Genomic DNA, 141,455 nt, shown 5'->3' with positions numbered 1-141,455 from the left:
CTATTCGTATCCTGTTTTACAGATGAAGAAACCGAGGAGTAAAAAGCCAAACAATTTCTTTGGTTTATGTTCACGCAGCCAAAAATGCAGACTCGGAATTCAAATCCAGGCAGTCAGGCTCCAGAACTTGCAAAAAATATATTTATATTATATATATTATTGTGTGTATATATATACATATATACACACACACACACACACACACACACACACACATATATGTTTATTTTTGAGAGAGAGACAGAGCACGAGCAAGGGAGGGGCAGAGAGGGAGACACAGAATTGGAAGCAGGCTCCAGGCTCCACACTGACAGCACAGAGCCCGACGCGGGGCTCAAACTCACGAACCGTGAGATCATGACCTGAGCCAAGTCAGATGCTTAACCGACTAAGCCACTCAGGAGCCCCCAGAACCTGCGATTTTAAAGTCTGACCCAAGACACTTTATTTTTTTTTATTTATATATTTTTTTATTTCCTTAAGTAATCTCTAACACCAACGTGGGGCTCAAACTCACGACCCCAAGGTCAAGAGTCACATGCTCTACTGAGCCAGCCAGGTACCCCGCTTAATTTAAAAAAACCACCCCAAATTGGTAGATTGGAAATAAACTCTGTGATGCAGCCCACTGACAAAACACTGCTTAGAACTGTTTTCTAATCGCAAACTCGGTGAGTGCCTCCTTGAGACCAGAACCAGAGCAGATCACGGTGACCAAGGCAGATGTGGCTCCCGTCTTCACGAAGCACGCCTCTGGAGGAAGGCAAAGTACTTTCCTAACGTGGTATTTCACTGTTACGGGGCTCAGTGAAGCAGGCTCAAGGGGACTGTTGATATCAAGTTTGGGGTTAGTCTTTTATCAACACGGTATTCTGGTAGTTCCTCTGCATAAATCTGTTAAGAGTAATTTTTTCTATAGTTTAAAAACACGAGAAACAACAGGTGTCGGCGAGGATGCAGAGAAACGGGGACCCTCTTGCACTGTTGGTGGAAGGCAACGCGGGGCAGCCGCTCTGGAGAACAGTCTGGGGTGGCTGAAAAAAGTTAAAAAGAGAACTTCCCCATGATCCAGCACTGGCACTGCTAGGTTTTTACACGACGGATACGAAAACGCTAGTTCAAGGGAATACGTGCTCCTCCAGGTTTACAGCAGCACTGTCGACAGTTGGCAAATGATGCCAACAGCCCAAATGTCCATCGACCGATGAATCGATAAAGAAGATGTGGTTCACACACACAGCAACACACAGGGATAGCATTCAGCCATAAAAAAGAAAGAACGCTTGCCATTTGCAAGGACACGGATGGAGCTGGTAATTAGCGTGCGAAAGCAAAGTAAGCCGGAGAAGGGCAATTACCGGATGATTTCACTCACGGGTGGAATTTAAAAAGCAAAAGCGAGGGCGCCTGGGTGGCTCAGTTGGTTGAACGTCTGACTCTTGGTTTTGGCTCAGGTCGTGATCTCAGGGTCGTGGGATAAAGCCCCATGTCAGGCTCCAAGCTGAGAATGGGGCCTGCTTGGGATTCCCAGTCTCTTTTCCTCTGTCCCTCTCCCCTGCGCGCGCACGCTCTCTCTCTAAAATAAATAAATAAATGGAACAAAACGAAGGAGCAAAGGGGGAAAAGAGAGAGAGAAAGAGATGCAAAGCAAGAAACAGACTCTGAACTACAGAGAACACACTGATGGTCGCCAGAGGGGAGGCGGGCAGGGGTTGGGGTTTAAGGAGCGCGTTTGCGGGATGACCACCGGGTGACGGATGGAGGTGCTGAATCGCTGTATCGTACACCTGATATTACACTGTGTGTTAACCATTTGGATTGAATAGAAACTTAAAAAGATGCTTTCACTGCCTGTCATAGCGCAGACTATTTCACCCGCTCGGCAAATAGTTACTGGGCACTTACTATCTGCCCGGCGCTGTGTAGGCACCGCTGGCTGCAAACAGGGCAGGGAAAGCCTTCTCGTTCTAGAGAGAGAACTCAGACAGTAAAATGGTAACGTAATAAATAATCAAGGTGACTCAGCAGGTCACCAGGTCCACCTGAAGCCCTGTGATGTGGTGGTGGCTGCATCACTTTAGAAGGTGTGATCAGGGAAAAATCAAATAAAATAAGGGGGGCCCAGGTGGCTCAGTCAGTTAAGCATCTGACTCTCGATTTCGGCTCAGGTCAAGATCTCACAGTTTGGGAGTTCGAGCCCCATACCCGGCTCTGTGCTGACAGTGTGGAGCCTGCTTGGGATTCTCTCCCCCAGCCACCCCCGCCCCCTGCTCCTCCCCACCACTTTCTCTCTCTCTCAAAATAAATAAATAAACTTAAAAATTTTTTTTTAATTTGAAAAATAAAAAAAGAAGGTGTGATCGGGGAAGTGTGTCTGAGGGGGTGACACTGGCCTGAGCCCAGAAATGTGGGCAGAGGGTGGGGGCTGACAGGGGAGCTCAGGCACAGGGCACAGCCCCCAGCAAGGCCCTGGTGTACCCCATGTCCCGAAGCACACATCTTGAGACCCAAATGTGTGCTTGTAATTCAGGACTTTTACGATGCCGCCTGGGACCTCTGGCCTTGCACCTCGGTCCTTCCTTTCCAAACTGAGGTTCTCCAGAAACACAAACCAAAAGTGGAGAGTTTGGCTGGGAGGGGTGGCCTCGGGGGTGGGATTAGCAGGAGCGTGAATGATGATGGAAAGACTACCTGTTGGAATGACAGTTGTGGAATGAACCCACTGGAGAAACAGGACGGCATTTCAATCAACTTTCTGGTGAAACGAATAAGCTCGTCAATGTGACGCTCTTGATATCGGGGAGGTGAGCATAGGACTTCCCTAACCCCCACTTACCTAGACCGTTCACACACACACACACACACACACACACACACACACACACACACGGCTGCTTCAGAGATGAAGTTCAAGTTTGAGAACAACTGAGTTCAGCTGTCAGAAGGATCCATGAGCCACAGATAAGAATCGGTTCCTCATCTTTTTCCAAAAGGGAAGAAATTAAAAAAAAAAAAAATGCTGCGTGGTACCAAGGTTGGGGTACCTCAAAAGAAAGAGAGAGAGTCTCCATTAAATTGGGTTTCAGTGAACAAAGACTTTAAGAAATGGGTAACTGCACACAGGGCTGGGATTACTAAACAGCCCCTCAAACGAGGGATCCTTCGACATTGTACTAAGTGGCCAGTGAGGGCATGTGAAACTGCATTCTTTAGGGTTTTATAATTTAATAGTGCTTAGCAAACATCTGAAGACCCGTTAGAAATCACACCGCAAAAACAAAATCACACTGTATTTGGTAAATCTGTAATTATTCAGTACTCCTCCCACTGTTCTGTGTTTCTCAATTATTAAGCAGCCTCTGTTGGCAGTGTCCACAATGACATTTTTTCTGATGCCTCTCAAGTGTGAAATGTCTCAGACTCCTAAAGTTCAAGGAACCCTCAATATAGTTTCATTTGGGTAATTTGGTGCTACAATTTTTTCCTTAGTTTCAAACTGAAAACACAGGTCACAAATAGATTGGCCATACAAAGATGTGGATCAAAGAAACAGAGGCTCCTAAAGAAAAATGGTTAACAGGTGAGGCAGAAACCAGACTGTTAATACAGAAAGTTTTAAGGGAAAATTCACATTTTCTTGCCTTCACACAGAAAGGAATTATTGTCACTGGAATAGCTAGAATAATTCTTATTTGTCTCCTGGAACACAAGTCCAACACAGAAATGAATACGTTTCACAAGAGAAGAGGTCTTTCCTTAATTAGTAAGTGAAAATCTAAAAATCAGTAGGTAATACAGGTTAAATTCAAAACGACAGTACATGGTAACAAAGCATTAAACCTTTACCCATAAAATTATAGCTTATTATACAACCAATTGAGAAATTACCCCATATAGAAGTCTATAATTGCTTCCATCCACAACTACAAACATTTCCATTATCTTCATATAGAGGTTCAAATATTCTTATAATAGTTTCAGCAATAAATTGAAGTTGTAATAGTAGCTTATCATTTGCCTTAAGGCTTTTTACTCTTATTAAGTAGTAATACTAATATGGAAGCCACAGGAGTCCCAAGTGTGTGCCTGTGACAATAAGAGTCCACGTGACCAAGGTTCAATCCTCAATGAAACCCGCTGATGTGCTGAAATCAACAGCTCAGTCTTGCGTTTCTTCCTACCCAACAAAGACAGAAACAAAGACAGAAACAAAAACCCAGGATTTGCTTTATACCTACCTACCTCAAATAAAAATTCTACTTAAGGGCCACCTGCTTCTTCTTCAGTTAGGAATTTTAAGTTTGCACATAGAATTAACTCACCTGCACACGTGATCAAGGCAAGGGCTTTTTCAGGTATAGTTCAGTGCATCTTCGGAAACCCGAACCTTCAATGTAAGAGTTTAAATTTAGATGAGCTTTCAGATGCATTTAGGTTTCCGCCCATGCCCGCTTGTAGAAAAAGCAATTCTGACCACAGTTCTTTTGCATTCCACTGCTGCTTTGCGTTTGTCAAAGCTGCTTCAACAACTTGGCAACATTTAGAAAGATGCTGTCGTGTTAGGCTTGCTTCTTGCCCATTTGGTTCTTCCTAAAATGATAGTGAGGCTTTGTCTTCTGACCCTGATGCTTGACACACTACTTACAAAGTGAGAGATGGATTACATTAGAGACGATGGGATCCAGACAACAGCCAGAGGGGTTTACGGGACAGGATCGCAAAACTGGCCAATGGGATTCTCCATATCAATGGGTCCAAAGAGCAGACACATCACGCTGCTCAATGAAGGTTCAAAAGGCATCTGAGTTTGGTAAGTCCTTTGTAGATTTTGGATGCTAACCCTTTATCCGATAGGTCATTTGCAAATACCTTCTCCCATTCAGTCTGTTGCCTCTTAGTTTTGTTGATTGTTTCCTTTGCAGTGGAGGAGCTTTTTATCTTGATGAGGTCCCAGTAGGTCATTTTTGCTTTTATTTCCCTTCCTTTCAGAGATATGTCGGGCAAGAAATTGCCGCGGCTGAGGTCAAAGAGGTTGCTGCCTGTTTTCTCCTGTAGGGTTTTGATGGTTTCCTGTCTCCCATTTAGGTCGTTCATCCATTTTGAGTTTATTTTTGTGTCTGGTGTGAGAAAGTGGTCTAGTTTCATTCTTCTGCATGTTGCTGTCCAGTTCTCCCAGGACCATTTGCTAAAGAGAATGTCATTTTGTCATCGGACACTCTTTCCTGCCTTGTCAAAGGTTAGCTGGCCATACATTTGTGGGTCCAATTCCGGGTTCTCTATTCTATTCCATTGGTCTGTGTGTCTGTTCTTGTGCCAGAACCATACTGTCTTGATGACTACACTAGTAATGTAATGATGTAAAGCAATGATGTAGTGGAGGCTAAACTCAACACCCGAAAAACAAATAATCCAGTGGAGAAATGGGCAAAAGACATGAATAGACACTTCTCCAAAGAAGAGACCCAGATGGCCAACAGACACATGACAAGATGCCCAACATCACTCATCATCAGGCAAATACAAATCAAAACCACACTGAGACACCACCTCACACTGGTCAGAGTGGCTACCATTAACTCAGGAAACAACAGACGTTGGCGACTATGTGGAGAAACAGGAACCCTCTTGCACTGTTGGTGGGAATGCAAACCGATGCGGCTGCTCTGGAAAAGTGTGGAGGTTCCTCAAAAAATTACAAATAGAACTACCCTACAACCCAGCAATAGCACTACTAGGAATTTATCCAAAGGATACAGAAGTGCGGATTCACAGGGGCATATGTACCCCAATGTTTACAGCAGCGCTTTCAACAATAGCCAAATCATGGAAGAGCCCACATGCCCATCAACTGATGAATGGATAAAGAAGATGTGGTTTATATACACAATGGAATACTACTTGACAATGGGAAAGAATGAAATCATGCCATCTGTAGCAACGTGGATGGAACTGGAGGGTACTATGCTGAGTGAAATAAGTCAGGCAGAGAAAGACAGATATCATATGCTCTCACTCATATGTGAAACTTGAGAAACTTAACAGAAGACCATGGGGGAAGGGAAGGGGAAAAAATAGTTTCAAACAGAGAGGGAGGCAAACCGTAAGAGACTCTTAAATACAGAGAATAAACAGGGTTGATTGGGGGGGAGGCGCGGGGGAGAGGGGAAAATGGGGGATGGGCACTGAGGAGGGCACCTGTTGGGATGAGCACTGGGTGTTGTACGTAAGTCATGAATCACAGGAATCTACTCCTGAAACCAAGAGCACACTGTATACGCTGTGTGTTAGCTAACCTGACAGTTAATTATATATATATATTTTTAAAAAAGACATTGGAGAACTTTGGGTCCCTTCCTGGTTGTTTTTTAAAGCCCTCGGCAGGAGAGTAATAAAAGGGATATCTCTTTCACGTCATGGATACATCTCCCAAGTGAGCATGGGTCCAGCAGCCAGTGATATGCTCACCATTCTTGAAGTCAGGAGCAACGAAAACAGTGCCTGCTCTCATCACTGCTATTTAATTCCACTCTGGAAGGTCTGGTTACACTTCCAGTACGATTCCACAAACATAATAATTACTATTGGAATTAAAAACCTGAGGAAGTAGAAGGAAATGCCATCATTACCTGTGGATGATATGATCGTACAGCTTAGGAAAACCCCAAAGAATAGTCGCTGCGTGTACTGTAATTAGACTTAACACCTACTGAGTCGGCACCGTGCTAAGGACTCACATGGGTACGACCGTGGTGATACAAGCCACCACTGACAGAGGACTTACCATGTGCCAGTACCGTTCAGTATTTTGCTACTCATGTACATACGACTGTAATAGTAAAACTCTGTATTTCCTGAGTGTTTACAATGGGCCATATACTTTTTAATACTTTTATCAATTTTCAGAGATTTCACATACTATTTGTGCCGTGTCGCAAGATAGTACAAATTATTCATAACACATCGCTACGGATGTATTTCTGTAATATGGTTTGTATGTAATTATACACAATTTATACGCTATACTACATCATAAATTTCATCTTACTGTAGATTAAATTGTGTTATATTCTGACGTTGTTACATATTTACATAGCTCATATAATGACACATGTGTAAGATGCTATATTACATATTAAGGTATATGTAACTTACCATTCTACACTACACTAGATTTATGATATAAACTCCCTAACAGGATACACAGTAAACAAGGCATGATTAGATGGTTTCAGGAGGGGGCTCCAAGGGGGAAGTCGTTTTCCCTTTAGTGGAACTCGGGAGAAGAGTTGAGCTGTCACCCCAGGTCCCGGCCAGGCCCTCGCTGGCCTGTGCAAGGTCACGTTTCGGTGATTTACTCGTGCCCCCTCGGCTGTATCTCCCTTCCCACCATCAGCAGCAATTGTAGTATGTTCGAGGCATAGCCTTTTGTGTGTTACGTGTTCTGGGAAAAATGCGTGAACTGTTTGGGGCACATTATTTTTAACTGAGGTAAATGGTGTTGTGGGAGAGATCTCGTTCAGCTTCTCCCCTACCCAGAACTCTTTGTAAGACCTCTGCACACTGCTGTGTGTGCCCTAGTGCACAGCTTCCAACGTCTACCTGTGGCCACTGCACCCGTCAGCGTCGCTTACACGACGGTAACAAATATGCCCCAGACTGAAATGGTTGAAAGCCACAAAGGCTTACTTCTCATTCATACTGCCTGCCCACTACAGACTGCAGGAGGGCTTTGCTCACTGGAATCGCCCAGAGACCGATGCATCAGCTCTATCGCTGCCAGGTGCCACGCCGGAGGTAAAAGAACACAGCAAAGCAGGCACTGACTTGAGTCCCGTCCGGAGGTGACACACATCCCCTCTGCCGGCATTCCGATGGCCAGAGCGTGTCACGTGGTTCTACCTAACTGTTAACGGCAGGGAAGTTCAGTCCTACCAGGCAGCTATAGAAAGAGAGTCGAAACAGTCACGGACGGTCCCGGCGAGTGGTCCCACACGCCCTGATGCTGCCTTCACCCCCCCGCCACCCCAAACCTTGATGAACACTCCCGTACGTGTCCCCCACAGGCCCACTGGACCACCGCTTCGGACGTGCGCCCAGGAGTGGGGCTTCTGGGCAGGCAGGCACGTATTTAATTTCACTGAGAGGACCAGATCATTCTCCACAACGGCTGCTCCAGCCTACGCTACGGGCATTTGTACCCACATCTTGCCGATGCTTGACAATAACCAGTTTTGAAAATTTTGCCAAATAGGTGTAAAATGATAGCTATTACTGCTCTAAATTGTAGTTCTCGGATTTCTAATGAGTTTAAGTATCTCTCTCTATGTTTATTGATTTTAGGTTTCTTCTTCTCTAAATTGCTTGTTCATAGTTTTTCTATTGGGGTTTCTATAGCTTTCTTATTGATTTTCAAGAGTTGCTTGTAGAGATTTTTACTGCATATCTGTTAGTATCTTTTGGATGCGGACAAATACGTATATATTCCTGTTCTGCCAGAAAGTAATCGATTATTTTAATGGACTGCATCTCATCTCCCAACTCGTCGGGGAAAAAAACCCTCAAGAATGGAAGATAGGCCAGGCTTGAATCAGGAGCCTTTCCTGGACCAATCAAAGGTGAGTGGGAAGGTGGACCTATAAAATGACAGCTTTTACTTTATTCCATTCCATTCCATTTCATTTCAGACAAAGTGCGCATGAGTGGGGGAGAGGCGCAGAGAGAGAGAGAGAGAAAATATCTTAAGCTGGCTCCGTGCTCAAAAAGGAGACCAACGTGGGGCTCAATCCCATGATCCTATGATTATGACATGAGCTGAAATCAAGAGTCGGTCACTCAGCCAGTTGGATGCTCAACCGACTGAGCCACCTACATACCCCCGACAGCTTCTATTCAAACCACAAGGCAGGAATAGAAGAAAAAACTTTCCCAGAACAAGTTGGGAGGAAGTGGGCGGAGAGGAAGGAACGGACACTCTTCTGGGCAGATAGAGCAATAGATTAGTCTAATCTATTAGACTAATAGGCTAATATTAGTCTAATCTAATCTAAACACTAATCTCTAGCTTAGTGTTTGATGTACAAAGTAAGGTCATATATCCAGGATGCTTCTGACTGTAAGTGACAGACACTCAGTTGAGGCTAATTTTTTGGGGGGGGGGGGGAAAGGAATGCTTTGGGGGCACCTGGGTGGCTCAGTCAGTTGAGCTTCTGACTCTTGATTTCTGCTCAGGTCATGATCTCACAGTGGGAAGACCAAGCCCCCATTAGGCTCCATGCTGAGCATGCAGCCTGGTCGGGATTCTTGCTCTCTCCCTCTGCTCACTCACACCCTTCTCTGGAAGGAAGGAAGGAAGGAAGGAAGGAAGGAAGGAAGGAAGGAAGGAAGGAGTAAAGAAAGGAAGAAAGGAAGGAAGGAGAAAAGAAAGAAAGGAAGGAAGGAAGGAAAGAAGGAAGGAGTAAAGAAAGGAAGAAAGGAAGGAAGGAGAAAAGAAGCAAGGAAGGAAGGAAGGAAAGAAGGAAAGAAGGAAAGAAGGAAAGAAGGAAGGAAAAAAGAAAGAATGGAAGGAAGGAAGGAAGGAAGGAGAAAAGAAAGAAGGAAGGAAGGAAGGAAGGAAAGAAGGAAGGAAAAAAGAAAGAATGGAAGGAAGGAAGGAAGGAGAAAAGAAGGAAGGAAGGAAGGAAGGAAGGAAGGAAGGAAGGAAAGAAGGAAAGAAGGAAAGAAGGAAGGAAAAAAGAAAGAATGGAAGGAAGGAAGGAAGGAAGGAGAAAAGAAGGAAGGAAGGAAGGAAGGAAGGAAGGAAAAAAGAAAGAATGGAAGGAAGGAAGAAGAAAAGAAGGAAGGAAGGAAGGAAGGAGAAAAGAAAGAATGGAAGGAAGGAAGGAGAAAAGAAGGAAGGAAGGAAGGAAGGAAGGAAGGAGAAAAGAAAGAATGGAAGGAAGGAAGGAGAAAAGAAGGAAGGAAGGAAGGAAGGAAGGAAGGAGAAAAGAAAGAATGGAAGGAAGGAAGGAAGGAGAAAAGAAGGAAGGAAGGAAGGAAGGAAGGAAGGAAGGAAGGAAGGAGAAAAGAAGGAAGGAAGGAAGGAAGGAAGGAAGGAAAGAAGGAAGGAAAAAAGAAAGAATGGAAGGAAGGAAGAAGAAAAGAAGGAAGGAAGGAAGGAAGGAAGGAAGGAAGGAGAAAAGAAAGAATGGAAGGAAGGAAGGAGAAAAGAAGGAAGGAAGGAAGGAAGGAAGGAAGGAAGGAGAAAAGAAAGAATGGAAGGAAGGAAGGAAGGAGAAAAGAAGGAAGGAAGGAAGGAAGGAAGGAGGGAAGAAAGGAAGGAAGGAGAAAAGAAGGAAGGAAGGAAGGAGGGAAGAAGGAAGGAAGGAAGGAAGGAAGGAGAAAAGAAGGAAGGAAGGAAGGAAGGAAGGAGAAAAGAAAGAATGGAAGGAAGGAAGGAAGGAAGGAGAAAAGAAAGGAAGAAAGGAAGGAAGGAGAAAAGAAGGAAGGAAGGAAGGAAGGAAGGAAGGCGAAAAGAAAGGAAGAAAGGAAGGAAGCAGAAAAGAAGGAAGGAAGGAAGGAAGGAAGGAAGGAAGGAAGGAAGGAGAAAAGAAAGAATGGAAGGAAGGAAGGAATGAACGAACGAACGAGCGAACATATTGGTTCCAGTAACTCAAAAGTCTAGTGGATAGTAGGACAGTTGGATCTAGGTGCTCAGATAATGTCATCAGATCTCTATCTTTCTTTCCATCTCTCCCAGAAGCTCTCCCGATGTGTGTGTGGTAACTTCCAATAACCAACACACATAGCACCTTGAAGATTTAAGCCTAAAGACAGTGGTTCTTTCCTAATCGTTGTGGTAGGAGAGAAAAAAATCCAATCGTAGGCAGAAATTCTGATTGGCCCAACCTGTACGACAAGCCCTTCCCTGGACCAATCACTGTGGCTAGAGAGACGGAACAGTCTGATGGACCAGACATGGATCAAGCATGCGTGCTAGATGGGCTCACTCCACCCGACACTGCAATGACGGGTCGCCCCACAGGGACGTGAAAGAGAGAAAATACAATGGACAGGCAGGACCCAGAAATGCCAGATTCCTGCCTCATTCCTTACATTAGTATGTATTCTATATGGACAAGGATTTAAGGGGGGCGGGGGGAAGGAAACCATTCAAGAGCTGGCAAAAAATATTGGCGACTGAAAGAATTAGAGAGTTGGCAAATGCCTTTCCAACCGTGACACTAAAATTCAACGTCATAAATAAAGGCACGTTCACATACTAAACATCCACAGCACAAAAATAAGCCGAACCATCAGAATCTCTCCAAGCAAGATCAAGGGACTAATGACAGGTGGGGGCGGGGGGATTTGTAACCCCCAGGTCACACAGAGCGCTGGTACCCCATTTATGCTGAAGAGTTCTTAGAGATGAATACAAGATGGACACCCTGACGGAAGCCTGAAAAAAATGACATAAACAAACAATTCTGAAAAGATAGGACAACGGAAGCGTGATACATGTGTGAAAGACGTGCATACCAAAGATTTTAAAAGACTGAATTCCCAGGAGAAAAGTCAGCGTGCTCAGGCATGGCTGCTCGAAGTGTCAATCGGCCCAACCTTTCCAGAAGACAGGCTGGCTCTAGGTATTATTCACTGGTTCATTCAGCAACTATGACTCGAGCGTTCCATGTTACGAGACACGACTCCAAGCGCCTGAGAAGACAGGTGAACAAGCAGACACAGTCCCTGCCCACTTGGAGTCCACGTTCTACAGGGAAGGGAAAGGTTAAAAACCAATTGACAAGAGGGGCGCCTGGGTGGCTCAGTCGGTTCAGCGTCCGACTTCAGCTCAGGTCACGATCTCCCGGTTTGTGGGTTCGAGCCCCGCATGGGGCTCTGCGCTGACAGCTCGGAGCCTGGAGCCTTCCTCTCTCTCTGCCCTTCCCCCACTCATGCTCTGCCTCTGTCTCTCTCAAAACTAAATCAAGGTCAAAAAAAAATTGTTTCTTAAAAAAAAGAGAGAGAAAAGGACGAGGCATACCTAAAGGCAAAAAAAAAAAAAAAAAAAAAAAAAAAAAAAATTTGGAAGAGACACAGCATCGGAACCAGACACAGCAGGGATGTTGGAACTGTCAGACAGGAAATTTTAAACAATTAAGAAAACACACAGGCATACCTCACCTCCTTTTATTGTGCTTTGTGGATACTGCTTTTTTTTTTTTTTTTTTTTTTTTACAAACCGAAGGTTTGTGGCAACCCTGTGTCGAGCAAGTGTATCAGTGCCATTTTCACCAACAGCATTTGCTCACTTTGTGCCTCTGTGTCACGTGTTGGTAACTCTTGCAATTATTTTCAGCTCTTTCATTATTATTATATTTGTTACGGTAATCTATGATCAGTGGTCACAACTTGCTGAAAGCTCAGATTATGGTTAGCATTTTTTAGCATGAAGTATTTTACTTATTTACATGTTTTAATGTTTACTTTTGAGAGGCGGAGACAGAGCACAAGCGGGGGAGGGGCAGAGAGAGAGGGAGACACAGAATCCGAAGCAGGCTCCGGGCTCCGAGCCGTCAGCACAGAGCCCGACGCGGGGCTCAAACCCACAAACTGTGAGATCGTGACCTGAGCTGAAAATGGATGCTTAACCGACCGAGCCACCCAGGCGCCCCCGCATGACGTATCTTAAATTAGGGTATGTGCATCGTTTTTGCAGAAGTAATGCTCTCGCACACTTAATAGACTATGTTATACCGTAAACGTAAGTTTTATATGCACTAGGAAACCAACACATCATTTCACTCGCTTTACTGCAGTATTCTCTTTGTTATGGTGGTCTGTCTGGAACCAGCCCCACAAGGCCCCTGACGTGTGCCCGTGCTACGGGCACTATCAGATTACGTAGGCAGTGCACAAGAACAGGTAGGCAGTGTGGCAGGGATGGAAATCCTAAGGAGGAACCAAAAGAAATGGTAGAGATTAAGAAAACACTGAAACGAAGAATGTCTCTGATGGGCTTACTAGCTGACTGGGCACGACTGACGACAGTCTCCCAGCTGAGGACATCTCAGTAGGATCCTCAAAAACAGAAATGCAAAGAGAATTAACAGTGTCACGTGTGATGGGGATTCTAGATGGAGAAGAAAGAAACGGCAAAAATATTTGAAACAATGACGACTGAGAAGTTCCCCCAGATTAATGTCAGACAGAAAACCACACACTCAGGAAGCTCAGAGAACACTAAGCAGGTTAAGTGGCAAACAAACAAAACAGAAAACTACACTTGGGCGTATCATTTCAAATTCTGATTTTCAGAAAATCAAAGATGAATAGGAAAAATCCTTAAAAGAGCTGGAGGGAAAAAACCCATCTTACCTATAGAGGCCAAAGGTAAGAATTATATTTGGGGAACGTAAACTGGTGCGGCCACTCTGGAAAACAGGATGGAGGGTCCTCAAAAAACTAAAAATAGAACTACCCTACGACCCAGCAATTGCACCACTAGGCATTTATCCAAGGGATACAGGGGTGCCATTTCGAGGGGACACATGCACCCCCGTGTTTACAGCAGCACGATCAACAGTAGCCAAAGTATGGAAAGAGCCCAAATGTCCATCGATGGATGAATGGAGAAAGAAGATGTGGTCTATATATACAATGGAGTACTACTCGGCAATCAAAAAGAATGAAATCTTGCCATTGGCAACTTCGTGGATGGAATTGGAGGGTATTATGCTAACTGAAATTAGTCAGAGAAAGACAAAAATCCTATGACTTCACTCGTATGAGGACTTTAAGAGACAAAACAGAGGAACACAAGGGAAGGGAAACAAAAATCATATAAAAACAGGGAGGGGGACGAAACAGAAGAGACTCACAAATATGGAGAACAAACTGAGGGCTGCTGGAGGGGCTGTGGGAGGGGGGAGGGACCAAATGGGGGAGGGGCACTGAGGCATCTACTCCTGAAACCATCGTGGCGCTAGAGGCTAACTAACTTGGATGTGCATTTTAAAAAATAAAATAAAATAAAAATATATTTACCAAAGAGCTTACCACTCATAAAAAAAGAAAAAAAAGAATTAGATTTGACTTCTCCTCAGAAACCACGCAAGCAAGAAGAGAATAAAACGAAATGTTGCAAAGTGTTGAGAGGCAAGAAACCCCACCGATCTACAAGTCTGTACAGTGTGAAGGGGAAATAAGGATCTTCTCAGAAACACAACAGACAAACACGGGGAGGGAAAGGAAAATAAGATAAAAACAGAGAGGCAGGCAAACCATTAGAGACTCTTAAATACGGAGAACAAGCAGGGTTTGTGGAGGGGAGGAGGTGGGGGATGGGCTAGATGGGGGATGGGCACTCAGGAGGGCACGTACGTGCTGGGACAGGCACTGGGTGTCGTATGTAAGTGACGAATCACTGGGTTCTACTCCCGAAACCAATACCACTGTATGCTAACCAACTAGAATTTGAACAAATAAATTTTTTTTTTAACATTTATTCATTTTTGAAAGATAGAGACAGAGCACAAGCAGGGGAGGGGCGGAGAGAGAGGGAGACACAGAATCCGAAGCAGGCTCCAGGCTCCGAGCTGTCAGCACAGAGCCCGACGCGGGGCTCGAACTCACGGACCGTGAGATCATGACCTGAGCTGAAGTCAGACACTTAATCGACTGAGCCACCCAGGCGTCCCTTATTTTTCATATTCTTAATAACAGATCTTAATACTTTGTTCAAAACAGTAACAGCAATAATGTATTCAGTTATGCGTGTTAATGTATATGCATGTGCTTACTTATGATTGTGTAGAGGTGAAATGAATGGCATAGCAACACAAGGATGGGAGGAAAGATTAAGGAACAGTTTCTTGCACCACCTGTGATGGGGTAGAGCAGAACAGTGCTACTTAAAGTGGATCTGGATTCGTTGTAACTGTATGTTGCAAACTCTAGGTCAACTGTTAAAAATAGCCTACCGAATCCAATGATGTATAGAAAGAATTATACACTATGACCTGAGGGGGTTTATCCCAGGGGCGCAAGGAAACTTGGTTCATCATTTGAAAATCAATGGATGTGATGCATTCCCACGTGATCATATTAGATGAAAAAAATCACATGACTGTATTAATCAATAAGTGCAGAAGAGCCATGTGTCAAAATTCAGCACCGTTCATGATAAAAACTCTTAGTAAACCAGGGATGAAGGAGAACTTCCTCAACTTTATAAAGGATATCTGCAACCCATTCCTCCCACAGCTGACCTTACACCGAATGGAGAGAAACTCAAAGCGTTTCCACTAAAATCAGGTATAACGGGGGCACGTCCCTTCTCACCACTGCTTTTCAACACTCTACTGGAAATCCTAGTTAATGCAACACGATGAGAAAAGGAAATAAAAGGTACACAGATTGGGAAGGAAGACATAAAATTGTCTTTGTTTGCATCTAGATGACATGATCATGCATGTAGGAAATCCAAAAGAATGGGGGGAAAAAACCACAAACTCTGAGAGCTAATGAGCAATCATAGCAAGCTTGCAGGACACAGTTTTAAAATACAAAAAGTAAACTGCTTTACCCACGTCCCAGCAACGAACAAGTGGAGTGTGATAAACTCACACGTACACGCACACTCGCAAGACTATTTCCGTTAGCACTCCAAAATACTATTTACGTCAGCGCTCCAAAATGAAATACTTAGGGTATAAATCTAACGAACTATGTACAAGATCTACGTGAGGAAAACTACGTGAGGAACCTCCTTTGGTCAAAATCAAAGAAGAACGAAGTAAGCGGAGAGCTCTCCATGTGCGGGAAGTGAGAGACTCACTATTGTCAGATGGTCAGTTTCTACCGACTTGACCTCCCAACTTGATTCACTGCAGTCGTAATCAAAGCCTCGGCAATTATTCTGTGGATACCGACAAACAAATTCCAAAATTTATGTGCAGAAGCAAAAGACCCAGAGAAGCCAACCCAATATTAAACGAGAACAAAGTTGGAGGGCTGATGCATGTAATTTTCAGACTTACGGTAAAGGAGGGCTCCTGGGTGGCTCAGACGGTTAAGCGTCCGACTTCAGCTCAGGTCATGATCTCGCAGTTCGTGAGTTTGAGCCCCAAGTTGGGCTCTGTGCTGACAGCTCAGAACCCGGATCCTGTTCTGGATTCTCTCTCTCTCTGTCCTTCCTCTGCCTGTGCTCTCTCTCTCTCTCTCTCAAAAATAAACAAACAAACCAAAGATGTAAAAGATCTGTATGCTGAAAACTATAGAAAGCTTATGAAGGTAATTGAAGAAGATATAAAGAAATGGAAAGACATTCCCTGCTCATGGATTGGAAGAATAAATATTGTCAAAATGTCAATATTACCCAAAGCTATCTACACATTCAATGCAATCCCAATCAAAATTGCACCAGCATTCTTCTCGAAACTAGAACAAGCAATCCTAAAATTCATATGGAACCACACAAGGCCCCGAATAGCCAAAGTAATTTTGAAGAAGACAAAAGCATGAGGCATCACAATCCCAGACTTTAGCCTCTACTACAAAGCTGTCATCATCAAGACAGCATGGTATTGGCACAAAAACAGACACATAGACCAACGGAATAGAATAGAAACCCCAGAACTAGACCCACAAACGTATGGCCAACTCATCTTTGACAAAGCAGGAAAGAACATCCAATGGAAAAAAGACAGTCTCTTTAACAAATGGTGCTGGGAGAACTGGACAGCAACATGCAGAAGGTTGAAACTAGACCACTTTCTCACACCATTCACAAAAATAAACTCAAAATGGATAAAGAACCTGAATGTGAGACAGGAAACCATCAAAACCCTAGAGGAGAAAGCAGGAAAGGACCTCTCTGACCTCAGCCGTAGCAATCTCTTACTCGACACATCCCCAAAGGCAAGGGAATTAAAAGCAAAAATGAATTACTGGGACCTTATGAAGATAAAAAGCTGCTGCACAGCAAAGGAAACAACCAACAAAACTAAAAGGCAACCAACGGAATGGGAAAAGATATTTGCAAATGACATATCGGACAAAGGGCTAGTATCCAAAATCTATAAAGAGCTCACCAAACTCCACACCCGAAAAACAAATAACCCAGTGAAGAAATGGGCAGAAAACATGAATAGACACTTCTCTAAAGAAGACATCCGGATGGCCAACAGGCACATGAAAAGATGTTCAACATCGCTCCTCATCAGGGAAATACAAATCAAAACCACACTCAGATACCGCCTCACGCCAGTCAGAGTGGCCAAAATGAACAAATCAGGAGACTCTAGATGCTGGAGAGGATGTGGAGAAACAGGAACCCTCTTGCACTGTTGGTGGGAATGCAAATTGGTGCAGCCGCTCTGGAAAACAGTGTGGAGGTGCCTCAAAAAATTAAAAATAGATCTACCCTATGACCCAGCAGTAGCACTGCTAGGAATTTACCCGAGGGATACAGGAGTACTGATGCATAGGGGCACTTGTACCCCAATGTTTATAGCAGCACTCTCAACAACAGCCAAATTATGGAAAGAGCCTAAATGTCCATCAACTGATGAATGGATAAAGAAATTGTGGTTTCTATACACAATGGAGTACTACGTGGCAATGAGAAAGAATGAAATATGGCCCTTTGTAGCAACATGGATGGAACTGGAGAGTGTGATGCTAAGTGAAATAAGCCACACAGAGAAAGACAGATACCATATGGTTTCACTCTTATGTGGATCCTGAGAAACTTAACAGAAACCCATGGGGGAGGGGAAGGAAAAAAAAAAAAAAAAAAAAAAAGAGGTTAGAGTGGGAGAGAGCCAAAGCATAAGAGACTCTTAAAAACTGAGAACAAACTGAGGGTTGATGGGGGTGGGAGGGAGGGGAGGGTGGGGGATGGGTATTGAGGAGGGCACCTTTTGGGATGAGCACTGGGTGTTGTATGGAAACCAATTTGACAATAAATTTCATATATTGGAAAAAAAAACAAACATTAGAAAAAAAGACTTACTGTAAAACTATAGTAATCGAGATCGGGAAGTGGCAAAAATACAGACAAATAGCTCAGAAATGGGCCCACATAGATACAGCCAACTAATTTTTAACAAATGCAAAGGCAGTTTGTTCAACAAATGGTGCTAGAACTACTTGAGGTCCATGCGCAGAAAAATGAATCTAGACCCAGACCTTATACCTGTCACAAAATTTAACTCAAAACGGATCATACATCTCAACACAAAACACAAACCTCTAAAACTCCTATGAGATGACACTGGAGAAAACCAAGGTGACCTTGGACACAGGGACGCACTTTTAGACAAAATACCAGGGACACAATCAATGGAAGAAATGACTGATGAGCTGGACTTCACCACAATTAAAAACTTTTTTTTTTTTTTTTTTTTTTTTGTCGTTTTTAGCACAGAGAGAGAGTGAGAGAAAGCTAGTTAGAGCTCAAGCGGGGGAGAGGGTCGGGGGATGGGTGGGAATTTAAACAGGCTCCACTGCTCAGTGCAGAGCCCGATGCAGGGCTTGATCTCACGACCCTGAGATCATGACCTGAGTTGGAATCAAGAGTCAGATGCTTAACCGACTGAGCCACCCACGTGCCCCCCCCCCCCCAAGTAAAAACTGCTGCTCAGCAAAAGGCAGTGTCACAACAGCATGAGAAGACAAGACACAGAACAGGAGAAAATATTTCCAAAAGACATATCTGATAACAGACTGCTATCCAGAATATACCAAGAACTCTTATAACTCGACAGGAAGAAAAATGAAAAACATTTAAAATACGGGCCTAAGACCATAACAGACAACTCAGCACAGAAGACGTGCAGGTGGCCGGGGCACCTGGGTGGCTCAGTAGGTTGGGTGAACGACTCATGATCTCTGCTCAGGTCACGGTCTCGAGGTTCGTGGGCTCGCGTCCCGCATCTGGCTCTGCACTGATGGCGTGGAGCCTGCGTGGAATGCTGTCTCTCCCTCTCTCTGCCCCTCCCCCACTTGCGTGCACAGGCTCGCTCTCTCGGGAAAAAAAAAAACCCAAACCTAAGAAGATGTACAGGCAGCAAGCAAGCACAGGGAAAGATGCTCCACATCTTATCTCGCCAGGGAAACGCCAGATCAGGCCAGCCAAAATCCTGAACCCTACGGCACCAGATCCTGGCGGGGATGGGAGCATCAGGAAGTCTCATTTGTCGCCGGTGGGAAGGCCACACGGCACAGCTGCTCCACAAGACAGTTCGGCCGGTTCTTCCGAAACGAAACACACCCTTGCCATACGTTCCACCAGTCACGCTCCTTGGTATTTACCCCAAAGAGTTGAAAACTTCTGTCCACACAAAAATCCGTACACAAGTGTTTACAGCAGCTTTAGACATAACCGACACGTGTCGGAAGCAAGCAAAATGTTCTTCAGTAGGTCATTGTGTACATCAACTGTGGGACCGTCCAGACAACGGGATATTAGTCACTGCTAAAAAGAAAGGAGCTACCAAGCCACAAAAAGACATAGAGGAAACTTAAATGCATATTACTAAGTCAAAAGGCGACATATTGTAGGATTCCAGCTGTATGGCGTTCTGGAGAAGGCAACACTATGGAGATGGTAAAAGATCAATTTAAAAAAAAAAAAAATCAGTGGTTGCCAGGCACCGTTGGGGGAGGGAATCAGTAAATGGAACAGAGAGGATTTCTAGGGCAGTGAAACTACTCCAATACCATAATTACGGATACATGTCATTATACGTCCGTCCGATTCCCATTCATCAGGGGCTGAAACACGGTCAAAAACGAATAGTAGCATCCCGTTTCCGTGTATTCGCTGGAATGCTGCTTTAAAAAGAAACTTCTCTCTCTCCCTCTCTCTCTGCCCCTCCCCGGCTCACGTGTGCACCCTTTCTCACTCTCGCTCTCACAATAAGTAAACTTTAAAAAAAAAAAGAAAAAGAAAAAGAAACCTCCTCTAGTCTATTATCTGGTTACCCAAATAGGGTTCAAAATAATGTGTTCATCCTCCAACAACCTCCATCTGCGGCTAACTAAGTAGGTTTCAGTGACTATCATCATTATCAATTGTAATCTATTTAGTATCCTATTAATATTTTTTTCAAAGGAATTAAAGACCCTATTCTGCAGGAAGACTCAGGGTGATTACGGTTGCCCCCTGAACTATGCAGGAGTTTGGGGCATCAACCCTCCACACAGTCAAAACTCTGCTTATGACTTTGGACTCCCCCAAACTTAACGACGAACAGCCTACCGTTGACTGGAAGCCTTACTGATAACACAAACGACACGTATTTTGTACATGCATCGTCTGTTATATCCTTACAATAAAGTAAGCTAGAGAGAAAGAGCTTAAGCTTAAGAAAATCACAAGAGAAGATACAGTTACGGTACTATATTGCACGTATCGAAAAAAATCTGCGTGTTAAGTGGATTCGCGGGGTTCACAGCCATGTTGTTCTACGGTCAACGGTATTTCCGGGTATCGGAGAGACGAGCCCAGAGAAAGAACAGGCCTCCGTGGTGTGTTGGGGGCAGAGGCCTGCACTTGCGCAGTGAAGGCACAGCAAGTAGCTGTTAGGTTCACCGAGCAAGATCTTCCTCCTCCTCCTCCTCTTCTTCTTCTACTATATTTACTTTTTTTTTAAATTTTTTATGTTTATTTATTTCTGAGACAGAGAGAGACAGAGCATGAGCGGGGCAGGGGCAGAGAGAGGGAGGCACAGAATCTGAAACGGGCTCCAGGCTCTGAGCTGTCAGCACAGAGCCCGACGCGGGGCTCGAACTCACAGAGTGCGAGATCATGACCTGAGACAAAGTCGGTCGTTCAACCCACTGAGCCACCCAGGCGCCCCTCTTAACTAGTTTTTTAAAAATTTGTTATGTTTCTTTATTTTTGAGAGAGAGAGAGAGAGAGAGAGAGAGAGAGAGAGAATCAGGGAAAGGGCAGAGAGAGAGGGAGACACAGAATCTGAAGCGGGCTCCGAGCTGTCAGCACAGAGTACTATCTTGACTAGTGTTAAGTGTGTTCAGGTGTATTAAATACACTCATAACATTGGGCAACCAGCACCACCATCCATCTCTATAACCCTTTTTATCTTTTATTTTTTAAAGTTTATTTATTTTGAGAGGGAGAGGGAGAGGGAGAGAGGGGGGGAGGGGCAGAGGAAGAGGGACAGACGGAGAACCCCAAGCAGGCTCCGCACTGTCAGCATAGAGCCCGATGTGGGGTTCAAACTCGTGAACCGCGAGATCATGACCTAAGTCAAAGGTGGAGACACACGGACTGAGCCGCCCAGGTGTCCCTCTTTTTATCTTTTAAAACCAAAACTCCATGCCCTTTAAGCAATTAACTTCCTATTTCCCTTTCTCCCTAGCCCTACTGTCTGTCTCTATGATTCTGTCTACACTAACTCATGTAAGTGGAGTCACACAGAATTTGTCTTTTTGCAACTAGCTTATTTCACATAGCGCAATATTCTCCAGGTTAACCGTGTCGTAGCATATGTATCGGAATTTCCTTTTTAAAGCTGAGTGAGATTCCATTGTATGTATATACTACATTTTGTTTCTCCACTCCCACTGGGGGACCCTTGGGTTGCCCCCATGTTTTAGCTGCTGTGAATAATGTTGCTATAGATGGGTGTACAAATATCTCTTCAAGATCCTGCTTTCAATTCTTTGAGCATATACCCAGAAATGGAACACGATAGTTTTATTTGTAATTTTTTGAGGAAACGCCACACTATTTTCCACACTGGCTGTAACATTTTGCATTCCCACCAACAGGGCACAGGGGTTCCAAATTCTACATACCCTCTCCAACGCTAGTCATTTTCTTTCTGATGGCTGCCACCTTAATGGGTGTGAGTATCTCACTGTAGGTTTGATTTACATTTCCCTAGTGATTAGTGATGTCGGGTATCCTTATGTGCTTATTGGCCATTTGTGTATCTTTTTTGGAGAAATGTCTAGTAAAGTCTTTTGTCCATGTTTAAAACCAGGTTGTTTGATTTTTGTCATGGAGTTTTCAGAGTTCTCTATAGTCAACCCTTGTTGATTTTCAAATATTCCCTCCCATTCTGGGGGTGATCTTTTTACTCTGTTGATCCTGCCTTCTGATGAACAAAATTTTTAAATTTTCAGGAAATCTAGGTTTTCTGTTTTATTTTTTTCTTTTGTCGTCTGTGCCTTTGGTGTCATATCCAAAAAAAAATCATTGCCAAAGTCAATGTTGTGACGTTTTTGTCCTGTTTTCTTCTAAGGTTTTTACAGTTTCAGGTGCTACATACAGATCTTTGATCCATTTTGAATTAATTTTTTGCATGTGGTGTTAGGTAAGGGTCCAACTTCATTCTTTTGCATATGGCTACACAGTTTTCCTAGCATCATTTATTGAAAAGACTATCCCCTCCCAATTGGATGGCCTTGGCCCCTCTTTATCAAAAACCATCTGACCATACATGTAAGGGTTTATTTCAGATCTTTCTACTCTATTCCATTAGTCTGTCGGCACAATAGTGTTTTGATTACTATAGCTTTGTGTCTGTTTTCAAGTCCTCCAATTCTTTTGTTCTTTTTCAAAATTGTTTTAGGGGCGCCTGGGTGGCTTGGTCGGTTAAGCGTCCGACTTCGGCTCAGGTCATGATCTCGCGGTCCGTGAGTTCGAGCCCCGCGTTGGGCTCTGTGCTGACAGCTCAGAGCCTGGAGCCTGTTTCAGATTCTGTGACTCCCTCTCTCTCTGCCCCTCCCCTGTTCATGCTCTGTCTCTCTCTGTCTCAAAAATAAATAAACGTTTAAAAAAAAATTGTTTTGGTTATTCAGGGTTCCTTGAGATTCTATAGGAATTTTAGGATGGGGCTTTTCTACTTCTGCAAAGCAGAAATTTTAAGTGTGATTTTGATAGCGATACACTGACTCTGTAGATGGCTTTGGTTAGCATGGACATCTTAGGAATATTACGTCTTCCAGTCCACGAAGGTGAGATTTGTTTCCCTTTATTGATATCTTCTTTGATTTCTTTCAGTAATGCTCTGTAGTTTTCATTGTACATCTTTCACCTCCTTGATAAACTTCTAAGTCTTTTTCTTTTTGATGTCATTATAAATGAAATCGTTCCTTTTCAAGTTGCCCATTGTTAATGTACATAAATGCAGCTGACTTTTGTATGCTGACTTTGTGTCCTGCTACTTTGCTGAATTCATGCAATAGTTCGAACAGTGTGTGTGTATGTGTGTGTGCAGTCTTCAGGGTTTTCTATGTATAGGATCATATCAGCCAGGAACAGTGATAATTATACTTTTTCCTTTCCAATGTGGCTGCCTTTTATTTCTTTTTTTTTTTTTTTAATGTTTACTTATTTTGAGAGACACAGGGTACATGCACATGAGCAGAGGAAGGGCAGAGAGAGAGGGAGAGAGAGAATCCCAAGCAGGCTCTGCACTGTCAGGGGGCAGTGTGGGGCTCGATCTCACAAACCGTGAGATCATGACCTGAGCCAAAAATCAAGAGTTGGACCCTCAAGGCGCCCCTATTTCTTTTTCTTGCCTAATTGCTCTGGCTAGAATTTACAGTACAATTTTGAATACAAGTAGTGATCCCTTCCTCCTGATCTTAGAGGAAACATTTCAACCTTTCACTATTGACTATGATGCTCACTGCAGGTTTTCCTAGATGGCTTTTATGTGAAGGTAGCTTCCTTCTGTTCGAGTTTGCGGAGTGTTTTTATCAAGAAAGGTCATCCAAGTCTGTCAAATGCTTCTTCTGCATCAATTGCAATAATCATGTGAGGTTTTCCCTTCCTTCCTTCTGTTAATGTGATATGTTACACTGATGTGTAGTTTCGTTTTATTGTTGCAGCTTTACCTGGCTTTGGGATTGGGGTAATGGTAGCCTCATGAAAATGAATCACTCCTCAAAATCACAGTGCAGCTCTTTCTGCCCATGGGTCCTATCCCTGTGCTTTAATAACACACACACACACACACACACACACCATTTTTTTGCCCAGGGAAGGAAGGAAGGAAGGAAGGAAGGAAGGAAGGAAGGAAGGAAGGAAAAGAATAGAAAAGATAAAAGAGACAAGAGAAGAGAAGAGAAGAGAAAAGAAGAGAAAAGAAAAGAAAAGGAGTTAGGAAGTGTTTTCAGTTGTTTGGAAACATTTGGTATTCATTCTCCTTTTAATATTGAGTAGAATTCCGCAATAAAGGCATTGGGTTCAGGACTTTTCTTTCTTGGGGGATTTGTGATTACCGATCAGTCTCCTTACTGGTTATAAGCCTATTCAGATTTTCTACTCCATCATTTAATCTTGGTAGGTTTGATGCTTCTAGGAATTTGGCCATTTCATCTAGGTTATCCAATTTGCTGGCATACAGTTTTTCACCGTAATCTCTTATAATCCTTTTGTTTCTGTAGAATTGGTAGTAATATCCCTACTTTCATTTCTGGTCCATGTAGCTAAAGATGTGATAGTTTGAGCGATCTTTCCAGAGAAGCAACTTTTGGTTTCATGCATTTTCTCTGCTGTTTCTCTCTTCTCTATTTTGTTTATCTCGGCTCTAATCTTTATTTCCTTCTTTCTGTCAGCTCTGGGTTTAGTGTCCTCTCCTTTTTAGTTCCTCAAGTTGTAAATTTAGGTTGCTGATTTGAGATCTTTCTTGTTTTTTAATAATGTAAGCGTTTACAGCTAAAAATTTCCTTATTAGTACTGCTTTCACTGCATTCGGTAAGTTTTGGCCTGTTGTGCTTTTGTTTTCATTTATCTCTAAATGTTTTCAATTTCCTATATTATTTCTTCTTTCACCCACTGGTTAAGAGGGTTGTTTCCATTTGCACAAATTTATGAATTCTCCAGCTTTCCTTCTGTTATTGATTTCTAACTTTATCCCGCTGTGGTTGGCGGAGATCCTTTGTATGATATCTATCTTTTTAAATCTATTTAGGCTTAAGTTGTGGCCTTATATATAGTCTATCGTGGAAAACGTCCCACGTGCACTTGAGAAGAATGTGCACGAGCGCAGCTGTCGTCGGTAGAGTGGCTTTCTATACCTCTTAAGTCTGGTTACGTGTCAACGTAAGCTTTTTAAGAAAACACCTCACAGCAAATATCTTAGGCTCTGTGGATGAAGGGGAAACTCAATAATGTATGCACTTTTATAACAAAAGAGGAAACTAGCTTCACAAATTTTTGATTGATACAATGAGAAATGTGATACTAAATATATTTTTTGTTATTAGGTCTACTCATAAGAACAGAGTAATTTTTCACTAACAACCCTTGTGAGCAAAACAGCTGGAATAACATTTAATTGGTGACCAAAGTCAGTGTCCCCGATCATCAAAACCAATCACATGTATTCACCTATTAACGCTGATCTGTACTGAGATCTTCTGTTTTTCATCTTTGAAAGGGTACACACGAAGGTACTGCCCAAACGGGACCCGTCCACAAGCCTGTGATTTTAATTAAACAAATTCATCACATACAAGGCAGTTACAGAATTCTATTAGGTTTTTCTCCTGATATTTGTCTTGTAGCGTGTCATGCCATTACAGATTAATCACTGCCGATTGACAGCTATGTGGAAGCTGCTCTTTGCAGGGTTTAATGGATTTTGAAATATACAGATTTCCTCTGAGCTCGCATCAAGTTCTAAAACACACTGCTTGAAATATAGAGTGAGCTCAAAAAATAAATGTACTGCAAGTTCGCACGGGAGTGGGATCTCCCCTCTAATTTCAACTTTTGGCAGCGTGGGAAGTAGCTAAAGCTCACGTTACTTGCGACTCAAGCCGTATGAGCAAAGTTGAAATGACTTTATCACGATATAAGTTTTGTATATAAGCACTGTATTGCCTGTTAACGTTAGTTTGAATGCACCGAAAAGCATTTTCAAGTCCATGACAAAATGCAACTTCCAAAGCCATTCGATGTATTCTAGTAGTCGTTGAAGGAGGCTCTTTCTACCCAGAAAAACTTCAGGGGCGCCTGGGTGGCTCAGTCGGTTAAGCGTCCGACTTCGGCTCAGGTCATGATCCCACGGTCCGTGAGTTCGAGCCCCGCATCGGGCTCTGTGCTGACAGCTCGGAGCCTGGAGCCTGCTTCGGATTCTGTGTCTCCCTCTCTCTCTGCCCCTCCCCTGCTCGTGCACTGTCTTTCTCTGTCTCAGAAATAACATTAAAAAAAAAAAAGAAAAACTTCAGTCTCGGCCCTGAGCTCAAACCACCTGGATAAAACCTTACTACTGATAGGCCTTCAAATTTCCACGTTAGGACAAGTCAAGATATTCACTGTGTATTTCTGGCAGAGTTCACCGGCCTGATGACGAAGCCCACCAGAGCAAATGGAGGTCACGATGGACACTACTGGGTCAATGAAAACACGACACATTGCAGTGTGTGCCTCCCAGTGCCCGCTGAGGGATGAATCTGTGAATTACCACAGGTGCGCTCACCTTCCATCTCCACGAGCCTTGCACGTCTGTCCAGCTCGGCCCCACACACCCCACCGCCAGCTGGGACACATCTTAGTTGTGCCAGATTCCTGCTTCACCCATGCTTTTTATCAGCCTTCCGGGTATCCTCACCTGGACTTGTTCAGTCCCGACTATTCGCAGAGGCTGATTCTTCCGTCCCTTACTAACTCTGCCTCAAGCCCTCAAACCCGCAACCACCACGCGGTAACCTCTCTCTGCCCTGTCTTTAAACGGCCGTGGCTCCCAAGGTGCTGGATTCTTCAAGCAACTGTTCTCTTGCCAGGCTAATTTTCTGAAGTTCGGTTCTTGTTTTTGTTTTTGGCCCCTGGACACACATGTATTCAGCTGTTGCCATCAGACACCATTTGATGGACCCACCGGTTATAAACGGCTATTTCTCTTGGCTAACAAACGAGCCACTTTATAACTTATTTTGGCGGCAGATCCTTTTTTTTATTTTTTACGCGCGTGAAGACATTCTGCCACGACAAGGTAGCGGTTTGAATCTTCCGGGTTCTTTCCCGCCCGTTACCTTCCTGCGATGCGCGAATGCTCAGGAACGCCTGCTCTGGCGATGGCAACGCGTATCGGACCTCTCAGAGCGGCTGTGGCACCACCGTGCCGTCGCCGTGATGGATGCTATGCAATTTGAGAACAACAGGCCCCACGCTCCGTCATGCCCTGCAAGCGTGACATTCACAGTCTGCTTTCGTCTTCCTTTCTTGTGCTGACGTGAAAGACACGCACGGGTCATTTTTTGTTGTAAAGAAGTCACAGGAGGGGCGCCTGGCCAGCTAAGTCGGTAGGGCGTGCGACTCTTGACGCCGGGGTCGTGGGTTCGAGCCCCGCGCTGGGCGGAGAGCTTACTTTAAGAAATAAAGAAGTAAAAAATAAAGAAGCCCCCGTGTGCGGTACCGGTGACACTCAGATGCCTCTGGGTTATAGCTGTGTGACTGCAGCGGGCATGTTCCGAGCAGCAGGGGAGAGTGGTGAGAGCGCCGCGTGCAGTCCCCCCTGCACAGTGGCAGGAAAACACCCACAGAAAACAAGTACACAAATGAGCACGGCTGTGTTCCAATAAAAGCTTATTTATGGACACTGACATTTGAATTTCAAGTAATTCTCACGTGCTACAAAAGAGTCTCCTTTTATTGTTTTCAACCATTTGAAAATGCAAAAAAGTAATTAGCTCATGGGCACATAGAAACAGGTGGCAGGTCAGATTCGGCCCGCGGGTCAAAGCGGTCAACCCCTGCCGTAAGTTAATGTATGTCTTCATATCTTTAAAGTTCATAGTAATTTAGGAAGTTCTATAGCTAACACTTCCACAAATCTAAAATGCAACGACTTAGGGGTGCCTGGGTGGGTCAGCTGGTTAAGCGTCCGACTTCGACTCAGGTCACGAGCTCACGGTTTGTGGGTTCAAGCCCCGCGTCAGGCTCTGTGCTGACAAGCGCAGAGTCTGGAACGTGCTTGCTTCGGATCCTGTGTCTCCCTCTCTCTGCCCCTCCCCAGCGCGCGCGTGCTCTCTCTCTCTCTTCCTCTCTCTCAAAACTAAACAAACATAAAACAAAATAAAACAGAACTGATGAATGCCACAATAGGGCTGAACCTCGAACACATTAGGCTAAGGGAAAAAAAAACAAAAAAAAAACAGTCACAAAAGGCAACATATCGTACGACTGCATTTACATGAAATACCCAGAGCAGGTAAATCCATAGAGACAGAAAATAAATTAGTGGTTGTCAGGGGCTGGGGGAAGGGAATGGGGAGTGACAACTAATGGGAGCGGGGTTCCTTTCTGGGGTGATGAGAATGTTCTGGAACTAAATCGTGGTGATGGCTGCTACAATCTCGTGAATACAGTAAAAACCACCGAACCTTACACTTTAAAGAGAGAAGTCATATGGCACGAGAAGTATGTGTCCATAAGAAAAGAAGTATGTCTCCATATACTACGCACACCCCTCGCCTTTTCCCCTCACCACTAACCCCGGGGCCAATTTGAAGGAGATAAGAAATGCAGAGACACTGAAAAGGACGGGTCGCTTCTGTCGGTGCCAGCCAACTTACAGCTAACACACCGGTAAGTTCAATCTCAAAATGCTTGCCTCAAGGAAGGGAATAGAATCGGAGAGCCTTTCTACGATTGTGCTCAAAGATTCTGTGAGCGGTCAAATTAAAAAAAAAAATAAAAAAAAAAAAGAAGGGGCGCCTGGGTGGCGCAGTCGGTTAAGCGTCCGACTTCAGCCAGGTCACGATCTCGCGGTCCGTGAGTTCGAGCCCCGCGTCAGGCTCTGGGCTGATGGCTCGGAGCCTGGAGCCTGTTTCCGATTCTGTGTCTCCCTCTCTCTCTGCCCCTCCCCCATTCATGCTCTGTCTCTCTCTGTCCCAAAAATAAATTAAAAAAAAAAAAAAAAAATTAAAAAGATTCTGTGAGCGGTCATGTAAGTGGGCTCGAGAGCCCTGAAAACGAAACCCATCTGAGACCACCCCTCCCACGTGCTGAGTTAGCACAGTCGAACGTGGGCGCGTCTACACTGCTTTTGACTGAAAGTTACCGGGACGGGTGAAAACGAAGAGCTGGCAGCCCGGGCACGGGGCAAAGACACCCAGGGACAGTCTGCGATTCCCCAGCCCCGGGGCCATTCGGAGCTGTTCCTGCGGTGCCTCCCCTCCCTGAGGAAGGATCCCTCCCTCCGGGGACAGATAACCATTTCTCTCGTGCCCATCCACCGCAAAGGCTCGCTTGGCCGGTAACCAGAATCCAAACTCAATGGGCTCCGGGAGTGAAAGGCAGAACCCGAGCAGGAAAAGAATTACAGCCTGAAAGCACAGCACGGGTTTGCCCACACGGGTCGGCATACGGCTCCCCTGCACTCGGGGGGACGGACCTGCGGGCACCTGGCCACGGAAGGAAGTTCACTCTTTCCCCGGGGATGAGGTTATTGATTTGAGGGCATTCTTTTAGGAGGCACGGACGGCTGCTTCAGCAGTTTGCTGTTTTGACTAATGTTCTGAACGCTGCTCTGTACAAAACGAAATGGAAAGGCCAGAAACACTTTGGCATAAGATAGGGGAAAGAATTCAAAGACTTCAGGAGACAGGAATGCTGAATTGGAACTGGCCGATGCTTCCCACTCACCAGGACTCCCCCCACCCCCCACCCCCAACCGTCAGGTCTCCCGTTAGGCCGGGAAAGACTCCGTTTACCTTTGCCTTGAGGAATGGACGGGTGAGGAAGACGTCAGTCTTTTAAAATGAGCTTTTATTGACTGTTCTCCTAGCCTGGACGTGCTGGTGGTAGGCGCTGCAATCGGTTACCGATCGACCGCAGTGGAGACGGGGGAGAGTGAAAGGCGGCTTGTACAGGCGGCCACTGTTACCGGCCAGAAGCAGACCGGCTACAGTTATCCTGACAGGCACCAGGGCAGGCATGGCTATTCCATTTGGCAAGACAGTATGATACCCTCGGGATCTTTAGCTGCTGTTAATTAATGACAGGGTTCTCAGGAATTAAAGTGACGGATGACCCTTTTTTCCTTCATAAAGTCAGTCCAGATCCAATGACAGCAGGCCCAACTTCAGAACGTCAACAAAATCAAGACACGAGAAAGTCAAGGCCTTTTATCTAATTCTCAACGCCGGATCACTTCATCCACTCCGAGTCTCCAGACTCTGGATAGATGTCAGGTGGCCTTGAGATCTACACGATCACCCGGGCAAGTTTTAAGTTTTCTTCCTCGCATTCCCCAAAGAGACGTGTGCTCGAAGAAAACACACACCCCCCCAAGTCTCTGGTCTGCCAGAGATTTATTCTCAGTGGGTGCTAATTATTTGGATACCAAGTACCCTGAACTCTACCATTATCTGCCATTCCCCGGAAGGGGTATGTGCTCCAGAGATGGATGGGGTTGTGATCAGGACCACCCAAGCCAGGCCCATCCTAGGGCTATTTTCTATTCCGATGTAAGCAACAGGCAGGGACCTCCCGAGCAGCATCAGAATCCCCTCTCGGGCTTACTAAGGAGGGCGTGGACCAAGTCCCGCCACGGCAGGCAGGCCGAGAGGAAAACAACGCAATTCCCCCTTGCCTCCGAAATCAGAATCAAAAGCAGTATCGTGGGTCTGAGGAAACTACCGACGGTCATCACCACCAAAGACTGGGGAGGGGTGTGCTCGCCGATCCCTGTGACACCCCGACAGAGCCCACGGTCCGCCCGCCACTGAACACAAGGTCGGTGAGGGAGCACAAATTTCCCCAGGCGGCTTCTCCGCTGGTAGAGAAACTCCCGCTTCTCCCTGCTGGAGGAAACCAACACAGTGCCCGGAAACCGGTGTGCGCTTCTGACTCAGCGCACGCATCAGATGTTCTTTTTTATTCCTTTCCAATCCTTCCTCAAAGTTGTCTCACGCTGGGACAGAAATCGGTCCCCTTGGACACCTCACGCGACGGCTCACTGAAAGCATCATGTTGATAGACCAGGAAGGCGGGAAGGAACAGCTGCGCCGGGGATCGGTTTAATGGCTTTTCTGCACCAAGAGACCCTTGGAGGGGTACGAGCGTGCTCATTCATCATCTTGCACACCGGTTACTGAGGCAGGAGTGATACTCAGACATTATCAAAAGGCATGTGGATCTCAGTAGAGAACTGGACCGGGAGCCGGGTTTTAATTGGACGCGACTTCCCATTCTCTCCACTGGGGAGAAAAAGTGAGATGTTTGAGTTACGTGGGAGAGGCATATGGGGGGGATATTTAACGTTGTACATGCTGGCATTATGAGCACGTGCCTGTCCACATATACATGTGCGCATGCACACGGGAAAGCCAAGGGGTGGATGGCAGTGAACGCTCACTGGCTTTGCCAGGCCGGTACCCCCAGTGCCTGTGGGGGAATAATGACCCTCAACTCCAGTCACGTGGTACCGGAGGAGGAGCCAAACAGAGAACCATGTTCCTGAGGTCATAGGACTGGGCAAAAGGCTCATGCCAATTTCATGCCAATCATAATTCCTTGCGGGGGGGGGGGGGGGGGCGGGCGGGCGGTGGGGAGGGGAACATTTCAAGTGGCAAGACACAGAAAACTCAATTAAAATGGCTTTTGCATGAAGAACACCCAAGTGCACGGATAGAACACTACACGTGGGACGTACTTTTTCTTTTTCAAGAACACATGGAACACTGACCAAGCTAGACCATATTCTGGGAAATGAAGCAAATCTCACACAAAGTATATTTTCTGCCCACAAAGGAATTAAACTAGAAACCAAGAACAAAAGACACAAGAAATAGCCTCAACTGTTTGGAAATTTACATACTTCTAAACAATCCATGCATGGGTCAAGGAAAAGTCATAAGGGCAGTTAAAAATATTTTGAGGGGCACCTGGGTGGCTCAGCCGGTTAAGCGTCCGACTTCGGCTCAGGTCATGATCTCGCGGCTCGTGGGTTCAAGCCCCGCGTCGGGCTCTGTGCTGACAGCTGGGAGCCTGGAGCCTGCTCTGGATTGTGTGTCTCCCTTGCTCTCTGCTCCTCCCCCACTCACACTCTGTTTCTCTCTCCTTCGAAAATAAACAAACATTAAAAAAATTAAAAAAAATATTTTGAACTATGGGATGCCTGGGTGGCTCAGTCGGTTAAGTTTCTGACTCTTGGTTTCAGCTCAGGTCTTGATCTCACGGTTTTGTGAGTTTGAGCCCCATATTGGGCTCCAAGCCAACAGTGCAGAGCCTGCTTGGGATTCTCCATCTCCCTCTCTCTCTCTGCCCCTCCCCAACTTGTGCAGTCTCTGTCTCTCTCAAAATAAATAAATTAACTTAAAAAATTTTTTATATAAAAAATATTTTGAAGTAAACAAAAATCTGTGGGGCACCTGAGTGACTCAGTGGGTTAAGCATCTGGCTCTTGATTTCGGCTCAGGTCATAATCTCATCGTTTGTGGGATTGAGCCCCACATTGGGTTCTGCACTGACAGCACCTGCTTGGTATTCTCTCTCTCACTCTCTCTCTGCCCCTCCCGGCTCATGCTCGATTGCTCTCTCTCTCTCTCTCTCTCTCTCTCAAAATAAATAAACATTTAAAAATATTTTGAATTAAATGAAATGAACACAAAAGTCGAAGGGTGAAGCTAAAGCAGAAAAAATACTTAGAGAAAAAATAATAGCATTAAATACTTGAAAAGAAGATATCAAATCAGTTCTGAGAAACTTGAGGAACTAGGAGAGTAACTTGAACCCAAAGCAGAAAGAAACAAATAATAAAGATAAAAGCAGAAATCAACGAATGAAAACAGAAAAATTATAGAGAAAAATTAGTCAAACCAAAACCTGATTCCTCGAAATTGTATTTGTAGTTTTAAATCTTCAAAACAAAACTCCAGGCCTAGATGGCTTCAGAGGTGGATTCCACCAAACATTTAAGGAAGAAATAATACGAATTCTCACAAAATCTTCTGGAAAATGGAAGGAAAGAAATTGCTTCCCAACTCACTTTTTTAGGCCATTATCCAACACCCATACCTGAATTAAATATTCCAAGAAAAAATAACCTTCAGGTCCTTATCCCTCACGAACATCAAATTGTCAAAAAATCTTAGCAAGTCAAACCCAACAATACATAAAAGCAGTAATACATACATCATGACAAAGTAGAGGAGGTGATCCTGGAAAGGTCAAATTGGTTCAATATCCAAAAACCAATTAATTGTAACCAATAGACCCGAGGAGAAAACCCATATGAACACCTCAATACAAAAAACAGAAGAAAAACTCAAAAAGCATTTGACAAACCTCAACATCAATTAATGATAAAAACTTCCCACAAACCAGGAGTAGGAGGAACTTCCTCACCCTGATAAAAGTGCAATTACAAAAAAATCTACAGCTGGGGCACCTGGGTGGCGCAGTCGGTTAAGCGTCCGACTTCAGCCAGGTCACAATCTCGCCGTCTGTGAGTTCGAGCCCCGCGTCGGGCTCTGGGCTGATGGCTCGGAGCCTGGAGCCTGTTTCCGATTCTGTGTCTCCCTCTCTCTCTGCCCCTCCCCCGTTCATGCTCTGTCTCTCTCTGTCCCAAAAATAAATTAAAAAAAAAAAGTTGAAAAAAAAAATTAAAAAAAATAAAATAAAATCTACAGCTAACACCGTACTGAACTGTGAAACACAGTTTTAGCTTTCTCCTAAAATCAGAACGATGCAAGAGTGCCCACTGTCACCACTTCCCTTCAACATCATACTTGAGCCCCTAACTGGTGGAATAAGGGAAGAATAAGGAAAAAAAGTCACATAAATTGGTGATAAAGAATAAAACTCTCAATTCACGGATGACATGATTGTCTATGTAGAATTCATACAAAATTATAATTTTTAAAACTTCTAGAGCTAATAAATGAATTTAGCAAGGTCACAGTACGCAATGTCGATTCAATCAATTACATTTCTACACACTAGCAACGAACGATTAGAATATGACAAAGTTTGAAATACCAGTTACAAAGGCATTAAAAATCATGACATGTGTAGGCTAAAATCTAACAAAACGTGCAAAATCTGCATGCAGAAAAATACCAAAAACTGATGAAAGAAATCAAATAAGGCCTTGGGAAATGCAGAGATATTTTGTATCTTTGTATTTGGGGTTGGAAGACTAGATTTCATCAAGGTGTGAGTTCCACCCCCAAACAATGGATCTACGAGTTCAGTGCAACACCGATCAAAAATCCTAGGAAGATTTTTGTAGAAATAGACAAGCTGATTCTAACATGCATAGGGAAAGGCAAAGAAACTAGAAATGCCGACACGGTTTTTAAAAGAAGAAAAAAAGGGGGGGGGGGGAGGGCTCCTGCCCGGTGGTCTAGCGTGTAAGGAGATTTGAAGTCACCGCTCCATCCTAAAGCAAAAGACCCCACAAAAACCTGAACAAACTGAGAAATCGACAAGGGCTCTGGGATCCTCCAGAGGGGTGAGGTGGAGACAGAGCAGGGGCCGGAGATCGAACATGCTGGAGGGCCGTGGCCGCACGAGGGGCCTGGCTCTGTCCGCCGCACCCGTGCGCCCAGCTTCCGGGTGTCCCTCCCGCCCCGTCGGCGCCCGGAAGCCGCCCCTTTCCCGCCTCCGCCTTCGGGGAAAACCTACCCGGGCCTTTGTTCCGGGGCCAGGCTGCGGGGCCCTTCCCTTTGTGCCGTGTCCCTCCTCGACTTGCGCTGCGTGGCGAGTCCCCCGAGGCGGTAACAAGGCCCCGGGGCCGACCGCCGTCCCCCAAATCGGCGGCGCCCGCAGGTGGGGAGAGCCCTGCAACTGGGGCGCGGGGGCAGCGCCTGGCGGGGACACCCGAACTGTCGTCGACCAGTTGCCGGAGGCTCCTTGTGCCCTGTTCTGAGGGGTCACAACTCCGGCGGGGGGGGAGAGGGGCGGGCAGAGCTAGGAAGACCTCCACTTCGGCCGTTTGCGTCCCGGAGCCCGCCGCGGCCTCGGCTGTGGGTATCGGAGAAAGTTCCGTGCTGCTTCCGGTGGGGGAAGGGCGGCCGGAAGCGTTTCCACGCACGCCGGCGCCTTCCGTGCCTCTGCTCCCGGGTGGGTGCTCGCCGGGGAGGCCGCTCCAGCGGGGTGCTAGGGGGCATGGCCGGCCTGGGGGCAGCGAACCCCCGACCCGGGGCCGCTCCAGCGCTCCCGTCCCGCCTGAGGAGGGAAAGCAGAAGCAGGGGGGAAGTGGGTGCAGCCTCACCGACGGACTGGGACCACCCCGCGGGCCACAGACGCTTGGGTCCCCCGCACCTGGCCGCGGCCTTTCTCAAGGCCCGTTCGCTGCGGTGCCTTCTACCCCGCGCATCATGCCCAGCTCTCGGCAGATAATTAAAAGGCCGAATGAAAGGTAATGTTAAGAGACAGAGCAAGCATCAGAACCAGACTCGGAGATGACAGCAGTTTTTAAAAATGAAGAGTAACATGCTCATCATTTTTACTGTAATGTTTATTTATATTTATTTATTTTGACACACAGAGAGAGAGAGAGAGGGAGACACAGAATCCGAAGCAGGCTCCAGGCCCTGAGCTGTCAGCTCAGAGCCCCACACGGGGCTTAAACTCACAAGCCGTGAGATCGTGACCTGAGCCACAGCCCCACGGTTAACCGCCTGAGCCACCCAGGCGCCCCAACAAGCTCTTCGTTTTAATGGGAAAAGTAGACAGCATGCAAGAACACATGGAGGATGTAGGCAGAGACATGAAAATTCTAGGAAAAAGGAAAATGCTGGACAGGCAACGCTCTGTGACAGAAAAGAAGAATGCCTTTGTTGGGCTTATTGGTACGCTGGATGCGGCTGAAGAAAGAGTCTCTGAGCTTGGGAATATGACAATAGAAAGTTCCAAAACTAAAAAACCAAAGACAAAAAAAGACAAATAAGAAACCCTGAGAAGAAAATGGAACAGAATATTCATGAACTGTGGGACAACCAAAAAGAAGTGTAACATACCCATAATAGGAAGAGCAGAGGAGACAGGAGAAAGGGGTAGAAAAGTCTGAAATAATAATGGTGGAGAATTTACCCAAATTAATGTCAGACACCAAAGCACAGGTCCAGGCAGCTCACCGAACACCAAACAGGATAAATGCCAACAAACAAACAAACAACAACAACAAAACAAACACCTATGCATGTCATATTCAAACTTAAGAAAATCAAAGATTAAGAAAAAATGAAAGAAACCAGAAGAACGGCAACCCGGGACTAGCTTGGGGATGGGAAGTGAAAAAAAGAGAAAGAGAGAGAAACCAGAAGAATGATCCACCTCACCTACAGAAAAGCAAAGATAAGATTTCTCTCCAGCTCCTCCTTAGAAACCGTGCAAGCAAGAAGAGAATAGAAAGAAATATTTAAAGCATTTGGAGAAAAAACCCACCAGTCTAGAACTCTGTATCTTGGGAAATTATCCTTCAAAAGGGAAAGAGAAATACAGCCGTTCTCAGAAAACAAACAAACCTCAAAAACTGAAGGAATTTGTTGCCAGTGGACCTGCATTGCAAGAAATGTAAAAAGAAGTTCTTTAGAGAGAAGGAAAATAATGTAGGTCAGAAACTCAGACCTGCAGATAGGAAGGAAGAGCACTGGAGAAGAAGTGAAGGTAGAATCCAAACTTACTTTCCTTATTCTTAATTGATCTAACAGATGTGAGTTTGTTCAAAATAATATCAACAATGTGCTCGATTATGTATTGATACGTGTACATATCTTATGTGTGCTTCTGTATGGTAACATGAATGACAGCAGCGGCACAAGAAATGGGAGGGAGGGATGAGGAATAGTTTCTTATTATAAGATCTATAACTGTACCCACAAAGCAGTCTAGTGTTACTGGAAAGTGGACTTGGATTAGTAGTAAATGTATGGCAAACTCTAGGGCAACCGCTGAAAACAAAAATCTTTTAAAGGAATACAACGTATATGCTGAGACAGGAGAAAAAAAACGGAGTCACATAAAGAGCTCAATTAAATTGACAAAGAGCAGAAAGAATGCCAGCTGAAAAATAGGAACAAAGAATAAAGGCAACAAATAGAAAATAGGAACAAATAGGATAGGTATTAATCCAGTAATACTAATGATCCCTTTATTTTTTTTTTAAGTTTATTTATTTATTTTGAATGAGAGAGCACGAGCAGGGGCAGGGCAGAGAGAGGGAGAGAGATTCTCAAGCAGATTCTGCGGTGTCAGTCCAGAGCCCGATGTGGGCTTGAACTCAGGAACCACGAGATGGTGACCTGGGCCGAAATCAAGAGTCGGATGCTCAACTGACTGAGCCCCCCAGATGCCCTTAATGATCACTTTAAATGTAAACGTAGGGGTGCCTTGGTGGCTCAGTCGGTTAAGCGTCCGACTTCAGCTCAGGTCACGATCTCACGGTCCGTGAGTTCGAGCCCCGGGTCGGGCTCTGGGCTGATGGCTCAGAGCCTGGAGCCTGCTTCCGATTCTGTGTCTCCCTCTCTCTCTGCCCCTCCCCCGTTCATGCTCTGTCTCTCTCTGTCTCAAAAATAAATAAACGTTAAAAAAAATTTTTTTTAAACAAAAAAAAAAATAAATGTAAACGTAAGCACATCAATTAAAAGAAATTGTCACTGTGGATAAAAAAAAAAAAAGACTCATCCATATGTTGTCTACAAGAAACCCATTTACACTTGGACACATACAGGGTAAAAGTAAATGGATAGAGGTGCACCTGAGTGGCTCAGTCAGATGAGCATCTGGCTCTGACTCTGATTTCTGCTCAGGTCATGATCCTAGGGTCCTGGGATCGAGCCCTGCGTTGGGCTCTGCACCAAGCATGAGTCTGCTTAAGATTCTCTCTCTCCCTTTGCCCCTCTCCCCCACTCTCACTCACTCTCTCTCTCTCTCTAAAATAAAATTTTAGAAAGTAAATAAAGATAATGCTAACGCTAATTTAAAAAATGGGAGTAGCTACATTGATTTCAGACAGAGCAGACTTCAGAGCAAAGAAAATTGTCAGGGATAAAGACGGCCCTTACATAATGAGAAAGGGGTCAGTTCTCCAGGAAGACACAACAGCCCTTAATGTGTGTGCATCTAACCACAGAGGATCAAAATGCTTGAGGCAAACACTGGAGGAACCGCAAAAAGAAATGATGAACCCACTGTCCAAGTAGGAGACTTCAAACCCCCTCTCTCACAAATGGGTAGATTCAGCAGGCAGAAAACCAGTAAGGATATCGTTAAAGTTAATAATCCTGCCCATCAACTGGATAGAATTGATGTCCGTAGAATGCTTCATCCAACAAGAGCAGACTCTTCTCAAGCCCACATGGAACATTTACCAAAATAGACCACACTCTGGGCCATAAACCAGAATATAAAAGATAGAAGCATACAGTATCTTCTGTCAGACCACAATGGAATTAAAGCAGAAAGCATTAACAGAGAAACAGTTGGAAAGCTCCAAATATATGCAGATTAAATAACACGTAGGTCAAAGAAGAAATCACAAGAGAAATTTTAAAATATTTTGAATTAAATAAGGGGCGCCTGTGTGGCTTAGTTGGTTGAGTGAACGACTCTTGATTTTGGCTCAGGTTATGACCCAGGGTCATGGGATTGAGCCCCATGTCTGGGTCCACTGGGTGTAGAGCCTACTTGAGATTCTCTCTCTGTCCCTCTGCCCCCTCCCCTGCTTGTGCTCGCTTGCTCTCTCTCTCTAAAATTTAATTAAAATGTAAAATAAATAAAATATGCTGAACTAAATTAAAATACAACCTTTCAAATTTTGTGGGATGTACTGAAAGCAGAGCTTACAGGGAAATTTATAGCACTGAGTACATATATTGAAGAGAAGAAAGATCTAAACTCAATCATCTAAGGTTCCACTTGAGGAACTAGAAAAAGAAGAGCAAAATTAAATCCAAAGTAAGATGAAGAAATATATAAAAATTAGTGCAGAAATCAAAGAAATTGAAAACAGGAAACCAGTAGAGAAAATCAACAAAACCAAAAACTGATTCTTTGCAAAGACCAATAAAATCAATAAGCTTTAGCCAGGATAGCTAAGAAAAAAAGAGAAGACACAGGGGTGCCTGGGTGGCTCAGTCAGTTAAGTGTCGCAACTTTGGCTCAGGTCATGGTCTCACAGTTCGTGGGTTCGAGCCCCGCGTCAGGCTGTGTGCTGACAGCTCAGAGCCTGAAGCCTGCTTCAGATCCCGTGTCCCCCTCTCTCACTTCCCCTCCCCCATGCTCGCTCGCTCTCTCTCAAAAATAAAACATTAAAAAATAGAAAAGAAAAAGAAGAAAAAAAGAGAAGACATAAATTACTACTAATATCAGAAAAGAAAAAGAGGATGTCACTACAGATCCCATGGATATTAAAATTATACTCAGGGAATATTATCAACAACTCCATGCCAACAAATTCAATAACATAGAAAAAGTGGATGGGTCAGTTCCTCGAAAGATACAATCAGCCAAAACTCACACAAAAAGAAACAGACAACTGAATGGGCCTATATCTATTAAAGAGACTTAATCAATAATTAAACACCTTCCAAAACAGAAAGCAACAGGCCCAGTTTGGTTCACTGATCGATTCTACTTTTAAGAAAGAAATCAGGGGCGCCTGGGTGGCGCAGTCGGTTAAGCGTCCGACTTCAGCCAGGTCACGATCTCGCGGTCCGTGAGTTCGAGCCCCGCGTCAGGCTCTGGGCTGATGGCTCGGAGCCTGGAGCCTGTTTCCGATTCTGTGTCTCCCTCTCTCTCTGCCCCTCCCCCATTCATGCTCTGTCTCTCTCTGTCCCAAAAATAAATTAAAAAAAAAAAAAAAAGTTGAAAAAAAAAAAAAAAAAGAAAAATCATACCGATTCTCAACCATCTCTTTCAGTGGAGAGAAGCTGAAGGAATACTCGAACTCATGCCTCTGAGGCCAGTGTTATTACCCTAATACCAAAACCAGACAAAGACAGTACAAGAGAAAACTACAGACCTACATCTCTCATGAACATAAGTGTAATATATATTATATTAGCACATTAAATCTAATAATATGAAGTAACATCACGACCAAGTGAGATTGGTCCCAGATATGCAAAGCTGGTTCAACATTCAAAAATCAATTAATGTGACCCATCATATCAATGGGTTAAAAAAAAATAATAAAACCACAATGCATATTACCAAGTATAAGAAGTTATATATTGTGTGATTCCAAATATATGACATTCTGGGAAAGGCAAAACTATGGAGACAGTATAAAGATCAGTGGTTGCCAAGGGTCAGGGGAGATGGAGAGGCAGAGTACAGATGATCTTCAGGGCAGAGAAACCACTCTTTATTACACCGTAAAGATGGATATGTAATTATAAATTTGTTCAAACCTTTAGAATATATAACACCAAGAGTCAACCCTAAGGTAATACAGACTTTGGATAATGATGTGTCCACATAGGATCATCCATTTTAATAAATGCACCACGTGAGGGGGGATGTTGATGTTCGGGGGCTCTGTGCATGAGTAGAGGCAGGAGGTCTATGAGAAATCTCTGTATCTCCAATGCTGCTGGGAACCTAAAACAATTAATTTATTTAAAAATGAAAGAAAGTGGTTGGAAGGAAGGAGGGAAGGGGAAGGGCGGGAGAGGGCAGAGGAGGGGAGGGGAGAAAAAGACAGCCCGTGAAAAGCCTTGTAAACATTTAAGGAGACTGCAGCTTATCCCGAGAGCATTAGGAAATGGGATGGCTGTTGTATTCATTTTCCGTGGCTTCTGTAACAAATAATCACAAATCAGGGATTTAAAAGAAGAGAAATTTATTTTCTCACGGTTCTGGAGGCCAAAAGTCCAAAATCAGGGTGCCAGTGGTCCCCATGCTTCGCCTGAAGACTTTAAGGGAATCCATCCTTCCTCCCTCCCTCCCTCCTTCCCTCTCTCCCTCCCTTTCTTTCTCTCTCCTTCCTCTTCTACGCTCACCTGGCTCTGATATTCCCTGGCTGTGTCCACCGAAGAATCACTCTAATATCTGCCCCTATTTTCACATGGCCTTCTCCTCTGTGTCTCTTACAAAGACACTTGTCATTGGATTTAGGGCTCACCCAGATAATCCAGGATGATCTCATTTTGAGATCCTTAACTGAGTTACAACTACAAAGACCCTTTTCCCAAATAAGGTCACATTCACAGATTCTGGGGGTTAGGACATGAACATCTCTTTTGGGGGACCACCCTTCAACCTGCTACAATGTTAAGCTTCTTAACACACATCTATTGGGTTGCTGCATTAGTTAAGCCTCTTTAGGTGACTTTTGCAACCTACTCTGGCCACAATAAGCCAAAAAGTCGGGGAGGGGACACATGGGGGTTACTGGAATATCACTGGGAAGGTGACAAAATTGAAGGAAAAGTGAACTAGCTGGCTTTAGAAAGGTCCAGGGCAGCCCCAGCAGTAAAAAATCACGAGTTACTACTTTAGATCAGGGGTTGGCAAATATTTTGTGCAAATGACCAGATCGTAAATATTTTCAGCTTTGCAGACCGTACAGTCTCTACTGGAACTGCTCAACTCTGCTATTGTACACGAAAGCAGCCACGGACAGATACAAAGGAATGAGCATGGCTGTTTTCCAATCGTTATTCCTTGTTTATTTATGAAATTTTCCAACTTGGGGCACCTGGGTGGTACAGTTAGTTAAGCGTCCAACGCTTGGTCTCGGCTTAGGTCGTGATCTCACGGTTCATGGGTTCGAGCCCTGTGTCGGGATCCATGCTGTCAGCACGGAGCCTGCTTGGAATTCTCTCTCTCTCTCTCTCTCTCTCTCTCTCTGAGTCCCTCCCCTGCTGCTCTCTCTTGGTCTCTCTCTCAAAAATAAATAAACTTAAAAAAAAAATTCCAAATTGGTTTTCAAAAGCAGGAGAGCCTCTCATTAGCGCAAGGTGGTCACATGCCCACATCATTGCTGGGACTTAGGGTAAGCTGGGGAACAGCCAACAGCTGGACCCACCGAAAACGAGTGAAATTGAAGACTTGGTTGCCCACAGGAAAACCGAGATGCTATTACCAACAAAAGGGAGAAAAAGGTACGGCCAGCATCCTAGTAGCTAGACCCATGCAGAATGCGGGATGTGCCAGGCACGGAGGGCCCTGTATGAACAAGAGGCATCATGACGGTAGCTCTCACGAAGCCCAAAGCATATGTGATTTTGGAGTAATAGACAGAGATGCACACTCCAGAGGAGAGGAACACAGGTCCACCACAGGGTGCTTCAACCTCAGCACCACGGACACTTGGGGCTGGATGGATCTTTGTTGTGGGGGCTGTCCTGTGCGCCCTAGGACGTCTAGTAGCACACTTGGACTCTATCCACGAGATGCAAGTATCAAACCCCACCTACCTCTCAGTTGTGACAACTAAAAAGATCTCCAGACTCTGCCAAATGTCCCCTTGGGTGCGGGGGTTGGGGGGGCAAAAATGTGCCTGGTTGAGGACCACTGGTCTACAAGAAAATACACTAGGGGAACCTGCTCTCTGCTGGGGAGTCAGAAAGGCTACCCTGGGGAAATGAAGGATGAATAGAAGTCACCTGGACCAAGAAGAGGGCATCACAACCCAAATTGAGAGAACACGGCAAATGCAAAGGCTCTGTGGCCGGAGACAGCGGCGGCAAGCTGAGGAACCGAAAAGGGAATGGCAAGGCTAGACCCAGCCACGCAGGAGTTTGGCTCTGTGCGAAGCCACCGCGATATTTTAGCAAATCAGCGACAGTAAGATAACTAAAACAAACGAAACAAAGCAGCCACAAGAACAAAACTCCCACGGCGGTAGAACAAAAGCCAGCAAGAAGAGGCACGTTGGAGGCTGGGGCTGTAATCTAGGTGAGACAGGCCAGGCCAGTTGGTGGCGTTGAAGACGGAGAAAAGTAAAAGGATTCAAGGTCAGGGGCATTAGGTGATGAATTGCAAATGGGGTGAAATGGACAAGTTTCAGGCATGCCTTTTAGGTTTCTTACCTGACCAGAAGCGGTGATAAGCATTCGCCAAAGGGCTGAAAGAGGACAGGGGCGAAGATTAGTGTGGGTGGAGGGAGCCCATGCTGTCAACTTTGCCCAGGTTGCATTTGAAATGCCCTAAGAGGGGCGCCCGGGTGGCTCAGTAGGTTAGCGTCCGACTTCGGCTTCAGGTCATGATCTTGTGATCTGTGGGTTCGAGCCCTGCATCGGGCTCTGTGCTGACAGCTCAGAGCCTGGAGCCTGTTTCAGATTCTGTGTCTCCCTCTTTCTCTGACCCTCCCCTGTTCATGCTCTCTCTCTGTCTCAAAAATAAATAAATGTTAAAAAAAGAATTTTTTTTTTTTTAAATAAAAAAGAAATGCCTTAAGAGACCCCAGGAGCTGTTGACAGAGAGGTGGACGTGTAATGGCCTGGAGCACAGAGAAGGACTTGGGGCTGGGGAGCTACATTTGGGAGTCACGGGGCAAAAGGGCGACGGAATCTGTGGGTGGGGGTGCAAATACAGAGCGAGAGAGAAGGCCTAGAGCGAGCCCTAAGAACCTACCTTTAGGGGCCGCCTGGGGGGCTCGGTCATTTGAGCGTCTGACGCCTGATTTCGTCTCAGGTCATGACCTCAAGGTTTGTGAGTTCAAACCCTGTGTCAGGCTCTACGCTAACCATGGAGCCTGCCTGGGATTCTTTCTCTCTTTGTCCCTCCCCCCCCTCAAAATACATAAACGTTTTTTGGAAAAAAGGAAAAAAAATGAATCTCCAACATTTAATGGCCAAGAGGAGGAGAAGGAGGGGTTGGCGAGAGAGGCCAGAAACCAGTGGGAGAAACCCTGGAAAGCTGGAGGAGTGGGAGGTGTGTCTTCTCTTTTATTAATATGTTGTATTAAGATTATTGATTTGAGACCTGCCTTCTTTTCCAAGATAGGCACCTACAGCTATAAATTCCACCGTAATTTATATGTGACCGCTTAGTCACATCCTGTACATTTCCTTACGTTGTGTTTTTAATTCTCCTCAACGTTGTTTTTTTTTTTAACTTCTCTTGTGATTTCTTTTTGGTTCTGTAAGTTATTTAGAAGTGTTGCTCAATTTTGAAAATCTTCAGGTTTTCCTAGGTGTCTTTCAAGTGGGGGTTTCCATTTTAATTCTGCTGTGACCAGAGAATGTACTTTGTATGGTTTTAATCTTTAAGAATTTGAGCCTTGTTTTGTGGTCCAGCTGATGGTCTATCCTGGAGAATGTTCCATGCGCTCTTGAAAAGAATGTATTCTTTAGCCTTTGGGTCTTTTCTATAAATGTTAGGTCAAGTTGGTTGAGAGTGTTATTCAAATCTTCCGTATCCCTGTTGATTTTTGGAAACTGTGATAAAAACACATAACATGACGGGGCGCCCGCTTGAGATTCTCTCTCCCTCTCCTCCTCTCTCTCTCTCTCTCAAAAAAAAAAAAAAAAAAACCACACATAAAATGTATCATCTTAACCATGGTTAAATGTACAGTTTAGTAATGCTAAATATGTTCCCATTGTTGAGATAGGGATCTCCAGAACTTTTTCATCTTGCAAAACTGAAACTCTACACCCACTGAAAAGCAACTACCCTTAGCCCCTCATAACCGCCGTCCTACTTTGTTTCTGTGAATTTAAGTATTTTAATTTTTTTTAATGTTTATTTACTTCTGAGAGAAAGAGAGAGAGAGAGACAGAAGCGTGAGCAGGGCAGGGGCAGAGAGAGAGACACACAGAATCCGAAGCAGGCTCCAGGCTCCGAGCTGTCGGCACAGAGCCCGACGACGCGGGGCTCGAACTCACACACTGAGAGATCGCAACCCGAGCTGAAGTCGGACGCCCAACCGACGGAGCCACCCAGGCGCCCCTCTGTGAATTTAAGTATTTTAGACACCTCATATGAGTGGACTCATACAGTATGTATCTCTTTGTGACTGGCTTGTTTCACTTAACATAATGGCCACCGGCTCATCCATGTTATAGCAGGTAGCGTGTAGTATGTTCATCCTTTTGAAGCCTGAACACTATTGCCCTGTATGCATATACCACATTGTGTCTACTCAGTTATCCATCGTGGGCATTTGGGTTAATTCCACCTCTTGGCTATTGTCAATAGTGCTGCTATGAACAAGAGTGTACAGATACCTCTTTGAGACCCAGCTTTCAGTTCTTTGGGGTATATACTCAGAAATGGAATTGCTGGGCCATACGGTAATACTATTTTTAATTTTCTGAAGAACTGCCATATTGTTTTCCATAGCTGGCGTACCGTTTCACAGTCTTACCCTTGCTGACTTTTTTTGTCCAGTTGTTCACGAATTGTTGAGAGTGAGGTATTGAAATCTCTACCTACCAGTATTGGATTGTCTATTTTTCCTTTCGGTTAAGTCAACCTTTCCTTTATTTCTTTGGGTTAATCGACGGAGGTTGATAATATCCATATACATTTATAATTGTTATATCTAACTCACATATTGACTGTTTATCATTATGAGCTGTCTTAAAGTCTATTTATCTGATATTAATATAGAAACTCCAGCTTTTTTTTTAATGTTTATTTATTTTTGAGAGAGAGAGTCAGAGCATGAGCGGCGGAGGGGCAGAGAGAGAGAGGGAGACACAGAATCGGAAGCAGGCTCCAGGCTCCGAGCCATCAGCACAGAGCCCGATGCAGGGCTCGAACTCAGGAACCGTGAGATCATGACCTGAGCAGAAGTCAGACGCTCAACTGACTGAGCCACCCAGGCGCCCCAGAAACTCCAGCTTTTTAATGTTACTATTTGCATAGTATATCTTTTTTTCTATCCCTTTGCTTTCAACCCATTTGTGTCTTTCAATCTATGGTGTTTCCATGTATAGATAGCACATAGTTGGGTCTTGCTTTTTCATCCGTTCTGACAGTTTCTGTCTTTTGAAATATTTAGTCTATTCAAGACTGGATATGATTAGATTTATGCCTGTCATTTTACTGTTTATTTTCTTCTATCTGTCGTATGTCTCTCTTTTCTTCTCCTTTGCTGTCTTATTTTATGTTAAATATGTTTTCATGAATCACTTTGACTTGTCTATTTTTTTTTGTACTATCTTTTGAGTTATTTTATTAGTGGTTGCTCTAAGGATTCCAACATGCATTTTAATTTAGCACAATCTGCTTCAGAATACTAAATTTCAGTTACATACGGGAACTTTCTCCAGCATGTCTCATTTTTCTCCCCGTCCTTGGCGTCATTATAAACGCAACCATACAGTGTCAGGATTATTGCTTTGCCCAATCTCATATTGTGTTAAAAGGCAAGAGAAGAGACGGAATTTACTTATAGAATCTGTTACATTTACCGTTTCTGCTCCTCTTCATATCTTCTCATGAATTCAAGTTACCGTCTGGTGCTAATTTCAACTTGAAGAGCTTCCTGTAGTATTTCTTGGAAGGCAGATCTCCTATCAACAAATTCTTTCAGTCTTTGTTTATCTGCAAAAGTGTTTGTTTCACCTTCACTTTTTATATTTGCTAGGTATGGAATTCGTGCTCGACAGTGTGTTTTATTTCAGCGTGTTGAGTATGTCATTCTACTGCTCTTGGATCCATTATGTCTGATGAGAAGTCAGTCACCAATCGTATTTCCCTTGTCGCTTTCATTTGACATCCATCTGTATGATAAATAGTACTCTGTCCCCTTGCTTTCAACCGGCAAGTGTCTTTAGGTCTGAAGTGAGTCTCTTGTAGGCAGCATATGGATGGGTCTTGTTTTTTTTTTTTTTTTGCTTGTTTGTTTGTTTGTTTTAAATCCATTTGGACACCCTATTTCTTTGGATTGGAGCATTTAGTCCATTTACATTCAGAGTCATTTTTTTTTCAGAGTCATTGATAAATATGTACTTAGTGCCATTTTATTACTTGTTTTTTTGTTGTTTCTGGAGATTTTCTCTGTTCTTTTCTTGTCTTTGTCACTTTTGGTCTTTCTCTTATTGCTTTCAAGAGTAAGGGCATCCAGGAGCGCCCAGCTGGCTCAGTTGGTGGAGCGTTACAACTCTTGATCTCCGGGTTGTGAGTTCAAGTCCATTGGGTTCAGAGATTACTTAAAATCTTAAAAAAAACAAAAAAGAATAGGAACATCCACAGGCAAAAACGTCACAGATTTCATACTTAACTGAAGTTTCATAATTTTCATTAATCAATCTCAGTTTATTGTGTGACTTTGACCAATGTCCAGTGGGTTATGATGGCTATGTTTGACAGTTTTATCCAGCTTTTTAAAAAAATTTTTAATGTTTATTTATTTTTGAGAGACGGGGAGAGAGAGAGAGAGAGGGAGAGAAAGAGAGAGAGAACATGGAAAATGGGGGAGGGACAGAGAGAGAAGGAAACAGAATCTGAAGCAGGCTCCAGGCTCTGAGCTGTCAGCACAGAGCCTGATGTGGGGCTCGAACCCATGAACCATGAGATCATGACCTGAGCCGAAGTCAAGACACTTAACCAACTGAGCCACCCAGGCACCCCTGTCTAGCTTTTTTATTTTTTAAGCTTATTTATTGAGAGAGAGAGAGAAAGTGCAGGGGAGGGGAGAGAGGGACGAAGAGAGAATGCCAAGCAGGTTCGATGCTGACAGCAGAGAGCCCCATGTGGGGCTCCAACTCACGAAGTGTGAGATCATGACTTAAGCCAAAGTCAGATGCTCAACCAACTGAACCACCCAGGCGCCCCAACTTACTTTCTTTTTGAATACTTTTTAAATGTTTACTTATATTTGAGAGAGAGAGAGAGACAGTGTGCAAGCAGGAGAGGGGCAGAGAGATGGAGACAGAATCCGAAGCAGGCTCCAGGCTCTGAACTGTCAGCACAGAGCCTGGCTCGGGGCTCAAACTCACAAACTGTGAGATCATGACCTTAGGTGAAGTCGGACGCTTAACCGACTGAGCCACTCAGGTGCCCCCCTCCAACTTACATTTTTAAAAACACCCTGGATACTTGTATTAGTTAAGTATTGCTCGTAAGAAAGCAATTAGTTAAGTATTGCTCATAAGAAATACCCCAAATGTATTGGCTTAAAACAACATATATTTATTATCTCATAGTTTCCGTACGTCAGAAATTTAGAAGCAGTTTACCTTCATGCTTCTGATTCACGTTCTCTCATGGGGTTGCAGTCAAGTTGTCACCTGGGTCCTGACTGGGGGTCAAAATCCATTTCCAGGTTCGCTTCCTTGGCTGTCGTAGGAGGCCTCAGTTCCTCACCATGTGAGTCTCTCCGGAGGGTTGCCCGTGATGTGGCATCGGTCTTCCTCCAAAGCGAGTAATGCAAAAGACAGTGTAACCGAGATGGAAGTCACAGGGTCTTTTTATGGCCTAGTCTGAGAAGCCTCACGGTGGCCCTGCTTCGCTGCGCTCATTAGAAGTGAATAGCTAAGTTCAGCCCACACCCAGCGGGAAAATTAAATACCATCTCTTGAAGAAAGAAGTACTCGAGAACTTTATGATGGCAAATGAGTCACTTTAGAGAAACAGAAGGAAATTAAGGGGTGGAAACCATACCCTCTAAGTCATTATAGACACAGCTGCCAGGTTATTCTCATCATATGAAGGTCTGTCCACGTGATTTTCCTGCTCAAAAGTCTTCATACTTTTCCATTGCCTACACCCGGCAGGACGAAGCTTAAAATCTGTAGCGTGTAATTCAGGGCCCAGCTGCCCCTCTCCCTTTCCCGTGGATCGACCGAACGGAGACATTCTTCTTCCCCACGCCTTTCCTTCTTGTTCCTCCTCCCTAAAATGTTCTTTCCTCCAATCTCGACATGCCCAAATCCTTTCGGTACCCGCCTTGCTATCTTTGGATTTCTTTCTTTCTGATAAAGTGACTTAGCAAAATTAAAAAAGAAAATGCTTTGTGGATGTTTGGAGAATGGACTGTAATAGAGCAAGGATAGACGTAGTCGGGTTTGTTCAAGGCTATTGCAGACATGTGAGTGAGGGCTAGTGGAGACCTGGACCGAGTGGGAGCAGTGGAGACAGAAGTGGATAGGTTGCATGTATGCTCTTACAGTGGAACTGATACGGGATTTGCCTTAGCACCGGGTGGGCGTGCAGCACCATGGAATCAGGGATGACTTCCAGGTGTTTGGCATTGCTCATTGTGGAGCTGGTAGCCCTATTTCCTGTGAGAGGGCCACATTTGGGGTGCTCATGCCGACGTGGAGATGCCCACAGGGAAACCTATGGTAAGGTCAAGGGACAGTTAGGTCAATTAGAAACATGGGTCTGGAGATCAGAGAAGACACACTTGAGAGTTCTCAGCATACAGATGGTTTTAGGATGGGGCATGGGTGGGGTCCCCCCAGGAAGAGAGCGGAAGAAGAGGAGGGTCCACACCTAGTTGCTGGGGACCTGTAGGATCTAGAGAACAAGCAGAGGGACAGCTCAGAGGGAGAAGTCTGAGAAGAGCTGAAGGGGGAGGGAGAGAGCCAGGAAAGGGTGTGCCTTGTTTGCAGAGAAAGGATAATATTCCAAGGAGGTTGCAGGGGCGCCTGGGTGGCTCAGGCAGTTGAGCGAGCGACTTCGGCTCAGGTCACGATCTCACGGTCTGTGGGTTCGAGCCCCGCGTCGGGCCCTGTGCTGACAGTTCAGAGCCTGGAGCCTGCTTCGGATTCTGTGTCTCCCTCTCTCTCTCTCTCTGCCCCTCCCCTGCTCATGCTCTGTCTCTCTGTCTCAAAAATAAATGAAAACATTAAAAAAAAAAAAAAAAGAGGATTGCAGCTGTCTGTGCCCGTTTCTCTTGCAGCATCGAATGGATGAAAACGGGGAAGTGTCTTTGGATATGGAAAACTTTTGGCGTTGGCAGGTGTAGTTCAGTAGCAAGAAGGAGACAGAAGAATGAGAGCAGTGTGGTGAAATGGGATGGGAGGATGGAGAATTTAAACACTCGGGTATTTGGTCTACACTCACCCAGTAAGACCCTGCAAACCGCACTGTGTGGCCTCCTGAGCCTCTCCCACGTGTCCTGGCTTCATCCTTACGCCTGCCTCATTCTCAGTTACCACCAGGTCTCACCTGGTCAAGTCCACTAACAGCGTCCCCGCCTCTACTTTGCTCCTTCACATCCTTTCTCCACGGCAGCCAGAACGACCTTCGGAAAACCCTACATCTGATCGCATCACTCCTGTGTTTCAAAGCTTTCAATGGTCACCATTACCCTGGGGATGAAGTCCAAACCACTGGCGAGTTTCTAGGTCATCTGGCTCTGGCCTCCCTCCCTCCCTCTCTCTCCCCCCTTTTCCCACATCTGCCCTCCAGTCCTTTTCTTTCACCGTCACCTTCATTTTTCCAACTGTGCCCCACGGTCGTTGTCCTCCAGGTTCAAGTCTGAAGTCTTAGCTTAAACACGGTTCCCCTAGAAAGACCTTCCTTCACCTCTCCTTGAACCCCCTCCCCTCTACACTATCATCTGAGATGGCTTTTCTTTTCTCTGCCATTCGCACCAGGCAGGCTGTCTCTGTGCTTTACGACCGTGTCACAGCACTTAAGACCAAGTAGGCGCTCAGTAAATATTTCTTGAGTGGATTAAGGGGAACCAACTTCTCATTTCCATGGTAATGCTCCGCCAGAATCTTTCGTAAATGGGAAAATATCTTAAATGGCTTTATTTACTTTCAGCAATGTAAGCTAATGTGGACATTTTAGATGAGGCTTTTCAAAAATCAACAGGTCAACAATATCTCGGGAGGCAAGACCCACAGACTCAATTATTCTACATCATTGCGACTTATAGATCGAATGTAATGCTTTCATTAAAGGGTTGTTTGTTAATCCAGTTAATAATGAGTCACCTATTGAGGTTGAACGAGAGGTGAGTTAAACAATCCCTGATTCTGTAGGAGTAATTAGTTATCCATATATTAATTTGCCTGCTTTCAATTCAGGCACTATTAAAACAAAAAAATCCAAGGGGAGAGGTAGTAGGAGTTTAACAGCCATCCATTCTTTGCAACGTTTTCAGAAAGCAAACGAAAATGAACGCTGAAACCAGCCAACAGCAGGGGCACTCATTAACTTAATGCACTTTAATCTTGTGAATAGAAGCTAGAGCTTGAATCATGGAATCTGGAGCTGCAGACTTCCACCCCCAGCCACCTGAAAGACATCTCCACATGGCTGTTCTGATGGCACCGCCAATTCAGCACATCCCAATCTGAACTCGTTAGCCAACGCATCGTGGTTCTTTGCGGCAACCCGCCCTCCTCCTGGGCTCCCTGTTTCACTGCACGCCACCTCAGACACATAGGCTACCAGTCTCAGCAACATCTTCCTGGGTGCACTCCTTGGCCCCCTGAAAGTGTCAGGTTACCACATCTTGGGGACAATCTCGCAGCAGCCACCCTGGTCCCTTCTCAGTCTCCTGGATAACTCTCACTGAGGCCTCTTAAATTCCTTTCCCACCTCCATGTTCCCCTCCATAAAGCCTCCTGCCTCAGGTATGGAACTCAGCTTTGAAAACCCAAATATGGTCCTGTCACTTCCGCAAAGCAAGTAAACCAAAAGACCCCCAAAATATCTCATCCCCATCGTAATAACTCATCCTTACTGAACACTGATTGTGTGCAAGCTCCGTGCTCAGTGCCCTGCATACGTTGTTGCATGAAATCCTTCCACATACCCCTCAGTTAACGTCCTAACTCCTCACCAACATCTGGCCTCCCTGTCCTGCCCACTTCATCCAGGCTTCTCCCTGGCTCGCCAGGTGCCAGTGGGCTTTGCGTTGCCAGGACACGTGGCAAGCCTTGGCTCCTCAAATGCTCTCTGCTTGGTCCAAGCTCGCTTGACTTCCTTTGTCCTATGACTCTCAGCTCAAATGTAAGTTTCACAAAGAAGCCTTGTCTGAGGGTCCAAAGTCGGCCCCTCCTATTATCATAAACACCAGCATTTGTTACCTTCTGTCATTACTTTTGTTTGTTCCCTGTTCAGCTCCCTCAGCAGAAGGTAGGCTCTTCCAGGACAAAGCCCAGGTCTGATTTGTTCACCAGTGAGCTGGAGGAGTAGCATGGGGCCAGATGATTGGGGCGCTCAATAAACAGGAGTGGAATGAATAAGAGAAGGAATGAACGAAATCACAGTTCCCGGTAAGCACTCTGGAAATGGTCGCTATTATCAATATCCTCGAGCTCACATCTCTAGTGCTCTTCCTCACCGGCCCGGGCTTTCTCTCCAAGCACCCAGATCTGACAGTGTTGACGCCCCTGCTCAGATCTTTCTGTGATGATCACAAGCCTATCACTTTGGTATCTCCTACTACGTGCAGGGAACCATGATGTGGGCTTAAAAAGCATCATCTCAGTTATCCTTACCGACTACCCCACGAGGTAGACTCTCGTTTCCAGGGCATTTGAGAGCGGTTTTGCCTTCGTGAGCCCTTCTTCCATAAAGAAGTATTTAATGTTACATATTACACTGCATCCACTGGTAGAATTGGTATACCAATTATACAAATACAATCCAGGCTGGATTCATTTTTACAATATGCATTGTTATTCTGATTTTAAAGGAAATGGGAACATTTTCGTGGGCCCTGGACACTAGGCCCAATAGGTCAGCCCTGCTCTTGTGCCCCGTTGTCAGATGAGAAAACTGATGCTCTCAGGACCGAAAGTCACGGTGAAGAAGGAGTGGAGCCGGGACCCGAACCCAGGACAAGAGCGAGTCTGGTGTTTAACTTCTATCCGGAGTTAAAACCCCTGGGACCCACCCAGGTTGTGCTCCAGGATCCCTTCGGGGCGCTCTGTCCTCCCCGGGGGCCCAGAGCCACCAGCCCAGGACAGCCTTTGTGCCCCGCCCCCTCGCTCAGGCCCCGCCTCCCGCCGGCTCCCGCCGGGGTCCGGGCGCCTGGAGCCACGACTGTAGGGCAGCTCTCTATGCCCCGCCCCTTCCCCGGACCGAGGCGCGCGGCCGCGGGGGGGGCGGAGCCGCGGGACCGCGCGTGCGCTCGCCCGCCTCTGCCCGTGCGCATGCGCCGTGTTCGCGCGCGCTCGCGGGAGAGGATGGCCGGGGCCGCGCCGGGCGCCATCATGGAGGAGGACTACTTCGGGAGCGCGGCCGAGTGGGGCGACGAAGCGGACGGCGGCCAGGTGAGGGGGGGCGCCGGGCGCCCCCGACGAGGACCGTTGGTCTCCGTCGCCGGCGGGCCGGCCCCGCCCCCGCCGCGCCGGGCCCCGCGGTCACCGAGTGGTTCAAGCACAGCCCGCCCCGCCCCCTCCCCGCCCGGGGCGCGCTCCCCGCGCCCCCAGAGCGCCCGCCACCCGCCTTCGTCCCCGGGCCAGCGGGGCCCGCCCAGAGCGCCGCTGCCCGTCGAGGGGCGAGCACGCGGCCTCCGTGCGTCTCCGTTTCCTCCCTTGCAAACGAGTGGGGGCGGGGACGGGGCGGGAGACCCGGGCGTGAGGTCCCCCGGCGCCGCGGCCGCCTCGCTGGGGTCTGGGCGGCGGAGGGGTAGACGCCCCCACCAGTGGTCCCAGTGGCCACTCCCTTGGGGCCGGCCTCGGCCTACCGGCCCGCCAGGCATAGAAGGCACGAACTCGACGGCGGATCGGGCTCAGAGCGCCAAATTTGAACCACTAAGTCGCTTAGAAAGTCCAAACCAGCATCATGAGGGGGAAAGTACAACTTTGGGCTTTCGTAACACGTGTTTTACTGTTTGTAAAACGTACTTTTCGGTGCTTTGGTCTGATCCAGTCAATCCTTCCATCGTTGACCTGGAGGGGTTTGGTATGGAGGCTGAGGAGGGGTCTTCCCTTGTCCCCCCTCCCCCCCTCCCCCAGGAGGGTTGGGAACTCCGACCTGGTAGCCCCAGCCCTGCCAGTGTAGTCCAAGTTTATTCTAAGCTGAAAACCCACGAAGTGCTGGTTTAACTTGCAGCTTCTCAGGTCCCTCCCCTGGAGACAGACAGGTTGGCCTGGAGGGGAGCCTGGGGATTTGCCGTTTAGCAAGAGTCCACATCAGGTGTGGGCAATACCGAGCGCTTTGAAGGAAGGACGGAGTGGGGCGCAGGTGGTTGAAGGGGGCAGGGGTGCAAGGAGGGCTTGGGAGCTGAGGATCGGAGATGCGAAGACAGGTGCTGTGTTTGTGGAGCAGAAAGGAGTCCTCGCTGGTGAGCCGTCTGGTGGATGCGGCGGCCCGAGGTCTGCGGGGGAGCCAGGTCTGAAGGGCCTTTGAGGGCTGCTGAACGTGACTTGTTCAAGAGTTTGGGGCGGGGAGTGACAGCACAAGGTTCGTGTGTTTGGAGGCAGCTTCAGCGGACGGCCCGCCCTCGCGCCGTCTCACTCCCCTCGCAGGATTGCGAGCTGGCGAAGGGGCGGGGACCCAGCCCAGGTCCTTTGTCTCCACCGCCACTTTATCACACCGCTGGACAACCAATGGGACGTGAATGAGCTTAGTGGTGGCTTCGTGTTCCGAGCGTCCCGTTCAAGATGTCACGGCACTGGTCACTCTGGGCCTTCAAGTCATGACCTTACCACTGAGGCATATCCAGGGGCCGTCTAGACCAGGGCCCTCGTTTTATAAGCCGACAGTCCACCTTGTGCCCTAGTGTGTGCCGCTAGGAACGGCAGGGCCAAGCGTAGACCCCGCCGACAGGAGGCTGGGGAGTCTCGCGTTCGGGGAACTTTCGTCGTGACCCCCATTCGGTGCACTGACCCTCATAGGCTCTCGGTGCTGAGAGGGGTGGACCAGATGTTCCCTTCACGTACATGCTGACTGCTCAGAGGAGGAAGAGGAAGTCCAGCAAGGTGACCGAAGGGGTGACGTGAGCTGGATTTCGAATGATGGGGGTGGGTCAGTTCTCGTGACGCCAGGTGTGCTCACTGGACGCCACGTTGCTGGACCTGAGAGGCGGAAGACGCGCACGGAGGCCACGGTGATGTTAAGTCTAGGTGATGACAGTGAAGAGCTGCTGAATGCCGGTGGTGCAGTCTGGCTTCGGGTTGCCGGTGGGGGCTGGCAGGAGACGAGACCGGCCAGGTGGCAAGTGAAGGGTTACAGTCACGCTAGAGGTGGGAGAGCCTTTCTGAGGGAGACTGGAAGCTTTACGCAAGAGAGAAGCATCAGACGTGCGGCCTGTGAAGACCGTGGTGGCGTCAACATGGAAGGTGACCGGCAGGCAGGCGTGAGGCTGAGCCGCCCGGGACATACCGCTCCCGCAGGCACGCACAAAATCAGGAACGGGAAAGGCGGGAGGAGGGGCCAACGGGAGAGACCCGGGGAAGCAGAATGGGCGGGTCCTCACGACGGGACGCGCGGTGGAGTGAGGGAGCAGAAACCGAGGGTGACTCACACCTTTGTGAGTTTGGGGTACCAGGCGGACGACGGAACCCTTCACTAAAACATAGGTGGTGGGACAAAGATCTGTTCGGAGGTCAGTTCTGGACCTAATGAGTTTGGAGAAGTAGCAGGCATCCGAGGGGCAGTGAGAATAAACTGCTGACGCTTGAGTCTGGAGCTCGAGAGAAAGAGAGAGATGCAGGCTAAATTCTAGATTTATGAGCAGGGAGGTGGCATCACCCAAGAGAAGAGGGAGCAGGAGAGAGGAGGGCTGAGGACAGAGGCCCCAGAAAACAGCCCCACAAGGACGAGTCTCGGGGTGAAGGCCAGCCTTCCTTCACGGCCTCCTCCAGGCTCCCCGCACAAGGCAGGTCTGAAAGACTCCCCAGTCCCCACGGAAGGAATCTGCTCCCAAAGCATTGCTTACAGAATTGCCCAGGGGTGGGCAGACTTTTTGGTAAAGGACCACATACTAGACATTTTAGGCTTTGCCGGTCCCTGTCCCGACTACTTAACTCTGCCATGATGGGGAGAAAGCAGCCATAGACAATATGTAAAATTCCAAAAAATTCTCAGATGGGTGTGGCTGTGTTCCAACAAAACTCTACTTAGAGAAACAGAAGGGCTGGATTTGGCCCTGAGCCGTGGTTTGCTGATCCCTGGTCCAGCTCTTACACCATCATGTTAGTCACTTGCATGGAAGGTTGGTCTCTCCTCGTTTGTAAAGTCCTTTGGCAGAAAAGGCTAGATCCTGTCTTCTATTTCCGGGGATTTCTAGAGGCGAGTACAGTGCTCAGTACAGAGTAAGCATCTAAAAAGCATCTGCCTAGTGGTTGGGATGACCGTGTTAACACCGGATGGACCTTGATGTCACACATCATCCTGCTTTGTTCTTAGATTCAGTGACTTGCCTAAGGTTGTTTCCACACAGAACAGGGCCTGGTATCCAGCCAGTCCTGCTGATTGGAGGCAAGTCTGTGATCTCTGCTTCCTAACAGCGTATTGATGGCTTGTGCCTTCGAGAATCACTCCATCAGTCTTTGTTGGAAAGCATTAAATGGCACGTGTGAAATAATAATAGTGAAAACAATAATAACTGACATCTGTTGAACTCTCACTGAACGTCAGGCGCTAGGCTTGGTTTGTCCAGAAATTCGATTACAGAATCCTTCCAAAAGTCCAATGGGAGCAGCACTGGTACGATCTTTAATAGAGGAGGAAGCGGATACCCCGAGAGCCTAAGTACCTTGCGTGACCACCGTACACACGCGTGCCAGCATGTAGTTGCGATACAGACCCCCTTGGTGTGGTTCTGGATTCCATTTTCTTAGCCACTCGTTATTTGTCCAGCCCACTTCCTGAGATGATCACAGAAGTCAAATGAAGTAACGTATGTGGAACGCTTTTGAAATGGACAGGGTTCTGCAGTTTTAAGGTGAGATTGCAGGATACTTGCGTTGATGAAAAAGTAGCCTGGCTCTTTTTATCACCAGCAGGAGGATGATTATGGAGAAGGAGAAGACGATGCGGAGGTCCAGCAAGAATGCCTACATAAATTTTCTACCCGGGATTATATAATGGAGCCCTCCATCTTTAACACTCTGAAGAGGTGTGTGAGAAGGGTCATGTGTGTGGGGAGGAAGCTGGGGAACTTAGAGACAGTGTGTAATGGACCCAGAGGGTGATCTGCAAAAGCCAGAATAATGTGATTTGGGAATGGAAAGCTTCTAGACCCCGCCCCACCCCACCCCCGCTTTAAAAATCTTAATATCCTGACTATCTTGTCATTGATCCCCATGCCCGCCTACATTCCTATGAGTGTTCTAGCTTTTTTTGTTACCTTTTCTAGGTATTTTCAGGCAGGAGGGTCTCCGGAGAATGTTATCCAGCTACTGTCTGAGAACTACACTGCCGTGGCCCAGACCGTCAACCTGCTGGCTGAGTGGCTCATTCAGACAGGTGCTTTGTGGGTGGCCCCGTCCTGCCTGGTCACCCCACCCCCCCCCCCCCCCCCCCCGACTTTTTTTTAATAGACCTTTGGATCATTATAATGCTGATAAACCGGAAAGGCCTTGTTTGTTTTCCTGGTTTTTAAGACTTCTGTAAGTGGGAACTGAACTTCTTACCCATGTTCATCTGCTTGATTCCTGTCTTTGATTCACTAATTTGAGGTTTACGGGTAGCCTGCAAATGGGATTCTCATGGAGCTGTTTTCCCTACTATGTTGTAGAATTATGGGGTCAGACTGTATACCCTCACTGCGTCATTTCTAAGAGGTCTGTTATAGCAAGCGGTGGATGATGGATAATTTAGGCCTGGGTATGATTGTGGCTTTTAGCTAATCTGATCAGGGTAGAGCCTCACTGTAAGGCCACTGAGCTGGGTGCAGATGACGTCATGGAGTAGGTGCTGCTGGAAGGCAGTGGGTTCCCTGCTGCCCCAGCTCCTGAACACGGTGCACCTCTCACGGCTGGCATCTGCTCTCTTTCCACCCTGTCGGGTATGTCTTTCTGTCCTCCTGCCTGTCTGTTTTGGCAGTTTGTCCTTGTCTTTACCGAGGCGTCCAAGATGCTGCTGTCCTTTCCGTGAAGGCAGACGGCCTTCTGTGTTCTGCCTTGGGCTCCTTTTTGGGGCCTTACCGTTGACCAAGGTTAATAAATCTGAATTTTTATGAGAGGTCCCGAATTCCAAGTGGTCAGAAGCAATTCTGTGATCTTTGGTTCACATACAGACTTTTGACCTGTCTACTTATTCCAAAGTAGTATAACAAATTGAGAGATGGCCATTTTCCATCTGGCTTTTGTCATTTTCTTTCAGGTGTTGAACCAGTGCAAGTTCAGGAAACTGTGGAAAATCACTTGAAGAGTTTATTGATCAAACATTTTGACCCCCGCAAAGCAGATTCTATTTTTACCGAAGAAGGAGAGGTGAGGAGTCTGTCTTCTTTTTCTAATGCCAGTTCCTAGGATCTTTTGCTCATTCCACGTGTACGGTGGAACGTGGCGTATCAGGCAAGTAATGCAAAAAGTTGGGTCCTAAAATCAAGGTGTGAGACAGAAATTGTGTAGAGTCAGAATTGCCCTCAAAATGCTCTCTGCAGGGTAGTGAGCTCTTGCACACTGAGAGGCACACGGGTGGTGAACTAGAGAGGAGGACTGGCAGACTCACACCTCCCACTTCTGTCGACTCTCGAGCACCGGTCCTGGGAGTGGTGTGGGGTACTCGTCCGGGTCCTCCAGGAAGCAGACACCAGGCCGGGATTCTGTGTGCAGGAGATACGAACAACACACCTGTGAGAGAAGACGGGCGGGGGCTGGGGAGCCACGATGCAGGTCTGGGCTCAGAAGGCAGGAGGGAGGAAGGAAGGTTGGGGGTGAAGAGCCTTAGGCGACCGTGCAGTTTTCAGAAAGTTGCAGCAGTGTCAGTGGGTGTCTTCGGGCCACAGTCCCCTGTCGCTGGAGCCCCATGTCTCCTGGGAACCAGCCTGCCGGGAGCCCTGACGTACTCGATTGGTGGCTGGGAGTATCCGGCGGGCAGCTGGCCTTGGCACCGGTGGGGGGTGGACTCAGAGGGTCTGTCAGTCACACAGTAGGGGAGCTGAGAGACGCGTGTTCGCGGCCACCACACATGGCGATGGCCAAAACCTCTGCCCTATCACACGGCCTTTTCCTCTTGCCAAGGGCAAGATGTGGCATATGTGTTACTTGTGCCTACGCTGCGGCCACACTACGTGTACTTCCCTAGACTCGAGTGGCTCCGAGAAGCGCCCTTCAGTGCACTCTGGTGTGCAGTTGAGGCTTCCAGAAGCCGTGAGTGGGCTTTCAGGGCTCCAGCGCTGCCGCTCGGCTGCCCGTGTGGCATCGCCGGCTCTGGTCTGCTTCCTGTGCCGGGACCACAGGGCTGGAGCTCGACGCTCACGGGGGCTCTTCCAACTGGAATGTCCAGTGGTTGTTTATACGATACCGTCTTCACTAAAGCTCAAGCGAGGCCTTTTATCTCGCCGTCCATTTGTTTGTTGGCAGACCCCAGCTTGGCTTGAACAAATGATTGCACATACCACGTGGAGAGATCTTTTTTACAAACTGGCTGAAGCCCATCCAGACTGCTTGATGCTGAACTTCACTGTTAAGGTAGGCAGGGGACTAGTGTCACAGAAAAGGCCAAGGCATTTATGAGTGAGAGTTATGTTAGTTGGGAAGTGGTCTGTTTCTTTTGAAAGGTCGTATTTGCTTTTTGGTAAAGGTCTCCATCACTTCGCCTCTGTAAATCTGAACAGTGAGAAAGAAAAGCATAGAATATGTATATATGTTTTTGGATCAACGTGGACTGTGTTTTAGGATTTGGCAGGAACGCATTTTTAGAGTCCATCGTGTGCTGAGAGGACCCTTTAAGAAGGCCTGGTTTGGGGCGCTTGGCTGGCTTAGTCGGAGCATGTGACTCTTGATCTCGGGGTCGTGAGTTCGAGCCCTACGTTGGACACAGAAATTAGTTTAAAAAAAAAAAAGGCGGCCTCGTTCGTCCACTTCATGTTACACACGAAGAAACCGAGATGGGATGGTTAGCCTGGGCCACAAGCCTAGTCAGTGGTGAGGCGGGGATCAGAATAAGCGTTTGAGACCTGAGACCAGTGTTTGCTTGTCCCACCTTCCCACGCACACTGACGACAAGCCAACTTTCTGTGAAACGTGTGGTCACTACCTGTTGACACTCTGGCCTCTCGTTTTTGTATTGTAGCTGATTTCTGACGCAGGGTACCAAGGGGAGATAACGAGCGTGTCCACAGCCTGCCAGCAGCTGGAAGTGTTCTCTAGAGTGCTCCGTACCTCTCTAGCTACAATTTTGGACGGAGGAGAGGAAAACCTTGAAAAAAACCTCCCTGAGTTTGCCGTAAGTTCTTTGTGTGTCTCAGAAGGCGGCCGTGCATCGGGGTCATGCGTTTTCAAACATGAAATGCTTCTTCCCTGGAGAGAATGTCCAGGTCAGGAGGCCAGTTCCAGCATAATAACTTGCATGCAGAGTGGTTGGGGGTTTGGCTCTTTTGTCGACATCTGTCACCGCTGCAGTTATGGAACCCCAAACTCTCTCCCCCTGCAACGTTCCAGAAGATGGTGTGTCATGGGGAGCACACGTACCTGTTTGCCCAGGCCATGATGTCCGTGCTGGCCCAGGAAGAGCAAGGAGGCTCCGCCGTGCGCAGGATCGCACAGGAGGTGCAGCGCTTCGCCCAGGAGAAGTGAGAGACGGTGTTTGTGCTCGTCCTGGTCCTGACTAGGTGCTCCCCGCAAAGTTCCCCCTTCGCCCTGTGTCCACCGGCAGAGACTCTAGGCCCTCCTCTTGACAGACAGATTAACTGCCTTCTGTCTAGTAGAGCTAGAAAGGTCAGGGTAGTTTTAGATACACGGAGAGAGCTTGCTTTCTGAAGTTTGGCTTTGATGAGTATTTTATAAGGTACTTGATTATTGTGCAGTTCACTGGATTTGTGAGCCTGTGTTTTCATATATTAGGATTCATCAATAGCAAACGATAGCGGTCCTGAAATAGTTATTCAGTAGTTTAATTGTTCTGTTGTGGTCCATATCTTACGGAATAAAATTAGCCCTTGCTGGCTTTATTCTCTCCTAACGGAGTCTTAATAAGACATGAAAAGTGAATGGCTCCTCTTGGAAAGTCTGCAAGCTGTATCCGACCCTTCTTTCCCAGTTAGCTCTAAATGCTGTTTTTGTGGGTCAGTCAAGATACCAGTGAATGACAGACATATGAAAAAAAAGGGACCCAAACAATTCCAAGAATGAGGTGTGAAAAAAAAAGGAAGGAAAGAGGCAGAGAAGGAAGGAGAGGGCAGGGAGCCACCTTCCTAACAGTGGGATCTGTGCTTTCCCTCACCCAGAGGTCATGATGCCAGTCAGATCACACTTGCGCTGGGCACAGCTGCCTCCTACCCCAGGGCTTGTCAGGCTCTTGGGGCCATGTTGTCCAAAGGAGCCCTGAATCCGGCCGACATCACGGTCCTCTTCAAGATGTTCACGAGCATGGACCCGCCTCCTGTTGAACTCGTAAGTTGCTTTCGTTTTAATAATAAGGTGGGACCGCCTCCGTGCCGATTAGAAGGGTTATTTTGGAAAGCCTGTGTTTCTCCTAAGTCCCTGAATACAAATTCGTTTCTGTCCTTTTCCTCGTCCTCCCCCGCCACGTCCTCGGCGTGCCCTCACTCCTGCCGTAAGCGCATGTGGACTGACCTGACGTCTCCTCCGCGCGTTCCTTTTCATCGAGCCCTGTGTGTCTCCTCAGATCCGGGTGCCGGCCTTCCTGGACCTGTTCATGCAGTCGCTCTTTAAACCAGGGGCCCGGATCAACCAGGACCACAAGCACAAGTACATCCACATCTTGGCGTATGCCGCCAGCGTGGTTGAGACCTGGAAAAAGGTGCCATCAGTTCTGAGGATCGATGCGCTTTTAGGGGGACAAGTAACCTCCTCTCTTTGGTGTTATTTGGGAATTTGGGCTGTAAGAAGTCATGAGCCCAACTAGTGTCAGAAACCTGTTTGTAGCGCTCGTGCATGAAATAGTCAAAGTGCTGAATGTCTCAAGAGAACGTGCATAGCATCTGTTAATACTTTTCACACTGGCATTTGAAGTGCGACTACAGAGATAAGCAGGTCCCTCTCTGCCACAGGCCCAGCCTCACTGGCTTGTTCCTGCACGCTGGGCGACTCCGACGGGTGGCAGCCGAATGGACTCGGCTCCAGGGACAGGGGAGGGGGTTTGCAGAGACGGGTAGCCCGTAGCAGATGACCCCAACTGCAAGGCCACCGGGACTCACTAACTCTGTGTGTGTGTGTGTGTGTGTGTTCAGAACAAGCGCGTGGGCATCAACAAAGATGAGCTGAAGTCAACGTCAAAAGCCGTGGAGACTGTTCACAACTTGTGCTGTAATGAAAACAAAGGGGCCTCCGAGCTAGTGGCCGAGCTCAGTACACTTTATCAGTGCATTAGGTGAGCAAATTAAACCTTAGTTCTGAACTTGATCCTTCTGGAGGAAGTTGGTTGAATTTTCATTTTATTAAAGGCTTATGTATTTAACAAAAGCTTCAGAGACACTTACGGGTTTCAGTTTTTTTGTAAAATGTATCTAGAGGACTTTAAATTGTTTCAGCAGCACGAGTACTTCTCAGGTGCTTATCTGCCAGAAGTCTGTTCATGAATTAGCCTAAGGAAATGGAAGACCAACCAGAATTACAAAAGCTGCTTCGGAGGGAAGGGTCTATTTACCGTAAAAATCAGGCCAACGAAGTGTTGCTTGTGTAGAAGTGACGTGATCACAGCAAGGATACAGACGCCTGCGTTGATCAGACAGGCTTACAGATAGGGTGGTCCTCTTAGGTGTTTGAGGCTTTCCCCTGGTAGTCTCTACTAGGGACAGAGAGAGGGTTTGCCAAATAAAACTTCAGCCCAGTCCAGGCTCCCTGAGAGTTCTGCATTAACGATCTTCTTTTAAACCAATAGTGGTTGAAAATAAGCCAGTAACTGAGTTTGGGTCCCTGTAGCACACGTTGAGAGGATCCTGGCCTCCTGAGACCGTCTCTCTGACCAGCATCTCCTTGGCAGAGCAGAGGGAGAGCCACTTGCTGGGATAGATGGGGCGGTGGCGTTTCTTTGTTTAACTTCATTTAAAGGAAGCATTGTGCCCCATTTTCCCGTAGGTTCCCAGTGGTGGCCATGGGTGTGCTCAAGTGGGTGGACTGGACTGTGTCAGAGCCGCGATACTTCCAGCTACAGACCGACCACACCCCGGTACACCTGGCCTTGCTGGACGAGGTACGGGGGCTGCGGGGCCTTGGGCGGCACTCCGTGTCCGTGCCTTATCCTGCTCGTGCCTGTCCTGCCAGTACATCTGTCACTGAACCCACAGGCTACTCGGTACAGAGCTAGTGACTTTTTATCCTCAGGGAGGATTTTCCTTTTAAGGAACTGGTTTTCGGGTGCCTAAATGGCTCAGTCTGTTAAGCGTCTGACTCTTGATTTTGGCTCAGGTCGTGATCTCACCATTCGTGAGATTGAGCCCCCCACCAGGCTCTTTCCACTGACAGCATGCAGCCCGCTTGGGATTTTCTCTCTCCCTCTCTGCTCCTCCCCCTGCCCCCAGAAAAAAATGTTTAATGTTTCCTGATCTATTTTAATTTTTTTAATGTTTATTATTTATTCTTGAGTTAGAGAGACAGCACGAGCAGGGGAGGGGCAGAGGGGGAGACACAGAATCGGAAGCAGGCTCCAGGCTCCGAGCTGTCAGCACAGAGCCCGATGTGGGGCTCAAACTTGTGAGCCACGAGATGACCTGAGCCGACGTCGGATGCTCAACCGACTGAGCCACCCAGGCGCCCCTATTTTTGAGAGAGGGAGCACAAGCTGGGGAGGGACAGAGAGTTAAGGGGACAGAGGATCTGAAGCAGGCTCTGTGCTCCCATCAGAGAGCCCGGTGAGGGGCTCGAACTCGGGAACCATGAAATCGTGACCTGAACCGAAATCAAGAGTTGGACGCTTAACCACTGAGCTTCCCGAGGGCCCCAAATAAAAAGAAAATTTAAAGAAGGAACTGGTTTCATTGGCTTCATAGATTTCTCAGTTTTTAGCAAGTGTTCCGAAAGGACGAGCAAGGGCACGGAAGCTGACCGGCTTCGGGCGAGGGCTGCCGTCACTAGCCGCCCGCCGTGTGCCGGCCGCGACGGTGATGGCGGTTCCGGGCACCGACGGTGAGCCCGGGGGCCCGGCCGCGGTGCTCAGCGAGGCCCCCTTTGGCGTGTTTGTAGATCAGCACCTGCCACCAGCTCCTGCACCCCCAGGTCCTGCAGCTGCTTGTTAAGCTTTTCGAGACGGAGCACTCCCAGCTGGACGTGATGGAGCAGGTGAGCGGGCGGCCCACGGGCTTCTGGCGGCCGGGGAGGGGACCCGTGGTGACGGCTTTGTCTGCCCCCGCCCTCGTAGCTCGAGCTGAAGAAGACCCTGTTGGACAGGATGGTTCACCTGCTGAGTCGAGGTTACGTACTTCCTGTTGTCAGTTACATCCGAAAGTGTCTGGAGAAGCTGGACACTGACATTTCACTCATTCGCTATTTTGTAACCGAGGTCAGCAATACACCGTTTGTTTGTTTCACGTTTCTACTGTTAACGCTAGCGGCGCCTTTGGGCTTAATTAGTTTATTTCGCGCCCAGCTCTGAGAACTGTGCTCTCTGCTGATCGTGGGGACAATGGTTACATACCATTTACCAAGCACGTCCCACCTTCAGGAGCCATATTCTGTTTTGCCCGTGGAACCACCTGGGGTCTTGACGTTGGAGGCTCGTATTGTCGCCGGGGAGCAGAGGGCGGGGAGGGGAGGGTGGCTGTCCCCAAACCGTCTGCCGTTTCATCGGACGCCGGTGGGACGCCGCTTGTGGCTGTGGGGGAACGGCCTGGTGCGCTGTCGTCCTAGGTGCTGGACGTTATCGCTCCCCCATACACCTCCGACTTCGTGCAGCTCTTCCTCCCCATCTTGGAAAACGACAGCATCGCAGGCACCATCAAGACAGAGGGCGAACGTGACCCCGTGACGGAATTTATAGGTAGGGTTGGGACGTACGTGTCCCTCCGCCGCGACCTTGTCGCCGTTCGCCTCCCGTTTCTAACCCCGTGCCCGTTTTCCTTCCGTGTTAAAGCTCACTGCAAGTCCAACTTCATCCTGGTGAACTAATGCAGTGCGCCCTCCGGAGCCGACACACAACGTTCCGAGACCAGTTGTGGGGAAGCCCTCCCAGGAGCCGTCGCCGAAGAGGCCCCGTCGGCATCTCGGGACCGGGCCCGGGGGGGGGGGGGGGGGGGGGGGTGGGCACCGTGGAGCCGCTACCACGGGCGGCCCCCTCTCCTAGGGGCTCGCGCTGCCCCCAGACCCTGCGGCCCGCGGTCTCCCCCCGGCGAGGGAACGGAGTCCCTCCCGCGGGTCGCGGCGAGCTCGGGACCAGAGACTCGGAGATGAACTGCCTTCCGAGGTGACTTTTCTCACAAGAACCCGATTGGTCGGCATTTTGTCATGCTAATTTTCCAAGAACAAATTAAAAAGTCTTTCCGCTGGATCGGCAGGTGTAGGTCCCCGTGGTGTTCTCGTGTGTAAATAAGGCACGCTCAGGCTCCACTCCCGCGGGGAGTCGTGTATTTTATTCATTATCACTCGGGTGATGTGAGATGGCCTTCTCCACCCCCACCACTGATTCCCAGGTGACAGAACAACTGGTGATCAGTCTGACCTCGTTTACCACATTATAGGCCACCGTTGCCAAATAGAAAACACCAAATCACGTACTGAGGAGAACGGAGACCACACCCCAGCCGGGCACACCGTGCTGCCGGCCCCGGGGTCTCCGCCCTCCCATTTCCGACCCTTGAAGGATGGCTTCCCCGCCAGCCCGGCAGCCCTCCGCTCGGGTCAGCCCCGAGTTCCTGCAGACGGCGGCACTCCCGGCCCAGCGCCCTCGGCGACGGGATCCCCCCTGACGAGGGCTCACGATACCATCTCTTAAACCCCCGCTCTTCCGGAGGCCTGGGTCTTAGACGATGGGGTCCCCGAACGTGCAGTTCTCCTCGATAGCGAGGTTGTAGTCGGCACCCTTCCCGTCTTTGTAGGTGCTGGTCACTATCCGCATCCAGCCTCGCTCACCCTGTGGGGGGGGGGGGGCACCACACGTTCGCTCACCCCCGTCTCCTGTGCCCCCCGCTGCCCGTGCGCCGCCCCGCCATCGTCTCAGGCAGCGTGCCTGCCCTTCCCGGGACCCCTACTCAGAAATACCTTCTGTGAAATACTTTGGCTTGGTTAATATTTAACAAGCGAGGTACATGGCCCTGTGAGCCCAAAGAAAATTAATGTAACTAAAATGTTGACTCTTCAAGCCGGATGACTTAACTACCTATTAATATCCCCGGTTTATGGTCTTTTAATAAAAACACCGAGTTCATCACTTCGACATTAATCACTCTCCCCCACTTCATAGTAATGAATTTGTGTCTTCAGCTGTTAATGGTTAATACTAGGCCTTAGAAATGAAAATTCTGGCAGTTAATTTATCTCCCCTGGATTTTTGACCAACTCAAAAGTAGTTTTGAAAAAATGCCGCCGTATTGGGGCGTATCTCCTAAGAGAGCCGAAACTGTGCCGGCAGAAGGGATGAGACGGTTGTAGAGGGACGATCGGGCTGAACCGAAAGTTCCAAAACAGTGCTTTGCAACCAGGGCGGGGTCCCCAGGAGACACTTGGCAAAGTCCAGAGACATTGTTGGTGGCCACGTGGGGCGGGGAGGAGCCACTGGCGTCTAAGGGGTAGGGGGGCTTGACAACCCTCCCCCCACGAAGGATCTGACCCTAGATGTCACCAGTGCTCCTGGGCCGGAGCAAGGAGCCCCCCAGCCCCCGCTCGGCGCCGCAGTTCCCGGCCGCGGAGCCTGGGGGAGGGTGGGGGGAGGGCGCCTACCCACGGTTCTCCCCAGGAGTTGCGGACGATCCAGTACTCCGTGCCGTCGCTGACACCCCAGCCGGCCACAGAAATGACGTGGTTTATGTAGGCCCTGTCGTGGTACTCCGCGTAGATGCCTCCCGTGTAGTTGACCATCTTCTCCGTCGCCATGATACCGCAGCTGAGCGCAACCACTTGGATCAGCACTCGGGTGGGAAGGACTCACCCCCCTTACAGGCGGCCCCGTGGGCCCAGCCCGGGTCGTGCATCGGGACGACCCTGCCCGAACTTCTGTCCCTCACTCGAGTGTGCGCACGTGTGCGCGCGCTTCACCCTCGCTACGATCCCAGACGCCCTACGATCCCTCACGCGCCCAGACAGGGAAGTCGGCCCCAGGGAGGGGGCGGGGGGGTGACACTGACTGGGGCCCCCGTGCCCAGCTGGCGGGGGGCTCCGGCTCCTCACCTGATGGGGCCGTTGGCGTAGATTTCTGCCATCATCTTCTCCCGCCCGGAGAGGGAGCCATAGTCGCCGACTTTCCAGAGGGTGTAGTTCTGGATGGCGTGGCACTCTTTGAATTCAGTACAGGTTCCACACTGGTTAAACTTGTCGCACTCTGCGGGACAGCACGCGAAGTCGGCGTGAGACGGGCTCCTCGGGGACCCGCGGACAAAGAAGCACGTGCACACGCCCTCTCCACGCTTAACTAACAACCGGGAAGCATCTTGCCGACGGGTGCTGCCGAACTAGGCTCTTCGTCCGGCTGCGAGGGAGCGGGGAGGACCCCCTCCCCAGGCTTTGGCGGGGAAGGAGCACACAGGTTAATCAGCTCATAGTAGGCACTCAAGAGCGAGCCTGTTCTCCTTTAAAGGCCAAGAGCAGGGTCTTTTCACAATACAGCTGAAAGGAGTGGAATTAAACTATTAGCTTTTAATAAGGTAATTGTATTGCTGGCTAGTGAACAGGCCAATACATTTGGAAAAAATTAAGCATTTTCTTATTTTTTTAAATTTTTTTTGGTTTGAGGAGGTTTCAAGAAGTAGGCTAAAAAAAAAAAACCAAGTATGGCTCTTAGTTGTGTAAGAAGACACCATCCCCTGCGCTGTCCCCAGGCCCTCAACATCCCACTTTGCACCCCTCCACCCTGCCTTGTTACGGCTCTCGTGTCACCTACTTGTTACAATTTCCCAGCCGTCCAGATTCCTCCCCCAGGACCACAGACTCCTTGAGGCCTAACCTGCCGGTTTCGTTTGTCCCCAGGACACCAAGTGCCCCAAGCCCAGTATCACTGGCAAGGGACAGATCCGTGGCCACATTTGCTAATACAAAGAGCGGACTATGTACCGCAAACAGTCGGCTCTGCTCAGTGGCACTGGTGGGTTGGAGGGGCCTGGCCTAGGCTGGACGAGACCAGTGCAGGGTGAGGGAGGGCAGGGCCCCAGGGACCACCTGATCCCCCATCCTGCAGAGCCTTCTCCCCTTCACCTGCCCTCTCCTTGGTTCTCTGACCCCTGTTGTATTTACCACTTCAACAAGACTCACCCAACCAGTCTGGGGGAATTCTTTCTGGCTGGGCACTACGGCTCCGGAGGCGACGTGAGGGCACCGTGGGTGTGGCCCAGAGTATGCTCGGGCCCTGAGGGGACACTGGGTGCTGCCGGAACTCACCCTTTTATGGAGGGAGAGGGCAGGGGCGGAAACGCACTCGGGCTCCCCCTTCCTCCAACACTGCGGTCTCAAATGTCCCATTAAGTTCATCCCAGTTCTCCGCCCTGGCCAAGAGGGAGCTCTGACAGCGACAGGTGACTTAACGGCCAATTACGGGCTGGACCTTCTTTCCTTCGGCTTCCAAGGAAAGCAGCCTGGGGCTGTGCCAGCTCCCGAGACTCCAGGCAGGCTGGCTCTGCTGGTCCCTGCAGGACCCCTCGGCCCCACCCCTGCCCGTGTGCTCACAGCCCAGGCCGGGGAACGAGCTGATGCCGTGTTCCAGCTGGGCCCTCGTGCCTCCAGTTCGGGGCCGCAACCTACCTGCAGGCCTGCTTTCCTCACCCAGTCCTGGAAAACCTTCTCTTCCCTCTGCAGGGCTCACCTTACAGATGCCCAGGAAACCCCCAAAATGCCAACATGGCAGAACCCAAGCACCGTGGCCAGTCCTGGCCACAGGGGACACGAGGCTGGAGACACCCGCCCCAGGTCTTTTCTGGGGGTCTTCTCAGGAAGGACCGTGGACTCCAGCTGCCCGCTCCCCCAGCCCCACGGGGTTCAATTTCAAGGTGGCGGGGGGGGGGAGCGCTCCCCGCTCCGTCCCGCCCTCCCCCAGCGCCCCAGCCGCGCTCTCCCCGGGGGGACGGTGGGGGCGGGCGGGCACCTACCCTGGTCCTTAGCCTGGTAGTTGTTGCAGGTCTCGTCGGGGATGCCGTGCTCGTGGGCGTACCCCCACACCGGCAGGTCGTTGCCCCCCTCGCAGGAGCCCGCGTCGCCGCAGTCGATGACGTGCTGCACGGACAGCAGGGTGGAGGGCCAGGCCCCCTTCCTCTTGATGTTGATCCGGTCTGCGAGGGCGGCAGCACGCGCACCTGGTCAGCGCCCGCCCCTCAGGGTGTCCGCACTCCAGGGCCCCCTGCCCCAGCCCTTCCGGGCACGGAGGTGTCTGTCCACACCACTGGCCACCCGGTGCCACACGGGCAGGGCCAGGTCCGTCTGCCCGCGCCTCGGAAGGGCCTGCTGAAGGGCCGGTGGGCCCGCCGGTCCCCAAGACAAGAGCGCGGGACAGGACAGTCCTGCCCCTTGAGGCGCCACCCCCACAGCAGCCCCGGGGCCCCCTCACCTCCCTGGTGTCACCGCACAGACCTCCACTCCTCTGACCAGCCCCGTGCCTTCAGAAACCCGCCGTCAATCTGCGCCCGCTGCCCCTTCCTCCGTGCTCCCTGGCCGCTCCTTGGCCCAGGGAGCCGTCCCTGCGGACACCCCTGTGCAGCCCCCCCGGCCTCCCCGGCCGCGCCGGCTCCAAGCAGCTGCCGCCACGTCACCTGCTGACCACTGCACGTACTTCCCTGGGCCCGTGTCCCGCAGGGCTCAGCTCCAGACCCCAAGCACGCCGCCTGACACGCAGCAGGGGCTCACGAAGTACCAGCCGCGTAACCGAGGGAACGGATTTTCTTTTCCTGACCCGGGCCCGGCCCTGGCTGCTGACCCCGGGAGGTCACGCCCCTGGCAGCTCCTGATGGAGGCTCCCCAGCCTCACGGCCCGCGGTGCAGGGCCTGCGGGCCAGGTGAGGGCCCCCTTCGCCCTACTGCCCTCTCCAAGCCATTTTGCCTCCACCCGTCTCGGTTTCCTTCCACACCGCGGTAAGGGTGTCCCCGTCCTTGGGCTGATGCCTGCTGGTGCACGGGAGGGTTTGCCCTCAGGCTCAGCCCCAAACCCCACCCATCTGAGGGCTCTCCAGATTCCACTGGAAAACTCCAAGGCAGGTCCCTCGACTCCCTGCCACCCGGCGTACAGGCTTTCTGCACCCCCCACCCACCTTCTGTGGCACATCCCTGCCCGCCCACCCGAGGCCCAAGTGGGCCCTGGGCCCTCTCTCCCCCATCAGTACCTGCACACACGTGGACCTGCCTCTCCTTCCTCCCTCCCTCCTCTCTCGTCCTTCTCTTTCTTTTTTTTAATGTTTATTTTGAGAGACTGAGGAGGAGAGGCAGAGAACATCCCAAGCAGGCTCCACGCCGTCAGCGCAGAGCCTGACGTGGGGCAGGATCCCATGAGCTGTAAGGTCATGACCTGAGCTTAACTGACTCCGATGCTTAGAGCCACCCAGGTGCCCCCGACATCGGCAAAGGGCCCCTGAGCCCCGCACGCGCCTCCGCACACACCGCAGTTCTCTGCTGCCTCGTGAGGCTCCGGCAGCCCTCCGGGTCTCCATTCCCAGCCCCGCTGTCCCTTCGGCGCCTTGCCAACCTGGCTGGGGTCTCCTCCCCACTGAGGAAGCTGCTCTCGGAAGGCCGAGGACCTCCATGCTGCCAACTCTGAGGCCTACTTCCCCAGCCTCGTCTCCTCCGGCCCCTGCCCGGCAGCGGTGGGCAGCAAGGCTGCTCCATCCGCGGCCCGGTCTGGCCTCCCCTGCACCCGGATCAGGCGTCCCCTCCCTCCCTGACCCAACCCCGGGGGGGGGGGGGGGGGCGGTCAAAGACCCTCCCCGCGTGGCCCGAAGGTAACTGGAAGTTCCTCTCCACCTGCTCGTCTTCCTCCATCACCCACAGGTGCTTGTCCACACCTGCTGTGCGCCCGGCTGTTCTCCGCGCTGGGAACCCAGCGCTGGACAGAAAAACAGTCAAAGCCCCGACCCGGGGGGTCCCCACACAGGACAGGGAGCCCGCGTACAGAGGCTCTCGTAGGTCAAGTAAGCATTCTGTGCTCGCTCTGCGTGCAATCGCGGAGGGTTTCCGGTGGGACAGAAGTACAGTCCGACCTGGGGCTCAGTAGACGGGTCTAGGCTGAGACGGGACGGCAGGGGGGCGAGGGGGCAGAGACCAGGCGGTGCCAGCGCCCGGGGCTCAGAGTAGGGGTGCAGCGATGGGGGCTGCAAAAAGCAGAGGGGTTCAGAACATACCCTGAAGGTAAAACGGACAAGATCCGTCCCAGGATCGTACGAGGGGCGGTGCTAGGCTTCCACGGGAGCCACGGGAAGGATGAGTGGCTCAGCCAGGCGGGGTGGGGGGTGGGGGGACTGAGGCGTGAGGTGTCCGGGCAGAGGGAGGGCAGCGGACAGCTGGTGTCACGGAGGCGCAGGTGAAGGCTGAGTCCTGGGGAACCCAGTGCTTAGGGGGAGGGGGAGGAGCTGGCAGAGGATATGGAGGCGCAGCCAGGAAGTAGGAAGAGCCGTAGTGTGTGGTGAAAGGCGGGGACAGCGCGCCAGGGACAGGTGATCAAGCGCGACCACGGAGGGCGAGGCCCGGCGGCTGACGGCTGCACCTGCAGCCCCTCGGCCCCTCGCGCCGAGTGGGAGGTGAAGCGAGGCTGGACGGGGTCTGAGGACGGAGGAGGGGGCCCGCAAGTGGGGCAGTGGCTGGGGCGGCATGGGCTCCAGGCCTCCTGCTCATTTGCTCCTGGCGATGGCCGGGTCCAAGCACAGGGCAAAGGGCCCGGGGGCAGGAGGAGAGGCAGACCACGACCGGCTGTGTTAGGTGGCAGCCAGCCGGGCCGGCGCCCCTGGAAGTCCCCTTTTGAGGGCTTCTGGTTTCTCAGTGAAAGAGGAAGGAGGGTCCTGCTGCTGGGGGAGAGCGTCATTGGAGGAGACGGTTGCCCCGGAGAGTCCGCTCCGGAGATGCGGCAGGGCTGACCCTCTGAAAATGGAACCAGGTGGAGGGCTCGCCCTGGTGACCTTTGTGGCTCTTCTGTCCATCCCCCACCCCGAGGGCCACCACAAAGGCCCTCTTTCAGTTCCGCGCTGTGAGCACCATGCCCGCCGAGGCCTTTGCCCCGACCCTCCGCCTGGGGCCTGCCCACACCCTGCCCGCCCGGCCCAAGGCCTTGCAGGGGCTGCAGGGGTTAAGCCTCTGGCTCCACATCCCAATCAGGGGGCCTCCCAAGCCTCCCACACCTTGCAATGGCGCCGCAGCCTATCTGCCCCCCTTTCCTCCTCCTTCTGGCAGGGCCAGAAGGATGCCCCAGACCACCCCCCTCCACTCCTCGACCCAAAGACGCCCGGCAGAAGTCCTGGCCCAAAGGCCAGGCTTCTGGGCTCTACTCCCAGCTGCCACTCACACCACACCCGAGTCTCCTGACCTCCTTGCCAGGGACCTCAGCTTCCTCATCTGCAAAGTGGGAACAGTCCCAGGGCAGCTCGGAGGCTTCAATGGAGCCACCAAGCCTCAGAAGCGGCAGCAGCCTCCCTGTTCTTAATCAAGTTAACACAAGGCCACGAGTACACCAGGCCTGCCCAGTGAGCTGCCCCGCGGGGACGAGGCAGTGGTCCCCTGCCCCCCCCCCCCCCCCCCAGCCAGGCAGTCCCTTCTGCAGCGGAACTCTCCGGTCACTGGAGGCCCCTGGGCCGCCACTGGAGATGGCGGAGCCCCTCCCACACCTCCCAAGCCAGCCTGGGGCTGAATGGAGGCCCGAGGCTGGGGGAGGTCTCTGCTCCCTGCTCTCCCAAGGCAAGGCCCAGCAGCCCTTGAGGGTGGTATGGCCCTCAGCTTCCCCTCCTTCGTCCCCTCACCGGGGCCAGGGGCCAGATGAGGAAACCGGCCAGCCTTGCTCAATATTCCAAGCCCAGGATGGGCATCAGCTCAAATATTAACTGCTGCTGCAAAGCAGTTTCACTTCCTTGTCCCCAAATACTGGCAGGGGATTTTGGGTGAGTCTCACCTCTGGTCTGATCCCAAAGGGCCGGGGTCACAAGCTTTGGGGGAGAAACGGCACCTGGGAGCCGCATGTCACGGGGCGGCTGGCCCTCGTCCTGCCTGCCACCCACGGGCCCCAGGCGGACACACAGTCCAGCCTGCAGCACTTTGGCCTTCCCTCCACTGGGAGGAACCGCAGAGGTCACAGGTCAGCTCCCCTAGGCTGGAGAGGCTCGGCCACCTCCCACCCCACGCAGAGCCCGGGCGCAGAATCCCGGTGGCTGCCTGTGCCGCCCAGGAGGCAGTGTGGACAGGCCTTCGCGGCCCGCGGTCCGGAGGGGCTGCGGAAGCCCACCTACCTGCCATGGCGCTGGTGCTGCCATGGGCCCAGCAGGAGCCGCAGTACTGGGGGATGTGCTGGTTCCTGGTGACACTGGCGTAGTTGACGCCGTTCACGTTCCGCCAGTCCCAGCTCTTGGGCAGGTCCCTCGGGGACAGATACTCGTGAGGCCGGGGGTATGTCCTGGGAAGAGACCAGCACGAACAGACTCAGCGCCCGCTCCCCTCCCCAGAATGACAGGCTGTGGGAGTCAGCGCCCGAACCCCCAGGGCAGCCCCTCTCCCAGGGGGCACCCCAGCCCCCCTTCCCCCGGGGGTCGTGAAGGAGGCGGCGCAACCCCCCATGCGGGAACCACATGGCTTCCCCGGCGAGCCCCCGCCCCCACCCAGGCCCCCAGGTGAGGCTTGTCCCACCTTCCAAAGGTAAAGAAAAAGAGCGATCCCCCCCCCAAAACACAGGATCTGGATTTGACCCTCAAAGGTCACGGGAGGCAGGCAGCACGCCAGGTTCCTGGAACCCGGGGGAGCCCCGGGTGGGGGGCCCAGCCCCGCGCGCGGCCGACCTGCGCCCCAGCTTGGACAGCTGGTCCCCCCGCAGGGGCAGGCGGCAGCTGTGACCCGCTCGGAAGTAGGGCCCGGCCCGCGCGCCCGCCAGCAGCAGCAGCAGCAGCAGCAGCAGCGGCCCGGACGGCGCCATGGCTCCCGGCCCGCCGGCCTCTCCCAGCCCTCCCCGCCCCGCCCGGGCCTTAAGCCGGCCGCGCCCGGCGACACACCCCCGGGGCGGGGCCGGCCGCTGGCCCCGACCCCGCCCGCCGCCCCGCCGCCCGGCCCGCGGCCCGGCAGGTGCAGCCGCCCCCGCATCCCGCGCGCGCATCCCACCGCGAGGCCCGCGCGCGGCCCCAGGTCTGCGCCCCGGGCCTGGCCTTCCCGGCCCCGTTCCCCAGAGGCCCGGGCTCTCCCCGGAGAGGCGCTCCCCGTCTGCAGAGAAGGAAGGAGAGATCCTTCTAGAAGATCCCCGCCCCCCCACCCGCCCCAAGGAGAAATTCCACCCGGCCCAGAAATCATTACCTCTACATTCCAACTTCCAAAGTTGCTTGAAAAGCTTTCCTGCTAACAAAACGCGTCATGGGTCACAGGGGAACCGAAAGCAGAAGTGGGTCCCCGAGGCCCTGGTTTTACGGACTTAACAGTTGCCTCCCTCCCTCCTGCTCCTCGTGGGTGGCAGTCACTTGAGCAGACCCACTGGCGGCCGCCTTCCTCCCGGAAGAAGAGGTCCGGGCGCTTCATGCCAGGGGCCTCACGGGCCGTGGGGGCCACGGACGAGCTCACGCCGCTCTTGCAGGGCTCGAATGGGCATTCCGTGGCCTCCCCGCGGCCCCTCCCTCTGCCCGCGCCGGGCTGGCCATCAGACGTGAACACGCGTGCCTCGTGGGCTTCCAGCAACTTCCCAGACCACCCTCGGAAGCGCTGAGGTGGTCGGGGAATCCCGGCAGAGCGGGGAAGCCCGTCTGGCAGAGCCTGCTGGAGCCCGGCGGGCCACAGAGGCAACGTCCGGCCCCGCTTTACCCGTCCAGAAGTTTAGTCCCTGCTCCTGAAAAGCCGTTCGCGGAGGCACAGTGCGGACCTGGGCTCTAACCACTGACGTGTCCTTTAGCTTCTTGCGAAGTCGGCTCCTGGTTGGGAGGTGGGGTGGGGGTGGGATGGGGCTGCCTCCTGGTTCTGCTCATGCTCAAGACTGCACTGGGGGGAGGGGGCAACTGAAACCCGGCCTCCAGATGCTGGTTTGCCCCCGCACGTGTCCCGAGGCCTGGCCTCAGAGCCCTTTGCTCCACTCTGGGTAGGAAATGTGTCGCACAGGCTTCCCCTGCCGCGTCACATGCACTAAGGTGAATCAGGTCACCCACATGGGGGAAGAAAGCCAGTGGCTGTCCCTGCCATGTCACTGGGTGGGGTATTCCTGAAAGGTGGACTTCTGGTACCTTCTAAAGAGAAAGCTAGAAGTTCATCACTGCTTCGGGACAGCCAGAGTGCTCACAACATGGAGGGTGACAAATATCGTGGAGACCCTTATCGCGACAGACGGTCACGGTCCAGACGCCAGTCACGTGTTTTACAACATCGGATCCCAAGGTCCAGGATGGGGAAGGCTCACTCAGTGCTTCCCCTCTGATGGCTGGGCTGTGAGGTCTGAGGCCTCATCCCTAATAATGGGTGAAAATGTGCTGACCTGTAAGTTTCTCCACCGCAGGGGCTGAGGGCAGGTCACCCGAAGTGGCCGCTTTGGCATGAAGGTTACTCTCAGCGGAAGGCAGCTGAGACCCCGCGGGCTCAGAAGGAACATCTGCCCCTCCCTTAACTCCATCAAAGAATCTAAATTGCGGGTCTTTCCCGGAAGAAAGGTTACTGGCGAGATACATTTTATCTGGGCGACCCATCTGTGTGGCAGGACCCACAACGACGTCTACTTCCCTGCTCTGCTCTTCTTATCTCTGTGTGAAGGGCACTCCTTCCCTCTCAAGTCCCAGACCCCGTCCCCCTAGTTCAGGTCACGTATGCCTCATTTTGCCTGTCGTTGGAGTTTCTGTCTGCGTGGATTCCCGGTACGCACGCCATTAAATGTGATTTTCTCCTGTTACTCTGCCTCGTGTCAATTCGATTCTTACTCCAGCTAGAACAACCTTTGAAGGGGACCGGAATCCTTTTTTTTTTTTTTAATGTTTATTTACTTTTGAGGGAAAGAGAGACAGAGAGTGAGCAGGGGAGGGGCAGAGAGAGAGGGAGACACAGAATCCGGAGCAGGCTCCAGGCTCCGAGCCGTCGGCATAGAGCCGGACTCGGGGCTCGAACTCACGAACCGCGAGATCATGAGCTGAGCCGAAGCCAGATGCTTAACCGACTGAGCCACCCGGGTGCCCCAAAGGGGACGCGAGTTCTTGCTGCCCAGCATCACTCATACCGCAGTGGGCGAGCTGGCTGCTCTGAAGATGCTCTGGGTGTAGACACTGCGGACGCAAGCGTGTGACCCCCGTGCTCAGCCGGTGCCCCGCTCGGTCTGACACTGGCTTTTGCACCAGGCCCGGGTTTTATTTTGCTCCAGGCCCTGCAAATTCTTTGCTGGGCCTGACTGCTCACTAGGCCTCTCGGGGTGGTCAGGGTCAGACAGAGGGGTGGTGTTTTAAGGTTCCCTGACCCAATTCTAGCCTGAGACGCGGGTCCCCTTCCCGCTACCCCCCCAAACACCAAGCAGTTCTCAGACACCAGTTGGGTATCTGATTTTTCGGTTCAAATCCTGACATGGTCTGGTGCCGGATTCCAGTCCTACAAGACTGCCCCCCCCCCCCCCGCCCCCATCAGAGGCCACTTGTGAGCCCCAGGCTGTCACCAGTGCTTCTGGCTGATCGACTACAGATTGGAGGTTCCAAAGACCGCCCCCCCCCCCACCTTACATTCGATTAATTTGCCGGAGCAGCTCACAGCCCTCGGGGGAAATACTTACATTTACCAGCTTATTAAAGGATAAGAATCAATGGCCAGATGAAGAGATACGGAGGGCGAGGTACCCAGGAAGGGGGCGGGGCTTCCAGGTCCCCTCCAGAGGCCTCCCTCCCTGCCCCGCCATTCCATTAACATAACAAAAGACTTTTATCGCCCTGAACGCTTTCAAAATTCCAAGGCTTTAGATTGCTGTGAGCTAGAAACTGTGGACAGGGGCACCTGGGTGGCTCAGTCGGTTAAGCGTCCGACTTCGGCTCAGGTCATGATCTCACGGTCCGTGGGTTCGAGCCCCGCGTCGGGCTCTGTGCTGACAGCTCAGAGCCTGGAGCCCATTTCAGATTCTGTGTCTCCCTCTCTCTCTGCCCCTCCCCTGTTCATACTCTGTCTCTCTCTGTCTCAAAAATAAATAAATGTTAAAAAAAAAAATTAAAAAAAATAAAATAAAAAAAAAAAAGAAACTGTGGACAAAGACCGAATACCTGGGAGAAACAGATTTTGGTCATCCAAGCGACCAAATATGAAGTTCCTACAAATCACGACATTGCAGGTGGAAAGTCAGGTGGAAAGGTCTGGAAGCATCAGCCCTGTGGAAGGCAGGTTGCAGGGAGGGGCGGGGTAACGAACAGGACCTCTGGAGGTGGCAAGTTGGGACACCCCAGGATCTTCCTGACAAAGAAGCAGCTCACGCTCGGAAAATGATGGAAAACCGGACAGGAGGAGGGGGAGGGAGTTCGGACATTTCAAATCACAACTTTCGGGCCGCCTGGGTGGCTCAGTCGGTGAAGCGTCCGACTTCGGCTCAGGTTATGATCTCGAGACTCGTGGGTTCGAGCCCCGCGTGGGCCTCTGTGCTGACGGCTCGGAGCCTGGAGCCTGCTTCCGATTCTGTGTCTCCCTCTCTCTCTGCCCCTCCTCCGCTTGCACTCTCTCTCTCTCTCTTTATCTCTCGCTCTCAAAAATAACTAAAACATTCAAAAAAATTAAAACCACAAGTTTCAAGGCAAGGAGAAGGAAGTGAGGTCTCATGTGATCACCCTGTCGCCTCGGCCCCTGTGATGTTTCAAACCCGGGGAGCCAAGCGGACTTGGGGCTCTCTCTCACCTCTGAACTTGGCTGTGGTCTGTGGGCGCCTGTGTGCCTGGCTGACCGCTATCAGAGCGGCTGGCTGCGTCACTTTGGGGGTTACTGGTGCGGCAGGATTTTTTACCACAATACCCGGGATTCATTGCTGCTTCGAAGAAGGAAGAGGTGAACACAAAATGAGCAGCAGCCAGAAGTTTCTTAGACTGTAAGATCAGGAACAGAATAGTAGGAAAGCTCTCTCTACAGAGGAGGGACGTTCCGAAAGTGAATGCCTGAGGACTATAGGCGAGGGTCCTTCTTTTTTTATGTTTTTATTTTTTAAGGTTTATTCATTTTTCAGAGACAGAGCGTGAGCAGGGGAGGGGCAGAGAGAGAGGGAGACACAGAATCCGAAGCAGCTCCAGGTTCTGAGCAGTCAGCACAGAGCCTGATGCAGGGCTTGGACTCATGAGCCGTGAGAGCGTGACCCGAGCCGAAGTCAGACGCCCAAAACAATGAGCCACCCAGGGTCCTCGTTTTATAACGTTCTGGTCAGCGCCCCCTTCCCTGCCTCCTGGTTCCTTCTCAGGTTCTACCCTTACTGGCTTGACAGCTCTGGGCACTGGATTGTCCTTCCCGATTGGCTCCATTGGTTTCCATTGTACAAAGGGTGGTCCGTGGCCCTACTTAGGTCTTTTGTCAAATTCCCGAGGGCAACCTGGGGGGAGGGGAGCAAGTGGGGTCTGTTCCATTCTTAAGTTCCAAGATAGGTGTCTTCCCCCTCCCCCACTCCCGCCAGGGACCTCAGGCCCTAATCTTTCCCTCTCTGCCCACTGAATCCTACAGCCACTGGGTGGGGGACTCCTTTCCGCCGACGCTTCCAAAACACGTTCCATTGGGGGGGTGGCTGTGGACACAAGCGAACCCGATTTCGGCCCAGCGGCTGTGCCGAGAGCAGTGTTGGGATGAACTGCTGTTGGTGAAGCGGGTTTGGCCCCGGAGCCCTCGGAAGGGCACGCAGATCAACTTGGACGGTGCCTGGGACCCAGAGGAAGGCACCTGCCTGAACTGGCCACCTCCCCCAGTGGCTGCCCCGGGTCCCGGTGGAATCTACCCTCAGGATCTGCTCTCTTCAGAGCAGAGCCACCGGACCAGCAGCTTTGGGGACTCGGCAAACCGGACTCCACTCGGTTTCGACTCCACTCGGCTGGTTCCCGACTCCGCTCGGCTTGCCTGAGGCCGTCATCGAGGATAATGACTCCTCTACTCTACCCGCCTGGGCTGGAGGAGGCTCAGGGCAGGGCCCCAAGCCCAGCTCGTCTCTGGGGCCCCCGCTGCCTGGGCTTGGCTCTGGCCGCTGCCCTCTCAGCTATGGTTAAGCCACCGGCAAGGAGTCTGGGGCAGCATCTAGAAGCTATGTGAGAGCTCAGAGCCTCCCCTGAAACCGCTACAAAGTGGCCTTCCTGGGAACTGACTGGGCGCCCGAGGCCCTTCTTCCTGGATGAGACCAGAGTCATACCTGTTCCCCCGGTTGGTGCTTAAAGGCAGAGGTGCTGGCATTCTGGAAGACTCTGCAGTTTGGGAAGTGTCTGTCCTCACTTGATTCTTGGCACAGTTCGGGGAGGTGGGGGTCAGAGCCATCGTCCCATTTCACAGGTGGGAAGATGGGCTCCAGGAGGTCGAGAGACGCACGGTCAGCGTGAGGCCTGTCGCTGGCAGGTTTGAGAACCCTTTTTGGTTTTTTTTTTTGACCCCATTAAAAAACAAATCTCCTGGCAAACACGTGACCCAAGGCCCCAACACAAAAGCCTGCTCATTTCTAAAAATAAGGGGCATTTTTCCCCCCCCCTCATTGTGAGGAATAGCACGCAACCTTACAGTTAGGCCCGGGCTGGCCTGCCCTCGCAACCTGAAGGACACAGGATGAGCTTTCGTTTAATCTGGGGTTGCCTCAAAATCCTTTCTTTCCTCCTTCTTTTGTGCCGCGTTGTCTGGTTCCCGCCCACCAAGCTGCGGACATTTCCCATCATTCCACGTTCCTGAGTGTGGCCACATCCCGGCTCCCGGCGTCTGTTTTGCTGGGTGCCGACGGTGCTCGGTGCTCAGTAGGCAAGTCTGGCTTTGCGGGGCACCGCGGCCTCCTTGCACATCCACACTCGCGTTCACTTCCCAGGCACCTTTGCAGCGAAGGCCTTTCCGAGGGGCGGCCAGGTGCACAGGCCATCCTGCCCCTGCCCCCAAGTGCCTTCGTCGCCACACCCTCTCCTGGCTGCACCCGCCCGCTCGGGAGGGAACGCGGCTCCCTGGGGCCCCACCGGCAGGCCGACCCCCAGCATCACCTTCAGAATGCACGGGGCACAGCTGGGCAGGCCACATACAGCCCACTCGGGAGCTGGCCCGTGACCAGAGGGGTCCTGGACACTCAAGGACTGATCAAGGCTGCGGCCTCTCTACAGTCAGGCCGTCAGCGGTTTGTGGCAGGTCACTGTCCCAGCCCTGGGGATACAGCAGAGGTAAAGTCCTTGGGGCAAGCTGGAGACAGGGGTCCTCTGGGGAGTTTGGTCTGGGACGGTTCTTTTGACTATCTAAGGGGTTGTTGGGATTGAACGATGAGGACATAGCCATGGAAAGTGCTGGACTCTTAAAACAGAAGGATGTATGCAAAGGCCTTGAAATACAAACACACTGGCAAGCGTGACCAACTGGAAGAATGCAGTGGGGGTCGTGAGTGGCCCGGAGGTAGGCAGGGGTGGAGTCACCGGAGAGCAAACGGGACCCTCTGCGCACCTCCCAGACGTCACAACCACAGGGACCCCAGCTTTGACCTTGCACCCCAGGCGATGCTCCCACAAGAGGCTGCCCGGTTCTGCCCCCCTCTCAGGGCAGGCCTGCACCTGGCTCTGCTCCGGCTCCCCCCACATGCCCCTGACAGGTGTCTCCCATCAGGGATCAGAATGACGACACATCAGCTGTGGCACGAGGGTGAAGAAGGTTGGTTTTACGCTGGTTGCTGCTAGTTTCCCGGAAGGCAGTGGGCGAGGTTTGATTTCTGTTTTATGAGATCTTGTGACCATGGGGAGGGTGAAAGGAAGGAGGCAGGAACGGGGGGGATGGGGAGGTCCAGGGGTCCTGTGGTCGTGGAGGGTAGAGCGGGTGGCGATTGGGGGTGGGTGCTCCCGGAGAGGTGGTGACAGTGGACGCATAGGACCACGCACCTGGGAGGTGGACAGACCCACTTACCGACCAGAGGCGAGGAGGAAGGTGAGCTGAGCTGAATGGTCCAGATGCCTCAGATGCCCAGCTGGAGGCCGTCTGGCCAGCCTTCTTCTTCTTCTTCTTCTTCTTCTTTTTTTAATGTTTATTTATTTTGAGAGAGAGAGCACAAGCAGGGGAGGAGCAGACAGAGAGGGAGAGGGAGAATTCCCAAGCAGGCTGCGCACTGTTCGCACAGAGCCCAGCGTGGGGCTTGAACCCACCGACTGTGAGATCGTGACCTGAGCCGAAATCGAGAGTCGGACACATAACCGACGGAGCCACGCAGGCGCCCCAGCCGGCCTCCTTCCTGACCTCGAAGCGTATCCCTGGACGTCAGGGTCCGAAGACCCGGGCCCCATCCCCGTTTCTGCCATGTTCTCCTGGGAGGCTCCCTCTCCAAGCCTGTTTCTACCGCATGTGGAGAGCGCCTTGCTCAAAGGCGGCCCGAGATGCCAGAGAGCTGGGCGAAGGCCAGCGGGAAGGGGGCGGTGCTGTGCCGTCTCCGGGGTGTGGGGCCCAAACCTTCGTCTTCCCGGAGGTCCCTCAAGCCCCCACGTGGTGCTCGGCCAATGTTTGTGGGGTAAACGGATGGATTTCTGAGACGTTACAGCAGGGGTTTCTTGGGCAAATATGGGGCCTTGAGCAGTACGTGTTCTTGTTCGGTTTTGGCTCCGGGTCCTGGGCCATACACACGGTGCTTATCTCTGCTCCTGCCACGGCGAGACATTCAGCTGAGGTCAGCGTGGCCGCCCACCTCCAGGGTCACCGCGGCCCAGGGGACGTGATGTGCGTGCACCTGCGCGTGCGTCTCCTCCTGCAAACCCGCAGCTCAGCATTGACTCTACCGGGGCCCAGAGGCTGGACGGGGGTGGAGGGCAGCCCGGCGAGTCCCACGAGGTGCGGCGGTGGGGGCGACGGGCTGCCCTCCTCCGTGCAGCGGGGCAGCCCGGCTTTGGTGGAAACCAGCGATGTCTTCCCGGTTCTCTTCTCTTCTACTGACTTACTCATCCTCCCAGAACTTTCTTTCACAGTAAGAGAACACGCAGAGAAGCGGAGTACAAGAAAAGTAGAACTCAGTTCATCTGATGATCTGCCCACACCCGCTGACTCACTCATAATGGCCCCTCAGATGTCAGTTTCTTGCGAAGACATTTGGAAAAATTTCTGCTTCTGAATCACAAGCAAACACTATAATTCAACAATCTTCTCTGAGTTATTCAAGGAACTTCAATGCGCTCAGAGGTGGAAGGATCAGGGGTGGATGAAATCGATGAAATCTCTGAGTACCATGCTTTTTTCTCTTAACTCGACTTTGTTCGCCAGATGGAGGCGGGGGTGGGGGTGGGGCTGGATCTGACCACTGAGGGGCATGTCCCGGGGAAGTCTGGAAGCGGCCGATTGGGGGTTTCTGGGTGACACTTGGTTTTCCTTATCGTCTTAGGGCTGTTCCCATAATAGAGTCAAGTGTCATCCAGGAAAAGGCCGGCTACCACCGCCTCTTCTCGTGGACTGATGGCCTCGGCCTGCCAGGGAGAAGGTGTCACGGCTCAGGGCCGGCCTGGTCGTACTTTGCCCTCTCGGCGTCCCTGTCCTGTGGCATCACCCACCGTGCAGTCGCAGGGAGGCTTTTGCTCCTGCCCTCTGCCTTCTCGGGCGGAGCTCTAACCAGCCTCTGCCACAGCCCTTCTTCGTGGGCAGAAAATGACTTTCTCCTTCATCACAGACCGTCGCTCTGAATCCCTGCTGCTGTTCAGGGCTGGGGGTGGGGGGTGCCTTCAGCCGGGCTGGAGAACGGACCACGGGGAATGGTGGCCTCTCAAGGGCCACTGTTCACCTGCGTCCCGGGAAGGGACCATTTCTGTTAGTCTGAGAAAGGCACACACATCCGCCATTTCCCTGGCTTTTTGCTAAGCGGGCGTCCGAGGAGAGCTCTTTCCTCGGGGGAACAGGTACCTTGGTAAAGAAGGACACCAGAGCGGAGGCGGTGGGGTCTGTGCATCAGACCTACCGCTTTCCCCTGGGCTCCCTCCACACGGTTCAAGTCCAGCGCGGAGCCCTCTGTCTGTGCCCCGACACACAGTAGGCACGCAGTTCCTAGGTGCCGAATGAAGGGCGTCGTCCACGCATCTGCCTCCAGCCTGTGACGCCCGTGTGAAAAACACTGCCTGCAAAGGGGCGTTGGGGGGCCGCCCCTGCCTACTCCGTCTTCCTTGCAAACCTGGGACTCAGGACCATCATCCCATTTCACAGCTGAGAAAATTCAGATCTGGGGAGGAGGTGGGCCCCCCTTTCGAGCGGCAGGGCCCGTCCCTCCCCCCACCCCTGGCCGCAAAGTGTCCCTGCCCAGATCTGCCCTGCCCCTCGCAGCATCCGAAGCTCAGACAGCCACCCAGACTGAGTCAACACTCCCGGTGGAGCCCAGAATCAAAGCAAACAGGGCTCCTCTGCCCCCCTCCCCTTTTTGCCAACTGCCCCATTAACAGAAAAACCTTTTAAGCGCCCATCTGGAAAGCTGGCCTTTTCCCTCCCTGAGCAAACTGAGATGACCAAGGGGAATGTGCTCCAGGGTGTAGGTTTGGCGGCGGGGGGCGGGGGGGGGGACCCCAACACACTGGCTCCTGCTCATACAGCAAAGAATGAACACAGGAAGATCAAAAATGCCCCCCTGGCCCGGCCCAGCGGTCCCTGCGGCAGCCAACACGGGCTCTTTCAGCAGCCCTGCCGGCCTCTGCTTCCCGTAATAGCTCGTGCGGTCGCTCCTTCTACGATCTGCTCCTGGCACCCAGTTTTCTTGGAACAGTCTCTACTCTCAGTCTGGACCACCTCTTAGGGGCCAGAGAGAGAGGTCCTCAGGCACCACGCCCCCACCTGGCCCATCAGGACATACTGGTGAATAAATACATCATGGGCTTTAAGAAAATTTGCCATTCTGGGGCGCCTGGGTGGCTCGGTGGGTGAAGCATCCGACTTCGGCTCAGGTCATGATCTTGCAACTCTGAGTTCGAGCCCCGCGTCGGGCTCTGTGCCGACAGCTCCGAGCCTGGAGCCTGCTTCGGATTCCGTGTCTCCCTCTCTCTGCCCCTCCCCCGCGCGTGCTCTGTCTCTGTCTCTCTCAGAAGTGAACAAACATTAAAAAAAAAAAAAAAATTAAAAAAAGGAAAAAAGGAAACTTGCCATTCTGAGCATGGCCTCAGCCCTGCCCAGCTGTCGGTGTGCGCTCTAACATTTACTGAGGCCCCCTCATGGATCGGGCACTCTGGGGACTCAGAGGTGAGGTGACAGGTCCAGCTCCCGGGCCGGCGGGGAGATGAGGCAGGGGCATAAGTAATTAGCAAACACAGCCGCGTGCGGACACTGTCCGCTCAGTGCTGGCGAGGCCGCGGGGTCCCTGACCCAGGGAGCTGCGAGCGGGATGACGGGCTCCTGGGGCACAGTCCACGGGCTGCCTTGGGCTTTTGCGCTCTGATGAACAGGGGGAGGGCGGGGAAGGCAGGTGAGGGGTCACCAGGAAAAGCAAAGGGTCGAGCAAAGGCAAACTCGGGGCCGGCGGGGGGGTGGGGGGTGACTTCTATGGGAGCTGAAAGGCTCATTCTGCCTGCATTTTGTACCTTGTGAAAAAAGACTGCTAATTCCATGCAAATTTCCTCCTCTTGAATTTACACTTTCTTCTCTGTACTTCTCTGCACCACACTTCTTCTGTTTGCGGCTGGCGGGGTTTGGACCAGAAGCGTCCGTAATCAGGCGGTCATTCGGATTTGAGTAGGAAAAGATTCCAAACTTAGAAATGTTGCAAGAGTATTCATCTTGCACTCGGTTTGCAAAGATTCACCGACGGTTAACATTTGGCCGCAGGCGCTGAACCCGTCTCTCTCCATTTACCACATTGTTACTGTTGTTGCCCAACTGTGTGAGAAGACCCTGGACCCTGAATATTACATAGTATCTTTTGAAAGCAAGAATTTTCGTTTGTGTAACCCTGGCCATGATCAAATTCAGGACCTGTAACACGGATACACTGTGATTGTCCGAGCCACACAGTCTGTATTCAAATCTCATAGTTGTCCTGGGACCGTCCCTTACGGCAACTTCTCTCCTGGCCCGAGACCAGACCCAGGGGCACTGGGTGCTCTTGGCTGGCACGTTGCCTGCGAGGTCACTGGACAGCGGAGGACAGGAGTGCAGTGCCGGCATCCGCAGGACAAAGTCCTTGTTTCCCATGTGGGTCTTCTCTCCTAGGGTGCTGTTCAGCTGCTCTTACTTTGTGGCTGAATTCCTTGGGAGAAGGAGAAGCTATTTTCCAGCAAAAAGGCCACGAAAAACCAGTTAATGACTTCCCCGTCCGTATTACTGACCTCCCTTCTTGGGCCTCACCTGGCGCGTAGAAAGTGCACAGGGTTTAGGAGCTGACCGTCAGGGTGGGGCTTGGGCCGAGGCAAGGCAGACCCCTCGGTCAAGGTCACCTGTCAGAGGCAGGGGCAGGGGCAGGGGCAGGGGCAGGGGCAGGGGCAGGAGGGCCCGGAGACCGGTTTTCAGTTCTGCCTTTGAATTCATGTCCAGGGGCCTGTGGCTTCCATGGAGAGTTCCTCCACCAGTTCAGGGACTGCCCACATCTGTCTCCGTCATTTCCATATCCCCGGTTCCCAATGTGTGCCCGGCATATGGCAGGTCCCTGTCTGTAGCTGTTCAGAGAATGGGGGCCTGGGGAGCCTGGCAAACACTGGAGAGAGGCCTGGAGAAGCAGGTGCTCGCCCGGTGTGGTTACCTGCTTCCCGGGGGCTTGAGGAGAGAGGCTCCGGCCTGGGAGAAGTTCTACAGTCCTCAGAAGGGCAGGGATTGGCGTGTAAGGCAGGGTGTGAACCAGCATGGCGGGAAAGGGAGGTGGCCACAAAGCCGATGGCCCCACGTGGAGGCATCCAGAGCTCTGACGGCATCCTTGCCAAGGAGTGAAGTCCAGGAAAGGGGCTGGAAAGGAAGTTTGGGGCTACGTGGAGAAAGGCCTCGATGGAGAACCACGGAGTTTCGATTTAATCTCTCTCTCTCTCTTAAAAAGTTTATTTATGTATTTGGAGAGAGAGAGAGAGACAAAGATTGCAAGCGGGAGAGGGGCAGAGAGACAGAGAGAGAAAGAGAAAATCCCAACCAGGCTCTGCACTATGGGTGCACAGGCTCTGCCCAATGTGGGGCTCGATCCCACAAACCGTGAGATTATGACCTGAACCAAAACCAAGAGTCGGATGCTTAACCGACTGAGCCACCCAGGCGCCCTTAGATTTCATCTCTTGATAGCTTCCCCAACTCCGAAGAATCACATGTTGCCTTCACAACTTTGGCCAAGTTCAAAAGGACAATTTCTCTTCTTATCATTTTACTATTATAAATACTAGTTATTTTTTTCTATTAACATTAAAGTAGACAAAGTAAGAATAAAAAACTGTCCCTTCGTGTTCCACCCCCGAGGGCCCTTCTGTGCTGCCAGTGGCTGTCAGACCAGTCCTTAGGAATCACAGCTGAAGAGCCTGGGAGCCATGGCCAGTTCCTAAGGCAAAGTAGGGGCATGTCTCACCAGTCCTGTGGCTACGGTGAAGTCACTTCATGCTCTGGGATGTTGTGGCCTCATCTGTCATGTGATGGGCTTAGACAAAAGGATTTCTTTCTTTCTTTTTTTTTTTTTTTAACGTTTATTTATTTTTGAGACAGAGAGAGACAGAGCATGAACAGGGGAGGGGCAGGGAGAGAGGGAGACACAGAATCTGAAACAGGCTCCAGGCTCTGAGCCGTCAGCACAGAGCCCGACGCGGGACTCGAACTCACAGACCGTGAGATCATGACCTGAGCCAAAGTCGGACGCTTAACCGACCGAGCCACCCAGGTGCCCCTCTTTTCTTTTTTTTTAACGTTTTATTTTTTGAGAGAGACAGAGTATGAACAGGGCAGGGGCAGAGAGAGAGGGAGACACAGAATCTGAAATGGGCTCCAGGCTCTGAGCTGTCAGCACAGAGCCCGACGCGGGGCTCGAACCCATGAGCGGCGAGATCATGACCTGAGCCGAAGTTGGACGCTTCACCAACTGAGCCACCCGGGAGCCCCTGGACAAAAGGATTTTTAATAACACAACTGGCTTGGTCAGGGAAAGCTCCCTACAGGTGGTCCGGTCACCCCCCGATCTGGGAGCTGGGAGCTTGTCATAGCGTGAGCCCGGAGCCAGCGCTGGTGCCCCGAGTCCACCATGGCAAGACCCACACCTGCTGTTAGACCACCGGGCGCTGTGCACAAAGACAGCCTCTGGTCTTAAACTCTAGGAAGTGACTGGGTAATATTCTGTGTTGGGAGAGGAAGAAACACCCCTCTCACCAGGATGATAGCAGAGTGGGGGCTGGGTCCCTGGGCCGGACACACCCTTGGAGCAGTCACACTGGGACGGGCTTGGGTCAGCTGGTCCCATCACCGCAGTGCCCAGAGTGTGTGGGGGTCACACGAGTGAAGGGCGGCTCCAGAGACGGAAGGTTCTGCGAAGATCTTACACTTGGACGGGAAGCGAGGATGCGTGAAATCGTACACATTCAGATCGGCCAGTGTGGTAACCAGATCGGAGCCAAGGTAAGGAAAGTTCTATTCCTAGGACCAGCTTGCCTACTGCCCTAGGTGTAGCCGACAAAGAAATATCTTAAGTCAGCAGGTGAGACAACAAGTCAGCAGATGGAAGGAAGCACTTGCTGAATACTTGCCTCCTTAAACCACACCCTTCGCTAAAGAGACACAGGAAGTAGTAAAGGCTTAAAGCGTCAATTTAATTCATGTTAATTTCGTCATCAGTTACATGCCACCCGTGTTTACCTTTATGACTTTAGCAATGAATTTTTCATATCTAAAGATATGAAAACGCTGGGCTCACTTGGTTAAGCGTCCGACTCTTGGTTTCAGCTCAGGTTATGATCTCGCGGCTCATGAGTCTGAGCCCCGCGTCGGGCTCTGGGCTGACGGTGCAGAGCCTGCTTGGGATTCTCTCTCCGTCTCTCTGCCTCTCCCCTGCTCACGTCTGTCTCTCTCAGAATTAAAAAAAAAAAAAAAGAGTAATTTTCTCAAAACAGTTTTCCAGTTTGTTGGGCAACTTTTTACAGCATATTACTAAGATGCCTTCCTTCTCTCATGTTTATATTACAAAGTTTAAAAAAAATCAACATGTTTGATTTAGTATGAAATAGAAAACTAAGGAGGCAAACCTAGAAGTTTTGGGGTGTAGTAGCAGAAACAATTAAAATACAGTCTCTGGAATGAATACAAATGCGTGTTTGTTCTCCCCACCTAAATTTTTGTACAAAGTGCCTGGTTCAATGGCTGACACTATGAAAACAGATGATACAGCCTAACAGGTCTCTAACCTGAATTTGAATCTTAATTTTACACAACTGTACTGTGTAACAGCTGATTGTTCCCTTTGCCATTCCGAAATTACTTTCAGTAGTATGAACTGCATTAAAAATGTAATTGCATTAAGCGTTAAGTTCTTAAAAAATTGTGGTAAAACTGGGGCACCTGGGTGGTTCAGTTAGTTGAGCATCTGACTTCAGCTCAGGTCACGATCTCACGGTTTGTGAGTTCGAGCCCCGTGCCGGGCTCTGTGCTGACAGCTCGGAGCCTGCAGCCTGCTTCGGATTCTGTGTCTCCCTCTCTCTCTGCCTCTTCCCTGCTCACGCTCTGTCTCTCAAAAATAAATAAAACATTAAAAAAATTTAAAAATTGTGGTAAAATACAGTGTACAATTTATCATCTAGCCACTTTTTTTTTTATCATTTAACCACTTTTTTTTTTTCTGGCACTGTCTGTCTGAGAGGGCACAAGTGAGTGAGGGCGAGAGAAACAGGGAGAAAATCGCATGAGGGGTAGAGCGACAGAGAGGGAGAAGCAGGGCTCACTCAAAGTGGCTCAAGCTCACGAACTGTGAGGTCATGACTTGAACTGAAGTCAGATGCTTGACCCACTGAACCACCCAGGGGCCCCCTCCATCTTAACCATTCAAAAACATTTTTTTTAATGTTTATTTATTTATTTATTTATTTTTAATTTTTTTTTCAACGTTTTTTATTTATTTTTGGGACAGAGAGAGACAGAGCATGAACGGGGGAGGGGCCGAGAGAGAGGGAGACACAGATCGGAAACAGGCTCCAGGCTCCGAGCCATCAGCCCAGAGCCTGACGCGGGGCTCGAACTCACGGACCGCGAGATCGTGACCTGGCTGAAGTCGGATGTTTAACCGACTGCGCCACCCAGGCGCCCCAATGTTTATTTATTTTTGAGAGACAGAGTGCGAGTGGGTGAGTGGCAAGGAGAGAGGGAGGCACAGAATCGGAAGCAGGCTCCAGGCTCTGAGCTGTCAGCACAGAGCCCGACGCGGGGCCCAAACTCAAGAACCGTGAGCTCATGACCTGAGCCGAAGTCAGAGGCTCAACCCACTGAGCCACCCAGGCGTCCCTAAAAGTTTATTTTTGAGAGAGAGAGAGAGAGAGAGAGAGAGAGAGCGCGAGCATGAGTGGGGGAGGGTCAGAGAGAGAGGGAGACACAGAACCCAAAGCAGGTTCCGGGCTCTGAGCTGTCAGCACAGAGCCTGATGCGGGGGCTCGAACTCATGAGCCGTGAGATCATGACTCGAGCTAAGTCAGACACTTAACCGACTGAGCCACCCAGGCGCCCCATCCATCTTAACCGTTTTTAAGTGCGCAGTTCAATAGTTTTAAGTATATCACCGTGTTGTGCATCTAATCTCCAAAATGCTTTTCCTTTTGCGAAACTGAAACTCGGTCCCCATTAAATACTAACCCCCCACACCCCCTTCCCCAGCCCCTGGCACCCACCCTTCCACTTTCTGTCTCTAAGAATTTGAACTCTTCTCGGGACCTCACAAAAGTGACATCACACAGTATCTGCCCTTCTGTGTCTGGCTTATTTGTCTCAGCGTAACGTCTTCAGGGTTCAACCACAATCGCCTTCCTTTTTAAGGCCGAATAATAGTCCATCGCGTGGATACACCACGTTTGGTTCATCCGGTTATCCGTCGACGGACTCACGGGTCGTTTCCAACTTTTGGCTATGGCGAGTCATGCAGCTACGAAAAATGAAAGTCTTCTAATGTGGGTGTTTAAAACCTGGGGCAAAGAATATCACTGCTTGGAAAGGAGTTGCCACCTTCCCATGCCACAGCGATGAGCTGTTTCTGAGTCAAGCACGCAGAGAGGTGGGAGGCCCAGCCCCACTGCTCTGAAATGGGGAGATAATCCGGAGGGAGGCTCGGGAGAGGAATTGCGGGGTCCAGATAGGGTCTGAGCACTTACTCCACAATCATGTTGTCTGGCAGTTCTAGCCGCACCGACTACTGATTACTTGGGGTCATAAGAACTGTAAGAGACTTAAATTTATTTATTCTTTCAGACCCAGAACAGTGCAGGTAATTTACTATGAAATAGAGTCTGGTTAATGAGACCAAGGCCCGAGCAGAGCCATCGCTTATAAGACATGGCTGGGAAAACACCCTTGGGGATTTTAACATAAATGAATATATTTTCATTGCACATATGTGCTTCTCCAGGGCAATGAAAGGGGCCATTTCAGTAACTGTTTCCGTATTAAGAGCTGTGCGCGTTCCTATATTAAATACTGTATATGTGATTGAAATTGTCATGTTTCAAACAGTTACAAGAGCTGTACGTAATTTTGAATTGTATGCATACCTGATCGTGAAAAATGCACACTGCTAAAAACCATGCCTAGATGTCCTAGTTATGGGCTTTTTGGGAAAACTGCATGAAAATAAATCCCCAAGTGAAAGGAGATATTACTGTGAAATCGGATAAGAATTCAGTCTATTTTCATTTAATGGGATCTATACTTTACTAGCTTGAAGCACTATACGGTGAAATTAGAGATACGCTCACTGTCGGACGTGAAATTGTAAAATAACAGCTTTAATGTATACAATGGCCTCCACTTAATAGGAGCAAAATCCATTTTAATATTTTATGCGTTGGCATTTTATTTAAGGGGTTCGGGTGGGGAGAAAACACAGTCTTCATACTCCTGTTTAGTGGGGGCAAGAGGAAATTATACAGTGGTGGAGGGGGCATAAAACGGGGCCAAAAACATCCGGGGAGAGAAAGGGCGGCCAGACAGACCCCACCAAGCAGGCCCAGGGGTGCTCACTGTCTGGCTCTGGCCAATCTGCCGGCTCACCGGTGCCTCTCTGGACCTTTCTTGGGGTCCCTCCGTACACTGACCTCCCCTCCTGCCGTTTTCAGTTCTGGGAGGTGATTGGCAAGGAGCATGGGATCGACGCGGCGGGGGGCTACTTTGGTGACTGTGCCTTGCAGCTGGAGAGGATCAGCGTGTACTACAACGAGGCCCACGGTAGGACACTGTGCACGGGTGGCCGTGGTCACCAGCCCCAGGTGGACGGTCGCAGCAAGGTCTGGGCAGAGCAGCAGGATCCCGAGGGTGACAGGTCCCCGGGCCTTGTGCAGGGCAAGGACCCGGGAAGAAGTCACTGGGGGGGGGGGAGGGGTGGGGGGGGTAGCGGGGGAGGGGGGAAGGGCGCGTCTCAACACCAGCAGGTTAAGCACCAAGTTTCCTTTTTAGTTTTTAAATAAAAACCGGAGTCCCTTCCACGAGGGACAGCATCTCTGTGGTTGGCGAGACGGCAAAAGAGAGCACGATGGGAAAAGCAGTTCTGAGGTATTTGGGAGATCTGTGCCCTCGCCGTAGGCATCAAGGACGTTATTTCAAATGTCTTTCTGCCAGAGACACCTTCTAGAAGAATGCCATTTCCTTTGGCCGGTGTCACAGGGTTCTATTTTGACGGAACATTAACTTCTAGAAACGCGGCAGTCGGCCCACTTCTTGCGACCTTCCTCCACAGGTGGGAAGTACGTGCCGCGGGCCCTGCTGGTGGATCTGGAGCCGGGGACGATGGACAGCATCCGCTCCGGCCAACTGGGAGCCCTCTTTCACCCGGACGGCTTCATCTACGGTAGGTTTTCCTGCAAGGCCCCCGGGACCCGTGAGGGTGCCCCCTGGCGGGCGCCCCGCCCCCTCCCCCCGGGGGCCAGGTAACCGGCCTCCCCTCCGCCCCCCGCACAGGTAACTCTGGGGCCGGCAACAACTGGGCCAAGGGCCACTACACGGAGGGCGCCGAGCTGGCCGAGAGCGTGCTGGACGCCGTGCGCAGCGCCAGCGAGGCCTGCGACTGCCTGCAAGGCTTCCAGCTGGTGCACTCGCTGGGCGGCGGCACGGGCGCGGGCATGGGCACGCTGCTGCTGAGCCGGATCCGCGAGGACTTCCCCGACCGCATCCTGAACGCCTTCAGCGTCCTGCCGTCGCCCAAGGTGTCGGACACGGTGGTGGAGCCCTACAACGCCGTGCTGTCCCTGCGGCAGCTGGCGCGGCACGCCGACGCCTGCTTCTGCATCGACAACGAGGCCCTGTACGACATCTGCTTCCGCACGCTCAAGCTGGCCGCGCCCAGCTACGGCGACCTCAACCACCTGGTGTCCCTGACCATGAGCGGCGTCACCACGTCCCTGCGCTTCCCGGGCCAGCTCAACGCCGACCTGCGCAAGCTGGCCGTGAACATGGTGCCCTTCCCGCGCCTGCACTTTTTCACGCCCGGCTTCGCGCCGCTCACCAGCCGCGACGGCCGCCAGTACCGCGCGCTCACGGTGGCGGAGCTCACGCAGCAGGTGTTCGACGCGCGCAACGCCATGGCCGCCTGCGACCCGCGCCGCGGCCGCTACCTGACGGTGGCCTGCTTCTTCCGCGGGCGCATGTCCACCAAGGAAGTGGACGAGCAGATGCTCGCCGTGCAGACGCGCCACAGCGCCTGCTTCGTGGACTGGATCCCCAACAACGTCAAGGTGGCCGTCTGCGACATCCCGCCGCCGGGGCTCGGCATGGCCGCCACCTTCGTGGGCAACAGCACGGCGGTGCAGGAGCTGTTCGGCCGCGTGTCCGAGCACTTCTCGGCCATGTTCCGGAGGAGGGCGTTCGTGCACTGGTACACCTGCGAGGGCATGGACGTCGGCGAGTTTGCCGAGGCCGAGAGCGACATCCACGACCTGGTGTCCGAGTACCAGCAGCTTCAAGACGCCAGAGCGGTTCCCGAGGAAGACGGAGACGTCGTGGGGGAGGCAGAGATGGAACCGGAAGACGGGCCCCGGGCACCTGGCGGGGCCGTGTGAGCCGCGGCCGCAGGGAGCCCCCCTCTCGCCGGGGGCCGCCCCGGGGCCGCGCGACCGCAGGGACCTCAGGGCCTTCCGCCGGCATCTGCTGACCTTCCAGACTCCGACGTTCAGTGCACCCACCCTCTATTAGCTGGTTTGAAATAGCAAAGCGAATTCGTGGGGAATTGCTCCCTTTGGGCCGTTCCTGGGCGCACGGCCCGTGCCAGGCATCGAGACCCCCCGCCTGGGTCTCGTGTGCGGCCTCTGCAGCCCACGCTCGCCTTCGACCCCCTCGGGCCGCCCATCGGCGCCCGGGAGCCCTTGCCCGGCATCCTCGCCAGGTGTCTCGCCTCGGCTTCTCTGCCATGCACTCTGCCCAGCACCCTACCTCCTGGTACTTGCTGGCCTCCGGAAAAGCCAGGTGACTAATTGGTGCGTGGGGAGCTCTGCAGCCGAGGCAAAATGTGAGTCAGCATCCACTAGCGAATAGCGCAGACCTCGTGTGTGCCTGTCAGAGTACTAGCCGCAAAGGGAAAAGGGAAGGACAAGAACAAGTGGCAGTGCCTGATCCACTGAGACACCTGGCCAAAGACACCCCCAAGCAAGCAAAAACCCACCAACTCCAAACCTCTGCTCTTTACTGCTGCACAGCTGGCTTTTAACACACACGGTTACACTGTCGGTTCCTTCTTAGTGCTGGGTTCTGGGAATTCATGAATCACTGTCTTCAGTTTCCCTGGTAAAGGCTATTTCAAAATGCCCTTTTCACTTTCAGTCAGTAATCACCTTCTGAAAATGCTCTGTGGCCTCTGCTCTTTCAGAAAGGGCACACGGCGCGGTGCGCTGGGCGGCCATTCACATGCAGGAAGGAGGCAGCACCGGGCTGGCCGGTGTCCTTCTCGGTTCCAGGAGGACGCCGTCTCATTAGGGAACGTTTACAGTTCAAATTAATTTGCCGAAGTCGCCATCAACGTCGGCACGACGAGACAGCTTTCACCGTTACACGATTTTGATCTGCTCACATTACAACAGGACGCAATACACGAGAGTGTAATCGAATCATCCATAACTTTTTAATTAAGGTTTACCTATTTCTGACATACAGCACAGCCATCCCTTCCGGGCCCGTAAGGGCTTTAATGGCCTTCTGGAACGACCACTGAGCTATACTATAGGATCCGTGGTCAGTCAGCAATGGGAAGATGCTCCGACCTTCACTGCAGGAAATATTTACTTGCGGGCCACCAGGTTCTCCTCTCCCGATTCGTTTTTGTCACCTGCAATAATACAGTAGCAGGTGGACGGATGACAGTACCTCCTTCAGAAAAACTTCACTCCTTCCCATATGCATTGTAAGGAAGTAACGAAGACACGTACGGAGAGAAAATTAAGTCTTGCTGTCAGTATCATGACAAGCCTTCTATTTACAAAACTTAAAAAAAAAAAAGTTGTATACACTTTCTCCTTGTGGTTCAAGCACTAAAAACAAAAGATTTAATAAGCTGTTACCTATCCACTCTCAGAAGTTCCTAACTTCTTAGAAGCCAGAAAAGACTTACGACCTCTGAGTTTACAAGAATTGATACACATGCTTCCTCTAGCAAGCACTTTCCTTCTCAAATCCGAAAGGGAAATCAAGTAGATGCAAGGAAGGATACAGACCCAAATTAAAAAAACCAAAACCCAAAAAACCTGCTGATTTATATTACTGTCAAGATTTTTGTTGCTCAATAGTAATCATTAAAATACAAGGAAATTCAATTTTAAATGGCTAAATTGCTTTATTTCAGACTAAATAAATTCCTTTTCTTGGAGCCTAACTGCCCAGACTGATTAATTTGAGTAGTTAAAAATATTTCAAAATGTATCTCACCATCCTACTCTTTTCTATGGTAGGAATAGATTAAAACACACACACAACACACACACACACACAAGCCCACCAGAAACCAAAAGAAATCTGTCCCCTCAGATTTGGAGGAGCCTAGTCCTTCAGTGGTACAGTTGCCATGGCAACACTGGTCTCAGAGACGAGAGACCTGGGATCAGAATTTGAGAGCTTGTCCGGTTCCTTCACTTCACTCCCAAGAATGCTGCGCGAGCAGAGACTGATGAGTCCCTCAGAAATCCCTCACATGGTTAGTGAAATACCCACCACTAGGTCTGATCAGGGTGCCCTGGTCATCTGGACACAGTAGTCCTGCCGGCTGACCCCCAGCCCCCAGGTCTGGATGCAGGAAGTTTACTTCATCACGGTGATCAGTTCAGGATTTTTAACTACAGAGAAAGAGGCTCAAAGAATCTTTGCTGGGTGGTAAGCTGGCTATTTTTACTTTTCCCCCTTGCCCTAGAAGCAGCCCTGGCCCCGAGTCTCACCTTCATTACCTCCCAAGCTGACCGAGGACTTCTCTCTAGTTACTCAGCTGCAAAGAATTCAGCCCTTTGACCATCAGCTTCGTCTATGAAAAAGGCCTGATGGCCTTGAGATTCATTTATTCCTGTCCCTGTAATGAGAGATGCTTCCTAGTGCCTTGACCTTGGGGACCTCAGCGCCGGGAACTGGGGTGTCCTGACTGTAGAACAGCACAACAGCCCTGAGGGAAAAAGCTCACGAACTGGGGGGGAGGGGGCTTGGAGTGGCTACTGCCCCGCAGCCACCTCCTCCCCACCCCCCCCATTCATCCTGGAGCTCTTCCTTGAGTGCCCTGGGCCAAGAATGAAATAAAACCTACAGGTCAAGTGTCCCGGGGCGGGGGCAGGAAACTGCCTCCAGAAGGCCGAGAACAAAGACATTTTCTTGGGCTCCTCCTCGGCCCTGCTCAGTGGCCCCGAAAACTTATTGTCAGCTTAAGTACCGTGGTGAGAACTGGTCCTGGCAGAGAAGCTGAACAGTGTTTCAGAATTTCCCGTTCACTTTTGATTTCTCCGTTCTCCAAAAACAGTTAAAATCAAGCAATGAACTTTGCAGTGGGTGTTTTACTCAGCCAAGTGCTTCCAAGTTTCAAAGGAAGATAAAAACAAAACACTTGCAACAAGTCTTCATGCCTGAGTACTTAATGAGTAAGCCAGTCACCACGCAAACGCCACCGAGCTGTCGTCATCCCCGCGCCCCGAGACCTGCAGGCAAGAATCTTACAAGATTTAACTTCAGCTCCGAGGAGCGAGGTACTGAAAGGCTCTGACCCACTCCCCGTGCGAAGTGCTCCCAGGACAGATTCACCCACAAGACCACGTGAAGCACGTTTCTTGCTTAAATCCCGACATTAGTAATTCTTCTCTACAGGTGTTAAGTGTACGATAAAAAAATAAAAAAAAAGACCACACTGTAGTGTTTTCTCTTCTAATCTATGCTTTTAGCAATTATTTTCATTATAACCCATCCGCCACTCTGACGTGATTTCGTAATTCAAAGATAAGCGACGGTGAAAGCCACACCAAGAGGCTCCTTTTGTTAACTGACATCACAAAAAAGAGAACTTTCTATCCTGAGACGTTTAAAACGTGGTTCCGGCATCCCTCAGCTCACTAGATGCCACACCTGCTTGCCCCAACTTAAGAGACTCTGGCTCGTAAGGTCATATGCGGCAGGTATGCAGAGTTCCTCCGAAGAAAAAGCCTGAAGGAAAACAAACACCAACAGCAGGAGTGGACCATACTTCAATTTATTGGCATCGTCCATCTAGAACAAGACAGGGGTTTTTTTGTTTTGTTTTTTGACGAAGGGAGGTGGTTTCCAGTCGGCCATAGCATATACCCACACATCTTCACCTTGAAAACGCAGCATTTCAAGCTCTGGGCGGGTCTGGGAGGAAAAAAGAAAATGCAACAGTTGCGAGTTCTTTGTGTTTTAACTGTCCGGCGCGACCGTGGCAGTGACTTCCTTGTCATGAGCTAAGATAACTCTGGCGTCACTTCACGTGGCTAATGCTGACCCTTGGCTCTTGGCTGTAGAAAGTGCTGGTTCACGTGCACTGCTTCAGCTGCACAGGAACTTCCCTTCTAAGTAGAACCAAGTTCTCTCCTGGCAATAAAGAAACCACTCGGCCTTTCAAAAGACACTAAAAGCCCCCTGTGCTGATGGGCTGGGGTCATCCCCTGCTGGACCTCGGGAGAGCTGTTTTCTTCTACTGGATCTGGACACTACTTTCTGACCCCAAGGACACCGCAAGGTCAAGGGAGTGCGATGCGCAGCGTGGCTTGGCCATGCTGCAGAGGCTCAGTGCCTTTGGCAGCCAGGTCACTTTTAAGACAAAACAACCCAACGTAAGACTAGGTCTCATTACTTAGAATTATGAGGGGAGACAGAGAGCCCCTAGAAGAAGGGCTTAGAAGAAGGGCTAAAACACCGCATCTCCAGACTCATGATAAAATATTTACTAATTCAAAATGAAAATGAAAAGTGCTTAGGGGAGACAGTTCCAATAAGTGAAATTGCTCATAACCACAAGCTGCCAAAGGATGAATATTTATCACATTTCTCTTCTACTGCAGGTCTGAAGCCTTTTTTAAAGCAAAACAAGAAAATTAAGTCTGAAAAACAGCTCTCTGGTTATTTGCCTTGTTTATCTTTGAAATAACGTCAAGAAAAAGGTTGAGAGATCACGTCGCTTTAGCAGTTTGGAGCGAAGAGTCAGAACTTATCAAGTGTACGAAACTGTCTTTTACTGCACAGGATGTAACTCTACGTGACCGACATCTCTGGAAAAGTAAAACGAACCAAGCACTCAGAAAGAATAATACATTTAGCAAAAGCAGTTTTCACTGCAGGGTCTTGGATTCTGCTGCTCGATAGCTTAGCAGGACCCTGGCCTGTACTTGCAGCCCTGATGTTCAGGAAGCAGTCCTTTGTGAGAACACTGGCAGACGTGAGGGAAATAAAGACGCAGAGCACTGTAATTTGTCATGCCCCTGAACTGTTACATAACTCTGACGGCAATTACAAAAGCGGGGAGTTTATCCTCCGAATTATTTGATGTTGTGCAGACAAATGAAACAGGTTTAATTAAAATAAGATGGCTCTCTACCTAAGCATTGCTAAATGAGCTGAAAATCAATGTGCCAATTACTTCTGCTTGTCAGGGCCTGAAACGAGATTCTTTCATGATGCCGCGGCACTCGTATCACTCTGTGCTTTAAATTACTACCCCCCGAACTAACACCTAAATGTACCGGCTGAACAAAAAATGGGCAGAACTGAAAAACTAAAATTACTTTGTGTTTCAAGTGCTCTAAGAACTTAAGGTGCAGGTCTTCTAATGAGTCAGTAACTTACAGATTACTCCTTCTTCACTTTCACAATTTTTACGGTGCTGCCAGAAGTCTTCTCGGCATTTGCTTTGAATTCTGTCTTCAGCGCATCTCTCACTGCTTTTGCACAAATCTGGGAGTATCGGATGTAGCTGGGAGGAAATCAGAGACAACATACAATTAATTACCAATGATCCAGCCGGACTGGTTGTGTTACTGTGATTTTTTTCTTCCCGTACGTTAACTTTTGGTTTGGCTGTACGGTATAGTGGAACTGGATTTAAAATTCACTAGTGCCAGAAGGAATCTATACAGAGTAAAAGACTAGAAAGAAATGTACTAAAGTCTTAATCTTGGTGTTAGGATGGGTAATCTTGGTTTCTCTTCTTTGTACCAATTTAATACCTGTTCATTTAAAATAAAAGACTCACAGGTATTTAAAAAAATCCTATAGCAGAGGAAACAGACTAAAATGTTATGAGAGGCTCTGATAGAAGGGGCATTTCCCCCCATGTCTCTACTTGAGATTTTTTCTTTACGCATGTTATTCTTACAAGGTAAAATACATAAAATTAAAGGAGAAAAACTATTTTGAATTCAACAGTTCTTCCTCGGAGTAATTATTTAAAGGTTTTCTGGAGAATACTGGATTTTGTTTCCTAAGTCTGCCATTGAAGACACTTCCCAATCAAGGTTTCTAAATTAAACCTAAAAGCTCTTTGAGAACATCATCAATTCTAACAAAAGATCTAACAGCCTGCTTCCTGTTTGGTAGATGGACTCCCATCAACATCTTATTTTCCAAAAGATGTCAGTTCAGTCTTTATACTTTTTGAAAACAGGAAGGCGGCGGAGGGGGGGGGGGGCTGCTGTCTATTTTCTCATGTTTCAGATTTGTTTTCTGGGCCAGAAGCAGGCGTTCCAACGCCTGTCTGCAATGTGACTAACTGGGTTGACCTTCAGGCTGCTTAATCTTTCCGGCTACTTTATCCACCTGTAGAAACGAGAATAAAATAGAAGACTAATATTACTGGCCTCACTGGTGGATGGGAGGAGACACAAGTGTGAAGGGCAGGGCCCAGCACACCTGTCACAGAGTAGGTGCTTGATTCAATGGCACCCGTTACTGGGACTATCATCCTTCCAAGGCCACGGATCCGTGCTCAACCCCCCCCCCCCCCCCCCCCCCCCCCCCCCCCAGGTCAGGCACCTGCTGGGCTGCTCAGCTGTCCCAGTCATGGGCCCACTAGAAGGTGTCCCTCTGGGCAAGTCACAAGCGCTAGGTCCATCGAGGGCACAAAGAGCTCAGGTGCGAAGGCCGCACCGCTGGTGCCCCCGTGTCACTAGAGGTCGTGTCTTCAGTCGCGTCAGTACGTGAGCCTCGCAGGAGCACCGCCCCCCTGCGTGCAGCGCTCTCCGGTGTACAGGGGCCTTCCCCCTTTGCACCGGGCAGGAAGCACAGGCATGTGCGTGCTGGGCAGAGGGCCGGGGCGCTGGCAGCGCCGGGGAGGGGCACGAGGACCCTGCACGCGGGTCCCGGCGTCGGCGCGCCTCGCGTTCACCCGGGGCGCTCGTGGGGGCGCGGCCGCACCCCCAAGGGGACGAGCGTAGGTGCTCGGCCCGCGGCACAGGCCACGCGCCCCGCACGCTCGAGGCCGCCCCGGCCGCCATCTTGGAGCCGCGCTCCCCCGGCCGCGACCCCCGCCGCGCTGGCGCGACCTCCGACCCCCGGCCGCGCCGCCGGCCCCCGCCCCCCAGGCGCGGGCCTACCTGAGTCCGGCCTGTCGCCAGTACGCCACCATGATGTCGCGAGAGTGGGCGAGTCGGGCCAAATCGCGAGGACGCCTCAATGTCGGCCCGGTGCGCGGCCCAGCTGCAGGAAGGTCAAGCCTGTGAACCGGAAGAGGCGGGACTCCGGACCTGCCAATCCCGCCTCCTCCTGCCCCGCCCGCCGGCCCGAGCAGCCCCTGCTGCCCCGCCGCGGAATCCCCCCGACGCCGGGAGCCAATGGGGACGCGCGGCCGGGGCCTCGCGTGCCAATCCCCGGGCGGGACGGCCGGCAGCGCCCCCCGATTGGCTCCGCGGGAGTCCCGAGCGTGTTCCCCGCGGGCTTCCGTAGTGCCCCGGCCGACGCGGCCGGGTGAAGAGGGCAGCTGGGGTCAGCGCGGGACACGGCCCCCACCTCAACAGCCCCCCCTCCGCCTCCCCGCCGGGGTCACGGCCCCGCCCGGACGTCGGCACGGAACCCTTAAGCCCCCACCCCCGAGAGGCAGGGATCAAAAGCAAACCTCGGCCCTGACACAACCTTGGCTTTCGGGGTGGTCCCCCGACGTGCGACAGGTCAGGATGGGCCAGGGCCTTGCTGGCGGCGCGCGGGGACGGAGGTGGGGGGGGGGGGAGCGCGGGCTCGGGGGTGGGGGGGGCAGGTGACCCAGTGCATTCGCAGGAGGAACAAAATCTCTCTTGCGCTTCACAGTGATTAAAAAGAAATTATCATCAGGAAACACATCATGGTTAAAAGTTTTCAGGAAGAAAGGTTTTTCTTAATATAACTTCCATTTTTAATATTAAATAGGATAAGATGCTCCATGGTCCCCGAGTCTAATCTGTGAACACCGTCCAGTTTAGTCTCTCAAACACATCTACTTGCTGTATATTTGTATTTTAAAAGGTAAAAGCCACAAACTACCAGCTATTTCACTGAAAGTAACTACACTGGAAAATGAAAATTTCTAGAATTTTATCATTAGGTCAGAGTTAAAAAAAAAAGCAAACAGGAAAAAATTTTGTTCAGAAATCGTTTTATCATTAGGGCATTACACCTTTTTTACAAGTATAATTTACAGAAATTATACAAGGCAACTTTTAAATCAAATATCAATATTTTCCAATGTTTTGTTTAACTGAAATGTTATCTCAATTGTAAAAATCATCTCCGGTTACAAAAAATAATCAAAAACCTTATTGGATTTCAGTTGCTTTTACAAAAGTCCTAAGAAGTCTCCAGCTAAACAATACTTTAAGTAGAAAAACTCTAATTTTTAAATAATTTGCTATAGTATTTCTGTGGTTTATGTACATATATTAACTGGTTTCTTTTCCAGGAAACCTGAGGAGTTTATTACATTAAGCATTGAAAATAAAGACAAGAGCTGATCACCTTCCAAGAAAAATCCTCTATGCAACAACTGCAAGTATCGAAGATAACTATTTACTGGCTGGTAACTGCCCGCCTACAAAATGGGAGATACATTTTCAGACTGCAGCTGCCCCGTGGTATCCAAAGTAAGGATTTCCCATCGATAAAAGCTGCAAAGCAATTCACATAGTGGTTGGTTTAGGTCAGTGCTTCTTTTCTCATTATTATTCTTTTTTTCTTCCCCTCCGCCCCCACCATATTACTAAAAACACTGAGTACCCGGGATTTATGCTTCAGGAAGACATCGGTTTGAGTAATTTCAAATGACGTACAGCTCTTCGTGTAAAAAAGACGTCTTGTGGTCACAAGTACTTCAAAAAGTAATTATATTCAAATAACCTGACATATCATGCTTTAGCAATTACGGAGCCAGGATTCTGACACACAGCAATTTGTAAGTCAGGCAAATGTGAAATGCTAGCAGATGTGTACAGCTGTTGTGTGTCAGTTTGGAGTGCTGCAGGATTTCGGCAATGACTTTCTTTTTTCAGTGAACATCACCAGCCCACGGGATAGCACGCTAAGTCATAAAGTACAAATCCAAGGGAGGTAACACCTTTGCCTAAGTTACAAAACTTTGGCAAATTAACACAGTACTCTTTAATACAATGAAATCCTTTCTGTTGCTGTTGGGAGTCATGTATTCTTTTAGTGATAATTTTCACTCCGAAAATGTCATTTAAGTACCAAAACCAAACACCGTGATTTTTTTAATGGTGGTTTATAGCAGAGCAAGTTATTTTACACAAATTAGCATGTCCTTTTAAAACTATGTAATTTCTCCTTTTAAAGAGCACCCCCTCGCGCCAGCTCGCGAAGTTTACCGCAGCGGGGTAACCGCGTGAACTTAGACGGCTCTGTTTGTTCTGGGGTTGGTCCAAAGCTAGGTAGAGTTCCAACGCACGAAAAGCTTTAAAATACTACCTTAAGGGAGATTTAACGCGCCCATGAGATTTTCCAAGTACTTTTCAAAAATTGTGAAATTTTCACATAAATACTAGAATCCTCACAATTAGATGGTCGCTTCAAACCGTACCACTTCTGGATGATCCCTTGTATTTAGAAACCCCGCACCTCTTTGTTTTGATCCAAAGTCACATAGCTTTCCTTCACCTTAATAAAAAAAAAAAAAATCCTACCTAAAATATAGTTTTATTTTTTTAAATAACAAATAAATACACTGCCGGCTGGCAGACACCTGGGGGGGGCGTGGGGGCTTCGATCCTCACTTCTCTACAAATGCCGCCGCTGCCATCGGTGTCCTTATGCTCCCTCTCGCCGAAGCCGCCAATTCTTCGATCTCGGCATTTAACTTATGTATTACCCATTCCATCGCTTCTCGGCCCTTAAAAAAAAATTCAATACATCTGTTCTCACCAAGTGAGAGCGAAGGCACGTATCACATAAATGGCACATCAGGAAGTAACAAGGAGCATTACAAATGTAGCTAAACCTCACCGGGATGGACCGTTTTTGTCCTTGCTTTTTTTTTTTTTTTTTAATGTTTATTTATTCTGGAGAGAGAGAGAGCATGAACAGGGGAGGGGCAGAAAGAGAGGGAGACACAGAATCCGAAGCAGGCTCCAGGCTTTGAGCTGTCAGCAGAGCCTGACGCGGAGCTCGAACTCATGAACCATGAGATCGTGACCTGAGCGGAAGCCGGAGGCTTAAGCGACTGAGCCACTCAGGCGCCCCTGTCCTTACTTTTTGTTCTTTAATATTATTTACCAAATTATTGAATGCTTTGGGCAACTAGATTGATCTATAAACTGCTTTTTCTTTTGCATGCAAAAGATGTTCCCAAAAGAATCTACAATTAAATGATAGTGATGATTTACTTATTTCTGATTAGAGCGGTCCCTTTCTTGGGGGCCAAAAGGTCAAACTCGGTTTTTCTTTTTATGTCCATTATTTTAAACCAAAATCCTGCAAGAGGCCCTGAAAGAGCTGGTCCCTGACTTTTTCTTCAACCATTCTCTCCTGGTGCTTGATGCAGTTCCTTGAGAAAAAGAGGGGGCACTTCATGCTTCCTCTGTCTCAGGCCCTTTGCACATGCAGTTCTTCTGCTGGAAATGCTTCCTAGCATCCCCCTCACAACCAACATGCCCCTCCTTCAGCACTCAACACAACACTCATTAAATACTCATGTCTTTTTGTACCTTTCCTTTCCTAATGACGTGTGATTAATGTTGACTTCTTCTTAGTTCCGTGAGGGCAGGGACCATACTTGTTTTGTCCCCTGCTGTATCCCTAGTCTAGCCTAGCCCTCTGCCTGGCACGGAGAATGCAGCTAGAAATATCTTTTGACTGCCAAGTGAGTATAGTAAACATGTGTTATAGAAGAGTGCATTATGTACCTCTTTCTCTAAACTTATTTTGTTTTAAATCATGCATTCTCCAAGGGGCAAAAATCAGTTGGGGGTTGGGGGAGGTGGAAAAATCTCACTCTTTTTAGGTACAAAGCATATCCATCTATCCATGGTGTTGAGTGTTACATACTTTCATGAGCTGGTGGCTGTTAGAGAAAAAAAGGTCTGCGATGGACGTGGGGGTTGCTGGGCGGAGACAATAACGAAAAGGGTTGAGAATTGGGTGTTGTAAACAATGGCACACAGCGACACATCATCAAGCACTTCCCACACGCTGGGCCCTGGGCCACACGCGCTTTCCATACGTTGTCTCATCTCATTTACTCTTCATGCCCAACCCGGTTAAGATGGCTAACTGACCTCCACTTCACAGATGGGAAACTGAGGCACGGGAAGGTTAACCTAACTGTCCAAGGTTGAAAGGCTGGTAAGAGTTACAGCCTGCACGTAAACCCAGTGGGGCTAGACCCTACTGCGCAAAAAACGGCCTTTACGGATTCTCACCGCATCATGGTTCAGAATCCGTTTTCCAGGACAGACACACGTTCGGTACCAAGCTCTTCCAAGAAAGGAAACCCAAACCCAGGAGTAACAGCAACTAGGGAGGAGCCTGACTTACTTTATTAGCATTTGAAGATATCGTACTCGCCATCAGTCCTTCAAGGTAACTGCTGAGACTGACTCCTTTCACGGTGATTATGGCTTCTTGAGTCAAAACAGTTCTGGAACAAAATACATCCACACAGCTTCAGAATGACCTTGCATTTTTCAAAGAAATATATGACTTGAATAAAAAATTCAAACACCCTGTAAAATAAGTTTGTCAAAACATTTTTTTACTCACTTTCCTGGGTCCTGAGGATGTGGTTTGTATATAAGTCTCTCATCTACTGAAACCATATTTGTAAATGAAATCTACAGAATGAAAAAGAAAAAAAATCAAACCATTTTGGAAACCAAGATTAAAAACATTCCCCAAATTAACTCACAAGTCCAAATCTTGCTAGGTAAATACCCAATTAAACCACTTTGACATACTGCAAATCCGGAACTTAAATTTCACCATTCACCGCTTTCTTTTTATTAAAAAAATAATATAACAAAAGTATTATCGTCACAATATGCACATGATCCCGAATTCAATTTATTGAGTGCTGACCCCTAGAAATAATCAGTGGGCTCACGGGAGCAGGAAAGCTCAAGGCTGCAAACAGGAAAGACAATGCAGCACATGAGCACTGATTTCCTGTTGAAGAGTATACATGCGCCTGTGTATCAACTGTAACAGAGACCACCCCCCACCCCCACATTAAGCCGAATAGTTTTAAATTAAAAGGGAGCTCAAACTTACATTAGTAGATTTAAGTTCCATTGTTCTGTCTACGGGATCAACTACAGAATGTTCTTGCACGTACGTTTTTGTTCTTGCTGCACCAATAAGCTAAAAAGAACATTCACAATTAGTAATCAGAGGAGGAAGGGTTTCTTAACAAGTAAACCGATGTTTTATTTCAAGGCAGAGACCTGTTAACATCTTGAACTGAAAAATCTGCTTCCTAAACAACAGGAGGAATCAGACAAAGGTCAGAAAGGAGGCCCGTTTGAGGGTCACGAGAGTTCATGCGCCATGAATGAGAGGGGACTAACAGACACACAAAACCGTTCCCAGAGGCAATTAGCGACCAGCCCAGGGAGAATGCACGCAGTATAAAGCAGACCCTGAAACCACCAAGGTGTGACAACGGAGCACTGAGCCCGAAACATGGAAATCAGAATATCTGGGTAAACACGGCGTCTAGAAACACGAGAGCTCAAGAGTCTCTGTCGAGGCTTTGCTAGAGCAGTCTGAGGGAGACGGTGCCGTGGCTTGGTTCTCCAGGGAGAAAAATGGCCATTTCGTGACGGAGGATAATGCATCACATCCGACATCACCCGCTGGGCGGAGACCCCAGACCACCCCCCGACCTTGCTCATTTCTGTGTCCTCACTACCGAACACGGTGGTTCGTACCAAGGAAGCCATCAGTACATTCCTGTTGAAAAATGTGTCCTTCGGTTTTCCGAGTGGATCTATCTTCCGTAAGGAGAAACTCTAAAGGACACAGAGTCCATTTATTATGCCAGAACTCTTTCACACTGTAATGATCTGGCATTCCGGTTTCTTACCAAAAGCCTGCTCACATGTAAAGGAATAGAATTCTGTTTTTAAACATACGGGGAGGAGTGTCAGACCTTGGAAGAAAGGTGGCGAGAGCAAAGTCTGAGGATAGGCTCTTCGCTCAACGTGCACGAGCCACCGCTGACCACGGCGACCACAGCTAACCACCACCACCAGCCCACTGCTTCCAGACCTTACTATGGGTCTGGAGCTGCCGGCCAATGCAGGAGGAGCAGAGCAGAACTCCTTTTAGATTACAGAGCATTAGCCGGCTTCCTTCAGAAGGTTTTATCGGGTGCCTTCATGAAGACTGTAATAATATTTCCAATTCATTATACACTCATAACTCAAGTTTATTATAATACAATTTGAACTGATGCGAAAATGACACTCAGAATCGGCTCCCACAACCTATTTGAAATTATAATGTGGTTTAGAAAACTTCTCTACAGCAGTCACATTTCCACAGGAATAAAGACGCACTTACAGATTTCACAATGGAAGGCAGTCCCCACTCTGTGCTGAGAAGTCTATGGCTGTGCAACTTTCCAGAGGGATCTATATGTCTGTCCAGTACGTCCACCCCAACCACACTCGGGTTCATAGGGTTTGGGTATTTCTGCATTGCAGCTGTTGTAACGGTTTCCCAAGGGTGGCTGTGGACAGGAACCAAGAAAAACAAATGCTTGAAAACATATGCATATAAGCTAAACCATTTTCATAACCCAGCAAATCATTCTTTACAGTTGAAGTTTAATTAATTTAACTAGGGAAAATTATTTTCTTTTTTTTTTTTTTTTTTTTTTTTTAATTTTTTTTTTTTCAACGTTTTTTATTTATTTTTGGGACAGAGAGAGACAGAGCATGAACGGGGGAGGGGCAGAGAGAGAGGGAGACACAGAATCGGAAACAGGCTCCAGGCTCCGAGCCATCAGCCCAGAGCCTGATGCGGGGCTCGAACTCACGGACCGCGAGATCGTGACCTGGCTGAAGTCGGATGCTTAACCGACTGCGCCACCCAGGCGCCCCGGGAAAATTATTTTCTGAAACACTGAGCGAAAGATGATTTGGGGAGCTCAATCTACATTTTAAACATGTACGGAAATCAGTATTTTTTGAGCACACGGGCTGCTACATGGTACCAGTGATGTCCATAAAGATAAACAGAGCCGATGATGCATTACAGTACAGCTTCGCACACAATCTTTCCTATTTACCCATGTTCACTTTCACATGCGAATCTCGTTGCTAAGAACCACCGATTCATAACAATGTATTTACAAAATGTGTTCTATGAAAACAAGCAGCAAAAATTGTTATCATACCATTTATTCTTTTGCCTGGTCCCAAGTCCCTAAAGTTATAAAGAAGTTAACAAAAGTTAACGAACTTATAGACGCCATAAATTCTTTTAGGGATTACAAGAAGATCCAGAGCTTTATGGATTTGAATACCGTAATATTAAAAAAACGTATTCTTCTCTAGATTAAGGTAATAAAAAATAGTGGCCCCTCCAGTCAATCTTTCTTTATTGCCTTCCTCAAAGGAGTGATTCTGATTTGTTTTGAAAAGGTCACACAATACCACAAAGTGTTTTTAAGGTACTCCTAACACACTCTCTTCTAATATTCTCTCTCAGTTATTGTCTTCTTGAAAAAGCACACGTGCTTGGATGATTCAAAATGTGTGTACACGTGTTCGCTTCACAACCTGTACGAAGGCGATGCTGCTACAGGAGCCATCCTCCTCCAAGGAGCCCCTTATTAAGGACAAGGGGCGGGGTGAGAGGTGACCGGGCCCACCGGCAGTCTGATGCTACGCTATCTGTGCGCTTGTCTTCGCTGAAAGGAAAAAGAGGTCTGGAGATGATGTTTCGCCACATTTACCCATAAACCACACAGCATTACTTTTTCTCTTTCTAAAAGCAGAAGAGGGAGGGAGGCCATTAATCTGGTTCAGCTTTTCAGAGAACTAAGCCTGATGCCGCCTCCTTGCCAACAGAAGGGAAATGTCAATACCATGCATTTCCCAGAACCCTGGACAACCGGTGACATTACTTCTAATGTTTTCATCTTTGCCATTGTATAAACGAACCCCACTCTGTTTTTAATCTCAAGCTGTATTTGGCAAACAGTGCAGGTATATAAGGGGAGCTACTTCATAAATCTCAACGGTCCACACACATAGAAGTGATACAGGCCGAGCACTCAGATGGTTACCAAGGCAACTATCTAAAATGAAAATCAGATGAACCCTGTCCCTGTCTCCATCTAGTCATATACCACGGTTAGCTGGCTTCCTTGCACTTATCTCTTCCCCCCTGATTCCCTCCAAAAAATTAATAATTGCATGGCTTCAGGGTGGTTACATATTATTTGTAATATAGTCCTTCTCTTCCGTGAGCCAACCTGGAAACATCGGTGTTGACTTAACTTGAACTGAGACTGCTTTATGGAACATAATCAGCTCAAACATTACAAAGGATGCATGTTAGCAGTCTTCCAGCAACTAATCTGAACCCTACCAATGTAATTATGTGAAAAGACACTCAGAATGGCACCAGAGGGCAGGAAGAAGCTTACCCACCTGCCCAGGTCCTTCACCTATAAAATGAGGTGGGCAGACACTTAAGGACACACAAAACTCCAGCCAGGCAGCAACGATGTCTTGATTCATCTACCAAAATGTAAGCAAAGAACAGCCCAGGCACATAGCAGACATTCCTATCTGTTGAAGGAGTCAGTGGATGGCTTCACCTGGATGCCAACTATAGGTGAAGTGTCAGAAGGAAGTGTTGGACAAATATGGGCAAGTCATGGCATGATGACTTTCGATACTGTAGACAGTAGAGCCCTTAAGGTGGGAAACATGGCAACGTAAGATCTGGGCGGGAAGATGGTAACTTCCATTTCAGGGCGGAGTTTGGCGAGCCCACAGGACGTGTGAGCAGAGATGCCTGGTGAAGACCTGAAAATGAGGATTTGAGGTTTAAGAGAGACTGGAGCCCAAGGTACAGATCTGGGTGTCCTAAGTATGGATGTATCGGCTGGGACCCTGACCTTTTGAAAAGCCCGGATTATTTGGGGAGAATCAGGGACAGGGCTGCTGCTCCCAGGACACGTACAGCCTTTATTTGCACACGTCTATCTTCTGGGAGGAGACCCCAGCACTCTCATCAAATCTCAGAGAGGTCTGTGGCACAAAGATTAGAATCACTGAAATGGCGAGACGAGAAGGCCAATAACAGAATCTCCTTGAACATTTAGGGGAAGAGGGGGAAACACTGACGAGAAGAGCAGAAAGAGTAGAGACAGGGTAGCAGAGAGGAGTGTTAGGGAAGACAGAAGAGAAAGCTCTAAGGAGACGCAGTGCCTCCAAATTTCAAAGAACTTCTGAAGCACTGACATCCAGAAGCAGACCGTCAAACGATCACCATCCGTGATCCCAAGGGCTGAGACAGAGTAGTACAGGCTGTGACCAGGTAGGGAGCAGCAGAAAGACCACAAATCTAGGGTCTTTTTTACCCAGAAGGAGAGCCAGCACTGGGGAAAGAGGAAATCTTCCCTCTGATTCTAACATCCTATCCATTCCAGGACCCGGTGGACTCTTGGATGGGTGTGGGTCACCGAGGACGCAAAAAGTTTACAACTTCTTTTAAAACCGCCCTCGGAACCATGGTTTAAACAATCAAGTGGCTGCACTAAAACATACTTCGAAGCCATAAAAATTAAAACAGTGTGGCGGCAATAACAAGATCAGAGGAACAGAGAGCAGAGAGCTCAGCAGTGGATTCAAATGTAAAATCACAACAGTGTGCGGGACAACGGTGGCATTGCAGAAGAGTGACAAGAAGACGCATTAGCCCACTGAGGAGTGCTTCCCTGGATTAACTATTAGGATTGTTTCTTTTCCCGAAAAATGGTAATAGCTGCTTAAACGCCTGCTTCGTTTGTATATGGAATCGCGGGACCCAAAGGGAATTTCATTCCCAGCATCCGCGTGGGGTCAAGGCCTATTTTGTTACTAAGAACTTTTTCCAACCGAGAGATGTCCCTGAGCGTGGCCTCAAAGACATCTCTTGGGCAGGCCCTGACGGCACCGTCGTCTTCCGTGTCTCCGGTGCAAACGGGAACCCAAGGTCACGCAGTTTGCGGGAACCAGAGCTGGACCTTGGACTCCAATTTTCAGGCTCTGTTCCTCAGGTCTCGAGCTGCCGGAAAAGTTTAGCCTCCTGGTCGTCCGACCTCACCCGGTACCATCCTCCTCCCGAAAGGTGGCCGGGCGAGGTGGCCCGGCGAGGAGACTCGCCCACGCCTTCCCGCTGGGTTCCGCCGGGGTGGGGGGACCCGTCCCACCGGGTCTGGCAAGGCCGATGTGACAAGCAGGGCCCTCTGCCACCCGAGTGCGGTCGACGACTTCGTGCCGGGCGACGCCCCCACCAGCCTGGGGGGGAGGGGGGCCTCCCTGGGGGGCGGGCCGCTAGTGCCGGTCCCGGGCCTCCCCCACAGCCCGGGCGGCCGCTGGGACCGGACGTCCGAGGGCTCCCTCCTCGGGGGACCCGCTCCGGGACGGCAGACCGAGAGTCCCCGCCCCCGGGGCCCCTCGGGGCTCGGGCCCAGCTCCCCCAACTAGGCCCGACGCCTGGAAGCTTCCTGAGGGGAGCCCCGGCCTCGCCACCACTCCCGGCCCAACCTGCCCTCCCACCCTGCAGTTGCCCCGTGCGCCCCGCCGACCCGCCCAGTTTACTCAAACTTACTCAAAGACGTGCTCTGAAGTCCAGATCTTCATGGTGCCGGCAGCCTGCGCGATGTCCGGGCGGCGCTAGGGGACAATGAGGCAAAAAAGCCACACTTGCCCCCGCCCCGCCCCCCAGGCCTCCCCGCCGGCCGCGCAGCGCGCACGCGCCGTCGGGCCCGACGCGAGGGACGTCCCGACGCGCTGCCCCACGCCCTATCCCGGCCCGGGTTTTGCCCCAGTCTTGCGCGCGGCGCAACGAAACCCCGCCCCTTAGCGCCGGGCGCAACGCGCCGGCGCAGTTCCGGGGGCAGCGCCCGGGGCCGCCGGCGTAGGCGCTGTGCTGCGCAGGCGCGGCGTGCGACCGGCCGGCTGCCCCCTCGCGGGCGTCGCCGGGAGCGCTGACCTCTGGACAGAGTTGGGCCGGGCCCAGCGGGTGCCTGGGCGCCCTGGCCCTGCCCGCCTCGCCTGCAGTTTCCCGCCCGGCTCCTGGCTCGCCTTATGCTGCCAGGCCTGTAGACGGGTCCAGTAAACCCGCACACGCGGACGGTCCTGTGGTGTGCGCGTGAGCAAATTGTCATGGCACCTCGTTAGAAAGTTCCGACCAACTCTTCTCTTAACCCGGACTGTGGGTCTCCAAAGTCATCCAACCAAACAACCAGCCACCTCCTGTCTCTACCCGGCTGTGGGGGCCCCAAAGTAATCCCACCAACCCACCAGCCAATCAGCTCTGTGCTTATGCTTCTTGCCCTCCACGCGGTTAGGACCCCGGGTGGGCAGAAGATATATAGACACGGAGAAACTAACATCAGACAGTGTGATTGATGCCCAAATGAAAGGTGCATTTAGGAAGAATGGGTCCTAGTTGGAACAGATGGGAAAACTTCATGGCCCTGGGTTTATAGATGGGTCTTATCTCAGATGTCACCCCTGAGGGACACCTTCTCTCATCACCCTTCCTTAGACATCCTCCAACCCTTAGTTCCTCCGTCACAACATCCCACTACATTTTTCTTAGCATGCATCACTCTATGAGACTGTCTTATTTGTTTAACTCCCACTTGAATGCAAGCCCTTGAAGGCAAGGATCTTGCCTGTTTTGCCCAATAAATGATTCTCAGCACCTCGTATATAGTAAAGGTTCAATGATTATTTATTGAAAAATGAAATAATAATTTGTGGAATGAACGAATTACGGAGATCATCGGGTGTATCTGTTTAACTTCCACTAGACTGTAAGCCCTTGAGGGTGAGGCTCTTGCCAGACTCGTTCCATGATTCCCTCATCCCTACGTAATAATTATTGGCTGCCTAAGTGAGTGAGTCACTAAGAAGCGAGGGCCAGGCGGGAATGGCCTGTGATATCATACACAGGTGAGCCTTGTCCAGTGAACTAAGTGCCAGGCCTAGGTTTCAGGCTAAGCCCTCCCTTCCCCCCTGCCCCTCCTGCCCCTGTCCCTAAAGGTACAGCTTGCCATTTTAAATGATGGCTGTGGACAAAATCTTTACATCTGGTTACTTAGAAGCCAGTTGGAAGCAGTGCCTCATTCTTGTTCTTAGCTCGTTTGATTGTTAAAAACAAATAAAAGCCAGGTTAATTTAGGAGGGAGGATAATTTTTTAAAAATAGCTCAAGTCCTTTATATAGAAAAACAGAAAAATTACATTAGGCAGGAAGGAAATAATATGGTTGGGTAGTTGCTAAGTGCAATTTGTGGTACCTAGGACGTAAAAAAAAAGCTCTCTGGTACTTGGAGTGAATTCTTGGGGAGGGAATGCTTTAAAGGCGGCCCAGAGTGGCTCAACCTTGATTAAGATGCGAAGTTAATGTTGCCGGGTGTTTAAAACACTGGTTCAGGACCCGAGAGCACAGAACAACCTGTCCCTGCTATTCCTGGAGCTCCACGGAGCTCTTCGCCATCCAGGATCCCTATTCTGTTCATTTTAAAGAACACCATTCTTCCCCCTCGTTCGAGATTTCTGTTTTTCAAAGTTAGGAAAATTAATGGACACCTATCTCCCACTCACACGGTATCAGTCTATTGATGTTACTTGCTGCCTCTGGAGTGAGTTATGGGGACAGGGGCATGGGAGAGTGGGACTTTAGGACCCGATTGTCTTTCCTGTGCACTTCCCCAAGGTAGAAATAATATCACCTTGTACTTGGATTTAGAGAGCAAGACCTTTACACGTATTATCTCCCCAGAGGAAACAAATGATTGGTTTTTAGATACCTAAGAATTGCATCACTGACTGTGCCTGTCACAGAAACAGGGAAACTATTAGCAGGTCATAACTTTAACTTGAAATTAAGTAGGTGACTGGCCCTCACGGCAGTTGCCCTGGGGTGACAGCCAATCCCCAGGTCTCCACACCCTTCCCTGTGTCTGGGGCTGGAGGGTGGGCCGAGGGAGGGAGGAATGTGGGTGTCATTCCAACCGTCAAGGTACTTCTGGCTGAGGATCCAAAACACAAGTCAAGAGATGACTGGAAGATACCTAAAGTGAAGGTTAGGAGTTTGGAGCGAAGAGATCGTGGCCGTGAACCGCAGTCCCTGGGGCAGGCGTCGTGGAGGACGGTGGGCAGAGCACGAGGCTCCTGGGGACTGGTGGTGTGGGCACGCAGAGACAAGGCCGGCAGGACAAGTGGATGAAGTCACACATCTCAGCTTCAGCTGGGCCCCAGCTCCTTTGATGTCCTTCCAAACCTCAGTCCTTCACGGTGCCATCTTCACAGTTTGCCTGCCTAACCTGTCCCATGATGACTTAATGTTTTATATCAGCTTCTTTGCGAGTACATTTAAACGAAACCTTGAATGGCTACTACTGTCAACAGAAAATGGGTATTTTTTAACATCTACACTAAACGCCTAACTATTAATGTAAAACAGTAAGCCTGTGGGCTCCTGCTGTCTTTCATACATCCCAGGATTGGGTGTGTCTCCCTTAAAGCTTTCTCTATACTTTTGTGACTCTCATCCATCCTCTGAAAACTCCAAACCCACCTTTTCTTCTGAACCTCTCAGCAATGACCTTTATCTCCGAATTCAATGAGAGCTCCTGTCGCTTTCCTCCACTTCTCTTGAAAATGGTTTGTGTTCTTCCGTATGTCTTCTGGACTCCGAATGTATTCTTTCTCTCTCTAATCGTTTTGCCTTTGCTCCCTTCCTTTATTCATTTAACAAATAGCCCCAGATCACCCATTGGAGGCCATCCGTATCCAGGCGGAGTTTATCCTACATCAGCGGGTTCTCGACCAGGGGCGATTTCCTCCAGGAGATGTGTGACAATGTCTGGAGACCTTATTGGTTGTCACATACAGGGAGGGGCGGCCGCTGGCAGCTAGTGGGTAGAGGCCAGGGATGCTGCTAAGACCCTACAGTGCCCAGGACGGAGACAGTGCCCTGCAACAAAGAAGTAGCTGGCCCCAAATGTCCACAGTGTTGCAGTGTGGAAAGCCTGCGGCGTCCCTAACAGGCTCTTAGAATCTGGCCCAGGCTTCCCGTCTGGACTCAATCTTTTGTCCTTCCATCCCTCAACTCCACCGAACCCTGTGGCTGCGTCCGTTCCTTGCTGTTCACAGCAGGCCATGCATTTCCACACCCTTGAACTTTGTGCACGGTGTTCTCTGTCCACAATGCACTTTTCCCCTGCCTGTCCTGAAGAGTCTCACTCACGTCTTGAGACTGTGCAAATACTCCACTGCCCCGAGGGCCTCACTGATATGCCTCTTCCCTGGCTCAGCACAGAGCTTTGCTTCTGCTTTGGGGTTCCTGTTGGCACAGGCAGCTTAGATTGTAGTGTGTGTGTGTGTGTGTGTGTGTGTGTGTGTGTGTGTCTACAACTTAGTCTGTTCGGGCTGCTGGAACAAAGTAGCACAGAGTGGGTGGCTTATAGACAACAGTTTATTCTCACAGTTCTCCGGAAGTTCGAGACCAGACGTCAGCGGGTTCCGGTCGCTGACTTCTTGCTGTGTCCTCCAGCGGTGGAAGAGGCAAGGGAGGTCTCTTGCGTCTCTTTTGTAAGAGCGCTAATCCCATTCCCGAGGACTCGTGATGTAAGCAGCTCCCGAAGGCCCACCTCCTCACACCATCACACTGGGCATTAAGATTTCAGCACATGAGGGGCGCCTGGGTGGTTGAGCGTCCAACTCCCGCTCACGATCTTAAGTCATGGTCTCGCCGTTCGTGAGTTCGAGCCCCGCGTCAGGCTCTGTGCTGACAGCTCGGAGCCTGCTTCGGATTCTGGGTCTCCCTCTCTCTCTGCCCCTCCCTGGCTTGTGCTCTGTCTCTGTCTCTTTCAAAAATAAATAAAAAACATAAAAAAAAAAAAAAGATTTCAGCACGCGAATTTTGGGGGGATACAACCATTCAAACTATAGTAATTTCTGTGTTAGAGGGACTGGGAACCTCTTATTTAACTTTCCATTTTTTGAGTACTTGCTGTAATGTGGCTGCAGACGGAAGCAAGAATCATCAAAACATGAAAATATTCACTACCAAACCCCAAGTACTTACAGACGTGATGCCGTGTGAAAACACTAGCCTGGACCCTCACCTGTTGGGCCCCAGGGTTTGCTGGTCAGTCTCTCACTGGCTGTCCATGGCTAAAAGTGTACCACAAATGACTGGAAAGTACAATGGAAACTCTTGGAGAATATGCATGGTCTCAGCAGATAGCAGAGGGCGATGCTTGAGACTCCCTCCTCCATCGTACATGAAACCGCCAAGGGACGACTTCATGTGAATGAAGGCAGCTAACGACTGAGAAGAGAGAGCTGACGAGGGATGGAACTCAAAGCAAAAGCACATCCTAAGGGAGTAATTTAAATAGCTAGAGCCTGGGAGACACCCATGGGGAAGCTAATCAACTCATTGACTATTTCTGCCAAGAGCTCCGTTCCTGTGATTGAGCTGTGAAGTCCGGATGGACTGGGTAGTGCTCTTACCGTTTGGTGGGGAAGATTGTGGTAAAAACTAGCACTTGATTCATTCTGTGTAATAAGAATTTGCATAGACTCACAATTTTAGCCTAAGTTGTGTGTGTGTATATGTATTTCATATATGAATATATAATCATATGTATATGTATCACCACATATATGCATGTGTATATGTGTGTTATCTCATCTATGAATATATAATCATACATATAAGTATCACCACATATATGCATGTGTATATGTGTGTATCTCATATATGAATGTATAATCATATGTATATGTATCACCACATATATGCATGTGTATATGTATGTGTATCTCATCTATGAATATATAATCATACATATAAGTATTACTGCATATATGCATGTGTATATGTGTGTATATATATCTCATCTATGAATATATAATCATATGTATATGTATCACCACATACATGCATGCATGTATGTATATATATCATATATGAATATATAATCATATGTATATATATATATCACCGCATATATGCATGTGTATATGTGTGTGTATATATATCTCACATATGAATATATAATCATATGTATATGTATCACTGCATATATGCATGTGCATGTGTGTATGTGTAAAAACTTGCTTTCATCATTTTATATTTCATTTTTCAGGATGAAGTCTCAGCCACACACTTCGTTTTTCATTAGTTACTATGAAATTTGGTGTTGGTTTTAAGTGGAGTCAGTGGGCTTATTAGGCACCAATTATACACTAAAAAGGAGAGCTTTCTTAAACCCTCAGGTCTGGGTCTGACAGAGAGGTGTGGCTAGGAGAAAGATGCAGAAGTCCACGGGGTGACAAGCAGCGGGGGCAGAGGTGGGGTGGGGCGGGTGGCATTTTGGGGAAGTGCTGTTGCCCGAGGCCTTGCACAGACTCTCAGCTTTCCACGTAGTGACCTGAACAACCCTCACAAAACGGAGAGCCAGGGTCTGCATGTGGCCTGCAAAGCTCAAGCTGAAGACTTCGATGTCCCGCGGCCTCTCCGGTGCAGGGTTAGGTGTTGGGGGGTGGGGTTGATGGTTCCCCTGGCGCTGGAAAGGGAGAGGAGAGAAAGCAGGAGGAGCCCAGCACCCTCCTCCCCTTCAGGGATCTCACGTTACTTGTAATTGGACAAGTGTCTCGAGTCAAATTCAATTGCATTCCCATTAGCGACTGAAGATTTCGGGTAATTGCTCTGAACTTCCTACCCACGTGATTCACCCCCGCCTCTTATTTACCCCAGTGTCTCGCTGAGCTCTGCCTACATTCCTAGCACAAGAAATGAATCTCTCATAAGAAATGAATCTCTCCCAGGAGGACTTTGACTATTCCAGTAACTCCTCATCCTGAGAAATTAAAGGTCATTTCTTCAAGCTGAATAGATTTGTCCTCTTTGCGGTCGTCTCCTCACCAGGCAGTCCCTATCGAAATGAGCATCACTCCGTGCGCAGCACCTCTGCCTTGGAGAGACTTCCTTGCACAGACCCTCGCACAGAGGTCTAAAGCCTGGCCCGGGGTCCTTCCCGGGAGAACAGAAATGTCACCATCACACGTGTGCCCGGACACAAGCAGCTTCTGCAGTCCTTTGGCATTCGCCAGATGTACTTTGTTTGGTCCCTGTTACCACACTGGGAGACGGGAAGGTGGGGGGGGGGGTGCGCTGGCCCCGAGTCGAGGTTCTGGAGACCAAAGAAGCCCCAAAGTAGCATCTTCACGGGCAGACTTACGAGCTTTTTCCTTTTTTTTTTTTTTTTTTTAAACCCTCATGAAGGACCTTTTTTTATCTGAAGTCACCCAGACGGTGGTCTGTCATTTGATGACCACGACAAAAATGGTAAACCAATTCCTGGCCTGTTGTATCAGAAAGGGAGAGGGGCTACGGTCTGTGCTGAGGGGCACAGTCTCTCTGAGAGGCATGATTAGGTTTGCGAAGGGAGACAGCCTGGCTTTCTGTTGTCTGCGGAGCTTGGCAATCTCCCGCGTTTTGCTGGAGGCCAATTAGTTCTCTAGCTTTGCTGGAGGCCAATGGACCAATCCAGAGACAGATGAGGCCCTGTAGGGGGCTCCCCTGCCAAGTACCCCTATCCACAGGGGACCCCGGGAAGCAAGGAATTACAAATGCAGCTGCATATTGGCTGGGATTGGATTCAGACAGCTCCTTTTTTTGTGCGGCCTATTCTGGCTTGACTTCATCTCGATGGCCTTTCAGATGTAACGTTTCGGTGGCCAGCGGCGCGAACACCGAGGGAGAGAACGATTACAGCCAGAGTCCAATTCCTGAAAGCCGTTCAGCTGCCTACGGTTTCAAAAGACCAGCCCCCTGGGGTCCGTCCCTTTCAATAATGAGTGCCAGGCCGTATTGTAAGGTTGAAGAAATATCTGGTCTTTCTCCAAGGCCTTTCTCCAAGCTCTGAGCTTAGGGCACATCACACGTATTCTCTCACTGGCCAGGGTGACACTTTGCGCGGGGAGGAGACAGGGGCCATTGTTCCAGCTGGGAGATGGAAGCCGAGAGACAGCCCCGTCTGTCCCGTCACAGGTGCCTTCTTCTCCCCAGCCCGACTCTCTCGTCGTTACATTATGGCGTGGGGACAAAACTTGTGTACCACACTTCCTCATTGTCTGGGTCCGGCCACGGGAGAGCACAAACGTTTGCGGTCAGAATACGACGTGCCCAGGTCACCCTCATTCCCGCTGTGAGAAGGTGGCTGCGCTCGAATGTTGTAAACCTGAGCAGAAGTGCACGAAATACCCCGTGGATTCTATGCAGAGCAAGGGGGGGAGAGGCAACTTTTCCTTTTTTTTTTTTTTTTTTAACATTTTTTTTTTTTTTTTTTTTTTTTTTATTTATTTTTGGGACAGAGAGAGACAGAGCATGAACGGGGGAGGGGCAGAGAGAGAGGGAGACACAGAATCGGAAACAGGCTCCAGGCTCCGAGCCATCAGCCCAGAGCCTGACGCGGGGCTCGAACTCACGGACCGAGAGATGGTGACCTGGCTGAAGTCGGACGCTTAACCGACTGCGCCACCCAGGCGCCCCAAGGCAACTTTTCCTTTATTGTGGTCTTAAGAGGTCCGTTCTGCAGCAATGTGACGTTTCGTGTATATTGTAAAAATTGTAATGAAAATCAAGCACAACAGGATGGAAAGGCAGAAGAGAAGTCAGTGGTTTGCCACGAACCGTCTCGTAAGCGCTGACCTGGCCCTTTCAAAAAAAAAAGAATACATGATTTCATTATCAAGGCTCAGTTCCTGGTACAGGAAGGTAGCATAATGGTGTGGAGGGCGCTGAAGAGCTTAGGAGCACGCGGGTAGAAGGTTCTTGAATGTGGCTCCAACGGGAATATTCAGATGGTACTTTAACAAAGCCTTGGGGGTCAACAATACAAACAGCAAGTACCTATGGGCCCAGCAGGGGCCCCTCCTCTACTCACCTGTCAGTCTGTTGCCTTTTGTGATGCCACGATACCCAGACTGGTTACTTCAGGCAGTTAATGACAGGATGACTGAACTGGATTATTGGCATCCAAGATGGAAACCAGAACACTGGGGGCCAGGCTTGCCGGCAGTGTGTAGGCATAGCCTCTATGCAGCTGAGTACCATGTTGGAAAACCTTTAGGGAGAGATGACATATCGACTTCCATTCCTATCGTATGTTCTGCCGCCTCCCAGACAAAACCAAACAAAACCAGACAAAACAAAAGTGCGTGTCCTTTCTATTTTGATGGCTGCTTCTTGACCGACTGAGAGAACAGAAGGTCTTCACATCTCGATGCTCCAGCATCATGTTGGAAATTTGCCAAGTGAGTTTTCCATGAAGTATGAGATGAACGCATACCAATGTAGACGATGAAGCAGACCAAACCCCAGTACTTAGGATGGGAGGGGGCCAGAGGCTTGCAAGAATGCAGGGGTTTGATCTTGGTTCTGGTGAGAGCACCGGACAGAAGGAGCATTCTGAAGAGATGGCCTGTGTCAGTCACAGCTGACTCTCCAGTGCCTACGACCAAGCACCGTGCCAGACATCACTTCGCTGTTCAGTAAGCATCTGTTGACATAAAGGGATGATAGGAAGCCATGATTCAATGTCTTATTTATCAATGGGGCCAACGCAAGTATAGACAAACTTATAAAACAGAATTGGGAACTCGCAAGGCACAACCTGAAGGTCCGTAAGCCAGAAAGAACACAAGGGTACTGAGCGAGTGCCTCAGTCTGAGCAGTACCCCCAGCAGTGCTATGGGTCAGTCTTGGAGACTGGTCTTGGAGGCCAGAGCAGAGAGAAGCAGGGACAGGAGCCCAGCTGGTGGCTCAGAGCAGGTCTGGAGGGAGGGATGTGCCCACAGCCGAAACTGCCTTCATTTGAAAGAACAGCTGTTTGCCTGGACCTAAGGCTGGGGAAAAACCGCCGAGCCATATGTCCTTAGTAAATCAGTGCGATGTGCCCGAATGATCAATGAGAAGGTGGCCAGTCAGCCCCTGCAATTCATGTTGGCCTTTCTTCCAAACATTTCAGACACCTAGCAGATGGGGAAACAGAGGCACCAGAACTCATGTGTTGACCATTTTGGGGATGCGGTGAAGGAAAACCCTATCTGTGTATCCAGGCTTTTTCCTTTTCTGAGCTGTCTCATCACTGAGAGTAATAGTGTTGAAAAAGCCTTCTGTGAGAGGTCATTTCAGAAGTTTCCTGTTTCTTCAAATGGCATCGACTATAGCTCTGAATAAGACAAAATCCTCAAATCGTTTCAGTTATTTACATCAGCCAACTGGTGTCTCAGCACATTCAGATATTTACATTTTTAACAGGAGTTATCAGCACATAGCACTGGTTGTATATCCACTAAAATTTTACTTTGGGCAATACCCTGAAAACCTAATACAGACCCTTTTAAGTTTTACCTAAAATTAATTGAAAAATACAAAAATCAACAGCTTTCCTTCACACCAGCAAAGATCATTTATAAGCACTAATGGAGAATTTTCACTCAAAATTACCCCAAATATGGGATACCCAGGAAGAATTCTTAAAAAAATGTTTATTTATTTTGAGAGAGAGAAAGGGAGAGAGAGCAGAGAAGGGTCAGAGAGAGAGAGGGAGAGAGAGAATCCCGGGCAGGCTCCATGCTGCTAACAGTGAGATCATGACCTGAGCTGAAGTCAAGAGTCAGAAGGTTAACTGACTGAGCCACCCAGGTGCCCCCATAGGAAGAAACCTTAACAAGAGGTATATAGGACCTATATGAAGAGAATCATAAACATTTAGAGGAATATGACAGGAAACTTGAATAATGGAAGACCGTGCTCTTGAGTTGGAAGACGGAATGTTTTGATGTCAATTTCCCTCAAATTAGTTTAGTGGAATTGCAATCAAAATCCCAACAGGATGCTTTTTTGCCACAATCACACCTCATAGAGTGATTCCAATGTTCACTTGCAACAATAAATATGTGAGAATATCCAAGAAGGTTTGAAAAGGAAAAGAGGAAAACTTGATCTACCAAATATTACAACACATTATCCAGCTACAGTAGCTAAAATAGTATACTGGGAAAATAGAATGTAAAAGTATAAAAGTACCTAAAAAGTAGATACTGGACAAAAATGGAGAGAAGGAAATGGCTAGCCTTAAAATTAATCTTGGGATATATGATACTTAGTCATTTGATTTAAATTAGCACTTCAAATCCAAGGGGACAGGATAGATTAGCAAATAAATGGTGGTAGGATAGTCCCTTAAGTATTTGGGTGAAAAAAAAAAAAACCCAGAAAATTGTATCATCTCAGGCTACATACCTAAACCAATTCTAGATGAACTAAAGAGATAAATGTTAAAAATCGAATTATTCATACAGATTCAACTGAATAAATAGGACTGATTCACAAACACCGAAAAGCATCAAAAACAAAATTAGGAAGAAAATGTAGGAAAATATTTATCACAAATATGATGAAGAGCTAATTTTCCTAATGCATTAAAAACCCATAGAACTATTAAAAAGTCACTCAAAACTCTTTAGAAAATAAAAATACCATGCACAGACAATTCATAGAAGAGGTGCAAATGGTTAATAGGTCTGAAAAATGCTCAACTGTATTGGTGATCCAACATATGTAAATCAAAACGGCATGCCCTGTTTGGCCTATTAAATTAGCAACAACTAAAATATAGCTCTTATTCAGAGTTGGTGAGTGTGAAGTGAGAAAGGCACTTTTATACACTTCTGTTGCAAGTGCAAATTGGTACAATCTTTCTGGAGAGCAATTTAGCAATCTTATCCCGAACCTTAAGCATTCCTCTTTGCCCTGGTGATTCCCGAGGCAGAAATCTACTGTAGCCAAATATCCAGGGATCTGGACAAAGATCTAGATCTCAGAATTATTTGCAGTAATGTAAAACTGGAAAAACTCGAGTGCTCAGAGAAGGATTTACCGGTTGGGTCATGAAGGAAAAGAAGTAGTCTTTTGAAGGGAGGGAGGAGGTGAAAGAAAGTTCCAGGAAAAACAAGAGCACGGGTGAGGTGTGTGTGAAATTTTCACATGGGTGTGTGAAAATTCACTGTGTGGCCAATTTGGAGATGGCAGCGTGCTTGGACATGGCTGAGGTGGGGCGTGTAGGGGGAGTGGGAGAAAGTGAGGCTCAGAAGCTCCTCTGGAGTTGTCCACCTCCCCCATGAGAATTTAAGGTGCAGGGATTCTGTGTTGGTCATTTATACGTCCTCCCCAGTTTCTACTAGGTGCTGAATAAACGTCTGTAAGTTAATAAATAAATAGATTTCTTTCAGATCTTGAGTGGCTTTGAGTTACATGTTACTGAGCTCTGGGGTTACTCTAGAGCCAATGAAGATCCAGCAGGGTTTCTTAGGAAGAAAAGTAATAAAGATTCTTCCTGAGTAACTGGATTGATTCATTTTTTTTATGACATGCTTTAAATGATATTTTAAAACAGACTCATTTGGACTTCAGTCAGTAGGGGGTGCACCAATGCTGGAAATTCCAATACTAATAAAGAATAATGCTTGTTTATTAATCTTATGGTTTTTCATCCTGGGTGCTATTTACCTCCTTTGCACCCTTCTCCTTGCTAACTATCCCCCACAATTTTTCATTTCTCGCTGTCACGCACACTGCTAGTGGATATGTAATGCCTCAAAACAACCAGTTATGAAACTGGTTTTAAAAAGAGTTAATCTAATATTGTTACTTATTACAGTTGTTAAAAGTAAATGTGACATTTTTAAGAAATTGTGGTAAAAGGAGGAGGGCTTAAATTGTGCTTGTCATTTACTCAGGACAAATTTTCCATCAGAATAGGTGAGAAAGGACTAGAAAAAAATGGAGGCGATAATTTGATGATTTATGGGAACACTAATACTATAATTGGAGCAAGAATAATAGTGACCTTTAGAGAATGGATATTTTACAAAGGGTTCATTAACAAGAAGGATTTGGCTTTTGGAACATTTTTTCCCCTTAAAGTTCTTCATGAAACAGAATTAATAAAATGCTATGGTTTATTGAAATTAAAAAAAAAAGGACAGAAAACTGTGGAGTTGTGTAGAAGAATTGAGGGGAAAGTAAGATGATTTTGTATATGGCATTTTTGGGGACAGAAAGGAACTTGAATGGTAAATTTATAATAGGAAGATGATAACTAAAAATACTGTACCAGAATAATTAGTGTTGATATCAAAACCTAAGAAATAGAAATCAGCATTTGATGGAAGACAAATAACCAGGTATAGAACTCAAGAAAACACAACCCAAGTAGAAAAAGAGCTATTTGTAGTGATGGGAAGTTTGGAAACTTAAAGATTCTTACATTTCATTGGACAATGCTGTGATCTTTTGGAATGATGCTATATGGAGGACCAGGGATCCTCTCCCCTTTAATTCTCTTAAAATACTAACAATGTGGTTTAGAAGAAAGGAAAAAATCGCAATGGAAATGATTATTCAGATGCATCAAATTCAACCAAAAGTCAAAAAACTTTTGTAGAAGGAAAAAGAATAAAACTAAAATAAGAAGACAAACACTGTGTGGAAATTTCTCTAAAAGGCAAAGATGCTCAAAGGGGATTCTAAAAGATATTTCAACATTGTGCAGTTCAAGAATGACATACTTATAAAAAGTTGTACAGACAACCTAAAATCAAAAATTTTCATAAAGATATGGCAATGATAATAAATACAGGAAAGCAAAGCTTGCAATAACCATATCAAATAATTCATGATAAAAACTATTAAGTGAAATAAATGGGTAGTTATAGAAAGATAAACACTTAAGTACATACTTAGGAAATAATAATTGTCAATTTATATGCACCTAATAACATAGCAACAAAACACACAAAGCAAAGAATGTAAGAACTTCCTGTAGAAACTAGGAAAAATTCAGTTACAGCGGAGCATTAAGTTCCTTATAATCAAGACCAGAACAAGTAAAGTAGACAAAATTCTGTAGTCTATACATGAGGTAAAGTGTCTTCAGAATTACTTGAAGAACACTTATTAATCTTATCCCTTGCTAGTTTATATAAAATTGAGTGAATAAACTTCACCAGAGGTTTTATAGGCTACATTCTAACCAAAATACAATTAAAAATTGAAATTAGAAGTCTTAAGAATAAACAAACAAAATTGTAAGTTATTCTGATACTTTGAAATAATCTCCTGAAGAGCAACTGGGACAATGGGAAAGTCAAGAACTCAGTAACGATTTAGAAAATAATAATAATACACTACATACCAAAATCAGTGGTTAGAGAAAATGTTAGTGAAAGTTTTAAATGTTTTATTGTTAAATTGAAAAGAAAGTAAATAAATTATTCAACTTAGTATCTCAGAGAATAAAAGACACAATAAAAGAAATAAAAAGATAAAGTCATAAATTGGAAAGTAAAAAATAAAGTCAACAAAAGCAACAGATGATTCCTTAACTTTTATTAATATGGACAAGCTTCTGATAAGCCTAACAGGAAAAAACTAAACAACACATAAAAATAGAAATTAGAACACAAATAGAAATGTATTGAAATAACTGTAAGAAATAACTATCTGTAAGTATGCTATTGTACTTGTAACTCTAAAAGAAATGGGTAATTTCATTCAAAATAAAAATTCCTAAAGTTGATCCAAGACAAAGAAAATCTTCATAGATTGATGAGAGGGGAAAAATCAGAAAGTCATAAAAAAATATTACAATGTCAAGGAAAAAACTCTGAATTCTGAGGCAATTTTTAAAAATATTTTAGGAAATAGATAATACTATGTTACAAAGAGTATTCTTGCAGAGAATACACTTCTGATAAGTATAAACACCCCAAACAACTAGTAAATGCAATGAATATAGAGCGGAAAATCTTAAATAAAACCTGTAAAGTGGGCATTGCAATATAAAGTTAAATGTATCCCTGAAATGCAAGGATGGTTCAATTGCAACATCTTATAAGACATCAGTGAATTAAATAAAAATCCATATATATAGGCATTTCCATAGATGCTAAAAAGTAATTTAAAAAATTCAACACATAGTCCAAGTACACACTTTTTTTCAAGAGGATTAAAAGCCTTTCTTTCTTTCTTTCTTTCTTTCTTTCTTTCTTTCTTTCTTTCTTTCTTTCTTATTTTTTTTAAAGATTTTATTTTTAAAATAATCTCTATACCCAACATGGGGATGGAACTCACAACCCTGAGATCAGGAGTCACATGCTCTAGTGATTGAGCCAGCCAGGCACCCCTAAAATTATATTTTATTAATATATTATGAAATTATTTTTTAAAATAATTTTAAGTGACAATGATTTAGTCCATGGACAACCCTAGAGCCATTTCTTTAAAAGCAGAATAAAATTAAGGTGCTGCCTAATTTAACATTGTTTTGGAATGTCTGTTCAATAAATTAAGCACCAAAATTAAGACATAAGAAGAATTCATGTTGGGCCCATAGAGACAAAATATTCAATGTCAGGTGATAAAAACTGTAAATAAGCTGTGTCATGTTGTCAGATACACGGAATGTCTAAAATCAATAGTATTCTAATGTTCTAGCATTAACATCTCATTAATTATAACAAGAAAGAAATTACAACAAGAAAATTATGCATTTCTTACTTAGGAAAACAGACTATGGAAAGCAATGAACAATTTCCTGGAAAGTACAGACAATGGGATGTAGACCAACGCTGTGTTCTAGAAGAGAAGAAATTTTCCAAGGATGATAATTCTCCCCAAGTTGAATAATAAAAATAATAAAAATAATAAAAATCCCTAGATAATGTTAAGCAGAACAAACAAATGAAAACCACCAAAGAAAATAATTATAAAATTCATGAGGATAAAAAGACCACAATACCATATGTTTTCACTCTTATGTGGATCCTGAGAAACTTAACAGAAGACCATGGGGGAGGGGAAGAAAAAAAAAGAGGTTAGAGAGGGAGGGAGCCAAAACATAAGAGACTCTTAAAAACTGAGAATAAACTGAGGTTGATGGGGGGTAGGAGGGAGGGGTGGGTGGGTGATGGGTATTAAGGAGGGCACCTGTTGGGATGAGCACTGGGTGTTGTATGGAAACCAATTTGACAATAAATTTCATATTAAAATAAAATAAAATAAAATAAAATAAAATAAATAAACAAATAAATAGAAGAAAAGAAAAGAAGGGAAAAAAAAGACCACAAAAAATATAAACAATTTAAATAAGTGGTAACTAGTCCAGCTGGCAGAAGTAGATTTACCACGAAGCTAATGAAAGTTAAGTTCTTATAGTTTCTGTAAATTTTACAAAAGTAAGTGTATTTCCATTATATTTCTCTATCCTCCAAATTGGTTAAGCTCCCTCAAATTGTAGAAGATGCCACAATATTTCATTCTACCATGCCAGATAAAATATTATGTTATAAATCTACAATAATTAAAAGTTTACCCAAGTAGGGTAGAAAAACAAATCAGTAGAATGGGAAAAAGAAAAAGCTAGAAATTAGTCCACTGATATGTAAATTTTAGCTATATGAGAAAGTGTCACAAAAATGTGATGAGCGGATGAATAATTTAATATAAGGTGTTGGGTAACAACTCACGTGATGGCCAAAATATTGGCAACAGTATGGGATGTGCATGAGAACGCATGTTGGCCATTCCCACCCGGTGTCACTCTACAGGTGGGTGTGAACTTGATTTAGCTCTGTCTTAAATTAGGAAATTGGGAAAAATACACTTTAGATCCATATTCCATACTATGTTGAACTCTGGATGGATTAGCACATTAAACATAAGGTTTGGGTTCTTCTTTTTCCTTTTTAAAAAATGTTTACTTATTTTTGAGAGAGAGTGGGGGAGGGGCAGAGAAAGAGGGTGACAGGATACAGAGTGGGTTCTGTGCTGACAGCGGAGAGCCCAATGAAGACTTGAGCTCACTAACTGTGGAGATCATGACCTGAGCCGAAGTCAGATGCTTAACCGACTGAGCCACCCAGGCGCCCTGAGGTTTGGCTTCTAACTAGTTATTGAGAAGAGGGATACAACTTTCTAAGGGCTGAGCAAAACAGGAAACTGAACATGTGACTATTGGATTGTATGCCACTTTCATAAAATGAAAATTAATGAAATAAAAAAGGAAACAGTTACCTGGGAAAAAACGTGGGAGGCAAATATAACAAAGGGTTAATGTTGAAAGAAGCCACTTAAATACGTCAATACAATGAAGAGTCCAATGAACAAAGAGACACAGTTCGGGGGCGCCTGGGTGGCTCAGTCGGTTGAGCGTCTGACTTCAGCTCAGGTCATGGTCCCACGGTTCATGGGTTCGAGCCCACGTCGGGCTCTGTGCTGACATCTTAGAGCCTGCTTTGTGGATTGTGTCTCCCTCTCTCTCTGCCCCTCCCTTGCTCGTGCTCTGCCTGTCTCTCTCTCAAAAATAAATAAACATAAACAAGTAAAAAACAAACCAAACCAAAGAGACCGAGTTCATAAGTGAGCAATATACCCAAGTGTGGAGATGAAGCAAACGTACGAAAAGGTGTTGGCCTTCCACACGAATGAAAGAAATGCTAAGCAAGAGAGCTATAGGTGCTGTTAAAACAGTTCACATCAGCAAAGATGTTTTTCTTTTAAGAGTATTTATTTTGAGAGAGAGACAGAGAGCACATGGGGGGCGAGGGGAGAGAGAGAGGGAGACAGAATCCCAAGCAGGTTCTGCACTGTCAGCGCAGAGCCTGTTGCGGGGCTCAAACCCACAAACCTGCAGATCGTGACCTGAGCTGAAACCAAGAGTCTGACCCTTAACCGACTGAGCCACTCAGGCGCCCCAGCAAAATGTTTTAAAAGATTGGGTGCCTGGCTGGCTTAGTCGGTAGAGCGTGCGACTCTAGATCTTGGGGTTGTGAGTTCCAGTCTCACATTGGGTGTACAGATTACTCAAAAATAAAATCTTTGGGGCGTCTGGCTGTTTTGGTAAGTGGAGCGTGCTACTCTGGATCTTGGGGTTGTGAGTCCCAGCCCCAGGCCGGGTGTAGAGATTACTTAAAAAAAAAAAAAAATCTTAAAAAAAAGATAATGCCTATTGCTGGTACAGCTGCAGTTACACTGGCAACTGTGTACGTTACATGTAATAGTTTTCTTTCAAACAGAAATAAAAGGAATATATTTGCAATATGAAAAATAGAATAATAAAAATGTTTCTGCCTCTTTATAATCCTACCTCTGAGAAAAATCACAGTTCACGAAGAGGATATGGAATGTTGAGTCGGGAATTTTAGGTTTGAATCTGGATTCTAGTATTTTCAAGCTGCGTGATCCTGGGAATGCTGTTTACTTTTTCCTCCTCAGTTTCCTCATTTGCAAAGGTGAAATTATCATATGTATCTCAGGGGATTGCAGGGAGGGTTAAATGCAATGGTGTGCATGGAAATTGAAAAGTGCTGCATTTCCGTGACACTTTGCACCTTTGTCCACAAGCCTCAGTTTCCTTATCTGTCACATGGGGACGATGATACCTATTTCGCGAGTTCCTTGGGATAATGCACGCATTCTTTCATTCAACCGCCAGGATCCAGTAGTCATGGGGGTGCTGACCTAGGTGCTGGCCGCACTGGGGTGATCCAACTGGACTTGAGTCCAGGGACAAGCTTGTCCGGTGGTGATCATGCTGTGGGTCTCAACAAACACAAACGTGCTATCATTAGCCGTCTGGGAGTGTGGTGCACTCAGAGCTCCTCCAAGGAGATCTCGCATTTGCAATCCTTATTTGCGTCCTCTGCGTAGAACGGGGGCTCAAATTAATGTTCCACCAATTGGATGGAGGGGCAAATGCATGCATACATGTTTACAGGAAGGTAATTATTTTAATGAATCATCTGAAGTCCCCTAAATGCCCAACAGAAGACGAGTGGCTGAGCAAACGGTGTTGCAATCATTCAGCAGAAGAGTCTGCAGCCATTAAAATGGAAAATTATGAGGATCACGAAAGACAGAGACATATTGGATATAATATTACATGGGGAACATAAGCAGAATACAAAGCAGCATATACTTCCCAATTACAACTATGTCTCCACGTGAAAGCAGATACTGAGAACAAACACTTTTATTACAGTAGCGGGGATTCTGGGTGAACTAAAAAAAATTCCTTTAACGGCTTGAAACATTAGGTATGCAATGAAATAAGGGGAGAGAAAATGGTTGTTGTACAGAGAGAACCAATAGGTGACTGTATTCACTTTTTGTGCTGAAGTGTAACATGCAAAGCGCACTGGAGGGTACCCTCAGTGAATCTTCACACACCTGTACATCTGTGTAACCTCCACCCAGATCCACTCCTAGAACATTACAACCGGGTAGTTCTAAACAGGAAGAAGGGCTTTGCTGTATACCCGTGAGTGGTGCAGGGAAAACGAACAGACAATACTATTTTGCAGAAAGCTATCGCCGTGTTTCTAACGGGGAAGATGCGACGTTAGACCGTGTGAAATCTGCAGAGAATCGCGCTCGCATTTTTAGATGGAATTGGGAAGTTGACAGATTTCCCAAGGCAAACAATGTGAGCAGGTTTTTTTTTTTTTTTTCTTTCCCCTTCCCCTTTTACACTAAAAGGCCCAAATGGAAGAAAATCGCTCTGGAATGATTACATGTAATATGCATAACTGCAAATCTGACACCACCCAGGTAATAGGCATATAACCTCCCTTGTCTCTGCAGCAAGATACACAAAGTGACACGGAAAAATCCCACTGGAGCTAGGACTCTGCATTGTGCCCCCCCCCCCCCTCCCAGGTTTGGGTGGGAAAAGACCGGACCCGCCCGGGAAGCGCAGGGGGGGGGGGGCGGGGGTGGGTGGGTGTCTGTCCGTCCCTGCCTCAGTTTCCCCCAGGCGCGGATGCCCCGCAGCCCCCCAGATCCCCAGCCACAAACACTGCCGCCCGCCCCAGCGTCCCCGCTTTCCCTTCCGGTGGGTGACTGTTGGGGGGGGGGGACTCGTGTCTCTCCAGGCCTCTCCGGGCGCTTCCGCAGACCCCCCTCCGCCGGCGGGGGCGGGCGCTGGGGCTGAGTCACCGGCGCGGGAGGGGCGCGGGTCAGGGACCCTGACGTCAGGACGCGAGCCAGACTTTAAAAATAGTGAAATGCTCTGTGAATCAAAGATGATCCGATGGGGAGAAAATAGGCGGGCGGCGCAAGGTCTTACTGGTTTCCTGCAAGTAATTTGTCCTCGACCTGGGGCCGCGCCGAAGTTACAGATGGAAACAGACCCAAGCGCCTGAGGTGTCCGGAAACTCAGGAGAAGCAGTCGGGGTGAACCGGCCACGTTGTGTGCAGTCACGGGCCAAGGGAGGGGCTCGGGGGAGGGGAAGGGCGAGGAGGCCTGGCCCCCTTCCCCATCGCGGCGCCCCGAGCAGGTGGGGCGGCCGGTTTCTGCCTTAGGACGCGTAAAACATCCGGCCGCTGCTCGTGGGATGGGGATCCGGGGGTACGGACGGCAGCGCCTTCTTTGCTCAACCCCAAACACAAAGGGATCTAGGTTTTGGGACCACGTAAGGTGCCCAGACTGGGCCGCCCTGGTGGTTCATTTCGGACATGCCTCCCCTGCTGGATATTCAGTCGGCCCCGAGCTTTGCCAGCTTTCATTAACTTAATTGGTTTTCTTCTTTGGATGGAAAATAGAAATATATTAGTCAACGACTTCAAATAACCTCCCCGCCCCAAGGAAAGTCTCGGTGCATTCTCCGTGATGAGGCCGCTAAGTTCTTAAGCGGATGCTTCTGTACGAGCATAGAATCACAAGAGTAATATTTCAAGGGCACTAAAGCCGGGCACGCAGCTGGCATTTAATAAATTCCAAATAACGAGTCAGAGCGCATCAGTGGCTCTAAATTCAAAAATCAATTCTGTAACATTAATAATAAAAACAATCACCTGTGGGAATTAGTGTGGTTTTTTTTTTTTTTTTTTTTTTTTTTTTTTGCCTTTTTTTTAGTGATTATAGGATTTACCCACTGGATAAAAAATGTTCTATTTATAAAAACAAAGCAAGGCCCATAATTAAACACCATATTGCTTTAAAGGAGAGTTTCAAATTTTAGTTTCTTGATACAATTAGCTAGCTCTATTTTTTTTGAATGATAGTACAGGAGGCTAGAGGGCGTATAAAAAAATAATCTGAAGCAACTTTATAACAAAAACAAAAAAGTTACTTTCAATTTCTGTTGTTAGTGTTTACATATTATCAAGATGTTGCCATAAATTGTGAGCTCTAGGTGGAGGGCAGGTTTTAACGAGGCCCTCTGGATTTCTACTCACCACCCCCCCCCCCCCCTTCGTTTCAGGTACATTTTATCCACATGATGAAACATCAGTGTAGAATTAAATATTATACTGGCGAAGGAATGCAGAAAATAAACGTGTTTTGTTTTACCTCTGATTTTCTCCCGTTGCACTTAGTGCTATCAGCGACTTGCACATGAGGTATAGCTGCAAGTATTAATTTGTGCTGTTGGGTACCATTGGAATAATTTAGAGCAATAAGGGCTGGTAACAAATGGTTGCAGGAAAAAATCCAGCTCCATCTATATAGATAGAGGCACGAGATATATGAAGAAAACCTTGGCTGGGCTCATGAAATGAGTATGAAATAAAAAACTTGAGATTGCATTACATTTTTTAAAGACAATTATCTGGGTATTGGGGGAGGTGAAGAATCTGACTATATAACTGGACATTATGACTCTAATTTTCTAATTACCGCCACGCTCATTTATAACGGTCTAGGGGGATGAAAAAGATAATTGTTTTTTCAAATGAGATCTCATGACTTCTCAGAGGGAAGTCACATTCTGTGTCACACTGTAGAAGAGCGTCATTGCCCTTTTCTTTTAAAGGGATTCGGAAGCATAAAACATATTTATGATAAATAGACAGCTATTCTATTGGAACAAGTTGGAGTCTGCAATGAATTAGAATGATTTAAAAAGGAGATGTTAAAAAAAAAAAAACAAAAACAGGCTTGCTTTCTTCCCAAGCTCTTTTGAACAATTGATTCTATTAGGTGAAAAACTTCAACCTTTAATATCACCAAAGGATAAACAGCAAGGATATTCAGAATAAATAACAAGTTAAATATCCTACCTCCATGACAGAATCATGCTTTTGCCTTCATCATTATAAAATGTTAATTGGAGATATTTTAAGAGACATCCTTTAGAAGAAAATAACATAACCCAGAGACCCTGCAATGGATTGCCCGCAATATCTGGCATATGCTAAAAAATAACCCCGTGAAAGGAAAGACAAGAAACGTGACTGAAAAATAGGAACATCAGAGAAACAGGACAAGTGGACAGAGGGTATCCAGGTACTGGAGTGAACAAAAAGTACTTCAAAGTCACTATGCTTAATATGCTTAAAGAACACAGAGACAAATGTGGACCAAATGGGTGAAAAGATGAGGTATTTAAAAATGAATTAAAATCGGGGCGCCTGGGTGGCTCAGTCGGTTGAGCGTCCGACTTCGGCTCAGGTCACGATCTCGAAGTTTGTGAGTTCGAGCCCCGCGTCGGGCTCTGTGCTGACAGCTCGGAGCCTGGAGCCTGCCTCGGATTCCGTGTCTCCCTCTCTCTCTGCCCCTCCCAGCTTGCGCTCCCCCCACCTCTCTCTCTCTCTCTCTCTCAAAAGTAAATAATAAATATTGAAAAGAATGAATTAGCCTGGATCAAAAAGCCGATAGGACTGGCTATGGTCCCAGCGCAGTGCTGACCAGTGTGGTCCTGGTCGTCAAGGCATCTTGCTCCTAGCCTTACCGAGCCTTAGCAATGATGTCGACTAAAGGGTTTTTGTAGCTGTGCCTTTAAAGTCACTGTACTGCCTGTAAGTTATATCTCAATAAAAAGATACATTTCTTAGGAGATATTCTTATTTGGATGTCAAATTGTTCCCAAAGAGTCTGACCTCTATCTTGTACTTAAAAAAAAAAAAAAATGCCAAAATGCTCAGTCTAATCTCTTTTCAGTCACTGAGAACTGCGGCATTAGGATCCCGATGGTCTCCCTAAATTATTCCTGACATCGGCTGTAAACGAAACGGGAAGTAATTGCTTGGAAACCTCAAAACTGATGGAAAATTATTCCGATCAAGATATTTTTATTGAAATGTTATCGTTTCGAAATCTGGCAGTTGGTTTCTGGTCTCACCACGATGCCAAACGTGATACAAGTCAAATATTCAGTGAGCTATCCGGGCGGATCAAGGAATCAGGACTTGTTAAAATCTCTGCTGCACATCCAGGCCGTTACTTATGTCAGCAACCAGCTTAGTAACGGCCGTGACTGAAAATGGGAGAAGGGGCCGGCCCCGGGGGTGTCAGGCAGTGACGGGTGACTCAGTCTCCTTCCTGGCTCGGCCTGGACTAGAACCCAGAGGAGGCAAAGTGCCAGCAAACCCAGACAGGGGGGTGTCTTCATCTCTCACCCCCGTGACCCCAAGAGCAACGAAGCTCTTCATTTATTGCTTTCATTAGAGGCGCCAGCACAGGATATCAAACTTGCAACAATTCTTTTCACATAAAAGATTTCTGATGGCCGTTTCATCGCTAGTTTCAATTTCCTCTTCATTGCAGACACTGCTGTCTGGGAGCAGCATTTAAATGGAAGATATCATGCGTTTCCCCCCAAACATTTTCTGCTACCTGACGGGAAACATGATGAACCATTCTTTTAACCTGAGTGGGGTGTTTATTCCCTTGGTTTTCAGGGCTGTCTCCAGCGTTTCAATTTTCTGAGCATTCAGAGGCTTCTACTGATTCTCCCTTCTTAAAAGGTTGTCAAGGCTGCTGCCAGCCCAGGACTGTCTCTGAGTGTTGTTTTGCTGGCACACGACAGACGGAGATTAGATTCTTGCTTCCTGATTTGCCACAGGCATGTTTTGGAATCAATAAACTTCCCTGTCACAGCCCCTGGCGGGGGTCGGGGGGTGGCGGGGGGTGGGGTGGGGGGGAAAGGCACGCTGACGCTCGGAGACATGGGTGGACAAACCAGGGTCCCAAGGCCAAATCCAGGCAGCTGCCTTTCTGGTGCAGCCCAAGGGCTAAGGGAGGGCTGCTATATTATTAAATGGCTGGGAAAAATCGAAAGAGCAGTAATACTTTGTGACACGTGAAAATTACATGAAATTCAAATCTCGTCCATAAACAAAACATTATTGGGACATATGGTAGCACCCATATGGAGCATGGCCACGTTCATGCTGTAACAGCACGGCGGGGTCGTCGTAGCTGAGACCCTATGGCCGCCTCCATAACCCAAGGAGCAGCGAAGTTCTAGGACTTCGGGATCTAACATATCTGCTATTTGGCCCTTTAGAGAAAAAGGTCGCCCGCTGATCGGGATTCAATGATGCCCCTTCCTCCCAGGAACGTGACCTGATTTGGAAATTGTTTTTTTTTTTTCTTTTGTACATAATCAAGAGGAGGCCTGGAAAGGACCCTTCCCGAGTGCCTTCAAGGGAGCGTGGCCCTGCTGACATCTTCATTTTGGTCTTCCTGCCTCTAGGATTTGTGAGACAATAAGTTTCTGTCATTTGAGCCACCCCGTTTGTGTATTTTCTGATGGCAGCCCCAGGAGATGGAAGCATCCCTCCTGATCTAAAGTGAAATGCCATAAACATCATCCCCTAGAAGGTTCTCGTGCCCTTTCCAGATCATTGGGTTCTTAAGAGCATCCGAAGTCATCAAAGGCCACAGATCTTTCTTCCCTTTCCTTCACCGCACCTGTGGAGGGCCCTGGGCTCCCTCTTGGTAATGGGCCCCCTCAGTGATGCCTTTCTACCCTCCATGCACTCTCCAGCTCCACCCATGTGACACATAGCTTATTTTTCCCAAATAACAAATGAATCAAGAACTGTCAAACTCCCACCCGAACCAACTTCTCATAGCCTCCTGTTCAAAAATTATAATTTTCCCAAAGAGGCTTTTTTTTCCCCCTAAAAGATAAAACAAGAATGGTTGCAGGTGATTTTCTTTTTCTACCAATATTTTCAAGAGCATTCACCAGGGGAAGTGTCCAGAAGAAGCCCAGAATATGGGGGAAACCTTCGGCTTTTCATTTGAATATCCCAGATAATAAAATGAGGAAGTAAATGTTTGGGGAGCTCCTTCCCAAAACATTTTAAGGAAACCAAACCTGCTTTTCTTTTAAAAAATTTTTTTAAAAATGTTTTTATTTATTTTTGAGACAGAGACAGAGCATGAGCAGGGGAGCGGCAGAGAGAGAGGGAGACACAGAATTGGAAGCAGGCTCCAGGCTCCGAGCTGTCAGCACAGAGCCCAACGCGGGGCTCGAACCCATGAGCTGTGAGATCATGACCTGAGCTGAAGTCGGATGCTCAACCGACTGAGCCACCCAGGTGCTCCCAGACCTGCTTTTCAAAAACATGTTCAGTTAAAATATTTGATGAAAACAGATTACCAGTGAGAACAAAGAACAAAGTCTTCTGATCTACATTCTCCAATTAGTTATTTACAGTTTTAAAAATGTCTAAATCATTTGGGGAAGTCATTCCAACACAGGTATAAAGCTCCTAACGTAACACAATACGGACACTTAGATATGCATAAAATATAAGCTAAAGGGTGGTTATTCACTTTAACAACAGGGCTTTGGGATTCCCTTATAAACGGTTTGGTTTATACACGTTTGCTTGCGTTGGTTTAGAGCACATATCTTGCAAAAAAAATCAAAGCTCCAAATACTAATCAAACAAAAGCTTTACTGAGAAGCCGCCAGACGTCCAGTTCTCATTCTGGTGCTCTGGGGGAAAAAAAACATACTAAGACATAAACTTTGACCTCAGTGAATTTATGGAATTCGTTTTTAGTCTGCTTGCAAAGATTAGAAAATTACGTAGTTAAGGGCTAAATGGATGGAAAGATTTATATGCGCAGCCATTTTCCGAGCAAACAAAAGGTCCTTGCACCTGTCGTGAAGCCACGCGGGGGGCGGGGGTGGATGTTCATGCAGCTGCACCTTCAAGGAAGAATAGACACGAAAAAGAGGGTGGACAAAGGAAGTTCACGATGGTACGAAGCCTGACAAAGTAAAATTAAATGGCACAGTGGGAAGGTATGAGTGGTCCCCCAAGCAGAAACGGGCTATTTCCCCACAGGGTACTCACAAGGGTTTTTAATTTCTTACAGAACATATGATAATCAGTGGTCAGCTTCTTGCCATTAGCCGATCCACACAGTTTATCTAATCGTATAGGGCAAAGGGGATACGTCCCTATAATCACAAACGAAACGCTAGGAGCTCCAACATGGCACCAGAGTTGCTGCTTTTTACCTCTTGGTTCTTCCTGATCTCTGTTAGACTTCCTCAGTCTGTGCTCTCTGTGTTGTGGCAAAAATGGCCACTGGCAGTCCTGGCCTTTTTCCTACCAGCCCCGGCGACCCAGCTGGTCGGTAGTCGTGCAGTTACACTGGACCCTGTGGCTGCATGAAAAAATCAAATCGATGATACTGACCCTGCCTTTCAAAGGGTGATGTTTTGTTCAGCACGGATTATTTCTTGCATTAGTTTTCATTTTCAAATATACTGCCTTCGACTACTCTTTACTTCGTTTACTGAAGGTTTGGGGCCCCTTTACATGTTGTTCCCCGGGTGAGTGCCTGGCTCACTTCAACCCGGTTCCATCCTTCACCGCCACCCCCCCCCCCCCCCCCCCCCCAAGTACATGTTATGGGTTGAAATGTGTCTTCTCAACAGGTTGGGGAAAGTCCTAGCCTCCCTGTACCTAGGGATGTGACCTTATTTGGAAAGAGGGTCTTTGCAGATGTCCTCAGGTTAAGACGAGGTCGTTCAGGTCACACCGTGTGAACTAGAGGTGTGGGGAGAAGAAGCCAGGGGAGGACGGAGGAGGATGTTGCAGGGCTGCACCCACAAGCCAAGGAAGGCCAAGCACTCTCAACAAATCCCAAAGCTCCAAGAGGCAAGGAGGGGCTCTGCCCTACAGGTTTCGGAGGGGGCGTGTTAGTGCCAACTCTGGACTGCACACTCCTGGCCCCCAGAGCCGTGGGGGTCCCCAGAATGTGCGATCACACATTTCTGTTGTTTTCAGCCGCCTGTACTCTGTCACTCCCAGCCCTCGGAAATGGACAGTCCCTGTGCCTTTGGCCCCTCCTTCCGGCTTAACTCCTGAGACCCAGACCCTAGAAGCCCACGCTGGCTTCTCGGCCTCTTTGCAATCTTCTCTCCCTTTGTCTGCTGCTTAAACGTTGGCTCCCTCAATGGGAGGTCTCTTGCGCGGTGTTTCCAAACACCCCCCGGCCCGCGCTTCTATTGTGTAAGAAAAAGAACCACTCCCCTGGCCTGGCAGCCAGGGGTGGTAACGACCAAGAACAACTTGGAGGAGGGGGGCTCAGGACAAACTGGAAGGCAGTTAACAGTCTGGGGCACAGACCACAGCATCCCGAGGATAAAGATCTGTCGATGGCAGTGGCGGGGGGGGGGGGCACGGGCAGGGGAGCCGGGGGCGGGGGTTATGCATTAATTAATGAAAGGTGCAACTTCAACGTTACCTTTTACCCCGCTCTAGGTTTTTAGCCAGGTGATAAATCCTACCTCCTTCAAATCACCTTGATAAATCACCTCCTTCAAACCATCTTGCCCCCGGTTGCCCAGACTGGAAGAATAAGGTCTTTTTCTCTGATTTCACTTACTGGCTTCTCCCAAACAGGCTGATTTCAGGCGTTGAGGCATTTCTTATTACTTGGTCACAGAGGGCCTGATCTTCTATAGTGCCTGATATCGCCACCTTTAAGAAAAACACGGCATAAATGGAATTTCACAGCAATCTGCTGAGTACAAGGAATTGCTATCAGGAGTTCATAAATCTCTTTCTTGAGGAGGTGAAGGGGAGAGGTAAGGGCGGGGGAAGATGAGCTGAGGAAATACAGTTCCGTGGTCAGGTTCGCAAAGAGCAGAGACCAGCCTTCAGTGATTAATACCGCACGTGACGAACGGCGAGAAGCAAACGGAAAGGGCCTCGCGAGCTGGCGATGACCATGATGAAATCCGCACACCCTAAATACAAACTCGGTCACGTAGGCTGAAGGCATCTTTCCAGCTCCCAGAAACAAGCAAAGGGCAACTCCCATCAGCTCAGAAGTACCCTACTGAAAAAGTGGGCTTCTTTTTCTGATGCCTGGAAGGCATCGTTATTTGATCCCATGAATTCTTCAAGAACAAGAATAACAATCAAGCCGGTGTCGGTGAGGCAGGACATCGGTGCACCGTGCTGGGGAGCTCGACACGCACGGAGATGAGGGGGCACAGAAAACGCCTGTCACGTCGGCCCATGTGCAGGAGCACCTCACATGGCGAGCGTCTTATCTACCAGGAGCCCTCCGGGTGCATACTTTGATGCTTAAGAGGCAGTAGGCATTTACTAAATGTGCTTTATTCTGATCCACTCTGTCGCACTTCCGTGATAGAGAAACTTACCAGCTATCTTCCCAGCTCTTAACACACCAAGGTGGGGGGGGGGGGAAACAACTTTCAGAATTACCACGCTGAACTTTAATGCTACTCTCAGAAAGTTACTGCTTAATTCCACATCTCTTATGCAAACTGAGAGGCACACGATTTCATTTCAACTTATTAAGTCAATTACCTGAAAAATAGACACCAAATTACAATGTATACTGTTTTTTTCCCACTCTATAGAGAATCAAAATGTCACAGGTAGGTGGGATACAACAGAATTTAAAAAGTTTTCTGCTTATGAATGATACATAATTTCAAATGACTCACAGCACTTGTTGAAACAAAGTATCCAGCCTGGCTGACTCATGAGAGCGCTGACACTAGAGTTTCAAATAGAGTTTCCATAATAACAAAAATTGACCCAACATGTACGCATTGCAGAGAGTTGTCCTGACCATAGCAAATCGGTGGTGATCAGGCTATCAATCATTCGAACAAGCAGTTCTATCCCAGGATGATGCACTCAGTGACCTCTCCCCAGCTGGATGCCTCCCCAGAGCTACCGTGAGGACTTGAACAGCATGCTATGGGATACATTTAAAAATCTTCTTAAATGCCGGCTCTATTGTAAAGCTCTAATGAAAAAGGAGCGCTCTTTATTCGCCTGTAATTTTGAAAATGGCCTCATTTATTCTCCAAGTACATTCAAGACACTTTGGATAATTTAAGAATATTGTATTTCTTAAAAAACAAGGTGTGAGAAATGTCAATGTTATTTGTTTCGTCTCCTCTCGCTCCCACAGAGCCCGAAGAGATCACACAATGGATTTTTCACTTTGGTGTCTTTTCAAGGAGAGAGTATCGGAACAGAAAAATAGAACCCCGAATAATTGAGACTGACTCACACTCTCCGGTTTGCAACCTCTCCTACTTACTAATTTATAACGCCTTTGTGAAAAGTCAGACCCCCTTCATTCCAGCTTCCTCTTCCGATGCGGAAGATGGAAATGTTACTTCAGCTGCAGAACTTCAAAGGGGAGAACTTTGGAAACAAGCTGAGTAGTCTCTGCCTTCTGTCGTCCTTTCTAAAGGAGGAGAGAGACTAATGGCTTTAAGTGAGGGAGGTGAGCAGGTTAGCGCTTATTCAAGTCCCGTATTCGTATCGTTCAGCTTCGCTGTCCTTATAAAAACACCTTTGCTGAATGAAGAGGGCACCCAGGAATTTTGTTTTTCCCCCAGAGGAAACTTCTCGGGAGGAATTACAAAGTTCTGAGGAGCGGTGAGCGTCTCCTAAGAGCTGATTGTTCCAGAGTGTTCTCGTGTCCTAATGGACTCGTCTATGCACTCGGCCAGTAACTATCCAGGACCTACTATGTGCCAACCAGAGAGGAGAACAAGAATGAAATGGCACCCGACTTCACAGAGTTTACCCTCCAGCAGGAGAGAAAGCTTCCGAACAAGCAAGCCCTTCGTTAGTCACGGAGCGTGATGGGTCATGGGAGGGGAGCGGGGGCGGAGGGCGAGGTGGGTGCTCACTGAGCCAGATTGGGTTGGGTCCCCAAAGAGGCGACTCTTGACCTGAGCTCCGAAGGATGGAGATGTGGCCCCTGCCAGCAGGGGGGAGAGTTCTCCGGAGATGGAACGGAGGCTGGATGCCCTGAGGTCTGCAGGGCTGGGCTGTATGAGGATGTAGGAGGTCAGAGGAAGCAGGGGCAGTGTTGTCTCTCCTCCACCTCGTCCTCCTTTCTCCCCCTGCTCCTTAGGAGGATGCCGAGTCATGCTCAAGTCAGCTGAGGGTGCGGGGCTCCGAGTGAAGCACGGCCGAGCGCAGCCCTGAGAGGGCGTGTGCCTCTGCCCGCCCTTTAGCGGGCGCAGGTGCGTTCTTGCCCAGGAGGGGACTCTCCGCAGCTGTACCCCAGCCTGTCTGCGAGACCCCGAATCTCCGAGCCACCTGTGTGCTCTCAAGTTAGTCAACAGTGTGAACGGCACCCCTTTCGGTGTGGTACGGTGCACAGCTTGAACACCCGTACACGGACGCCCTGGGGGCGAGGGAAGCAGCAAGGATGACGCAGGGTTCTGGCTCCTGCTACTGGCAGTGCCATTAAAGAGCGAGGGAGAACTAGGGGGCCAAGTTGAAGAAAAGAGCAGGAATACCCGCCCCTACGTTTTTTTCCAGTTACACCGTGTAAAATGTCACGGGGGCAATGGGCAGTCTCAATTTGTCCCTTTATCCTTTAAACCCAGTAGGGGGACACAAACTGAAAGCCAGCTCCAGCACCCTTGTGACTATCACAAGGGTGACGGCTTTAGGATCTGGGGTCAGGCTGCTTTGCTGCCTGCTGGGCCTCTCCGTCTGCCAGCTAGCAGGTCCCTTCCCCCGGGCCTTAGCCTTTCCATCTGTAAAGTGGGGGGTCTTGG

General features: G+C 48.8%; 4 protein-coding genes across 9 annotated transcripts; 2 read left to right on the top strand and 2 right to left on the bottom strand.

The window, feature by feature from the left end:
* The first annotated feature begins 52,949 nt into the window (after positions 1-52,949).
* NELFCD (negative elongation factor complex member C/D) lies at positions 52,950-65,354 on the top strand. Of its 5 annotated transcripts, none has more exons than XM_042930534.1 (15): positions 52,950-53,065; positions 56,747-56,859; positions 57,100-57,209; positions 58,068-58,177; positions 59,273-59,380; positions 59,985-60,137; positions 60,353-60,483; positions 61,138-61,303; positions 61,539-61,673; positions 62,104-62,243; positions 62,951-63,065; positions 64,055-64,150; positions 64,230-64,370; positions 64,718-64,847; positions 64,941-65,354. In XM_042930534.1, exons 1-15 carry the CDS (start codon positions 52,979-52,981, stop codon positions 64,973-64,975), a joined length of 1,770 nt encoding a protein of 589 aa, XP_042786468.1. In that variant the 5' UTR covers positions 52,950-52,978; the 3' UTR covers positions 64,976-65,354. The 5 variants fall into 5 exon arrangements, with proteins under 5 accessions (XP_042786468.1, XP_042786470.1, XP_042786472.1 ...); XM_042930536.1 differs by having other exon boundaries at positions 56,744-56,859; positions 60,356-60,483; XM_042930538.1 differs by having other exon boundaries at positions 56,744-56,859; positions 64,230-64,281.
* A 67-nt stretch (positions 65,355-65,421) lies between these two features.
* Positions 65,422-74,103, bottom strand: CTSZ (cathepsin Z). The gene is made up of 6 exons (XM_042930539.1): positions 73,963-74,103; positions 73,420-73,583; positions 69,097-69,276; positions 67,190-67,340; positions 66,743-66,905; positions 65,422-65,936 (listed from the first exon to the last, which is right to left on the bottom strand). The coding sequence occupies exons 1-6, from the start codon at positions 74,094-74,096 to the stop codon at positions 65,826-65,828; spliced, it is 903 nt and encodes a 300-aa protein (XP_042786473.1). The 5' UTR covers positions 74,097-74,103; the 3' UTR covers positions 65,422-65,825.
* Positions 74,104-87,608: 13,505 nt separating this feature from the next.
* On the top strand, positions 87,609-93,951 carry TUBB1 (tubulin beta 1 class VI). Its single transcript, XM_042930530.1, has 4 exons — positions 87,609-87,808; positions 91,498-91,606; positions 92,115-92,225; positions 92,336-93,951. Exons 1-4 carry the CDS (start codon positions 87,752-87,754, stop codon positions 93,430-93,432), a joined length of 1,374 nt encoding a protein of 457 aa, XP_042786464.1. The 5' UTR covers positions 87,609-87,751; the 3' UTR covers positions 93,433-93,951.
* A 3,109-nt stretch (positions 93,952-97,060) lies between these two features.
* Positions 97,061-111,271, bottom strand: PRELID3B (PRELI domain containing 3B). Of its 2 annotated transcripts, XM_042930531.1 has the most exons (9): positions 111,143-111,264; positions 106,874-107,042; positions 105,581-105,670; positions 105,074-105,144; positions 104,849-104,951; positions 103,090-103,205; positions 100,432-100,551; positions 98,687-98,813; positions 97,061-97,216 (listed from the first exon to the last, which is right to left on the bottom strand). In XM_042930531.1, exons 1-8 carry the CDS (start codon positions 111,172-111,174, stop codon positions 98,690-98,692), a joined length of 825 nt encoding a protein of 274 aa, XP_042786465.1. In that variant the 5' UTR covers positions 111,175-111,264; the 3' UTR covers positions 97,061-97,216; positions 98,687-98,689. The 2 variants fall into 2 exon arrangements, with proteins under 2 accessions (XP_042786465.1, XP_042786466.1); XM_042930532.1 differs by lacking the exons at positions 97,061-97,216; positions 98,687-98,813; positions 100,432-100,551 and adding an exon at positions 101,952-101,970 and having other exon boundaries at positions 103,059-103,205; positions 111,143-111,271.
* Between the last annotated feature and the right edge of the window lie 30,184 nt (positions 111,272-141,455).

This window comes from Panthera leo, chromosome A3, assembly GCF_018350215.1.
Source record: "Panthera leo isolate Ple1 chromosome A3, P.leo_Ple1_pat1.1, whole genome shotgun sequence".
NCBI classification, from domain to species: domain Eukaryota; kingdom Metazoa; phylum Chordata; class Mammalia; order Carnivora; family Felidae; genus Panthera; species Panthera leo.
This window is presented reverse-complemented; position numbering and strand designations above follow the sequence as displayed.

Bases quoted from the DNA above. Each gene is read 5' to 3' on its own strand.
- NELFCD (XM_042930533.1), top strand. From the start codon at position 52,979: ATGGCCGGGGCCGCGCCGGGCGCCATCATGGAGGAGGACTACTTCGGG. The intron at 60,138-60,352 runs GTAAGTTCTTTG...GCAACGTTCCAG, and splicing joins AAAACCTCCCTGAGTTTGCC to AAGATGGTGTGTCATGGGGA. The intron at 62,244-62,950 runs GTGAGCAAATTA...ATTTTCCCGTAG, and splicing joins ACACTTTATCAGTGCATTAG to GTTCCCAGTGGTGGCCATGG.
- CTSZ (XM_042930539.1), bottom strand. From the start codon at position 74,096: ATGGCGCCGTCCGGGCCGCTGCTGCTGCTGCTGCTGCTGCTGCTGGCG. The intron at 69,277-73,419 runs GTAGGTGGGCTT...CCGCCCTCGCAG, and splicing joins CAGCACCAGCGCCATGGCAG to ACCGGATCAACATCAAGAGG. The intron at 67,341-69,096 runs GTAGGTGCCCGC...GCTGTCCCGCAG, and splicing joins CTACCAGGCTAAGGACCAGG to AGTGCGACAAGTTTAACCAG.
- TUBB1 (XM_042930530.1), top strand. From the start codon at position 87,752: ATGCGTGAAATCGTACACATTCAGATCGGCCAGTGTGGTAACCAGATC. The intron at 87,809-91,497 runs GTAAGGAAAGTT...TGCCGTTTTCAG, and splicing joins GTAACCAGATCGGAGCCAAG to TTCTGGGAGGTGATTGGCAA. The intron at 92,226-92,335 runs GTAGGTTTTCCT...CCCCCCGCACAG, and splicing joins CCCGGACGGCTTCATCTACG to GTAACTCTGGGGCCGGCAAC.
- PRELID3B (XM_042930531.1), bottom strand. From the start codon at position 111,174: ATGAAGATCTGGACTTCAGAGCACGTCTTTGA. The intron at 107,043-111,142 runs GTAAGTTTGAGT...TCCTGTCCACAG, and splicing joins ACTTCAGAGCACGTCTTTGA to CCACCCTTGGGAAACCGTTA. The intron at 104,952-105,073 runs GTGAGTAAAAAA...ATTTTGTTCCAG, and splicing joins CATCCTCAGGACCCAGGAAA to AACTGTTTTGACTCAAGAAG.